The 144179-nt window shown below is 32.6% G+C and overlaps 3 protein-coding genes across 3 annotated transcripts; all 3 read left to right on the forward strand.

Moving 5' to 3' along the window:
- The first annotated feature begins 3086 nt into the window (after positions 1-3086).
- Positions 3087-66203, forward strand: LOC125075619 (acetylcholinesterase-like). The gene is made up of 5 exons (XM_047687328.1): positions 3087-3188; positions 45318-45405; positions 60763-62566; positions 62752-62927; positions 63010-66203. The coding sequence occupies exons 3-5, from the start codon at positions 60795-60797 to the stop codon at positions 63132-63134; spliced, it is 2073 nt and encodes a 690-aa protein (XP_047543284.1). The 5' UTR covers positions 3087-3188; positions 45318-45405; positions 60763-60794; the 3' UTR covers positions 63135-66203.
- A 33675-nt stretch (positions 66204-99878) lies between these two features.
- On the forward strand, positions 99879-114923 carry LOC125074417. The gene is made up of 8 exons (XM_047685761.1): positions 99879-99900; positions 111296-111382; positions 111728-111857; positions 112059-112198; positions 112757-112817; positions 113837-113948; positions 114339-114434; positions 114749-114923. The coding sequence occupies exons 2-8, from the start codon at positions 111313-111315 to the stop codon at positions 114806-114808; spliced, it is 669 nt and encodes a 222-aa protein (XP_047541717.1). The 5' UTR covers positions 99879-99900; positions 111296-111312; the 3' UTR covers positions 114809-114923.
- A 2259-nt stretch (positions 114924-117182) lies between these two features.
- Positions 117183-120561, forward strand: LOC125068936. Its single transcript, XM_047678329.1, has 6 exons — positions 117183-117204; positions 117988-118144; positions 118875-119020; positions 120170-120230; positions 120309-120429; positions 120523-120561. The coding sequence occupies exons 1-6, from the start codon at positions 117183-117185 to the stop codon at positions 120559-120561; spliced, it is 546 nt and encodes a 181-aa protein (XP_047534285.1).
- The last annotated feature ends 23618 nt before the right edge of the window (positions 120562-144179 follow it).

Here is a 144179-nt window from a genome sequence, read left to right on the forward strand (position 1 = left end):
GTAACATAAAGTCGAAATTCATTTCGGTTTAATAGGATATATAAAATATGTTTACAGACGTTACATGGGATATTATTAAAATTCATAATACTTACACAATACTCAATGGACTGTGACCGAACGATATATTAATAAAACATAGCGCATTTAATCCCCAGTCGGATCCATACTTTGGTACGTAATTTACCGTAAAAAGTCCTTGCAAAAATACCATAACTAGGTGTAATGCTCGCTCCACACGGTAACCGTAACAGGGTCACGGTCGTAATCAGAATTATGCATGAGATGTTACCGGACCACTCCAATTGGAGGATAAATGTAACCTGTTAAAGAGTCCCTGTGAAGGATAGACACTTTGCATGACTGGCCTGCGTTTGTGACATTACTTTCTAACGTGCTATAACTGTAAATATGAGATGGTCTAATTTATAATTTTATAAGTTACTCGTTGGTCAATGATCCGTACGAAATACTATAGAAACACGAATGTATTTTTCATAAAAATACATAGTGAGCTAGTGTAACTAAGGCACAACAGACATATCTCATATCATACATATCCCTAGTTCCCAAGGTTGGCAACGCATTCGCGATGTAAGGAATGCTTAATATTTCTGACAGTGCCAAACTCTATGGGCGGTGGTGTCCCCTAAAAGTCAAGTCATTTACTGGTCTGCCTACTTATTACATAAAAAAAACCCTGTGACTTATTATTTGTTTTATTAATTTTTATTCGCCAAATATGTCGTTAATTTTAATTCAAAGTTAATACATACATGAAACAGACAATGTTTGTTTTGCTCTATGAAAGATTAGTGAGCCAGTGTAACTGCAGGAACAACGGATATAACATCCTAGTTTCCAAAGTTTTTTTAGTATTGTCGATTTAAGGGACGGTTACTATTACAGTGATATTGGCAAATGGGCATATTAGTACCTATATATATGTTTTTTTTCAAGCACTTCAAAAATGTTAAAACATATTGTATGATATCATGCCGCTTAGACAGCTTTTATTGATTTCTTACAAAATTCCAAAGCATTTAGTCAAAAATAATGCCTACAAAATATGAAAAAGCAATGTCTCATATGTACAAGTATTCGATAGTTGAATTCCTATACAAAATACCAGCTAATTATTTTTGTCAAGGAGTCATAACGATAAAAACGATAAAAATAACGCAACAATAACAAACATAACTTTCTCTCGGTTCTTAATTATAATATCTTTCTGCTTTATTATTTTTCTTATATTAGTATAATTTTTACTATAAGTGCCAGAATTAGACATGATCAAATAATTTTTATATTTCCGTTTTTTAATCCTGATATTTTCCGCAAAAACCGCGTAAGTGAATTATATATAATATTAAATGGAATACCGCATGTACAACAAAATTAATAAAAATTAACAAAATGAATTAAAAATGGAATGATATAATAACTAATATTTACGATTGGCAACATTAAAGCATTGACAATACATACAAATATAAAAGTATAGTATTATAAGAAGTAATATATATCTTTATTACAATCATAAGAGATGAAAAACCAAATAAACAACATTTGACAGCAAATTGACGCGATATCATTGGTCAAGAGCTTAATTAATCTATGATATTCACTATGGGTTTGCGAGAAATGGCGTTTTGAACGTCGACGAGACTTATCGGAATTTTGGGTATAAAATGAAAGTGGATATAAGTAGTTAAGTGTTATTACCCTTATCTACTTATATCCACTTTCATTTCATTACGTAGCTTTATTTATAATACAGCACAATAATGTATATTAATCGTAAACTTAATCATAAGTTCCATATAACTGATTAATTAACAAATACGTAAATCTAAGGTTTGTTTATCTTTATTCCTACTTCCATTGGAATAGTTTGTAGGTTACAGTTAAGGCTATTACGATTGAATATACTCATACATTTCATAATAAAATATTATCAACGTATCAAAAATACAAAATTGTTTCCATTTATTTTTAATTTGTTTAGTTTACGCAAATATTTATATCATGTGTGATTGTTATTCTTGAAAAAGTCAAGAAAGACAAGTCCTTTCCTGATTTTTTTATTTTTATGATATAGTTGATGGTAAGTGGTCACTATCGCCCATAGACAATGGCGCTGTAAGAAATATTAACCATTCCTTAAATCGCCAAAGTACCATTAACCATTAAAGCTAAAGTTACACTGGCTCACAGCAGTACTGAGTACTGCTGTTTGGCGGTAGAATATCTGATGAGTGGTACCTACCCACACGGGCTTGCACAAGCCCTACCACCAAATAAATATATTAATTTTGTTCATAAAGTAACTTGTTATCAGATATTTATGAAGATTTGGATAAAAATTATTTTTATGATGATAAGGAATTATTTTAGTTTTGACTTTCTCAAATCGTTTTTGTGAAATAATATCAAGTGCTGAATTTGGATTTGGACAGACGAAATCAGTTTGTAATTTTATACCTACACTGGAATAAAAGATAAAATTCAATGATTTTTTTTCCTATTAAACTATTTAATTACACGAAATAACCATACATTATATTGATTAAAGACATTACAGTTTTCGTTACTAAAAGATATATAATCATAATAATAGTGGTTGATCCTTTTGCGACCAAAGGACCGCTGATACAAAGGATAGCCACAATGAGCCTTTTTCACGCTTTGGTTGAAATTGAATGGCGAAATATGGTATTACATTTGAAAACCAACATCATTACCTGGGATTTGTTCCACTATTTCACCCAAAATCTATAATGCTAGACTACTATCTGGGTAACAAATTTGTTTACAGACTCCTTATGATAATGTATTTATCGCTTTAAAACCTAAACCTCATTCACTACTCAACTAGTAGTGCAATGTAAGTTAATAATGCGAACTCGAAAAGCAATGGACGTGAAACAGCTTATATTGTGACGTTGGAGGTGTGTACGTTGGTTCCCAGCAGAGTAGGTCTACAGATCGGGCCTACAATGCACGTTGTTTATCCGCTAGGGTGCGGGGGAGGGGTACGGCGTGCGCGGGCAGGGGCTCCTGGCCGGGCCCAGAGTAGTCAGTCTGTAGCCGCCCTCTGCCGCAGTTGCACGCGACCGCGAGTGCACCAGTGCCCCCTCTAATCAGATCCGACCTTCAATCCGAAAGAACGAGACGACTATATCCAGGTGAGCCCGATTACAATTTTCGAAAAAAAAATATCCGTTTTATTTTATTTAATGTTACTTAATTTTAATGTGATTCATTATATAATTATTAATAAGTTTTGTATTTGATCTTTATACGAATATCCATCGACTATTAAAAATAAGCTCTACGAGTGCTACGTTCGTAGCATTCGTAGTGTGTAGATGTAGCTGAATTGATTACTATAGAAAAATCGTTCGGAAGACAAACATATTAGGTACGTTTCACTTGTTTTGCGGATTTCTGCGTCTGAAGGTTTCAGGGTCAAGACAAGGACTTCGAAGTGGTTCGAGTGAAAGGGCATGTTGATAATTTGCGGGATCAAATGGGGTGAACGATGGCAATGCGCCGTTCCGCCCGCGATGTCATTCGCCGTAATTGTCCTGAAAGCCTCGACCTTGTTCGTAGGCACACCGTGGGCCCTTTGTTCCGCGGGACTGCTCACGCTGATTGAACGATTAATCTGTAAACAGCAGATTCATTACTTGATTATAAATACAGATTTTTTTTATGTTCAATTTGAGATATACTAATGACGGCAATTATGTACATAGATATTTCATTTAAAATTTAGTACGGAATTAACAGGTAAAAAAATTATATAATATCTTACTTATTCTAATAAATAAGTATGATAAAATATAGAGTAAAAAAAAAACTAACTTAATATTATACAATTTATACAACTGGAGAGAGATACGCGCCACCAGTAAAGAAAAGTACGTTGAACGGTTATATAGGTAAAAATTGCAATAAACAAAACAAAAGAGATACGTATTAACGTATCAAGTTAAATGAAAATGCATAATAATTTAGAATAAAGATTAACATCAATTGTTTCGGAATTGAATGATGAATAGTGAACGAAAGAAATTAAAAATAAAATATGTTTTAACAATTTCGATTGTAATCTTTTATATCTTAATCGTTTTACAACTTTTAATTAAAAAGATAATATAATTTGAAAAGTAATTTATATTAAAGCTATTCATAATATTATATTTGTCGTTAAATATAACGTTAAATCAAAATCAAGACGATCTTTTTTCAAGTAGTCTCTTTTGAAGTCTATTGCATCGTTGTGTTTAAGAATGTAGATCCTACTGAAAAGAATCGGCATGAAAATAGTAGTTACGCTTTTTCTCGAATTAAATACAGAATCAAATAATCTATAATTATAAATGTTAATAAACTTACAATTGTTAATTTAACAATAAATAAAGAAATTGCGTAAATTTTTTCGCGAGATATACAATAATTTTATTAGTAGAATCCTTATATTTAAACAAGTAGTAGACTCTGCTTGTATGTAGTTGTTGTTTGCTTATAATGTTGCCACTACTGGGATGCTCGATTAAAGAATCCTTTTAGGACAATAAAGACACAATCGTTTTTTCGTTCCAGGTATTTTTACATTTCAAAATATGTAAGTAACAGAGAGTAAATATCCTACTGCTGAGCTAAGGTATCTTCTCCTTTTTGAGGTTTTTCTAAACCTTATTTTTTATTTCAGTTTCTTGGTAGTAGGGTTTTGTGCAAGCCCGTCTGGGTAGGTACCACCCACTCATCAGATATTCTACCACCAAACAGCAGTACTCAGGTTTGAAGGGTGTGTGAGCCAGTGTAACTCTAGGCACAAGGGACATAACATCTTAGTTCCCAAGGTTGGTGGCGCATTGGCGATGTAAGGAATGGTTAATGTATTTTACAGCGCCATTATCTATGGACGGTGGTGACCACTTACCATCAGGTAGCCAATATGCTCGTCCGCCAACATACGCCATAAAAAAAAAAACATATTCCAACCATTCCTGTACCAATTGTGTCACTGATATAATTTATATGATTTAATAAAGAGAACTTAATAGTTGATAATATTATTTGATAGTGTAAACTACTAGTTTAAACGCTTCTCCCTTGGCAATGACTTCGCTCATAGGAAAATTGAGCTCCGTATTTAAATAATGAGGTGTTAAATACTTAATGTTTCATGCCCTTTATGCCACGAACGCTTTACACGCGATCTGCCATATGTTTAACTTTAATGTAGTTTATTATCTAATTGTTTTGTACTAAACGAACTAACTACCTTAGTTCAGCAGTGGGAGATTTACAGGCTAAGACTGAATGAACTGATTTCGTTGTAGACTTAAATATCAAAATGTATCTGATGAAATATTATTTTTCTTTGTTAAGTATTTTTTGTAGTATTTTTGTAGCGCTAATTAAAACAATAAAATAAAATATTTCTTATGATTTTTAATAGTACAATTTTTTATATTTTTATTCATTATAAATTATCACCGATTACACTCTTTATAATAGTGCTTGGAACGAAGCACGGTTTAATGTAAAAACATTTTATATATAGCGTTTAATATTCGTATGAATAATGAATACATTATTTATTATTATAATAATTAATACGTTTTTATAAGCAAATAAGTCACAATAAAAGGTCCCATTTGTAATATTTACTTATCAAAACCATAAATCTATGGGTTTATTTTATTTTATATCATTAAAACTTACGTAAGATGTGTTCGTATCGTTTTACCTGTATCAATCAAGTAATGATTTGCTTGAGGTCAAAGCATTTTTACAAGGCGAAGGTTGTTATAAAAACCTTTGGTTTGTGTCTACGATTATTATTGGACTTTTTTACAAGCAGTCATTTTACATAACATTGGTTCGGAATATGGATTGAATGAATATGCAGAAGACGCGGCAAGAAACTCAGTAGTTAACTCTTTTCGAAGATTTAAAATACAAAGTTATATAAGTTAAATACAATTATATATATTTATCCCGTCTGGAAATCAACAACTATATTAAAAGGTCTTTATGCGTCATGCGAATCTACATATATATGAAACGTTTTCATTGAAGCTTTTTGACGCAAGTAGGATTGACAGCTGTCATGATTTAAGTTGTGACTATTTTTGATATATTCATAGCGTTCATCATTTTGATTTTTAAATTAGCCATATTTCTCTTTTTTACACGGAAAACAAAAGGGTCTGAAACGGTTGTTTTGAAGGACAAACACATCATAGCAATGAAAAATCTTTGATTATATTTTTAGGCAAGGAAAAAGTTTCCGCATACGTAGAATAACTTACGAGAGTTTTATTACGATCGGATGAATGTTTAACCAACGTATATATGACAAATCCAATAATATCAATTTTAAATTCAAATAAATCAACATATATTTAAATGTATTAGGAAATAAATCTGTAAAAGTGTAACGTAGGTATATTAACCTAAGAGCAGTGGGCTGTTAGTAAAATCGTAAGCAGTACGTCACTATAACCACGTGCTCAGACAATGCGTGGGCTGAACCAAAATAAACCGGTTGTGTGGGCGGGTTTAAATTTAACTCAGTCTCAACGTGAATTAAGAGTTGAATAGGTTATTATCGATCTTTGAAGTAAAGTTAACTGCCCTTGAATATTACTGTTTTTTATATTTTAGCGTTTGTCGTATAAGTGGTTTCCGTGTCTCTGTAAGATCGTGAATCTGTTCGTCCTTCGCTTGAATTCTTTCCGCTCGTTTCAGATGGGATCACATTCGATTATGAGAATGCTGGAATGAAGAATGTACCTGTGTTGACTGTATATGTGCACTATATTGTCCGGCGCAGTTGACTAGTATCTTTTCAGAATGAGCGCCGTGGTATACAGCGGTCAGGTCAACAATTATTAGCGCTAATTCTGAAAAGATGTAACGTTGTAGCATCCAGTAATAATAAAGGCCTTTATTCAGTTACAGAATTATAAAACTAACTCAAATGTCATTAAAAGGTTTTATCTGAAATAAAAATCCGAATTAAAAATTAATTAAAGAATATTTTTGGGTGGTTTCCAGCTGTTAATAATAATATAAGCCAATCTCAAACTCTAGGCATCTTAAGAACAATGAAGAGTTTTTGTGTTTTGCTTCCTCAAAATTTAGCGTCTCAACGAGAGTGTGGATCAGATCAGATGAAATGCCAAAATATTACAATAAACGATAAATATATAAAAACTGGTGGAAACTTATTGGAAATTTTCGAAAGTTGTAGTATATTAATAACAAGAAATCCACTATATATTTTAAATTAAAAAACCAATAAACTAAAGACTTCTACAAAACGCATCCTCAGGTGTACTCTTATGTACATTGCTTTATTTTGTACCTATTTTATTTTTATGGGCAGTTTTGTAAGCGTGCACAAGACAATCGGAGATAATTCGTACTTCTATAACTGTAATAATATTCTTGCAATAAGACCAGGCTGGCTACTCCCAAACATAATGTTGCGTGTATACTTAGATACACCATACATACATTCCATGGCAATGGAGGAATAACACGAATGACAGTTTTACGTTCTTTACTAGGGAGTGTTAAACCTTTGACTTTACTGCGCCTGCACACTCATAATGTCGGATGAATAATTAGGATCAAATATACAAAAGCAGTTAAATTTCAACGCATTGTTGTTAATATTTATTAAGACGTAAACTAATTAAGAAGAGAAATTTAGAATATTTTGAAATGTGACCTCCTATAGGCAGGGAAAGTACAGGCAGGCGGCTATGCGATTATACATCAACCCATCTGTAAAAACTTGAAGTAATGGTTTGATAGATACGATAATTATATTTAAAGTGGCTGTAGCAATTAATGATACCAAACTTAGTAAAGTAAAATAACAGCGCATGAATGTCTCAAAGCTGGGCTAACGCTTTCTCTCCTTACGAGGAATAGGTCGGGTGCACACTTGTTTTTAAGCTATTTTTTTATATCTACACATGTAGCTCACGACTTTTTTTCACCACTGTACTTGAATAAATAATAAACACATATTAAACACACGTAAACTCAATGGTGACGGGATTCAATCCACAATTTTCGGTTAAGATTTATATAGTACATATAAATTGGACCATCACAACTCTTCATAAGAATAAGACATATTAAGAAGATTTAACACAAGACAATATGATTGATTATTCAATTAGGAATGTATGGGAATAGTACTATAGAACATTCTAGAATTTGACATCAACGTTTTCTTACGTAAAGGTCACTACGCCAATGTCAGCCGTAAGTATTGGCTCATTGATTTACCATTAGGGGACTTATTTGTTCTTTCCGTCTTTTCGTTTTCAATAAACATAGCTTTGAGGCGAGGTAAGTCATATTAACGGCTATATAGAGTGTATTAGATATAACTTATTTTGTCAACATAGTGGATGGAAATTGGAAGGCGTACTGCAATCGAATGCCATAATTCCAGAATTATTCCAAAACCCAAAATTTTCTTTGAAAGATTCGTAAACTCTGATCTATCTACATTTAAAAGGCGAGATACAATAATCACTTTATGTTTACTAGAAAGCTTGAGCTGAGATGGCGCATTGGTTAGAACGCGTGCATCTTAACCAATGATTGCGGGTTCAAACCCAGGTAAACACCACTTAATTTTCATGTGCTTAATTTGTGTTTATAATTCATCCCGTGCTCGGCGGTGAAGGAAAACATCGTGAGGAAACCAGCATATGTCTAATTTCAACGAAATTCTGCCACATGTCTATTTCACCAACCCGCATTGGAACAGCGTGGTGGAATATGCTCCAAACTTTATCCTCAACATCATCATCATTATCCTTACAGATTGGTAATGTTGTTACTAGCAAGCCACATCTTCAGGTATAGGATATATAAATTATATCCTATACCTTCCAGGAATAATGTAGTTTTCAACAAGTGCAAATATTTTTTAAAAAAAAGGTAGTTCACACTAGAAACAAAAAAAAACACCTCTTTATAATATTAGTATAATATTATAAAGAGAAAAGAAATATAATATTAAGACAAAAAATACTCTTGTACCGATTAAAAATTTTGTATATTAATAACGTTAAACTAGAATTGTAAAACTTATTTGTATACGTAGTTTTTTTTTTTATGACATTGGTTGACGAACATATGGGCCACCTGATGGTAGGTGGTCAACACCGCCCATAGACAAAGGCGCTGTAAGAAATATTAACCATTCCTTACATCACCTATGCGCCACCAACCTTGGGAACTAAGATGTTACGACCCTTCCAACCGGAACACAGCAATACAGAGTACTGTTATTTGGCGGTAGAATATCTGATGAGTGGGTGGTACCTACCCAGACGGGTTAGCTCAAAGCCCTACCAACTAGTTAAGTAAGTAGTGCTATGAAAGTATTATTTGTTAAGAAAAAATAGGGTTCTTTATCAGAGTAAACATAGCATATTTAAGGTTAGGACTCTCTAGTGAGGATAAAACATTCTCGTGTCAGACGGCCCCGCTCTTACATAACATCGTGTGTTACATAATCAACTAAAGAATAAAGAACATTTAATTAATATAAATAAAGAAAACATAATTGAAATTAACTCTGAGTGCATGTGAGTTTGTGTGAGGCGAGAGTGTCATGTATGTGTATGTGTGTGTTTATGATTCATATGCATGTGGTGTGTGTGGTGATCAGGTAAAGCCAACGTATTATTCAAATGAAAATTGCCATTTACATTGAATAATTTGAATAAGTATGAGCACAAGAGAAAAAATGCGAGAATTCGGTATCTTAATGCTTAAGTACCTTACGAGAGGATAAATCACTCGGTTCACTATTGCAGTTCCATTTTGTAAGAAGTGATTTCGTATTTCCGTCGTGAAATATTGAAAAACGATTTACAGTGATTCTAGTTTAATTCGTATTATACTATAAGAAATTCAATGAAATTTGATATAAGCAAGGACCTCAAGGCATGTTCTATTTTTTTTATGTAGAACATACGATGCCCCCCTAACGCCCGACCCATCTAATATTTTAAAATGTACTTATTTTTGGTTTTATTTTACGCTTTTATTCTCGGCTTGAAACTTTTTATAATACGTGTTTGCCTTTTTTCTTCTTTTATAAAATTAATATGAGTTAGATTCTTCTCAGCTCTGAAATATTTATTTAAGAACGATTATAAATTTCTTATAATCATTAATCAGATTTAATAGATATATAATAGCTTCACATAATTTCCGATGTATAGAACATACAACTCGGTGAAACAAATACGTAAATTTCGTGAACAAGACATTCGTAGATAATGTCGAAATATCGAGCTCCACCAAATAAAAATAAAAAAAACATGGTATATATCCCGTTTTAAATACTGTTAGTAATAAATACGTAAATGTTTATTAGAAGGTTTGCTGTATAAATATATCGCCGCGAGGTGGTGAGAATGCTAGAAGTACTTCGCCATGGAATGGCTCGCAATAAGTAACCATTGCCATTCCTGTTATATTGGCACCAAAAGAAATTTCAACTATTTCTTACATCGCCAATGCGCGACCAACCTATGTTAGGTCCCTTGTGCTTGTAATTACACTGGCTCACTTACCCTTCGAACCGTAACCAACAATACTAAGTACTGTTGCTTGGTAATGTTTGATGACTATATGTACATCTATGAGATTTTTATTTTTGTGTTAATACTTTGAATTTCAAAATATTTCAACTGCAAACGGTACAAAGATGTAATATTGAATTAGAGTCGGATATTTGCGCCCCTTGTCTGCTTCAGCATTTTCCGCTGCGGCTCCGGCCCTTAACATTATTTTCCAGACACGAGACGGGGCCAATATGTCGGCGCATGTAGCATCCCTCAATAGGGTTACTACTAATATATAAATACTATTTAAGTTATATGTCGAAATTTAAAAATATATTTGAACTGTAGGTGGTCATCACCGCCCATACAAAATGGCGTTGTAAGATATTTTAACCATTTCTTACATCACCAATGCCACCATTGGCAACTAAGATGTTATGTCCCTTGTACCTGTACCAATGGCATTGGCATAATAATATCTCAATTTGACACAACCGCAGTAACAAAAGAATATTCTAATCTGGTATAAAATACACTTTAAAACAACACAAGTAAAACAACTCAAAATATATGTTCTACAAAAAGCCAACTTAAAGTTATAAGAATTCTCTACCCTAAATTAATCTCTAATTGGTGTGCAAAAATATATAATATACTCTATAATATAAAAATACTAAAACTGTTGTATAAATATTTATATGTTTAATTAAAATAATTAAAATGAAACTATTTATTCTTTTTGAACTGGTGTACAAAATCGACTTCACTAGATCGTGTACTACGATTAGGTAATTTAATTGAATAAGCCTTATGATAAGTATATATTTATTTAATCTTTCCAGTCCCCGGAGACGTGTACCTCGTGCTTTACTATTATGTAATTTAGTTTAGCAGTTTGATGTACCGCCATTTTTTTGTTTCCAGGTAGCATTACATTCGGAATTTCAGGATCACAATTTTCTCTTTATGGCTTACTTTTGATGAGCGTTTTAAATAAAAATGTAAATAAAAAAAATCCACGTGAAAACTAAAAACACCTCCGCCCAGAAAGAACGAATTTATAAACAATGTCACTTGGGATGTATCTAACAATACCTCGTACATCCAAATCTGTTCAGGAATTAAAAAGTTATCATGGTATAAAGAAACATACATACATGAACCCTGAAAACATTATACTCCGTTTGCACACATTTAAACACATGAAATTTCCCATTTAAAAAATTATATCGTAATGATAAATTATTCAATCAAATAGTCTATATTTATTTAAAAAACTAACTATATAAAAATTACATGAAGATCAACTAAAATTGTATAACAAACAGTTCACCTTACTATTAAATAAACCGTGATTACTTTTAATACTATTATATTATATTAATCAATTCGCATTCACAAGCGTTTTTTATCGAGGAATTCTTGATAAGTCCGAGGAAGACGGAAGACGGAAGATGGACGCGACGAAGGCAGCGACTTAATTTCGAGTTAAATCGAGAATTTCTCCCTAATTAAAACGGGAACAGCTACTTTTCCTCGTTTTAATATTAGTGCGATTAAATCACACTAAACCAAACTTACAGTAAACCTTTTTGCATCAGTCACATCAAACTTAAAGTCGCTTTAAATCTTTATGTTCTTTACTTGGTGGTAGGTCTTTGTGCAAGCCCACCTGGGTAGATACCACCCACTCATCAAATACTCTACCGCTAAATAACAGTACTCAGTATTGCTGTGTTCCGGTTTGAAGGGTGAGTGAGCCAGTGTAACTACAGGCACAAGGGACATAACAGCTTAGTTTCCAAGGTTGGTGGCGTATTAAAGCTGTAAAAATGGTTAATATTTCTTACAGCGCCATTGTCTATGGGCGGTGGTGACCACTTACCATCAGGTGACCCATATGCTCGTCCGCCAAACTATGCCATAAAAATGATTTTAGTTATTAGAGAGGTACATATTCTATAGTCACTCAATTGAAAGCTTGAAACAAAAAGTGTACTGTAAGCTTGGTTTCGTTTGAGCCCAGCTCGGTTGTTGTGTACATCTAGTGATGTTTCATACTGTTCATTCTGATGTACGATCTCTCCATCATGACTCAGTGAACCGACTAGATTATTAGTAACAATACACCATCGATGACACGTTTATAGTGAAATGTTTATAGTATGTGATAGTGGTGCGTTAAATTGTTTTACTATTTATGATATAAATGATATATATTTAAAAAAGTGTAAAATTAAGACAAATTCTCTTCACATTTGCTCGGCGGTAAAGGAAACACTTCCCTTACCGCCGAGCACGAAATGAATATAAATACAAATTAAGCATATGAAAATTTAGTGGTGCTTGCCTGGGTTTGAACCCGCAATCATCGGTTAAGATGCACGCGTACTAACCTGGGCTATCTCGGCTCTTAACCAACCATAAACGATAATAGATGTGGCAAATTGTATGAATCAAGCATATATGTCCTAATTTAACGCGAATGAAACCGCCGAGGCCACCTATAGTTACCAAATTATCCCGAATCCCCAACCCTTCTGGTGATTACCCACTTATAAGATATTCTACCGCCAAACAGTAATACTTATTATTATCGTATTCCAGTTTCAAGGGTGAGTGAGATAGCGTAACTACAGGCACAAGGAACGTAAAATATAAGCACCCAAGGTTGGTAGAGCTTTGGAAATGTAAGGAATAGTTACTTTGTCCGACCTACTACTAATCAATAGGTACCAAATAAATATATACTAAACCAAACCAAAGTGTGACCAAATAATACATATTTTGACCCCTTTTACCTTTTTCTAGCATCCTAAAAAAAATATTTTCTACCGCAATGGAATTTAATTCAAAATTAAAATATATATATATATATATATTTGAAGTTCTGCAATACCTATTAAATTGGAGAAATATTTCGCTACAACGATTTCTTTAGCTATTTATTTAATTTTATTTCCTAATTTTTGGCCTACTTATGGGCCTTAATGGAATAAGCCAAAATCTTTTCGATTCGGGACCCCTAAGCAATTGGCTACGCTGCCTAATAAATAATCCGGCCCAGCGTGTAATATCAATATTATGTATATATTTGTTTTAGCCATGTGTTAAAACTGTCACTAGTATTGTCGTTTAAAAGCTATCGACGATTCATTTTTATCATTAAATTTTGATATTGTATGATAAAATTAGAATGTCTGTTTGTAATATTAAAATAACCGCGTTTTACTAAATGCATATGTATGTATACACGGTATATATACCTAAATAACATTTTTTACAATTTTTGTCTGTCTGTCTGTCTGTTTGTTCCGGCTAATCTCTGGAACGACTGGACTGATTTTAACGTGACTTTCACTGGCAGATAGCTGCTGTAACAAGGAGTAACTTAGGCAACTTTTATTTTAGAATTATATGTAAAATAATAATAAAGTCACGCTGTTTTATTAAATTCAAACGCGCACGAAGTCGCGGGCACAGCTAGTTATTAATAAGAATCAAATCAGACAAACATTAAAAAAAATAAAAACGCAGTGGTTACACGTAATAGATTATATATTTAAAAAAAAAATCGTAATCGATAATTCTTGACATTCTACAATACCATTTCCCTGTGAAGAATTCCAACTAACCTAGATATTTTATTCATTATATACCATCGCGATATGGTTCCTAAGAGAACTTGACCTTCCACCGTTCGTGCGCCGCGGCGATATATCACCCCTCCTTGGTAGATAACTACAAATAAACCAACACGATAGTTACCATCGTTTTTTAAGATTGTACACTCGATTAATTTCCCTCGAAGGTTCTTTTTGAAGGTTAGCTTTGATTGCTGAATTTATTTCGAATGTTTGTTTTATAATTTACCTTTCCATGAAAACTTTTTTATTTGCGAATTTATTTATTTGAGGTAACTTAAATAAATCATTACTCATCTCTTATACATAAATACATTTATCGAATCAGACTTGCATATCCTTAATTATAAAGTTTCAACTTTCATGAACTTTACATACCTTTGGCACCTCATAAATATTGTACTGAAAAATCACGATAGGATATTGGTTTAAAAAGAGCTTGATTGAATATAAAAAGTATGTTAGTAAACAAAAGGTACATCTACATTAGTGTTTCAGAACACACAGTGAATTTTTTGAAGCGTCTAGCGACTACCGCAATACATACTCCACGTATACAAAATAGTCGAATAAAAAATGCAAAACATATCAAATTTATAAAAAAAAAACAGACAATAATTTCGGGTGCTAGCGAGCCCAAACCGCAGGCGGCGCATACCGCAGCACGCCGCACTGCGGTACATGCGAGACCATCGCGCACACCGGTCATTAATCGACCTTCACTTGTGTCCGTCACTGTACCATCGAGTGCTTTCATGCAAACCGATTACATCTTTACACAGTGCATACGACGATACAGTTGAGTACACTTCGGTTCGACTTCTTATTCAGTTCCTCGAAGAAACCTTGATTGATAGTTTTGATCATGAATGTACCTTTCTGTAATTGATTAAAATATTACAATACAATTTGATACGATTAAGCAATATTTAAAAATTAAGGAAAACTACATTAGTATAAGGTATTTAGTATGAAAGTACAGTCGCATTCAAATTCAATTTATGATTTACCTAAGATCATTTTATTGGTTAAATAAAGTACAGTTATGCCAATGATATATAAAGTAAATTTCGTAATTTAAGATATTTGTCGAAATAAATTATTTATTGTCGTTTTTATACGCATCTTTAAAGCTTTGGAACTGTTAATTATAGTATTCTTAAGTTAAAGATTTGTTTGTTACTAGATACAGTACAAACTAAAATTCGAATAAAAATAAACGTCTTACCTCTACATTCAAAACTAATGCACGTGTCGCAACGATATCACGTCGTTATTTGTTAGTGTTGGGGCGATTTAGAATGTGTGATGGATGTCAACGGTGGTGAGGCGGTGACAAATGAATCCATTTGCGAGCACGCGCGAGTTGAGTGACACTCGTTACTTAGACTCTTACTATTGTAGATCTAAGGTTATAATTATTAACAAAGATTTTACAAAAAAAAGTAAATTTTTTGTGAGAGTGTGGCTAAGTGTGGGTGGTTATGTAGAGAAGGATGTTTATATGTATGTGTATATAAAACATTAATTAATTTCAATTAAGTCAGTTGTCAAAAAATATTTTAATCGAAACGACTTGTGTCTATGTTAACTTCGGCGATGTCGGCCATTTGCTTAGGCGACTTTAATAGTTCTTAAGTGTCAAATCTACATTCTCTTTTCTGTCACAAATATAGTCCGATGTGACACGACTCGGGATAGATCTTGTACAGGTTTCGTACCGTACGAGGCAAGAATGTAAGACAGCCTATTTCTCAATCATGGGCTTACTTCTGAGTTTGCCTTGGAAGAAAAATCTAATAAATTTTCATTGGACCAAACAGGAATTTGGTTTTAGTTACTAGTAATCTTCAGCCTTATAAGATAGTTACTAGATCAACGAGGCAGACAAGCAAACTCTACTACTAGGTCGCAGGACTTAATGCAGGAACGTCTGGGAAAAACAGCAATGAGCACTGTTATGTTCCAATTTGTATACTGAGTGAGCTAGTGTAGCTACAGGTGTAAGGGTCATAATATCTTACTTCGTGGTTGGTGGCACATTGGCGATGAAAGGATTGGTTAAAATTTCAGTGCCAATGTCATCAGCAAATGTCATTGTTGATGAAATTTGCAAATCCGCCTATATATGTATATACATATATATATATATGTAGTTGGTAGTTGGCTAGTTCGCCACCATTGTGCCACCAAAGAAGAAATATTAACCATTCCAGATACCGTGAATTCACCGCCGACCATGAATAATAAGAAATAATGTCACTTCATTAGGAGTGTGTGGAACCCACCCAGACAGGTTTGTGCAGCGCAAACTACAAGCCTATCAAGTTAAATTAATAGTTTTATCAAGAAAAATCTAATCACTATTAAGTTATTACATTTACATATTATAATAGAGTTCTCCATCTTCTGGTGTACTTTAAAATCTAATGGAAACTTATCAAAGACAATGATAATTTGAAAATAGATAATTTAATTACTTTTTATTGATACAACATACTCTTTTTATATTTTGTAGGACGTGTTGAACCTTAAAAATGTCACATAACATAGTCAGTTATTGTGTATCCCAATCGAAGACGGTGTAAAGTTAAATAAAACTAAGATTCACATATTACATCTGGTATATTTATGCGCTACAAACAGTTATTGACTAATTTATCTTTATTTATAATACAAAAAACTATGCACCTTAATCATAATGTAACTTTTTATTTACTTTCAAATTTACAATAGTAACCTCGCTGATACTCAAAACGTAATTTTTTCACGAAACTACGATGAATCCCATAGGAAATGCGACTTATATAACATCGACCAATCGTGTGAATCCAATGCCAAAGTTGCTTATTTGTCTATATGGCTCCTGTGATTGGAATAGTCGATAGGCGTTTGTCAGATTGGCAAACCATAGGGAATATAGTTATTTAATATCACACTTATGCGTAAACAAAACTTTTACCATTGTTGGTGGAAGTGATCTGTGTTCACATATCGTTATAATAGTTTGTATTACTGTTCCGATTTTAAGAATGAGTCAGCTAGTCAATATAAATAATTATTTATTTAGAAAACAAACAACTATAAGAACACCTTTTTTAGTAAATATACATATATATAAGAAAATCATAAAACAATATAAAAATAAAAACAGAAGCGTATAAAGGAAGTAAAATAGGTATTTAAATATATTACGTAAACTAAGTTTGAATTACAATATACATATGTTATAATTTTACATGCACGTAACAAGAACACATTCGTTGAATAATCATACATTCAAAGTATTACAAAAAATAAAGCCTGATTTCTCGAGTATTTTTTCGATTTTATTTATATACGTTTTGTTATAGTGTTTCTAAATTGTAGAGCAAAATATAAATCCAAGACAGAGCTAACATAAGCATTAAAAAGAAGAATAAGGTTGAAGGTATTTTTAAATTCCTTAGCCAAACTTACTAAATTCTAGCATTGATAAATTTTAGCTTTTATTTAATATAAAATACTTAGGCAAGCAAAAGTTACATTTTTAAAATTTAAGTGTAAGTTTGAAGTAATAAGCAATCTTGAGGCGATTTAATTATTTTGAAATCTATCTTGTGTATGCTAAAATTAGGAATATATAGAATAATGTCAGTAATAAATTTATTGAATTGTAATGGCCCGAGGTGAGATCCTTGGGGAACACCACAGGCAACTTGTACAAACGATGTACAAAAACCTTTAATGGCAACAGCTTGACTGCAAATCAAATTCAAGCCAACGAAGCAAGTCACCGTTTATACTAACCACAGCAAATTTTTTAACCGAGAAATAATGAGAGGTCTTATCAAAGGCCTTTGAATAGTCAGTATGTACAACATCCACCATTGTTCATCACTGTTGTAACTTGATGAGTAAACTCACAAAGATTCGTTTCAGTTGATCTAATATTGATGAATCCGTGTTGCTGGTTGATGATCAGCGGTCTTAGAATGAAACATAACTGAGCATAAATATTTTTTTAAAATAATTTAGCTATAGTGCTTAGTTTAGATAAAGGTCGATAATTTTGTATGTTATACTTATATGCGGTCTTGTAAATTGGCTCTAGAAATGATTGTTTCCATGCCTTGGGTAATTTACCTATACGACGAGATATATAAGATAAATAAAAGTACATCTAAATGACTAAAGCAAGACTTAAGAAAAATGTGAGGAATATCATCGGGGTCTTTACCCTTCAAGTATTTGCTAACGGTTTCAATAGAAAGATGAAAGATCAATGGTACCAATAGAGACTGCAAGAGAGTTACGGCGGTGATCGGTACTGGCTTATTAAAAAGCTGAGCGATTTAATTACCATCAGACAGTATTAAAACATTACAACCAAAATATCGGCATAAGCTTTTTTTTGATTTAACCTAAGATGAAAAGGAATTTTCAGCACTTTTCATATATTTTTGTAACAAGTAACACTCCATCTGCACACGCTTATGGTGTTCTCGTAAGAGGTCAAATCTATCATGGTCACTCTCTCTCTTGAATATTATATAATATATAAACGCGCGTTCAATACAGATCTATTTTTTTTCTAAGTTTGACTTTATAATACATTAATATTATATTAGTTTACTGAGCATGATCATAGTTTTGTCTATAAGCAAACAGATTTACAACAACATCAATAACTCGTTACAGAATTGTTTCCAAAACACATTTGTATCCAAAAACGTTGCACTTAGAAAATATATTTATCTTTAGTCACAAAGTAAGCTATTCATGAATTTCACTTTTTGTGCGATAAATTTTGTGTGTAGCGGAATGCAGTGAACCGTAGTTCTGACTTTTTTTTAGACAGGAGAAAGTCCTATATGTATTATTTTTCATGGAACTTTTTATCAGAAAATACTCCCATTGTATTTATTTTTAAATAAAATTGTGGGCAGTTGAATATTATGGATTAAATACAAGTAAATTACTATAGATGTAAATGGACAAGTCCACGTCTCTTCTCTTTAAGGTTTGGAGCTAAAATCTTTAAGAATTTTATTGAAATTTATGTATATGCAGGTTTTCTCACAATGTTTTCTTTTTCTGCTGAGCATGAGATGCCTGTTGGTTGCGTGGGTTTGAACTTGCAATTATCAGTCAAGATGCACGCGTTCTAACCACTGGCATCTTGCCTCATATACTTCAATACCTTACCTGGCGTAAAGGATACCGTGATCATATTTTGGATTTTAAGTGCCAATTCTTCTCGAGAAAAAAGAGACGAGGCCTTACTAACTAGTACCGATATTATTTATTTATTTATTTATTTATGTACCAACAGAGTATACAGAAAATTATATAAATGAAAAATGTGTACAAAGGGATAACTTATCTCTAACAAGAGATCTCTTCCAGAAACCCTGAATTTAGTGGAGATTATTTGTAATACATATTTATGGTGTAGGTACAATATCAATTAGTTTTATATTATAGAATTCAAGTAGACTTAGCGATAAATGAATATATTACACACTAAATACAAATATATACATAATATATACCATTATCTATAATATATATATACATTCAACTTACATAGATACAAAAAAATATATATACATACATATAAAATAAATTAAACTTAAGTGGCAAGAAAGTGTTGCTTAACTCTGATTTTAAACGATTTTATCGTAACATTATTATAGAAAATATTATCTGGAAGAGAGTTCCATAGGCGAGCGGCAACAACGGAAAACGAGTTACCATAGGAAGTAGTATTAAAAAATGGTACCTCAAGAGTTTTCGACGCCACACATGCGCGTACTGGTCTTTCACGAGCAGGACAAAACAGAAAACGCTCATGTAGGTAATCAGGGCTACCATGATTTAATATATTAAAAAGAAGCGATAATATGTGCAAGCTCCGGCGAAGTCGGATAGGAAGCCACTTTAACTGACGTCGAAATTGAGAAATGTGATCAAATTTGCGCAGACCGTAAATGAAACGAATGCACAAATTTTGAAGTCTATCTAGTTTGTCAAGTAGCTCTTCATTCGCATCAAGATAGCAGATATCAGCGTAGTCAAGGATGGGAAGAAGAAGGGATTGTGCAAGTAATATTTTTGTTTTAAAAGGAAGGAAATTCTGCAAACGTTTTAGAGAATGCAGAGAGAAATGGACACGTTTACTGACTTCGTTAACCTGAGCTCTCCATGATAAATTGCAATCTATGACTAACCCCAGATTAGTAGCTTGGTCGCTATATGCAATTTGAGTTCCATCATAGACAATTGATGGTACAATGTCCCAATTAATTTTGCTACATAACTGTCTGGTACCTATTACCATTGCCTTCGACTTCAAGGGATTAACAAGAAGCCCAAAGGATGTAGCCCAGTTCTTAATTTCAACAAGATCATGATTGATATCATGTATGGTCGAACACAGATTTGATAAGGTGGCGTGTCTATAAAGCTGTAAATCGTCTGCATAGAGATGGTAGTGAGAAGAAATAACTTTGGTAATTTCATTAATGAAGATTGAAAACAGAAGAGGAGAAAGTACGCCGCCTTGCGGAACGCCAGCAGAGAGATCAGCCCAGTCCGAGGAAGCCTCATCAGACTTTACCATCTGCCGACGACCACGAAGATAAGATTGGAACCAATCAATCACAGGCTGAGCAAAGTTAAGTGAGCGAAGGATACCAAGCAATACATCAAAGTCGACTGAATTAAAGGCATTGCTAAAATCGAGCAAAATGAGAATAGTAAACTCTCTTTTGTCCATAGCGAAGCGAATGTCTTCAGTGACTTTAAGCAGTGCGGTGGAAGTACTGTGACCGGAACGGAAACCGGATTGAAAAGGACTAAGGAGATGATTATGTGTTAGGAATTCTGACAGTTGCTTATGTACAACGTCTTCAAGGATTTTTGATAGGATAGGCAAAATAGAGATGGGACGAAATTGTGAAAATGAAGAGGGATTTGATAATTTGGGTAAAGGAATCACATGTGCTAACTTCCAAGATGTTGGAAAGGTATTGGATTCAAAGGAAAAGTTTATAATGTGGGTAATAACAGGGTTTAAAGAGTCAAGAACAGGTAATAACATATCCCGACTAATGTTGTCATTACCAACCGCCTTGGAAGTGATAGATAGGATGCTTCTCTTGACTTCGCTCTCTGTGACTGTATGAAAATTAAAAGGAATACAATCAGGCGTGATGGCGTTCGCCATCTTTAACAATGTTTCAGCCTTCGTAGAGGCTGAAATTGTTAAAGGGGGAGTACAAAAATGTTTATTTAGAGAATTCAGATCAAATGAATGTTGAGAAGATTTTGAAGGATTACCCACGCCTAAAGATTTAAAAAATCTCCACATTTGTGAAGTAGACAGTTTATCGATGGAGGAGTGGATGAAACGGCGTTTAGCATCTCTACACATCCTATTGCAGAGATTTCGCAATTTTTTGTACGTCGCAATATTAAGGTCAGTAGGATTCCTTTTAGAGACTCTCTTGGCTTTGTCACGTTTTAATATATTATATAAATTTTTTTTTTTAATATATTATATAATATATTAAAAAAAAAAGACAATATCCTATTTCTATATCCAACCATAATTTTAACTTTACTTGTAAAATGTATAATAAAACCCAATAATAGTGAAAAATTTATCCAAAAGTATTAGATAATATATAGAACACAGTATTAAAAAAACTGTCAGAAAACCTCCATGTGAAACATCAACTCTTTAAGAGGAGAGGAGGCCTAATGGGTAATTAACATGCTGTTTGTGTTCAATATTTTATTTTAAAAAAAAGCGTTTTGATATATATAAGTACAGAATCCGTCTCGGCTTCGTTCGCCAAAAATAAAATACTTTTAAATATATATCTGCGCGTTCTGACACATTTGTATAATTTAAAAAATATTGTAGTAGATATTTGTCCAGGTGTGTTAAGAATGATGCTTTCAATCATTGATGGACGAGGTTAGGATGAAATTGGAGATAAGGTTGATCGCTCCACTCGACACCAAAAATTCTTAAAATATTTTTTTAGTAAAAAATACGAATTTCTAATTCAAATTTGGAATTCCTGTTTCATATATTAAGTTGCGCGGTGATACACAGATATCCATAGAACATAAGTATACGCAATATAGGGTATATTATACGTTCAAAACAAATAGCCTTAATTTCCCTTATATTTTTGAGCGCTACTGTAGAGTTCATTTACATTTTTCGTGCGCCCTTTGTAGCGCTCAATTTTATTATGGTAATGAAGTTGCATCAGTCGGATCTGATTGGCGACTGATTGATTGAGTAAGATAACAGAAAACTATAGGGCTGCGTTGTAACAAAAAAAAAAAAAACAAATAAATGTCACAAAGAATTATTAGAAGAAATTTGTTTTGTTACTGTAATTACTCTCATGTTAAGTTCTATTTTTAAACTAAAGAATTTCAAATATGATGACGTCATATATTGGTTAATATGGATAGAGCAGAGACAAAGCAACATAAGGTAGTAATTGCGTATAAACATAATTGTTCTTACGACCGTATGTAATAATAATAAGTATATTTGTTACATTTTAAAATGTAACAAATATACTTTTTCACGCATGGTACAAAGGACATTTTCTAATGTCTAATGCTGATTGTGATTTTTATTTTTTTTACAAAATAATTCAGTGTCAAGAATTAATTCTAATTGATTCGTCCGTACTGTTTTAATCCCCAATATAAATTATTCTATATATTTTGTCTCATAGAGCTTAATTGAGCTCTTCCAGCTCCTCATAGTATGTAATGATCGCGCTAACTATATATTTGTCTGCGTGTATATACGTATAGGTATATCGTTACCACGATTCCCTCCAATCATAAAGATGTCAATCACAAACGGATGCGTCGAAACGCTGGGGCCGCGATCATTACTATGAATTCAATTCGGTCGCATTCGAATCCGACGGGGCGTTAATAAATTGAACACTTTACAAGTTGTTTGGAAGCGTAGAAACGTACATTGTTCCATGTAACTATACGTTACATTTTTACGTGTGTGTGTGTGTTTGTTCTCACTGTATGTATTTATTTCACTGCTCACTCGTCTAGTGTCTTGATCATACGGCTTTACAATCCTCGGAATACTCTCGGATCGTGTCGGATCTCATTCTGGTCGTGTTGCATTATGACTATGAGAATAAGAGTATATTTTTATTATTATTCCATTTTTTTTACATTAGCAGCCTGTAAATTTCCCACTGCTGGGCTAAGGCCTCCTCTCCCTTTGAAGAGAAGGTTTGGAACATATTCCACCACGCTGCTCCAATGCGGATTGGTGGAATACACATGTGGCAGAATTTCGTTGAAATTAGACAAAATCCACCACTTTATTTAGTGTAAATTTCCATATAAACCGACTTTTCATCAAATTATTTGTTGTGTGTTTGTTGTGTAAATAAACTTGTGAGAATTTTCAGCTAACATAATTAATTTCGACTTTCATTCAATTCCTCTCTCTTAAACAATATTAATTAATTATTGTAGTCCTGTATGGATTTATAAGTTTTACAATAAATTTCCGTAACACGTTTGATTACAAATAAATAATAAATAGATTAAACAATTTTGTGATATAAAAATAAAGAATACGGGATTTTCTTTCACCTTCAAAAATTACCCGACGTTACGTCAAAAATGTCGGCAATTACATGTACCGGTTGAAACTGGTTCATTGCGGATTATCAGGTGTTGCAGTCACGTGACCGGCTCGCGTTGCAGTTGGGAATATGCCAAATTGCGCCAAATTGCAATGCAGCTGCAGAATAGAGCGATTTCCATACGCTCATTTAATCATGAAAGTGCATTCATATATTGTTACATTCGAAATGTGAATTTGTATTTTCATTGACGTAATATTTTTTCTTTACATGACAATAAATCTATGGAACATGCAAATGAATGGTAATCCTGTATATTGTAAACATACCGCATTTATAAAATAAGTTCGGTATACAAATATACATTTATAGCAAAACAAAACCAAAATGAAAACTCATATAAGATTTATTTTTTAAATATTTACAATACATACTGAGATACTTTTCAGTCGAGGTTTATATCTAAAAGTTAAAGTATTCTACATCACATTGATTCACAATTGGTGTAGATAGATAGATCACGTCAAAAAAAAGAACAAAAATCTTCATACCCCATACATTTTACGAAGTCGGCTTAAACCCAAAACTTTCCACCAGTATAGAAATATGAATCTACAGAATTAGCTACTTAGTTGAAATTCAGCGGGAATTAAAACAGCCTGTACGCTAACTTAATAAAGGATTAACTGTCGGTTAAACTTTCAGATTGAATCTTCGATAGTAGTTACCGTGGAACTTGTGAATTAAAGTTTTAAATACGTTGAATATAATTACAGGAGCGGTTGTCTTAAGTACTGTTTCATTTTGAAATATCGAATAATTCAAATTGTTTTTTTTTTTAATTTTACTTATGAATAAGTTCTAGTTCCTAACGGAAGATTTTCTGCGTATTAAGATAATAATTGTGAATTATATTGGACGTGTAATTTATTAGTTAGTATGTATAGTAACTTCCTGTTAATATACATGTATATACCATGTCTTTATTTTATTTTGAGAAGGTTTGAAGCCTCTTCCACCTCACTGTTTTAGTGCAGGCTAGTACGTACAGTAACATTCCATTAGGTATATTTGGGCTCATGATGTTTTCCCGCATCTAATCACGACGACGAATTATATAAACGAATTAAGTACTTAAGACTTCAGTAATTCTTAAGTCATTATGAGAAGTAGTCTATTTGGCAATAATAATAATATTCAAAGTAGGGATACATTAAATTAAAATTTATTTTTAAGAGAAAAACAAATGAATATTTTAAAATTTTAGTAAAAATGACGTACCTAAATATTTATTGTAAAATGCTTCACTGAATAAAACTCAGAAGTGAATTTAACTACTTCACTGGCAGAATTTCTCAAGACGTATGCACAATTCCTTCAGTGGAGAGCATGCGACGAATTTTAAACACAAATTTGGAATTTCAAAAACGACACTAAGTTTTCGTAGTGCTGGGAGTTTTATCCCTGGTCTTCCTTTATATGCATGCTTTGTCCAATGAACTATTTCATTTCTTAAATGTTTTTAAAATACTATATGCGCGGTTTAATTCGCGTTTAATTAATCTCCATGCGTGAGACGTAGAGTGTATATGCCTATGTTTGGCCCCATGTAAATTAAGTTAGAAAAGTCCCGTTTTGATGATGACCATTTTTCACCCTTAGAGGTGATACCAGAGGGTGAAAATTCGATTGTTATCTGAGAGTATATTTTGAAGTCGTTTTAATTTTCTGAACATTTTATATTATAGCATCCATTAAATAATCAAACGCTGAGCATAATTTATGTATGTGTGTAAAAAGTTGTTATATATGCACACATTAACAAAACTATGAACCAGTTACATTCCAGTGCGTCAATGTGAAGTTTATTTTGCATTCAGTAAAAGCGAGACCAATTTCCGCAGCTGGCCCGTGCACTTCCTGGGCGTATCGTTTACGCCACTTAGGCCTGCCCTCAATCGAGTTGCATCAGTAATTTAGGTAGTTCAATTTTTCGAACAAAATCTAATTTTACCTATATTTTTTTAAATGGAGTGATTATTTAAACATTTATTCGTCTTCTTCTTGCATATGTTAATGTTAAGGTTATAGAAAGAGATAATCAGTCTTTTTCATGTATCGTTCGTATATAAAATATCTATTGATATAAAGGAATGGGCAGGGCAGGTCAAGTTCAGTTTGTCGATAGAAGCGAGTGTAATTGAACCGTAAACCAAAAATATAACCGTAGACTAAAATATATTTTATTTATTCAAAAATAAACATCACCAAAACTTTTTGTAAAGGACTAACATGAAAACATTTTTTATTCGAAATGTCCAAATCAAATCCTAGGATGATTAAAAATATCGTATTCAATTAATTATTTATTTTTCATTATTCAAATGTGTATCTAGTGACTACTGCACAGGAAGATCAGCGATTCTTGTCACGGGTATAAATTTGAACAAGTGTCGTCTAAATACGAACGAAGTTTTATTAACAATATTATCATTTTAATTGTTTTAATGTTGTTTCGCCTGATTAAAAACGGCCGTTGGCCACCACGTTGCCATTGTAAGAAATATTAACCATACCTTACATCGCCAATGCGCCACCAACCTTGGCAACTAAGATGATATGTCTCTCGGGCCTGTAGTTACACTCACCCAACAAATTGATACATAGCAATGCTAAGTGTTGTTGCTTGACGGTAGAATATATGATCAGTGGTACCTTCCAGGTGGGCTTGTATAAAATCACTAAGTAAATAAATATTTAAAAAAAATACGTACTAAAATATTTATATAACAAATTTGCAACTGTTTTAATTACCAGCAACAATAATCACATTAACGAATAATTAAAAATTCTCTCGAAAAAAAAAAACCTTGACGTAACATTTAATTTCTTAAATGGTGTTAAAATATTTTACATCATGAGCGAGGTGTGATTTTTATTTGGTACTTAAATAAACCGCTGCATGTAGGCCAACTGGGTGCAGAATGGCTTTAGGTCAACGTTACGTTCAAGAGTCGAACATTTATTTCGAAATTGCTACGGCCGAATTTAGTACTCGAAAATATGTTTTTTGTAACACAGTGAAAATTATTAAGACGCCTTATAATGTTCTTTAATTTAAATTAAAAGATTATGTGTTAATCTATACTAAATATTATAAAGTCGAAAGTAACTCTGTCTATCTATATTGTTGCTTTTTCACTACCAAAAACTAAGTCGAATTTGGAGATTTTTTTTGATGCAAACTCCAAGGAACAACATAACCTTAAATTTTTTGTACCTGACGCCTGACGAATAACCCCTTAAACGTGAGCGAAGCCTGGCAAATAGTTTTTAGAAAGTTGGTAATTTTTTGGATAAAAGATCGTTAGACACAACCAGACAAGACAATGTTTATAAATTGATTTATTAATTTTCTAATAATTTAAAACATATGTAAAAAAAACATCAATAAATAAGTTCTATTGTATAAAGGTCGTTGATTTCCAACTCTAAAGTAATATGATTAACTTATTGAACAGAAAGACTTACGTACGTACTTAAACACATTTAGAATAAACGCATTAACCATTATATCTGTGTCGGGTTAAAGGCGATCTAATGCGTCTATGTGTAGAGATTTAAATTAGATTTTATTTAATCTATTTAAGGCTTCCGTTTTATGTAAAAAACAACACAAATTTATATTATATAAGGCTTAAACTGTCAGTTTAGTTGTAGATATAAGTTTTATAAAGCTGTAAAAATAAATATCAGAAATAGTGGTCAATAATCCATATTACCGTTTAGTATTTTCTACGTCAGATAAAGGTTATTTTTTAAACAAGTATTAATTGATCTGTTCATCTTTATACTGTTAAAAGTTACGAGTATGAGTTCTCCCCATACTATACGTAGCACGAGATGGTTGAATTTTCAAGTCGATATCTAGTACTCGCTTCTCACCCGGCGACGCTGTAAAGTCAGACCTACCCTGTGCATAGCAAATACACAAGTGTAAAAAAATATTTTGACCAAATTAATTATTTTTTTCGTAACATTGGAAAATCATTCCTTTGTCCCATTCCATTTTCCTCGAGCGTAAACAATAGCAATATAATTTAAATTGATACAATGAAAAAAAAAAAACATTTCACTTTGGGCTTTGTGCAAACCCGCTTGGATAAGTATAATATTCCCCACACATATTCTACTACCAAGCAGCAATACTTAGTACTGTTGTGTTCCGGTTTGAAGGTGCTAGCCTGTAGTTACAGGCACAAGGACATAACATATTTGTTCCCAATGTTGGCGATATAAGGAATTGATAAAATTTCGTCTGTCGTCAGTATTGAGCAATTTCACAGATGTCCCTCTTAAAAAAAAAAACTATTTTTTTTTTAATAAAAAAGATTATAATATGTATAATAAGTGAAGCTTAATTAACGGCAGCGAAGAAGACGAGTAACAGTTAGTTGAAAAATAAAGTCAATAAAAATACCTATTTCTATGACTATTAAAACACAGTCCACAATCTTCGTTCAGAGGAAATTGCTTCGTAGCGCGGATTCAACATTTAAATGAAAGACTCAATGAGGCTACCCGGTTTGTATTAGGGCTGAACGATTTTTCTTTGAATAAAAGATGCCTTTATTGAGATGCCAGTATTAAAACTTAAAATATAAGGTTCGAAATGGAGTCAGATTATATTGATGGAAACTATTGGTTTATTAAAAATAAGTTTTTTAAACTTTCAAATTTCTTCAGATGTTTAAACGCGCGCGCGATTTAAAACAAATTATAGTATTATTTACTTGTGTAGGCGCGTCCCTTCTGGTTAAAATATCGGCGTGTATTAGTACGAGTGAGGCTCATACTAACACGATGTCTAGTGTGCGTGAGACGACTAACATGATAGTAGAGACAGCAAAAAAATACAAAACAGATTATATTTGATAATGAACGTCGATAACTTAACGTAGAACGCCTTCGTAAGTGTACCGATTCAAAACGGATTTACCAATAAAAAATGGTTGTAACGTTCTATAATTAATATTATTCCAAATGTGTAAAAAACAATAGAGACAGAGTAAAGGTAATGTTTTTGTTTGGACGGTTTTGAAAGGAATGAAAATATTAAGGAGTTAAAGATTATTATAGATATTTGTTTTATTGAATGAAATTATTTTGTAAGATTTTCAGAATTAGATTTTGTAAATAGAATCAAATTAATCTAAGAATAATAGTTTTCTTAGTTTTGCGATTCATAATAGTTATGTATTTCTCCTAAATTTGTATAAAACCAAGTCACTTATATTTCATGGTGAGATTACAGTACACAATTTCTTAAATAATTGACAGTACTTGGTGGTAGGGTTTTGTGCAAACCCGTCTGGGTAGATACCACCCACTCATCAGATATTCTACCGCCAAATAGCAGTACTCAGTATTGTTATGTTCTGGTTTGAAGGGTGAGTGAGCCAGTGTAACTACAGGAACAAGGAACGTGACATCTTAGTTCCAGAGTTGGTGGCGCATTGGTGATGTAAAGAATGGTTAATGTTTCTTACAGCGCCATTATCTATGGGCGGTGATGATCACTTACCATCAGGTGTCCCATTGGCTCGTCCGCCTACCGATATCATAAAAAAAGTATTGTTATCCTCTTTAATCTCGTATATCAGAAAGAGATGGCAATATTTTAGTTCGAAATTTTATTAATTGTCAAATATAATTTAGCTCGGTTTGGTGTACGCTTAGCGCAAATAAACGTGTCGTTAAATTTTGCTTATGATTTTTAAAGTAAATTTCTAACCGCTGGGCAAATAAACTCCCCGTTTTGAGAAGGTTCTGTGTCACATATTGCAGAATTAATTGGATATATTCAGGTTCCTTTACGTGGTCTTCACCGCTGCGTACGAGATGGACTATAGACATCGGTTTGTGCACGCAATCTTCCCTTAAATGTCGCACATTCTAACCACTGGACCATTTCGGCTTTTGTTTAAATATTTGCGATATTCATATTTCCAATTCTGTATTCCCGTGTCAAGCTTTTTCTACATTGTAAAAAGGAGTTGAAGTCTTACAGCTATTCTTTCTGCTGATTAAATGCGGTTCCAGAGACAATGAAAGGTTCCCTCGGGGCTCACCGAGTTTCGATGTGGAAAAATTCTAGGCCTCTTGTTAAGTTGAACAAAGGTAGAAATATTGTTTTGTTTCATCTGAATAAAGAGGCCGGCACGGAAACTGTGATATTATTCATTGAATTACACGTGTTTCATAATGGATTTGGGTGAATTTTACATTTGGAAATTGGGGACATTCTACATGTACGAATATAAAAAATGTTCTATATAATTTGCTGTATATTATACCTACATTGATAAAAATGAGATAAGGTAAATTTTCGCACATAGAATATGTTTTAATGTAATTAACAAACAATTCATTTACGAAAAACGCGGATTACATCATTTATTTTCAACAGATCCCATTGGACAAGAGCTACCACAGATTCAGGAGACACTTAAGCATAATGTCAACTTAAACTTACTCTTTTATAACATAATGGCACTACATTACGAAAATGTTCAATAATTCTAATATTGTCCAAACCTTGTGCACCATAAAGAAACGGAACGAAAGCTGTACATCATAATACATACATACGTATTAAACTCTTAAATAAATCACTAGATTGAGGTTCAAGGTTCAAAGCTTCTCTTGATGGACAAAATTACTACTAATAATAATATGAAAGTTTTAATCACAGATCTGTCTGTGATTAAAACAATATTAGGATAGTTTCTGAATAAATTTTACAAAGTTGAGTTGCTTGAAAAAGAATCGCTCCATACAATTGTTTTAGTGTTGTGTGTTCGTTATACGACTAGAAACAAACACAAAAAAATAGACGAAGAAATCTCATGCAGTCGATGTCAGAGGGCGTGTGGAAGTCCCTGTCAGACTGTCAATTCGTGACAACAGCTGGTAACTCTGACGAAACGTCGGGCAAAATAACAAAAAACGGTGTGATCGCAGTTAAAAACTAAATATAACAAATAATCATCGCAAAATTGTACAAGTATAACACTTACCGTGTATTTTAATAATAATATTTAATAAAATTATCATCATTCTACCGCCAAACAGCAGTACTCAGTAATTTGGTGTTCTGGTTTGAAGGGTGATTGAGCCAATGTAACTACAGGCACTGCCGATGTATCGCATTGTAAGGAATTTCTTACAGTGCCATTGTTTATCGGCGATGTTGACCACTTCCCATCAAGTGGGCTAGTTGTTCGTCCGCCTAACTATATCATAAAAAAGTACAATTGATATTCGACACGTGGTTCGCAGCGCAATGAGATTGTCATCAGTGACTTATATATTTCTTGTAATACCAATATGAGCGAGGGTTATTTAGTTTGATTCATGTGTTGGAGCAAATATTATAATATTTTAAAAATAAATACACGTATATTTGGTTCAATATACTTTATCTTAGGCTATTCGTGACGTGGAGCTTACATTTGGTTTATACCGTTTTACCTAGTGGTAGGGCTTTGTAAGATCGTCTGGGTAGGTACCATCCACTCGACACATATTCTACCGTAGCGACAATGTTTAGTATTGTATGTATTCAAGGGACATAACATCTCCATTTCCCAAGGTTGATGGCGCATTGGTTATGTAAGAAATGGTTCGAATTTCACACGGCGTCAATGTCTATAGACAGTGGTGTTTGGTCTATACGCCTGGTTTATACAGATAATGAGTGTTTACTTATTTGTGTCATTGATTGATGTTTATGGTCATTACTCCACTCCTTGCGGCCAAAGCGTGAGTTTACGTAACTTTATTTTCTTGAAGGAGAATAAAAAGTATAAAATAATACAATATGTTTGTTACACTTAGTCATACAAAACCCGGTGAAGGGAATTTGAAATTTGTGTTCATAGCAGTACAGCAATGTATAGAGATTTTTTTATTTATATGCGTAATAATTGCTATTAATCAATAATTTCTATCACCCACAATCAGTCCGTTATAACACGGACTGGCATTTCCTGAGATTTATGGGACTAACCATACAAATTCTCCAGTTATATAATCTAAACTAATACTATAAATGAGAAAGTAACTCTGTCTACCTGTCTGTCAGTGGTCTGACGGCTAAATCACTGAAACAAATTTGATAATATTTGATATGAATCAAGTTTAAACCTCAGGAAAATATAGGTTACTTTTTAACACCCGAAATCTGCGACCTAACACAAGAACGAAGTTGCGACCCAAAACTATTGTAAAATAAGCATCATGTTAGTCAAGAAATTTAAAGTTCAATTAAAATGATTGATATTTATCATTGATAAATATCATTATTGTATGATTATTATTTGGGAATATATATTTTGAGTATACGTTTAGTTGTATTTTTTTTTATCTTGATCTTTAGCACAATAACTGCATACAAGAATTACTTTGTACTAAAATCGCGAATTTCTTTGTGTAAAACCAATTCTCCATCCAAATGTGAATTTAACGATCAAAGCACTGTTCCTTTTCATTTCTTTTAATGATCTGCAGTTCCTTGAAATAATTGCAACAATTTTCAGAATTCAAAGCTTTATGCTATACAAGCATATCGTTTTTTTTTAAATGTTATTTTTTTAATTTTTATAATACTACACGTGGCTCGCGGTTTCATCTGAGGTACGTTCCTGTTTCATACTCATGATGAATATAATCTTTTTTATCGTCTATATTCTTAGATAATATAGATGATAAAAAATCGTGGAGTTAATGCTTGTTGACTTCCAGGCAGGAGACATAACAAACATATATAATTGTATTTAACTAACATGACTGTATTCTTAGATGTTGTTAAAGAGTAGCTCAGTGTTTCTTGCCAGTTCTGCTGGGTAGAATCTACATTCCGAACCGGTGGTAGCTTTACTTTAAATAGTTTGTCAAATGACGATTTAAAAGTGCTTGTAAAAGCCTACTTGAATAAGGTATATTTTGATTTTGATAACATGATGCATGGATTAAGGTAATAAGAGTTCCTCACTCTATTCGTCTACGTAGAGGATAGCCATGCCATGCCATGACCAAAATCAGTCCATCAGTCAGGTAAACATCATTTAGATAAAAACTTTCAAATAGGGGTTTAGTAATAAACGTATGAATAGTTAGTGGTTTTTACTAGGTAGCGGTAATCTGAGTAATCACTCAACACACATTCTACCGCAGCAGTAAGCAAAAATATTTAGTATTATATGTATACAAGGTACATTTCAGTTGCCAAAGTTGGTGGTGCCTTGGTTATGTAAGAAATGGTTATAATTTCATACGGCGTCAATTTCTATGGGCAGTGGTGACCATTTACTATCAGGTGACCACTACCAGTCCGCCTAATAATGCCATAAATGCAATAAGGAAGAAATGGTTATTTAAATCTGACTGTAATTATTGACAAAGAGTATTTATATCATGCTAACTATACTAAACAGAGCTATTACATTTTCTATTTGAATAATACTTTTATTAGCCTTCGTAGGGCATGAAATAAAGGGGGGATAAAAATGCAATTAAAAAAAATATTAAATTAAAGACATTAGAAAGATTCTCCGTAGATTGGCCATAGTCATACCGATAAGATCAATAGGTTTCATTTGATTGACGTACAGAGAAAAACAAGATTATGAATGTGTTTTTATAAACTAGATGAAACCCGTGGGTTCGCCCGAATCGTTAGTTAGTTTTGTTTGTGACAAAATGCTTCCGGAATTTGTGTTACTTTATTCCTAAAAAAAAATTAGCCAATCACTGCTCCTAGCCGCTAGCTTCGTATACAATTTCATCAAAATTGTTTCAGCGGTTTTGCCACGAACACACACAGACACACGTATCTACTCTCGCATTTATAATATTACTAGAGATATCAAAAATGTTTAAGTTATCACAAAGAGGTCGCATTCCGATAAAACGAGAAAAGATAAATTAGTATCTAGCACGGTCTTAAGCAAGATACATTGGTTCCGTGTTGTCGCATCGAGTTAAAAGATACGATCCAGGTGTGGAACGCAAATCAATATCAGTTTGACATCCGAGTTACAAATGTCGGTACATTGTTACAAAAAGTTATGTTTTTGTATCGTTATAAGTGAATATATTACAAGTAATCTGTTCAAATTATAAATAACCTTTTGTGTATGAGTGAGATAGTTAATTTATAAATCCTGGTACGTTTTTTTTAACGTAATGACAACTAATCGTTTATATGCCAGCGTTATCGCTCGCATTTTCGAGGTGGGTTGTATGGTATTAGGTATGAAAGAACTTACGTATTTCTTCGGAAATTCAAACTTTCTACGTAACAAATTTCATCGTATTCAGTTCATTGGTTTGACCTAAAAAGAGTAACAGACAGACAGTTTGAATTACTTTAGTATTAGAGTATTAGTACTGAAAGTATATTATTGTCATTACTTATCCCAAAAAGGAATCTTCTAGAATATCTCGAAATAGACAATACGATACTTTTAATTTATATTAATAATACCTGTTCCGGTTTCACACGGGTAGAATGAAGATCGTAATACACGTACGATATAAGATTGTAACACATACATAACTCTACTGGGTTACGTAACGCACACCAGCAACGCTCCTAGTTGGTATGGTTCTTAAAATTATCATCAATCATCATGAAGTCAAATTTACGTATAATCTTAATGAATTATTTATACATCGATATCTTCCTCATGAATCTCCGTCCATTGACGAAAACCGTAAAATTCGTAATTGAGTGTATCGGACAGACACATAGACGTTGATAGTAGAACTTTGTTTTATAATAAGCAGTGATCATACATACGGTCTGTATGTAATCATTGAACTTCTGCCGTGTTCTAATGTAGTATAATTTATGAATAAATTAGTCGGGATGTTTATATTCGGCATGGTCATTACCCTAAACGTATGGCATATAATACGTTTACAGTTCCTGGAGTTTCACCAAAAAATTGTCTATGTAGATACGGCACACGCAACACGAATACACTCATATCATTATGTATGTTTCCTGTTAATATTTTAGTTAGTTTAGTTTTTTTTTAACGTTAAACGAGGAATCTAAATTATTGTTATAGTTTAGTTGTGTGTGGAAAAAAGAAGCGTATTTTTCCTTATATGTGAATTTAAAGAGAATTTTAATCATAATAAACATTAATAAAAGCACTGGATACACACACATGTGTGTATCCGGATACCTAGTGGCAAAATGTGTAGCGCTAATTACTTAAATGAGGGACCTTTTTACTTTTAACCTTTTTCTAAAATAGTTTTTTATATGACTACTATCCGTCCTAATACTATAAGGACCACAGTCTGAAAAAAACAAATTTTGATTACGTAACCGACCTCAACATTGTTACTGTAAAAGTCAAAGCATAGAAGACATTTGATTTTTTTGTGTCTCGAATATGGCTAACTCGATATTAGATTGTGTATACTTATATATGGATATAACTATATTTTTTTTAAGTAAGTCTAACTCTTTAGACTTACTTAAACATAATAGTAAAAAATAAATTACATTGATGTTTACATATCGTTCTTAAAAAACTGGAAAAAAGATGATATAAGATGGTCATCGATGTATGTTTTACATTGGCTTTTTATCTATAAAATGCTTTAAATTACTTTATATTAACAGAGATTTGGAGAATTTCATCCAAATCTTAGTAGTTTCTTAGTTATAAAATTACTACAAGAAAGGATGTGGCCATTGTTACAATGCTTTCAGAAGCACGAAAATACGTTGATCCTGCACCTTATCTCCCTCCTGCCGAGTCGGTTCACCTTTTGTACTTGCACACACACATGTGCTATAAAACACCTCCTTCGCAGACAACTGCGCCAAATAATCTTAGAGCCTAGGATTATTTGGCTAGATAAACTCCGTGGTCGGCAAGGACAGCAGGTTATTATCATTAGTTGTTTTTATTTATATTAGAAAATCTGGCAAAGGTACAACACATTTTAAAGGATTATGCTTGTATGTTAATTTATGTATGTAGTTTATCTTTATTAAATATTATATGCTCTAATTAATCCTCGATTGCTGGGAAATTTAGTCTATCTAGTAGTATAGATTCATCTCAGGCACCGGTCTCTCAAAAAGTGACCCAAAAATGATGTCTTTCTTAATTAGTCTAAATATTATTTTATGGCAGCCTTTACACCAACGTATTAAAAAAAAATAAAGTGTTCGTCTCTGGACGCCCTACAGAAGTGATAACTAATCGCTGCCGTATGCGTAAGAGAAAAGGAAGCCTGGCGGCGTAACGCGTAACGTAACGAAGCGTTTAAATGATTATATGAAGATATTATATTGGTTAAATATTTTAAACGACATTTACTAAGTACGTTTATAAATTGCGATAAAAATTTTAAAAAATCATATAATTGAGTCTCACTCGTAAAATGTTGAAAGTTGTCTTACGATGATAAGCTATTTAAATGCTTCTACGAGTATAAGTGGAGTATCATTATCGTCAATATGAAATATCTAATTTTGTATCCGATCATGTAAGTCCAACAAAAGAGCTGTTCTGTAAGAACGTTTTTACTTTTACTCGGTGGAAGGCCTTTGCTCAAGCCGCAAGGGGTACCACTCATCTACCAAGTTTAGTGGCGCAAATTTAGACGACCTCCGTGGTCGAGTAGTGTGTACACTTTTTTTTGTGTTTTTATGGGTACGCCACTCCCGGGTTCGATTCCCGGCCGAGTCGATAAAGTAAAACTTCATTAGTTTTCTATGTTGTCTTAGGTCTGAGTGTTTGTGGTACCGTCGTTACTTCTGATTTGCCATGACACAAGTGCTTTAGTTACTTACATTGGGATCAGAGTAATGTATGTGATATTGTCCAATATTTGTTTATCTTTTTACTTCTTTAAAGAACACAAAAATCTATTACTATTGCTAAACAAGCCAAAGCAGGTTCAATTGCAAAGTGCACCCGCGCATAAGTTTTAGTTGGTCATTAACAATTAGTTTGCCGCGCGACCTGGCCACGGATTACTACATATTATAAGAAATGGCTAAACTTTCCAAAGCGCACCAATATCTACATACAATTTCGTCACTGTGATACGTGTCATCGACTACAGTAATTATAAAATTATATAGCGTATCAAAATGGCGTATCTTGTGAACATTTCACATAAGAGATGCGAAGCTAATTTTAACAGTGGGTGTTCCAGAAGATGTCTGTGTTAGAACTCGGAGGTATTAATATGCAATAATTTATTACTTATCCAATTTATCGAACGATTTAATATTTTCATAATAATATGCATAGTAGTTGTCAATGTCACGATATAGCGAAGAACCTTAACTGTACTTAAATGCTGATAAAGAAGGTCGCAATATATTATGCAGGTGGCTTGCCTTGAATAATAAAACGAGTGATTGTGAGGGTCAGGCTGCCTCCACGTGCAGGCGATCGCTTTTACAGAAGGCATTAGACGTTTCATGAGAATTAACAGCTTAGCGTCCCTTCGAGGGGCGAAATGAGACGGAGAATTGACTTTGATCTTATTGAACTATTTCACAGGGCGTAGGACTCGTCTCGAAATTTCTTTAACACACTTTACGATGTTTTTTTTCAAGACCAATGATGTGATGAATTATTAATCATGAATATTATATAGTTCTTGCCCAAATTAAAATACAAGATGTAATAATAAGATTATAAATATACTAGATGCACGACTTCGCACTATCGTCGGGGTGGGTGAAAAAATTGGTGATTTGAATTAGAATGAGAATTTTATTAAAAAATTTGAAAAATGAAATTTAATATTGTTGAATTGTTGTCAGACGTGTGTTCTGAACTTGCTATCAGTGATATATTGACCCATTACAGTCACAAATTTGAATAAGTTTTTTTTTAAAACCGACTATTCCACAATTTTAAATATAATAACATTTAATTTGTATATGAAACATCATTTCCTGCACTTTGGTTACCGGCTCTATAATGCTCTCCTACGTCTTATTTTTTTTTCCAAATGTCTTTCAATAATAAAAATAAACTTTACTACCTTAATTTCTATATTTCTAACAAAAGAAATGACAAATTTCCTACATAAAGTATTATTTCCCATTTAATAAGATATTTTTTTTTCTTATAGTGTCGAAGTGAACCCTAAGAAAACAGTCTCTAGAGTCTGTGCAAAATTTGATGGTTTTATGTCAGTCAATAATTAAAAAAGTAATGACTTTAACAGATTAAACATTTTTTAAATTAATCGTAAATAATATTTTTTTTATTATGGCTTGAAAAGTTGGGTGTTCAACAACAAATCGATGGATTAAGTCGCCTCCATTCGATATGCTCCCTCAGAAAACGTTGGAACTTTCCATAAAATATTATTCGTGTTTGCTCACCGACCCCATTAAACAGGCGACCTTCCAAAAAGTTTTTATAACACTACTAAAAAGATAGGTGAAAAGATAAATTCGATTCAAATATCAAGAGCGTTTGTAGAAACAAAGGGCGTAGTGTCCTTGATGCGAGTGATATATGAAAACAGTATTGTCCTTCACCTTACATACCGAAGGTCACGAACTTGAGCCCTATACGAAATTGCTTATATTATAATAAATATAACGTTTTTTTTTTAAATTAATAAATTTATTTTTACTCAAATATGTTGTTTTTTTCAGATATCAATTCAGACGTTATTTTTAAAAGAATACTACACTAGTTGTATTGATAGCTTTGCCCGCTCGAAATTTATAAAACCTTTTCTAGAGCACACAATTCGTCACATCCTTTTGAATTGAATAAAAAAAATAAAAAAAAGGTGAATTAAAAAAGTCTACATACAAAATTTCATCTAAATCGGTTCTGCGGTTTAAGTTTAACAGACAGAGTTACTTTCGCATTTATAATATATAAGTATTGATAAAGTATTGATTTTATAGTCTGTGTTAATGACGTCCAAAACAACAGGTATCTGCAGAGGTAAGTATTGTATAAGCAAACTCGAAACTCACAACAAATTACGAGTATGGAATGTCAGAATGTGGTATGCGACATAAATTATAATTATTGTTATAAAATTGATAAGATATAAGTATCAAAATAGCGCATCGCCGTAAGTCGGTTATCAATATTTCACGACTGAGATACGAAGTGAACTCATACAGAATCGCACTGCTGTATTCTTGATATAACAACCACGTTTTTTCCAGTTATATTTCTGTCGGCTTTACAATTCAAAGATAATTCACAGAAGTTTATCACAAACTTACTAATTGTCGGCGGCTACTGAATTTCTTCAGAGACCGTAATTCGATTCTGCGAATCCAAGATCTATATCCGTACAAGCCGGTTACCAGACCACAGGGCGATTTCCTGCAATAAAATGCCTGTGAAAATGCACAAAAATAATTTCGACAAACGCTCTAAAGTTTACCTAAGAGTAAGTTCGTGAAAACTCGGAAGCAAACAAAACTATGAGTTTAGTTTCGCCGCGGAGGGCTCTCGACGTTGCCCGGACAAATTGCACTCCAGTGGGAGAAATATACGGGACGCTATACCGAATAAAAACGCTTTAAATTTTTACAATTTGTCTCATTTATTTAAAAATAAATAAGTTTCTGGGTGGTAAATTTTTTAATTAGTTTTTTGAATAAAGTTAGTAGTATTTTTTTAGTATACTATACAAACCAGTATAGTTTAATCATTAATTGCAAAGATCTTCTAAAGTGTTAATAATAGATTACATCAGTCTTCAAGTAACATTAATGCTGAAATAGCATAACTATTTAACAAGGACTTAATACTTTAAATGAAATGGGTGATTAGATATCGATATCAAAGAAAATATTGATAGCGTGATTTAGGTTTGCTAGACATGAAGTTACAATGATCACCGATTTATTTCTTGAATATTCAAATCAGTTAAAGAACCATTGAATTATTTATAGTAATATTATTTTTAATAAATGTTCGTATGTTTGCACTCTATGTGATGCTAAACCATTAATCTGATTGTGGTGAAACTTTGGTAAGGCGTTCTGCGTTTCCGCGAACAAAGGTTCTCGGCCAAAAGTATATTTGTCTTTCATTATAACGTTCTGTATAGAAATATTCTCGTGTGAAGCTATGATGGTAGCATAGTTTATTATATACATAAAAAAGTAATAAATATTTGTTTAGAAAATTTCTATGAACTCGAATAATCATTTATAGAATTAAATGTTTACAATGAACGGATCGTCACGAACTACATACGAAGCGTATATAAAAAAATTATACACATCACTTTGTACGGTATTTTACTTCATGTTTTTTTAATTCTCTTCATGTACAGTTTTGTTTTAAGTTCGTGCTGTATTCGCTGTTTGTGAAAGAGAGTACTATTTTTATTCTCTTTTATAAATCTTTTATCTGAATATTTTTTATTTTTTATTTCATAAAATGATTAGCTACCCGCTCTATTTAAATGTAAAAACAAACCTTATCTGTACAACAAAAGTGTTGTCGTATAAAAAAACTTTCGTTGAATAATCTAATTGAGATTTTGATACATATTTTTGTGATACACTCTCACTTGGTGGCTTTATGCAAGAGCGTTTGGGTAGGTTGGTAACATCCACTGAACAGATTTTCTACTGGCAATAAGCTGCCAATAATTTTGTTCAATGGCATTGTCCTGTTCTGTTTTGAAGGGTGAGTGGGTCTATGTAACTACATGCACAGGAGATATAACATCTTATATTCTTGATTAACAAACAAGCGATATAAAGATTGATTTATATTTTTTATAGCGCTAATGATGACCGATTATCATTATTCAAAAATAAAACATGATAGTTTTTAAAATATAAAGAAAACAATTAAAAATCGATGTGATAAGATCAGTTAAATTGACTTCAGTGTACAAAATAGCCTATCATAATTAGAACTGGCTCTATCTTCAGCGCAGGCAAAGTTCCAATTGCCTGAGATAACTTCGGTTACTACGAAGCAATTTAACATTTAATAACTTAAACAGCTTAAATGCCATACGATGTTTCGATATTTTCACCTTTAACACTATTTGAACCGGATTTGTTAGTATTCGCGTATAATAATGGCCATGTTTTTGTGTTGTGGTTATAAGGCTGCAGATCCCTAGGTTATGGGTTCAAGCCCCAGATTGGGCCTGTTATTGGGATTTTATGTCGAAAAAACCTCAGTAGCCTTCCGGAGTTCGAAGTTGGTTACACTCTCGTAAATCACATAAACCTAAGTAACAATATAACCTCAGTAATGCCAAATTATACCGATCGTATCAGATATGCCATCTCATCGGAGTATATAGTCAAAGTCAAAGTCAAAAATCTTTATTCAATATAGAAGTGTTTGCACTTGCTTATTGATTGTCAAAAATCTACCACCGGTTCGGAATTTAGCACCTCGGACCTGAGAAGAACCGGCGAAAGAAACTCAGCGGGATATATTTTTTTTCATATATAAATATATATTATAATGTGTTTACACATTCGTGTCTCGTGAAGCACTTATAGTCTGAACTCACCTGAATTCTTTCCAATAGTTTCGGGTTTCGAATTACAAAAATGAAGGAATAGATGGACCGCCCACGTTTATGCACTTATATGCCATTTTACGTGCTATCTTAGATGCCTTGTGCAGGTGACTAGTTTCATATTAATATGACAACCGAATATGAAGCCGATATTGATTGGTCAATTTTCGGACAATAAATATTTACATACGTACTATACTATAAAAATATGTTCGATTGTAAAATTTAGTTAATTATTTTCTAATACTGCTATTTGAAGCTCTTGCATTGCTTCAGTGTTTCCAATGGATAACCCGTCGGGTTTGCGGCTGGTGATATATTGAAAAAATACATGTATACCTGTTTTATTTTATACAAAAATGAAAAACAAAAACAAAAGTAACATTTAAGAAGAGCTTTCAACATAATATAGTTTTTTTTTTTTGGTTACATATTGAATGTGCAAGTGTATTCGTAGCCAAAAATATAAGGGATTATCATACACGTATTATACCTTTAAAAAATTCGTGCATGTTTAATATAAAATAAGAAAATGTAAACGTTACGTCAAAAATATTGTAGCACATGTGTACATAAAAAAAGCCGAATGTAGTCCAAACAAACCCCGTCGAATTTCGTACACGCGATACTAGTCTTTATGACCTCTATTACGTTAGTAGTGTAGTTTCTACGAAATGTTACATTTTATTTAGAACACGTGTAGTCTATTTTTCTTTATATTTTTATTTGAATATCTTTCTGTTGACTCTTCACCCTCGTGGCTTCTATGTTTAGCCCTACTTCACCGAGTGGCTCTTTTTATACAGTTGAAAAGATGACCAGGCTTAGGCAGATTAAACCGCAAATCAGACGAGAAATGTCGTAACATTTCCATTCCAATTTATTACAAGTAGTACGAATAAATCAGGCAGACTGATTAAAAAACTCTTCTCATTGAATCTATTTGTAAAAGTAAAGTAACAGTCTTTAAATGTCCCTCTCTTTGGCTAAGGCCTCCTTCAGTTTAAGGAGAAGGTTTGAAACTTATTCCACCAGTCCAATGGATGGATACCCATGGGGTAGAACTTCGTTGAGATTCGACGCATATAGGTTTCCTTAGAAAGTCTACCTTCACCGCTGAGCACGATATGAATTTCAAACAAATTAAACATATTAAAATTAGTGCTTACATGAGTTTGATCCCGCAATCATCGGTATAAGATACACGCGTCCTAAAATAGAAAGCCAGTGGGCTTTCGGTTCGAGTTTGTTTATACAAATAAATACTGTTGAAGAGTTTGTTTGCTTGAACGAGCTAAACACAGGACGCTAATAGTTAATTTTGAAGAAAAAATGTTTTCTATTAAATAGACCATTTATTAAAAAAAAATATCTGTATTAATATTATAAATGCGAAAGTAACTGTCTGTTTGTGTGTCTGTTCCTTTTTCACGGTCAAACCACTGAACCGAATTTGATGAAACTTGGTGAGAAGCATCCTTGAACTCCAAGAAAGGACAATGGATTTTTTGCTTAAGATCTGTCGACGAAGCCTTTTGTCGCGAGCAAAGCCGCGGGCGACCACTAGTGGATTATATAACGCTACGATCCACGGTGATGTTTAACACGGGCGTCACCGCACGGAGCGGTGATCTATTCTAAGTATCGTGTTGGTCACCCAGTGGTCGAAATTCGAATTCATTGCTCAAAAATGCTTAAAATTTACAAATGCTTATCTGAAAAATGTAAAAACCATTGAACATAAAACTTATACCAATATTCGCGTTTCGTTTTTTTTTATATACATATTTATTATTATTTTTATATTTAAAGTAACTTGTGTTTGCGAATTTCACGTTTTCTTTTGTTGCCAATAAACTATTGCGTACATCAAATACAAATGAATATTATCTGTGGCAATTTACATACTTAAAATTTTCCTTTAGAAATTTCTATATCTTTTTTTTTTTAAATCTTGTATACATAATAGGCAAGGAACAATCAATTCAAGTCATCGATACTAATTTAAATATAATATTTTTCAATACTATACATATATATGGCTCGTTTTGAAAATGGAATAGACAAACATGCTGCATCAGTTGTTGGCAAACTATTCGTGTTTCAGTGTCAAGCACCTCTCGTGTGAATCACCTCTCTTGGGACACCGCACGCAACGTTTGTTCAACTTCACTTTGAGAGTAGACCTTGACGTAACCATAGCTTTGTAGGGAGAGAATGTATAAAGTATTCCATTGGTTGTTATGGACTTATACTTCAAAGAAGTGTGAAGGTAACGCTTGTTTAGCGATGCCTTTTGTTCATATATAATGTCTTCCTTGTTATTCTATTTTGTTATGTTTTGATGTAAAATTAAATTCTTATACTGAAGTGGAAAGTAATGCTATAATTTTATAATTTTTTTAAAAGTAAATTTGTAACTTCTAAATTGTAACTTATGAGTAAGATACGACTTAAAAGCTTTTTGGTGCAGGACTATCTTTACGGGCTTTCTTAAGTACGATTTTTGTGAAGAATTGTTTTACAGAAAATAAAATAAAAAGACAATTATTTAAGTTCTGTTTCAGTATTTTAACCCCTTGATCACCATATAATCACTTGACCACGAAACAGTCAAATATAAACCAATTACTACATTGTATATTGTAATGTCTATGCGTGGTGTATATTTTGACACGTATACGTACAAGTGCCTAATTTGACGGTCTGCAAAACTATTAAAAAAACATATTTTTACAATATGTACCTTAAAATTGAAAACTTTACCTATCCGATTGTATCTTAATGGGTGTATTCACTAAATCATCATATATGTAATATGTACATTGTATATTATATGTAGTGTTGTATACGTATATGTTTGCTTCCAATCTGCAAGCACTTAGCTGATTGGTTGCAGGCGGTCAACGGTAAATGGAACATAAACTTAAGTGAGCTGAAGTACACATTGTTGAAAAGGTTGAACGTGCTCTGTTTATAAAGAGTCGAATTTTATTTCGGTTTCTAGTTCTTTATAATATAAATTTAACGTATAAGCCGAGGTGACCTAAGTGCTCTGAATATTTGCGGTTCAAATCTAGAAAAGTGATACTGAATTTTCATGTGATTAATTTGTTTTTGTTTGTGTAATATAAGTATTGAGCATCATGGTGGAATAAGATGTTAGCCAGCTGGTGGCAGAACTTTGCGTAAACCCATCTAAAAGGTACCACCCAGTCATCTCATATTATACAACCAAGCTATAATGCTATGTATTTTAGTTCTGGTTTGAAGGGTGAGTGCGCCACTGTGACTACAGTTACAAAGGATACGACGTCTTAGGTTGGTGGCGCATTGGCGATGTAGAGAATGGCCAATATTTCTCACAGTACCGATGTCTTTGAGCCGTGGTTATCACTTAGATGACTTTTTTGCTGCTTACCTATAAGCTACTTTTATTTGACCGTTTAAAATTTTTAAAGTCCACATAAAAAAAATACCTTGATAAATAAGTCATATTACTCAATGCAATATTATATAAAAGATAAAAAAGCGTGGATTTAATATTTATTGACTTCTAGACAGAATATATAAAAAGAAATTGTTGTTTACTTACATATTCTGTAAATAGAATGGTAGAAAAGAGTAACTACTGAGTTTCTTGCCGATTACTTTCGGTAGAACTACTTTCAGAACAGGTGGAAGCTTTAAATTTAATTCAACAGTGAAACATGACAATAAAAAAGTATTTTTATGAGTCCACTTAAATAAATAATATTTTGATTTTGAAGTAAAAGAAAAATGATTAAATATTTGTTTTATTGTTACAGGTGGTCTATTAAAGGATGTGAAGAGTTTTACTCGATCGCTGCTCATGCGTCGCCAGCATTGGTCATGGCGTTCACGAGATAGTGTCAGGTGACTATCATTTCATAATTTATTATCTATTTATTTATAATTCGAACTCTCACGCCTACACATAAAGAAATTATGAACAACAGTAAAACCTTATACTATAAACTTTTTTTATTCATTTTTTTTTATAATACCATCTATATATCTTATATAAATACGGGTGAATTATTAACAGTAAGAAAAACATACGTACTGTAGAGTATCCGTAGCGATACTCTACAGTACGTATGAGTAAAAATAGAAGAAGAGATATAATAAGCACTTTGAAAATAAAAAGTAAATTTGCTAATCGACAATTTACAATTTAATCTGCGTACATGTATAACAAATTAAACAAGTTATTAAAATTGTACCCGTTAAATTACAATAACTGTAAAAAAAATTGACAGACTACTTACTACACTTAAGCTACAATGAAATAAAAAGTTTATCACAACGAGTTTCTTAACTCACACATACACAAATATATGAGTGTGAATGTTATACACACATACTCATTCACACTCAGGCATACTCTTAGGTTTGATCCAAATTATTTCTATTGTTTTGAGATTGTTCATAAATTTAATTTTTTTTTTGTAATGCAAGGGCGGGTCATTCTTACACAAGTACTAGTCTTTACTAGTAACTTACTAGGTTTTGGTTCCTAACCTCTTATAGATCAAGTATTGTATGTAACAATAAACATTTTTATTTATTTTTATTTTTATATCATTTTTTTATGTAGTACTAGTGGCCATGTTCGAATGAAATTCATACAAAGTAACTACATTAAAATAAAATTAATATTTAAATTTTAAGATTTTGATTTAGGTTGTAGTTATATTTTCGGTAGGCGTTGATATCATCGATATCATCGATATAATTGGTATTATCTTGAATAATGTATACATATACATTATGGTTTTGAGAAAAATGGCGTCAGTAAAATCGGCCAAGTTATTTTATTGTAAAAACAAAGTGGATGTACTATTTCATTGTATATATATACAACTGTTTGTAGTAGCATAATATTACAGTAATATTAGCAAACCGCAATAAATAGGGTATAGAAGAGTTTACTTCTAACTCTAGTGTAAGCAATATAATTTCATATTTATAGGTACGAGTATCTGATCTTGTGACTGCACTTGCTTACTGGACCTTAAAATAATACAGCAATGATAAGTATTATTGTGGTAACCACAGATACACCAATAGTTACACAACCAATTGAGGTTAAATTCCGTACACACTCTCTGTGCTGTTGGAAATATAATGTACTAGGATGTATTTTTTTCAAAATGGCTGCCAAAAAAATTTTTTTTTATCTGTATTTTATTCTAATAATCCAATCAAATATCACTCAAAACAAGAACAATACAGTGTTCAGATGACTTTATCGATTAATTATAATTATATTAGAGACTTCAAAAATGATAATACCGAAGCCTCTAGTTGCAAAAGCAAACGAAATTCCTCATAGCCCTGTATCATAATAATGTTTGCTGCAGAAAGCGTTGCGCGAGATTGCGGCAGATGAGTGAGTAGAAAAATATAATTACGTCGTTTGTATGTGCCGGCACGGAGTCAGGCGTGCGGAGACTTTATGGGCGGAAATAGGGATGTGCCGTTGGGCTGGGTGCTGGCTTGTTGTCGATAATCAGCAAAAAAATATTTAAACATAGTCAACTGAAAGGATATAAATTAAAATTAATTTTAAACCACACCAATACCGAAAGTTACCATCGATATTTTGACACGCTGTTGATTTTATGTAAAGATTCTCAAGAAACCTTTATTACCCCTAACCCTATTTTTTAAATTATTTTGTCTCTATATTAATCGAAATGGTAAATTCAAGTCTAAATATCGTTTTAATATTTAACTTCCAGCTGCAACCCGTTTCCATAAATGTACATTTATTTGTTTGTCATACAATTAAATGAGGAGTATTTTTCTGTATATATTTCGATGCTGGTCTGTCTGTATATATTAAAGGTTTTCTAAAATATCGAAGAATCCTCGGGCAAATAGAGATCTTATATAATATCTATATATACAATATATAATTTATTGAAAAAGTAATTAATAACTTTATAACGTATAGTTTTTAGAATTTACATGATTACACTTAGGTCGATAAGTATTGTAAATTTCTCAATACCACATTCATAATACTTGTACGTTGACGTCAAAAGTCTTCACGCAATCACCAACTATCACACGGAAATTACACTGCTCTCAAACAAGTCACAACTAAAAATGACAGCTTCTAGATCTAGTAAGCGAGCGATATCCTATAGCCCTAAATTAATAATCAGATATATAAAATTGCCAGTCAAGAAATGGTCGGTAGGTAATTATTAATCTATATCTAGACTAGATATTGCCTGTCAAGAAGACGGTAATGTCAAAATTAACACTACAACTTGACAAATAAATTGGATAAACAACGCATATATTTATTTATATGAATGGATTTGAATTTTGACAAAATATTTAAATTATTTCAGAGGAAATAGAATATTAAAACGAGATGTTTTTAAAAAAAATATTAATTCGTTTTGTATAAATAAATTGGTTTTTAGTATATTCCATATATCGACATCGAAGTTTCCCTCCCTAGTACTTAGATTCTTTCCACTTAAGTTACGCTGCCACATGAAATGCTAAAGATGAGAGTCACATTTTTATAGCGAAATTAACTGAGAACATGAAAAATTAAATGTGAAGTACATTAATAATGGCAATAATGCAGATTAAATTAAGGCAACATCTTTTTAGAAAAACGATGACTACGCTTTAGTAAGCGTGCACTTGTATAAACAGGACCGTTAATATAAACGAGTGTCTCTTCTGGAATGTTTATATTTGTGATTATTTTTTGTTTGTTCTCTTTATTATACGCAAAAAATACGATAGGGGTCGTGGTACACCCGGTTGGAGCGACGTTATTTTCCCTATATATTATGTTTTAAATAACATACATAATAAAATAAATTGACAGCGTTTGAGAATAATTTAATGATATTGACAAAATTGTTTTTAAAATCCCGTATTTTGAATTAAAACAATAACAAAGAATATGTTTAAATAATATCATATAAAACCGTATACAATAGAAAGAGACAAAGGGAGAGAGGAAGAGAGAGATAGGTTGACGATTTCTCCCATTTGACTATACTGTAAGCCGCGCAAAAAAACTTCGTTTCGAAGATATGCTCCAAAATGTTTAATAAAATTTTACATTAATAATGTACAAATGAAGACCATGTTGTGAGGTATAGAGAGAGAGAGTAGGGGACGACCTAAGATACGATGGATGGATTGTGTGAAAGACGATATGATTGGAAAGAATGTTGCTTGTGAGATGACGTCCGACATAGAAGAATGGAAGAAGAAGACATGCTGCACCGACCCAAAGTAAAATTGAGATAAGGACAGGAGGATGATGATTAATAATGTACAAATATGTACTGATCCCAAAGAGTTAAAGCTCCCACCTTAGAGTAACGTTAATATTATATATTTATAATGAAATAAATACAAACTGTCTCTATGGATTTCTCTTTGGATCTCAATTCTGACACATTTCTAGTCTAGGTTATGGTTATAGGTTAGAGTTATAGAACTCTAAAACCCATCTGTTATGATATGACGGGCTAGTGAGCCAGTGTAATTTAAGGCACAAGGGAAATGATTGGTGGTGTATTTTATGTGAGGGAAATAATTATTGCTTTTTAAATGAGAAAGACTAGTGGCGGTTGTTTCCATTGACAGACATGAGGTTTTTTGGTTTGTATCAATAATTTAAATAAATAAATGGAATCCTTATATCTATACTAATATTATAAATTCGAAATGTTGTCTGTCTGTTTCTGTTTCTGTTTCAATGTCAAACCACTGAATCGAATTTTAGGAAATTTATTATGAAGAAAGCTTGAAGTTCTAAGAAGGACATTAGGCTTTTTATGCTCAGGCGTAAACCCGTGACCAACCCCTTAAACGAAGAACGCGATTTTGCGGACGTAAAATCGTATTAAAAGCAAAAATAATAATTGTAGTGATTGTGAACTAAAACTTAAAACTAAAGAAATCTTAACATTGCTCTAGGATTAACTAGGAGCTCTACCTCTTTGGGTCCAGTCCAGATTTATACAATAATTGTTTAAACTGTAAACTCATATTCATCTTCACTCCCTGTTAACCGCTAGTAGATTGAAGTCTGTTCAGTATTCAGTCTTTGAAAAATATGTTAAATGTTAAGCATGATTGCTTGAGTTATTCCGCAAGATAACTTTTCGACCGAATCAAATCAACTCAACCCCGTTACGCCAGTCGCTGTCTCTATTACTATACATTTATAATAAACTCAAACATTTTGGGGTTAACTGTAGAATAGTTAAATTTCTAAGCAGTTATTGTATACTTTAAATACAATAATATATATACTATATTATATTAAAATAAGCGCTTTTTACTAAATGCATATGTATGTATACACGGTACATATACCTAAATAAAATATTTTTAAATTTTTGTCTGTTTGTTTGTTCCGACTAATCTCTGGAACGGCTGGGCCGATTTTGACGGGACTTTCACTGCAGCGTGCATCAGCAGGTAGCTGATGTAGTAAAGATTAACTTAGTCTACAATAGTAACTTTTTTGTTTAATTTACGAAGTCGCGAGCATGGAAGCTAGTATTATATAAACGAATTATCTAGCTTCAAGATTGAAAGGATAAACTTATATAAAATGTCTTATATTATGAAGAGATAAAATTTGTTTGTTTGGTATGTACTGGTAATCTTCTCAACTTATAAACTAAAAACCAAATTCTAAATTTTACAGGCAGAAACATACATTAGTCCTGAAAAATATAGGGTATCAATTATATTTATATCATATAATTTTGTATATCAATAAATTGCACCGATGCGTAGTCGGGACGGGGCGTTAGTTTTTATATACTAGCGCTGTATATCTTCATAGAACATACCACAAAATAATATTATTTAGATCTAGTAACTATATTTAAATAATATTTCTTGTTGAAACATTACATTTTTGAATAACACATTTGTAACTTACATAATTTTCGTCGTTCACTCTAAATGACAAATATTATTACGATAACAAAAGATAGTATGTATTTCAAACATATACGTTCACAGATCGTTTATATCTCAAACGGTTGAAAATTGGAAGAACTCATTTTATATTTTTCATTTTTGCGCAGTTGCCTTCGATAGCGAAGTATACTAAGTCCGTCGTAATAAGTTCCCTTAGGATATAAGTCGACGATAAATTTCATTTCGAGATCTCAGCCCGCGGTATCTTCTATATAATCTGTGGTCTATATATATAGAGCACGTTAGTATATACGACTTCATTTGACGTGTGAAATTATCCTTTTTTTAAAACAACGTCTATTTTGTTTTAAATCTTTGAATATTTAAAACAAAATCGACGTATATTTTGATTTTGAAATCAAAATCTTTCTTCTATACACATACTTTATTCAAGTAGGCTTTTACAAGTACTTTTGAATCGTCATTTAACAAACTATTATAGAAGAACCAGCAAGAAACTCAGTAATTACTCTTTTTCAATATCTAAAAATACAGTTATGTTAGTTAAATACAATTATATATTTATGTTATGTCTCCTGCCTGGAAGTCAACAAGCATTAACTCCACGCTTTCTTATCATCAATATAATCTTATACAGCCGACACTTATGACTGTCTAACGAGAATAGTGTTAGTCTTGCGTTAAGAAAAATACACAGTTGATTATTTTAATTACTGCATAATAATACGACTGTCAATCAAAATAAATGTAACAAATTAATTTACTGTTAGTGATTGGATGTTTAATTATTTCAAAATCATTATTATCATTGTTTGATGTACATATACATATATACTTATCTATTTATTGAAGTTTTATCATAGATGATAGGAAAATTCGTTTCGTTTAATATTAAGTAGTGAAGTTCTACTACCGGAAGTTTGAACTTAAATACACTTATATTATTAAATAGTTAATAAACGTTTTATAGTTAAAATAAATGAAATATTTAAAGTATATTTCATTCATTCATTCATTCAAATTATGTAATAGTTTTAATATTGTTAATTTTTATTTAATTTAATCAATACTTATAGTATAATTTACAAAGTATTCAATAAACGAAATTACAATAAATATAAAGTAAAGATGTTCCAAACTATATTAGAATTTCTATTTTTAAAATTAAGGGGAAGTAATTATTTAATTTTATAAAATTTTAATCTGCCTGCCTGTCTGTCTGTTGGTCTTTCAAGGAACCACTGAATCAATTCGGTGACGATAAATAAAAGTAAAATTAATCAAACTATATTCAATTTTACATAATTAGCGATTTATTAAAGATTAAAGGTGGGTAATTAACCAATTTAATTATATTTATTAGTAACATCTTTTTGTCAAATTCGCTACTAATCTAAACACACTACGTGCATCTCTGTAGAGTTCTAATAAAAGTTTCATCACCTTTTTACAATAAATGCCAAAAAATTCTTTGAAAATTAACCATGTTCACGAATTAGTATGTTGATTAACACAATATGTCAATAGAGTTTCTGTGTAAAAATCAGGGGAATAGTAAAATATACATGTTATTTAATTATATTTTACCAGCCATGAATAAATCCCCTTAAGCCTATTAAAAGAAAGCTTTAATCGCATTGCTATTTCCTCCTATCAGGCGCCTATCTGCCTAACGATCACTATTACCCCAATTAAGCCCCAAGGCCATAGAATAGGCATGACATGGACTGTCGCAGTGCCACTCAAGTCTGCTTGAATTGCAAATGGCTGCCCACCTTCTGACCTTCTGTCACGTGACCCCGCGATATCGCGAGTATCGCCATCATTTTGAATTTAGAATCAACCTTTTCTTTTTTTTTTAATAGATTTTATTCTGCCTAAGATTTTGTTTTCGATATTTGTTTAAATTCACAAGTGTTTTTTAAAAAACTTTTATATATTGGGTTTTATATTTAGATCTATTTACAAAGTAAAGCGAACCTGTCCATTTTAAATTATTGTTTTTTTTTTAATAAAATAAACTTAACAAATATAATCTACATTGTATTTTTTTTCTGTCCTCACTCTCACACGCACACTATTCTAGACATCTTGTGAGCAAGAGCGTCACTCACACTAAGGCACGTCGATAGTAACTTAACGCGGAGAGTAGATCTACTATTCTTTAATTCTAGCATGATTATATTGTCATTCTAAGAAGATAATATTATATTATTTCCAACAAATATAAGCTATATTTATATTGTTTGTGTCTTGTCGCAATATTTCTAGTATTTGAAACGTGTTCACGTTATTCTTTTACGTTTAAAAGGAATAACTTTTATTATACTCGGTGGTAGGGCTTTACGGTGATACGTACTACACTCATCAGGAATTCTACCGTCAAACAGCAGTACTCAGTATTGTTGTGTAAGGGTGAGTGAGCCAGTGTAGCCAGCTAACTACAGGCATAACATCTTAGTTCCCAAAGTTGGTGGCGCATTGGCGATTTAAGGATTGGTTATTACAGCGCCATTATCTATGGCCAATGGTGACCACTTACCACAAAGTCAAAGTCAAAGTCAAAAATCTTTATTCAATATAGAAGTGTTTGCACTTGCTTATTGATTGTCAAAAATCTACCACCGGTTCGGAATTTAGCACCTCGGACCTGAGAAGAACCGGCGAAAGAAACTCAGCGGGATATATTTTTTTTCATTTTTTTTAACCATTTTCCATGTAGGTACAATGATAAGTATATTTTAGTTGTTTGAAACAGCCTGGAGGCGATCATTTCATTCCCAAGGTGTGCAGTCAACTAAAAAGTCATTAGTGTTGTAATATCCTTTAGCACACAAACGCTCTTTAACGACTCTTTTGAATTTTATAATTGAATAATTTTGAACGTTTTCTGGGATCCTGTTGTAAAAACGTATACATTGCCCCAAAAAAGAGTTACTAACCCTGTGTAATCGGGTACTTGGAGTAACAAGTTTATTCTTGTTCCTAGTGTTAATAGAATGTACGTCACAATTTCTGGGAAAATCATTTATGTTTTTGCGTACATACATAACATTATCAAAAACAAATTGAGAAGCGACAGTCATTATTTTAATTTCTTTAAATTTACCTCTTAACGAATCTTTTGGGACCAGGTTATAAATTGCACGAATAGCCCTTTTCTGCAGTACAAAAATAGTATTAATGTCAGCTGCATTACCCCAGAGTAGAATGCCATACGACATTATACTATGGAAATAACTGAAGTACACAAGGCGTGCCGTATCCACATCAGTCAAAAGTCTAATTTTTTTTACCGCATAGGCTGCAGAGCTAAGTCTATTCGCCAATTTATTTATATGGGGGCCCCATTGGAGCTTAGAGTCTATTGTCATACCAAGGAACTCTGTAGATTCTAAAACATCTAATGCTTCCCCGTTTAAACGTACACTCGTTTTGACACATCTTACATTGGGAGTAGTGAATTTAATACATTTAGTCTTTTTACTATTTAACATTAAATTATTAATACTAAACCAATTTACTATTTCAGAGAGAGTATTGTTCACATCGTCATATATTGAAAGACGTCTTTTTATTTTAAAAATTAAAGAAGTATCATCAGCAAACAATACTATCTCTAGTTTATCACCTAGGAGATGTGGCAGGTCATTTATATAAACAAGGAAGAGAAATGGTCCAAGAATTGATCCTTGAGGGACCCCCACAGTAACTGGAGACCCGGGAGATCTCTTTCCATTTACATCAACCCTCTGAATGCGATTGCTCAGATACGAAATCAGAAGACTGAGTGCAGTGTCCCTAATTCCATAATGACGTAGCTTCCTGACCAAAGTTTCGTGTTGCACACAATCAAAGGCCTTAGATAAATCACAAAATATATACCTAAGGCATCCTGTGACTCCTCCCAGGCCCTGTAAATATTTTTAACGAGCTCAACACCAGCGTCAGTTGTCGAGCGACCCCTTGTAAATCCAAATTGTTTCTTGTGTAGCAACTTGTTATTGTTAAAATGTACTAGCATTTGATTTAGTAATAACTTTTCAAAGATCTTGCTAAGAGTTGGTAGTACAGAGATGGGCCTATAGTTGTTGGGGTCTGATGTACTACCTGATTTAAATATTGGCTCCGCTGACCTATATCATAAAAAAATGAATTATATAATGAAAGCCTTTGATTTATAAGTCTAGAATAACAATAAATAACAAATATTATATTTATAATAATTTATAATAATTCAACAAAAAAGATTATTGTTCAGCTCGCAGTTTTTACTATAACTTATTAATTCTGTATTAGGCAGTATTTACACCCGACCTGACGGCGGAGTGGTGGCATGCGCGAGGGCTGCGCGCGGTAGTGGATGGTGTTTGGACATTGCATCGTAACTTGATAAATAATTATAAAATAAAAGTAGCCTAAATTACTCCTTATTAAATCAACTATCTGTCAGTGAAAGTTCCGTCAAAATCGGTTCAGCAATTCCCGAGATTAACCGGAACAAACAGATAGACAGACAACAATTGTATAAAATGTTATTTTGGTATATGTACCATGTATACACACATATGCTATTACTAGAAAGAGCTTGTTTTAATATTATAGACAGACACTTCAACTATATTATATGTCTGGATAGAAAGCCAACGACAAACGCATCGCGTCAAATTAGTGGCCAATAGTTGGGCCATAAGTACATGCACACTAACAAGCTATTATGACGTGTGGCGAGTGTCGCACACCAAGACAATAAAGTCGGCGCGCTTGTTTTGATACTTTTGTAGTGTGACACACAATCTGTATGTATAAATAACCTAAGATTAAAGCACATACACACTGTTTCATTTTCTTGAACAACAATACAAGGATGAACTGCCTAATAATGTTTTCCCTTAGACCTTTCGTTGTGTGTAATGCGTTTGTTATTACTTAGACTCTTTCCTTGCCTCGAAATGAAGATAAAATGAATGTATTGTTGCTTTGTGCTTTGTGTAAGGAGTACAGAGGGTTTTTACCTTTACGTTTTCTCGTTCTAATTAGTTGCTTGTTACTAGCCACACAAGCCACGTATAGTCGGGGTAAGAAAAGGTTCGTCACCTTAAGGTCTATTTTCGTGTGCTCAGTATGAGCGATAATCTGCTTTACCGATTGAGTATGACATATTGCGTCGCAATGTACACTATTTTGAACCTAGTTACCATACTATGTTAGTTTAATTTTATGAGCAGTTTTCTATTTAAGGCTTTAGTTTCAAAATGTACTAAGAGTTTACGACTTGATAAAGGAGTGAACTTACTCTGACTGTACATTTCTAAAGTTAATATTTTACCCGGCGATCTTTTTTGAATAATAAATTAAAAAAAAAAAATAACTACCTTTCGTTATTTACTATGCAATCAATAATGGACATTAGTATAATTTAATGAATTAAAAATATTCAAAATGATAGTTCAAATATGATCGTATATATTAATAGCGTAAGCCGATATTTGTCCCAATGATTATGGCACGATAGCTGCACATAAAAATCGTTTACGATCTCATTTAAAAGAGCTCCAGTCGTAGATGTGCAGAAAATTAAAGATGATTCTTGATTCAATTTATTAAATTGTCAAATTTAACAAATTAATTTTAGAGAGCGGTAAAAAGTTACTGATCAGTTATATAGCAGTACTAGGGCGGTATAAGAAAAAAAAAACGTAAACCAAATTAAAGCAAATTGTTTTCGACAAACTTCAATTTTTTCTGAATCGATGTACTGTATTTAAAAACACGAAGATATGATTAATATTTTATGTAAACCAATAAGAATATTTATGTTGATACATAAAAAAACCCTAAAAAATCTCAGTATGTTTTAAACATATTATTATCAATTTCTTACACGTAAATACAGTCTTGGATGTGAACGCCGGAAAAAAATCCCTTCTGAAATTCAAGCTTGAAGTTTCTTTGATGCGCGTGTAATTTTCCCTAAAGTAGCACGTAAGAGTTTTTCTATGTATTTGCATAATTTAATTCGGGCCCCTACCTCTTGGCTACGTGGAGAATTCTACGAAAAAATCCTAATAATATAATTGGTCTTGTTGTGTTACGGTTTTAAGGGTGAATCAGTGTAACTGTTACATAACATCTTAGTGTTCAAGGTTGATGATATATTTACGATGTAACCACTTCATTAGGTTTTCCCACCTGACAGTTTTAAATTTAAGCAGGGGTCTACTTTCAGATACGTAATTATGAGTAGCTAGTTCATAGGGGTTTCAGATCTTGAGGGTCTAGGTTCAAACACTAAAATGGACTAATGGGAGCTTTTAGGCTACATAAGATCAGTCAAGAAATTTTCAATATCAGGTCGGAAGGAATATTTTTACATGTTTCATCAAAATATGTTAATAATAATAAAGCTTTACTTTACACAATAATAATTCTATAATTTCCATGATAAATATCCATTAAATGACATCATAATCACTTAAAAGCTAATCAAAAAATTAAAATATTAACAGAGTTCAAGATAAATGATTGTATCGATTGATAATATGGATTTTATTTTGAATGTTCATGAGGGCAAGATATGGAACAGAATATTCTTTTTAATAGTAAATCTTGACTGTTGCTTCTCAATATATATTCTGTAATGTTATGTGTGTGCGGAAAAATATTAATGATTTTATGAGAAAATGTGATACTCATAGTATTGGTACAAGGAATAATAGTAACTCTTTTGTGGAGCAATGTATACGGTTCTACAACAGGATCCCAGAAAGCATTCAAAATGCTACGAGAGGTAATTTTAGGAGAGCACATTTTAGGAGTGAAACGATTGTTTCCTGGCTATTTCATATTGAATATATGTAAATAATAAAATTGCCAAAAAAAGACCCGCTAAGTTTCTTTCGCCGGTTTCGCCTTTCTTCTCAGGTCAGGGCATTTCTTTGCCGAACCGGTGGTAGTATTTAGTTTGACAATCAATAAGTAAGTGTAATGCTTCTATATTTAATAAAGGAATATGAGCTTGAGTTTGTAAGCCCATATCAGGTACACTTTTAACAAGTGTTATGTTGACTTATACTCCAAAAGTCTAAACAATATTGAATATAAATAATTAAATTTTGTTGGCCCATCTGCAGCAGTTACCAAATAAAATAGAAATATTCACGTTATACTGAAAACTGAAAAATATTTCCTCCAAATTATATTGACTTTACCAAACAATTTTGAAGTTGAGAGAACTCTATTAAAAATAGCGTAAAAAAAATAGGCATATTCGAAACGATTCCGGATATTACAGCTACCCGTGTTTGTTCGTGTAATACCGATCGGGCCAAGCAATATCAGTGTGTATTTATTTTACTATGTCAATACAAACCATCGAACGGACGAAGGTAAATATTTGAAGAACAGTTCGGAGCTATGAAATTTCATGAATATTGTACCTACACTTTTCTATTTTTATAACGGATTTTAGGGACATTTGTCGAGATAGCCCAATTGATTTGATTTGATTGGAACATAGCGAGGAAACCTGCATGTGTTTAATTTCAACGAAATTCTGCCACTTCTGTATTCACCAACCTGTACTCGAGCAGCGTGGTGGAATATGCTCCGAACCTTCTCAAACGGATAAGAGATAAGATTAATTTTAGCCAAAAATAGCAAAGACAAAGTCTGAAGAGCACCACTTATTTTTCATGTGTTTTAGTTATATTTATTTGTCATCTCAGGCTGGAAAGTGAATAAAAAACATCTCGAGGATGCATATATCGGATACAATGTAATTTCATCGTATTTATTGGCAAAAATGCGAAGCCAAATTATGATCAAGTTAATTAGAATAATGTCTTCGATGTGATATTATTTTAAGACAAAAAAAAAAAATATATATATATATAAAGTCATACACGAGATTAACATATTCTAATCACTTGACCTTGAGTGTTACCTAAAATCGTAATTGGAAAGGAAGAAACACTGAAGTGGCAAAATTGTACTTTTGGAAATTGAGATTTAAAGAAAACTTCAAACCTTATTTCCCAAAAGCACGATTATGGCGCGTTAGCTGTTCTTCCTTTGCAGTGACGATATAACATTTATATGAATGTATTCTTAATTCAAAATGTTCAGAGGTAGGTAGATAAGGCATAATCTTAGTTTTGATAGCAGATTTTAGATTCATATATCAATTGATATATTACTTAAGGTCGTACATTACAAGAACTTATCTAGATTAACCGGCGGAACAAGATGACACTTACCGATACCCATTCATTCGAGTTTTATGTGCAATCACATCCGACCGATAAATCTTGCTACACAAGTGATTAGATTAAATGTAAAGATAAGGTGTTTCAATTAGTTCTTAATTAAATTATAAAACAATTTATACACTAGCAAATGTACAGCTCTTGTCTCGGCTTTACATTTGTATAAAACAATTATCTAATATGTTTTGCGACATCTGTTGTTTATTGATGTACTATGCCAGAAAATGCTTGTACGTGCGTGGTTTACTTGGTAGAGCTTTGTGCAAGCCATTAGGTATCAGGTATTCTGCCGCCAAACAGCAACAATTGTTGTGTTCCGGTTAGAAGGGTGAGTGAGAGGTACGAGGGACATATATAAATGTTGCTTGAAAAATAAAGTCGACGACGGTTACTCTTTTATCCATCAAAAAGTTTCGATCGTCATCATCATGACTTTTTAATAGAGACATTTTATGAACCCAATCATGCTGTATCCGCTATAAATTGTTGAGGAGTTGGGTCATCTCTAAGCCATATCTTGAAAATACCATTGAATGTTAGTTCAATTTCAGATCAATACACAAAATTTCAAATCAATCGAACTTATTATAATTGGCAACTTCAAACTGAAAAGATATACGTATATAAATATTGCTTAGAAACTTCTCGAACCCTTCAAAATGAACAAAAAACAGCATCAAAATTGGTTCATTCGTTTTGAAGTTACGATGCCACAGCATACCCAGATACACACGTTAAATTTAAAACATTACTCTTTTTCAGTCGGGGCTTAAAATATATATTAAATATCCCATCGAATATTTTACAGACTAAGTCATTTTCTTTTAAATCATTCCATATTCCGCATTCAGTCACGTTAAATATTTGTCAAAAGTTATTTCGAAATGAATGTTTTTAATGTAGTGGTACAGACTACAGTGACTGTGAGAACAGTCTCACTAAACAATTAAGCGATGTTCATTCGCTGCAATACAAAGACCTTCCTGTGGCTGGTAATGGACGTATAGTTGGTGACTGCGATTTTCTTGCCAGATTTTTATGGAATTTACATGAATTGTACAATCGAACTATGACAAAAAAAACTATTAATAAGATTTTTTTGCCATAGTTTTTCAACTCAACTCAACTCAAATTCCTTTATTTAATATAGAAGTATTACACTTTCTTATCGATGGTAAAATTAAACACTACCACCGGTTCGGAAAAGGAAACACTCTGACCTGAGAAGAAAGACCTGAGAGAAGTCTTTTTTTTTTACGTCAAATTAATTATATACATAATCGTATTTGAATAGAAATAGCCAGTTTGTTTGGTGAATGCTAAATCTCGATCGATATGAACCTAGCGGTTACTCTTTTTTATGGTATTAGTTTGTGCCAACTGAATATAGATTACTTCGCTAATGTCACATGCGGTACAGAAAATACGAAGAAGATTGATCGGAACGGTCAAGGTTACAAGTTTAATTCAATTTTGAAGGCATAACAGTACTAAATTTTTTATCAACATTCAACCTAACTACACATGTGTATATACAATCAGAAAACTAAACGATATGCATGTACGATCACAAAATTATTTACTATTTAATTTCATTGATATATATATCATATCATTAACAAATATTCTAAATAAATAGGACGAGAAATTTTAGGATGCAGTACTTCGTAAATAGTATGTTGTGAGGAGTTTGGGGCAAGAGAACAGAACTTAGAACGAGGAACCTTCGTCTAGGACTCACACAGTCTCTAACTGATAACACCTATTTTCAGTTGGGTGGAGGTTACATGCATATCCAAGGCATAGTATTGGTACATCCCGTATAAAATCCAACGAATAGTAAAATATATTATAACGATTAATTCTGTATTGTTCGTTCGTTTTTATCAAAATGTTTGAGTTTCATAATAAAGTATGCAAATTATTTAAATTATTAGTATTATAGTATAATATTATATATGTTTATTATTATATTATAGCTTATTAAATAATAATCTTGTGTTCTCTGCGATTCCAGGTGGTGACTGTGGGAGCGCGTGTAGCGGCGGCATGCGCGTGCTGGTTGCAGCGCTCGCCGCGCTGCTGGCGCGTGCGCTAGCCAGCCCCCACGAGCACCGCGCGAGGCATCATGCGCCCGACCACGCTTCGCATTTCCCCGTCCCTGCGCCGCCCCAACCCTACCGCGGACACGGCGAGGCCGTTAGATACAACCCCGAGCTTGATACAATCCTCCCGCGCCTCGACGAACATGAAACTTCATCGAAACGCGCCAAATTTGAAGACGCTGAATCTTCTTCTAAACGAGCCAACGAAGAAAGGTTCTATTCCAATCATGAACGGATTGAAGAACTCATGGCAGATGAACCTCAATTAGGTCCCGAGGCCGAAGATCCTTTAGTAGTTCGTACGCGAAAGGGTAGAGTTAAGGGTATTACGCTTACAGCAGCGACTGGGAAGCAGGTCGATGCATGGTTCGGCATTCCGTATGCTCAAAAACCTCTTGGAGATCTGAGATTTAGACATCCAAGGCCAGTAGAAAACTGGGGTGAAGAAATTCTTAATACAACGACACTGCCACACTCGTGCGTCCAAATCATAGATACGGTGTTCGGAGATTTTCCAGGCGCAATGATGTGGAATCCTAACACTGATATGCAGGAAGACTGCCTATACATAAATATTGTTACACCAAAACCACGTCCAAAGAATGCAGCGGTCATGCTATGGGTATTTGGTGGCGGATTTTATTCGGGAACTGCAACTTTGGACGTATATGACCCCAAAATCCTTGTATCAGAGGAAAACATTGTCTATGTGTCGATGCAGTATCGAGTTGCATCTCTAGGTTTCCTATTTTTTGATACCCCAGATGTCCCTGGAAATGCTGGATTATTTGATCAGCTAATGGCTTTACAATGGGTAAAAGACAATATTGGTTATTTTGGTGGGAATCCCCATAACATAACATTATTTGGTGAATCTGCTGGTGCTGTGTCAGTTTCTTTACATTTGTTATCGCCACTTTCGAGAAATTTATTCTCTCAAGCTATTATGCAATCCGGAGCAGCTACAGCTCCCTGGGCTATAATTACCAGAGAGGAAAGTATTTTACGTGGCATGCGTTTGGCTGAAGCTGTTCGTTGCCCGAATTCAAGGGCAGATATGGGACCCATGATAGAGTGTCTAAGGAAAAAGAGTGCAGATGAATTAGTGAACAATGAATGGGGTACACTTGGTATATGTGAATTTCCATTTGTACCTATCATTGATGGCTCATTCTTGGATGAAATGCCTGGAAAATCTTTAGCTCATCAAAACTTTAAGAAGACAAATATTCTAATGGGTTCCAACACGGAAGAGGGTTATTACTTTATTCTTTACTATTTGACGGAATTATTCCCGAAGGAGGAGAATGTTGGAATATCGAAGGAACAATATCTTCAAGCGGTTAGAGAATTAAATCCATACGTCAATGACGTATCGAGACAAGCAATAGTATACGAATATACCGATTGGCTAAATCCGGATGATCCGGTGAAAAATAGAAATGCTTTAGATAAAATGGTAGGCGATTATCACTTTACTTGTGGCGTTAATGAGTTCGCTCATAGATACGCAGAAACTGGTAACAACGTGTACACCTATTACTACAAACATCGTAGCAAGAATAATCCATGGCCATCCTGGACTGGTGTTATGCATGCGGATGAGATTAATTATGTATTCGGTGAACCACTAAATCCGGGAAAGAATTATTCTCCAGAAGAAATCGAGTTTAGCAGACGTTTAATGAGATATTGGGCTAATTTTGCTCGATCTGGGTATGTATCGATTGATTTGATTTTGATATTATCTAGGTAATCACACCTCGCTGGTAAATTCACGTTAAGCCCTTACTTAAATATTTAAGCTCTTTTTTACTAAAATAATTTTTGTCGTTTTTCTTCCCATATTTAATTTTTATATCCTCTAAAAATTTTAATAGATTCCTTAAATTTAATTGCAGGAATCCGTCAATGAACGCTGATGGTGATATGACGAAAGTCCACTGGCCAGTCCATACGGCATTTGGTAGGGAGTATCTTTCGCTTGCAGTCAACTCAAGTGCAGTGGGCCATGGTCTACGAGTTAAGCAATGCGCCTTCTGGCAAAAGTATTTGCCTCAATTGATGGCTGCTACAAGTAAGTTTACAGTTTTACTTTTAATTTAGGTGATTATGAAATAATTACAATAATTGACGTATGTTTTTTTTTTTTTTTTCAGATAAACCAGAATCACCAAAAAATTGTACCAATGTAGCGATTTCTTTACGGCCATCACAAGTGCCGCTTGGCTTAAGTCTTATTTCTCTGACAAGCTTGAACTTAATATTATTAAAATATAAATGAACGTTCAATTTATGTATGTTATCGGGAATCTTTATTTGTTTTTTTTTAACAATTTTGTTCGGTTTGCATTTCTAGATCCACTGGTTGATTTTATGAGTAAAATTCAGTAGATAATTTTTAATTAGATGGTCCACTGTAAGTATGTATGAGTAGTAGCTAAAAAAAAAATGGAAAGTAATTTGAAAATTATATGCATTATAAAAGTTTCCTTCTCGATCTATCTCTGCTAATTTGATGTTTGTGAAGTAATGTTTAAAAATGATGTCTTATACTTAGGAAATAACTGAATATTTACGAATGTGTGATAGCCGCATGGACGTAAGCGGTGGGCCTATTACAAGTTTTTGTCCAGTAAATCAGTGGTGTTATATATTTTAAATTATTTTTATATGTATAGTTATAAAATAATTATGTATAATTTAATTATAAGCCACCTTAAGTGTTATATTGCTCTATAAGTCCATTATGTATTTGTCAAGCTTTGTTTAAGTTATCATTATCGATTGTAAGGATTATAATATTGTTCATGAAGTTAATGTTATTATCTATTTTAAAGGGAGTGATGCCTCCATCGACATATCACTTGTTAATAATAAATTATAGTTAATATTAGAAATACGTAGTGATAATTTCGTAATAGTTGGTAAGACTTTACATATCTTTCAAGAATAGGCTAAAGGGACTTTATCAATAAAATAAATAAAAATGATATGATATCAACGGCGTCAAGAAAACAATACTAGGAACAGAAACAAGCGAAACCCATAACGTCGTCAGGGAAATTTTTAATAACAGTAATGGAATAAGTAGAAGATATACAAGAAATCTTAGCTTTAAAACGCCTCTATTGCAATACATATCACGCAAGGCATAGAAATGTTTAAGTTCATTCTAGCCTTAGAGTAAGTTAAGTGTATGAGCTAGGTCACTTCACAACTCTGTAGCGGACCAATATTAGAAAGTTGTACGTATAGGTTCGATTTGTGAATCGGTTCGAAAAATACAATGAAATAAAAGTAACAATGACAGATTTCGTTCGATATCACTGAAATACGTGCTAATAAAAACAAAACAATGAAAACAAAGCCACGATTGACTGTTAAACATGATACTACTAAATATGAATTAAATATTTTCGATAAAATATTAATTTATCAAATGAGTAAACGAAGGACCGCAGATGTAATTAAAATTTTACATAATATATAAATAAATAATGTGTGGATTCAAGAACGCGTCTGAATTTGTCAGAAATGTTAGTAACAACAATATGCTGCGTATGTTAGACCATACATACGTTTTAGTAAATTAATGTTTAGGATCGATACATCTAGATTAGAGATCGTAGTGTCCAGTTCAGCTTTCGAATATTGGTATTTCATAGACGAATCTTTACGATCGAATACAAAGTGTTACATTTAAAGTCTTTGCGAGACGTATTTAGTTATATTATAGTTAATCAATTATTATTTCTTTCGTGTAAATATTGTATGAGTGTTAGTATATGAAGTAGGTATCGTTGTTGTCTGGGTCTTAGTTGTTTTATCTTTTTAATTCGAAGGCAAATCTTCTTTGCCTATGTGTCAAATGTAATCTGTTGTGGAAGACGATACTTTACGAGAAGTAGTGAAGATACTAATATATAATTTTAATAGATCTACAATGTCGGGCTTTTGTTGATTTTAATTTAGATTAGGTGTAAATTATACAATTTTGTGTATAAGGTCAATACAGCTGATATCTGTACCGAATAATTTCGATATGACTTTTCGAAGTAATTTATATGGATTCGGACGGATTCAGTGGCTTTGTGGGTAGCTTATACGATTGATAATAATCGGCTGATGTTAGTAATTGTAATCTAGAGTCAATATTCATGTTATTTCACGTTCGGTGTTTCGAAAACTACGCTTATTTTAACCTGCGTATTTAAACCTATAGAGTGCCTCTTATTCACTTTTATATATATTGATATAACACTTAGGCAATACCAGTAGTTGTAGTGTTACTTCTTTGCACTTTTAACTTTTTGTGTTATTTTTTTTTTAAATATGAATTGAGTAGAAGGAAGGCCAAGGTATGATGAGCAGTGCCAAAAATGAACAGAAACATTGTATTGCACAATATTGCTTATACGATTACAGTAAACATCAACAGTAAAATTGAAGATGCTTTTCAAAATAAATAATTTTGGAAAAAAATATCGACATTTGAAATTCTGTGAACTTTTTAAAGAAGGTTTTAATGAAATCTAAATTCTGATTGCAGAGGATCGAAAAGTGCAAAATACACTAACAAATGTAAATAGCATATTGACACTCGAGACACTGTTAATACTTTTACTAAATTAAACATAAAATTTGTGGATTAATCCAGTTTCTATGCACAGACGTATTAATAACTATTTCGCTTGGCTGTTAATGTAAATAAGGCGATATGCATTTGCGCTACTGCTTATCATGCTTAGCGATCAGATTAACTTGATTATTTTAATCCGACGTAATTTTATACACATCGATAATTACTTATTGTAAATGAAGAAGAAAACTCAGACATTAAATAATAATTTGACTCAACAACTGTAACAACAATTTATAAGAGGGAGGCTTTTTTAAATGCAATAACAATTTTCGATTTGTATGTGATCGATAATCAACAGCAACATTTTAAATACAAATCCGAGCTACCATTTTGAACGGACATTAAACTGAGCCCACTTTGCAAAGACTTTCTCAGTTGATTTTTTTAAATTGCTCTGTATTCTGATATGATAAAAGCCCGAAATCGATTTGAAATGCGATAAGATCGATTAATAATATATTTCTAAAGATTTGAAAAGTATCATCGTTTTAAATTTTTGATTAATGTCAGTATTAATGTCTGGTCGCTAGTCATGGTACGAGATGGCACATTGCACTCCCTGTTATATTCAAAAAGGCCTAATATAGCAAAGCACGATATACGAGAGGCCTAAGCGGTATATTATTTTAATTCAAGTTATCTTTTCAAATTCTAATAGTAAATTTTCAAGTAAGTTATTAATATTAGTGCTATGATTGCATTATTGAATGTTTGCAAAATTTGTGTTTAATTATAAAAATAAATGCTTGTATATAAAATTTTGTATGTTTTATTTTCCTGTTAAAATATTATGCTTATGCATTGGATTAAGTTGGATTTTATTTCATTAAATACGGTCATATCAAATCTGTTACGAATGAACCTGAAATCCGATCAGATGGACATTATCAACAATATTAATTGTTGATAATGTCCATGCTATTATTTCATGAACTCACAATAAACCTTCTGTTTTGGTTTTATATATTTGATAGGATAATCAAATATTAGTTCTTAAGCAACTAAAAAAACGACGAGGTTCTCAATTGGCATGTTTATAGTTGTTGTATGTACCATAAATGAGTTATCTCTAAAAGGATTTGCAAAATTATTTTCTTCTTCAAAGGAGGTTTATTTCGAAATAATGTCGTTGAAATGTAACATATTATCTTCCTCTAATCAATAAATTAGTAGCTTACAACGGTAATGATTACACTATTTTAAAATATTATCTAATTTAATACGACTATATAATATTTATAACTACTATTTACAATAATTTTAACCCCCATTTGCGTTGCATACATCGCAAATAATCACCCCTATCACCTCCTAACAGGAATACGTCGAATTACCAATAACCCATAAAATGTATGAAATAAAAAGGTTTTTGAACTATTTAAAGTTTCAATTGACTTTGTATAAAATTATTGTTAGTTAAATATTTACGATAATAAGAATTTATTTTAATAGTTGATTCAATATTTTATTATTAAGACGCGCTGATGCCTTCGTTCCTTGATACCGTCACAGACATGCGAACTAAACGCCAAACACAAGAAAAGGCCTATTTAGGGGATCGTCGGATAAATTGGACCAGTTTTTAATTTAAGGAATATATGTCGTTTATTTAATAATTTTACTTAATATTATAAATGCGAAAGTAACTCTGTCTGTCTGTCTCGCTTTCCTGCCAAACTACTGGACCGATTTCAATGAAATTTGGTACACAAATAGTCTAGAGACTGAAAAAGGACATAGGCTATTTATTTAGAAAAAAGTGCTGTAAAGTGTTGAAAATTGTAAGTTGTTGAAAGTATTGTCATGTTTAGAATTTTTAGAACTAGAAGCGTAAAACTTATATTTTAGGCTGTACACTTATAAAATAACATATCATGACACCCACTCAGGAGGGAATTTTGGATATTCTACCCCTAAATAGGTGAAATAGAGGTTGAACGTTCGTATGGATTTTCTTAAGTTAGAAACATGAAACTTTATTTTTGAGATACTGATTAAAAAGGAATACATACTTATTTAAGTGTATCTACATATTCTACCCCCACAGGGGGTATATAAGGGTTGAAAGTTTGTATAGAAGTACGTCATTTTTAAAATAGAAACATTAAACTTTATTTTTGGGATACTGTTTATCCAAAATTAGTAGATACGTATGTAAGCGTTTCTAGATAATCTACCATTAAATAAGGGTTGAAAGTTTTTATGGGAGTCAGCCATTTTGTAAGCTAAGTATAAAACTTTAATTTTGGGATACTGATTAAAAATGATTATATACGTATTTAAGTGTTTCTAGATATTCTACCTCTAAGGGGTTTAATAGGGGTAGGACATTTTTTATATAGGTTAGCCTGGAAATCCGTAATTTTTTAAGTTGCATGAAACTTTATTTATGGGCTACAGATGAAATACGAGTAGATACGTATTTAAGCATTTCTTGGTATTCTTTCAGGGGGTGAAATAAGGGATGAAAGATTTTATGAAAGTTTTTATCATTTTTAAAATTAAAAACAAAAAACGGTTTTTTTGGGATACTGTTTAAAAATGAGTTGATTCGCATTTAAGCGTTTCTGGATATTCTACCCTCAGGGCTGAAATACACACCAATGTGGTATACAAAGAAGTATTACATTAACGTAACATTTTAAGTTAATTTGTAAATATATTCCTATTCTACGCGGGCAAAGCCGCGGGTAACAGCTAGTTAAGGTGTAAATTTAAACATATCAAGATATTAACTGTTGCTTCTTAATATATATTCTTGCATTGGTCACTGAATGAAAAAAAATATATCCCGCTGAGTTTCTTTCGCCGGTTCTTCTCAGGTCCGAGGTGCTAAATTCCGAACCGGTGGTAGATTTTTGACAATCAATAAGCAAGTGCAAACACTTCTATATTGAATAAAGATTTTTGACTTTGACTTGACTTTGACTGAAATTAGCCGTTTTTTTTTAACTTTGTGTTCAAATTAACTGTCAAATATAACCGTTTTATAGGCTATATTATTAACCAAAGTTTTAACCTTTCAAAGTTGATGACATTTTTGCAATAAATATTTTTTTCAATTGATATAACTTTTTTATTTATTAAACGATTTTAATAAAACAATATATATGTTACCCCGAGTTAATTAATGTCAAATAACATAAAATCATTGCTATAATACTATTAAATACCTCGGTTTTCGCATGTAGATTGTTCCAAACAGAGTTAGCAACAATCTCAGCCACCCTACTTATATAATTTGTATAGTTATTTCAAATTAAAATTAATAATTTTTTTTTTTTTTTTAATTCTTATAAAATTAGGAAAGGTATCGTAATAAATAGTTTTGCAAATTCGTCTAGATATAACACATAGTCATTATATCTTCGAAGGAAAGAACTCCTATAATAATGATCGAACTTCACTTGAGAAGTTCGTTGGATCATATTCTAGATGCTCGATAAAAGATCTAAGCGACATCGGGGTATGGCTTTCAGGTGCAGGCCTAAAGATCAAACGCCCAATTTTAAGTGATTTATGTCAAGAAAAATTATCTGTATTATCTGTATGATCTTTACTAAAATTCTATAAAATTTGTGTCGAATCAATCGTATCCAATTTAAACTATATATTTTAAACTCGTCATTCAAATGATCGTAGATTTTTTGTAGCATGAATAAGTTTAATCCGGTGGATACATCGGTTCATGTTGTGATGTCATTTATGACATATTAGTACCACTAAGACGACTCTTATGGATCTCTTAACTGTCACCGCTCGGAATTGTCGGTATACTGTTTTTCGCAAATATTGATAAGTGCTTCTATAAGCACTTATCAATATTATAGATTTACTAGGTCTTAGTCTATACTAAGACCTAGTAAATCTAAATATAAACAAAGTTGGGACCCACAAGTAGTGCTTAGTACTACAGAAAATTGGTACCCTAATCAAAGGCTTACTTTGGAATAACTCGCAATGCGTGTGACTCATTGCGTAATCAAATATATGACGAGAAGAATATGGTACGAATGTAACAAATAATAATGTAATACTATTGACGTAGTAATGTATTAACATTATAAATGCGAATAGACAGATAAATAACGAGATTCAGAGGAAACTACGGGAGTCACGGGGACAGAATTTGTGGAGTTCTTCGTTTAAATGAAAAGTTTTGCACTTCGGCTCTACTATATCATAGTTTTTATTTACTGATACATTTTCAAATTTAAACTTTTAACAAGTGATTATAATAAAGATATTTTAAAAAAATCAATTTGAAGAAATCCTCTTTGTTAAGAAGTCCTCGCTTCACTTCAGCATACTGTATATATGTCATATTTTCACTTATTTTGTCTCAGGATATACAGAACGATTTTTGAAAGTCCCTGGTTAATTTCATCCTGCAATGATAAAAAAAAATTTAATTTATTTATTATAAAGACGTGCCAAAACAGTAATCAACATAACTTCGGATATATATACAGATATCAACTCGTCTAGTAGCTAGGTCTTGAGTTAAAATCCCGCGCCGAGCTATACGACCCCATAACATTATAGGTGTAAGGATTATCTGTAAAATCTCCTGAGTTGTTAAGACTCCTCTGAGAATAATCGCCGTGGCCGGAATCAGTCGAGTCAGTACCCATAAAATATGTATATGTTGATGATATGGTAATTAATATATACTTACAATGTATTGTTATATATTACCTTGTATTTGTCCAGAAATTCAGGAATGATGGTGCCGAGGAATAAGTTTAGTTCATCCGTGTAGTCGTTTCCAAAGGCGTTAAACCGAAGGTTTGACTGAAAATATAATATATGAATCGTTAACATTTTTTGTAAAAGATGATGATGTTGTAATTATTAGCACCATGCCCAAGTATCAGTCAAGTTAAAAACATTTGAAGAAATGGTTACACGTATTTCGGTATAAAGTTTTCTCGATACTTTCTCTTTAAATTCTGAACGCGATGTAATGTGAGTGAAAATACGAAGAAGCCACCATATTATTGTCACATTATCTGACCATTTTCCCTCCTCAGATGATAAACATATGTTCTAGTAAAAAAAAATTATACTAAAATCCCGGTACTGTTCCACAGTAGAACAGACTCCGAACCTTTTGTGGCGACAAGAAAATGTAAAGAAAGGAGTGAGCTTCAAGATTTAAGAGGTGTGATTCACACTCTCATTACGACTATAAAATAAGACGAAGAATCAAAATTTGAAAAAAATATTTAAGTTATTGAAGAGCTGAAAGAACAGAATAATGGTCATAAAATACAAAATGATGAGATATTGAAAACCAACTTCCATAATTATGTCCTATCGATTTGAAATTTGGCTCCGTGTTACTTCAATGATATTGAAAAAACATGGTAAGGAAACTATGACCTGATCAGCCATTTGAAGATCATCAGCTCTTCAATAGTTGATGAGGGGATCTGACTACCTTCCATATGTTCTATCCATTCGAAATTTAGTACCGTATTACTTCAATGATATTGAAAGAATATGGTAGTAAGGTAAACGTGACTTCAAATATGACATGTTAGCGTAAGGTTTAGATTTCGAAGGTGGATAATTAAATGGGATCAATTATAAAAATAATGAATCACACGAAAAATTGACAATGAATTTGAAGCCGCAATTTTTGGCTTAGATTGATGTGTTGTAACCACTGAGCCGTACCTGAATTTCTCCGATGCTGAACTGCAACGAAACGCTTCGAATGGAGATGTCGGAGAGAATTCCTTCAGAGACGCGAACATCACCGGCGAGGCGAACTTGTCTAATAATGAGACTGGAAGAAAGATTTTTCATGAATTGCAATAATAAATAAACATCTAACCGGCACATACAAAATAAAGAATAATAATAGAAAGACTAAGGCCAATAATATTAAAAAACAACATGCTCATGGCGTTCTTACACTCGAGACATATGACATATTTATTACGAAGGAGTGCAAATATATTGTAATTAACAAATATTACATTCAACCTAAATGCTTATATGATATTGATATGAAGAATCAATTATTATACAATATAGAATACATTACAACATATATTTCATAGTTTTAAACATAATTAATCTGCTTGCGATCGTCGATAGCAATTTAACGTTTATAATATATGTACATCGTACATATATGTGTAATTCATCAGTAAAAGTTGTTATTTACATAAGTCTATCTATGTGTAAAATGTTTGTCTAAGTGTGTGTGTGTGTGTGTGTTTTTTTTTAATATATAATTATATGAATCTTACCTGCCGTTCAAACGAAAACTTTGTCTGTTTCCAGCCATCATATAAGACTCATCTAAAGTAAAGAAAGACGTTCGAAATTATTAATCAACTTAAATTTATTCGACTTATATTATATATGTATCTACTATTGCAGTCGAACTTGTCTTTTACTCGAATTTCACTTTTCACCAACGATAAAAACAGTGCAATAACTTTTCTTAAGTATAATGTAATACATCGTCTTATTGCCTCAATTGGTGACAAGAGAGCTGGTTCATTTTTCGCCCAGAAAATTTATTGGCACCGCGATTTATTGGGAAAACGCTGCCAGTATTATTGCTATGCGTTCATAATTTATACGTAAACTATTTTTAATTATTATTTTTATATTCTAATTGTTAAATATGCAGAAGTATGTCAATACATTAATATGTAGAAAAATTATACGTACTGATAGACAGACGAAGCTCTGGAATGGAAAAAGTAAACTTGACACTATTCTGTAAAGTGTCGTAGCTGAGCTGGTTTATGACAATATTGCTGGCGCCGGTGAAATTAAGCTGATCAATAAAGATCTCGTGGTGATGTAAGCTGTGAAGAAAGAAAAAAAGATGTTTTCATGTGAGTTGGCATGCACAAAGGTATTGTGCAATTTAATATATCTGCTGCAAACTGACTAAAACTAACTGAAATCAGTCAGGAGGACATACTCATCACAAAATTAAATTAAAGTTAAATTTTCATCACAGCTTTGTTAAATTTGAATAGTAATCATGCAAAGGAAAACTATGAATAGACAAATCCAAACGATTAAGTACCTCATCACACCAAGTCATTGCACGAAACGAGCTTCTTAAGGAAATGGGCCCTTGTACAATATTAAAATCGTTATACGATTATTTTGTTCGCAAGGAGTTCGACTCGTGGAATATAGTGCTAAATTGTTTTAATACAACATTATTTAGTCCGAACTTACGGCGTCGGCCAGATTCTGATATGAAATCTGTCAATGTATAGGGGGTCCAGTTCAGCTGCTATGATTTCTCCTCTGATTTGCTCGATGGCCCTTCTAATTTCGTCGGTTAGAATATGTTCATATTTGGTTTCTGAAACAAAAAACTTTTTATATTTTGAATACTAATGAGCTCAAGTTTAACTTGGGTTTTACCATCTGCCATCCGTCCCTAGGAATAACTTACCTATAAATCTTTGACCGTTATTTTGGGGCGTGGGCGCGCGAAACATTATAATGAGGCAAGAAATATTCACTATAACGTTGTGCGCGCTTTGTCTACCTTTTGTTTTATAATACGAGTTGTGTCTAGTATACTATCTGACTCTATGTTTATACAGCTAAAGAAACGTAGAAATCTGTATCGTTTATTTTCGCACCATTGAATCTTCAAATTTTTAGCATAATTAAAATACAAATGTGTAACTAAACGACTTACCAATCTGTTGTTTAGGCAAGGCGTAGGCGCCTGCGATCACGAACAGAAAAACGACAATGGAAACCCTCATTTTCAACAGTAACTAAACTGAAAAGGATATTAAAAGATGGTTATTACATCTTCTATATTAATATTATAAATGCGAAAGTAACTCCGTCTGTCTTTCTGTCTGTCTGTCTGTCTTGCTCTTTCACGGCGAAACCACTAAACTGAATTTATTGAAATTTGCTATATTAATATTAATATTCATATTCATCTTCTATTTTTTTTAGCATTAGCAGCCTGTAAATGTCCCACTGCTGGGATAAAGGCCTCCTCTCCCTTTGAGGAGAAGGTTTGGAGTATATTCCACCACGCTGCTCCAATGCGGGTTGGCGGAATACACATGTGGCAGAATTTCGTTGAAATTAGACACATGCAGGTTTCCTCACGATGTTTTCCTTCACCGCCGAGCACGAGATGAATTATAAACACAAATTAAGCACATGAAATTTCAGTGGTGCCTGCCTGGGTTTGAACCCGAAATCATCGGTTAAGATGCACGCGTTCTAGCCACTGGGCCATCTCGGCTCATCTTCTATATTAATATTATAAATGCGAAAGTAACTCTGTCTGTCGTTCTGTCTGTCTGTCTTGCTATTTCACGGCCAAACCACTAAACTGAATTTATTGAAATTTGCTATAAGGCAAGCTTAAACGCCAAGGAAGGACATAGGCTACTCATCTACGCCTAACACTCGACGAGCAACCCCTAAAATATGACTGAAATCGCGGGCCATAACTAGTAAAATTATACAAAAATTACATCATAATTTTAATTATACACAACTACCAGCATTAGGATTAATAAATTATGCAAATCTAAAAGAATATAATTCAATAAAATTCAAAGTAACTATCGGCTGGCACAAAGCACAACCTACATTAAAATGTGTGCAAAATTCGGCTTACCTCGTCCTGCCACAAATGTATTTCAAGTGTCACAACGTTCAGTATTTATACTTATTTATTTATCAATGACTTACACGAACAATAAACAAGAATCCTGATACGATCAAAGCGAGTTCTGATCCGATCATAAGCCTTTTTTTGCTATCGTTTAAAAAATGGTTCGATAAATTAAACTTACACCGTTCACCGTAGTTCGTTGTTACGAATATTTATGTGTTTTTCATAAATAACTAATGCGACTCGATATTTCCAATTAATTTAAAAACTAATATTAGTCTCTGTTTATACCTATTTCGATATTGCACCATTTTCGATTTTCGTTCCCTCGTTCCAAAATTGGAAAATGGCGTGTTTTGAACGTCTTTCTATTATTGGAAAATAGTGTGTTTTGAAATATGTATCAATATTATTGACTTCGAAGTGTAAATTAAAAGAGATCCCAAATTACAGGAATTTCGTAAAAGTTAGTATACAAAACGATATATCTTACTTAAATTAAAAACAGGTCCAATATATCCGAATCTCCTCTAAATAGGCTTTTTCTTGTATTTGACGTTTAGTTCGCATGGCTGTGACGATATCAAGGAGTCAATGCATCAGCGTCTTCATAATAAAATATTAAAGCAACAATTAAAATAAATTTCAATCGTAAATATTTAACTTTAACTTAATTAGAAACATAATATGTTTTACCTTTTTATTTCATATATGTATATAATTTTACGATATAAATATTTTTTCGATAAAACAACTTCGATTTATACACATTAATTGCATTAACAATAATATAACTTTTTAAGGCTCCGGTCGCTTTGATGCTTTTTGGCATTAATCGTTCAATTTATTTATTATAGACTTTATTTTCAGTGTATAGCGTCGTTATTTGATTGACACAACAATATATCCTGTACTCACCTTTGCCACGTGCTTGAGACGTCATAATACGTACAGTTACATACTTATTAAATGAGATAATATTTAAAAAAGTTTAATCATTTCAGGTGTACGTTACTCATTCATTGATTGGAGGAAGATAATATGTTATCATTTCGCTAATTAGCATAACATAATATGTGTATAATACATCCTGCCTGGAAGTCGTCAAGTATTAGCGCCACGCTTTTTTATCACCTATATAATATTTTTTAAATAATAACTAAATAATATGCCTTCTTTACCAATTATGAGTGATTGATTGATGAATGATTGATGAATGATTATTACTGATTCTATCAAAGTGATCAAAGCGCAACACGTAACGCAACGGTGAGTATTCCTACTTTGTCAAAAACATCCCGAAGCGAGTCTCTAGCTCCAAGATTATAAATAGACCGGACTGCTCTCTTTTGTAAAATAGTAATTCGTTTCTACTTTTATATATTACTAGACTAGATGGTCCCCGCGACTCCGTTCGCGTGATTTTTAGCCTCAAAAGTGGGAGTATTATATGGTTGACATATCTGTGTATCTTTTAATTCTGTCGTGGCATTGTAGTTCCCAATAAGTATTTGTCTAACTGCATAATGTGTATTGCACGATATTACACGTAGTGCCGTCGGGGATTAAAGCATAGATTTTTTTTGCAATTGCGAAGCCGCGATAGAGCCACATAAAGCGCACCCATTTATACGTATAGTATATTTATTTTCAAACGCAAAGGGATGATGTAACACCACCGGAACTCTTTTAAAAGAGTTTTAACCTCATCAGCCTAATACATTTATTAACAAATATAAACGAAATTAAAAATTTCAAAAACATTATCATCACATGTATTATGTGAGTTCAAGTATTTTTATATTCCAAGCGTCGTCGTCGCGTCGGGGGACTGCACGCCGAGCTCATACATGTGACGATAATAATTATAATAAGCTTAATTAATTATTTGTTAATTTTTAGCGTTTATTTTTTTATGTCAGGGCTTTTTAAAATTTTGTAATATATTTTACTATTCACACAAAATAATATTTTATAAGGCTGAACTCATTATTGTTAACGAAGATTTTTAACAAAGAAAATTTTGATTAATTAAGTCTGCTTATCTATCCCAATAATCGACAGTAATACTCGTATATAACATATTTTTCAAGTGTAACACATAACAACCAAATTAACGAACAAACTAAGACACAAAATTTTAAACTGTTCTATTATTTTTATGCATAATTTTTATGATATGTACCTTAAATGTTTTTTTTTACGATAAGATTGTATTAACCTATCTTATTAAATATATTACGGAGACACAATACATTGGTTTTAAAAAATAGTAATTTTTTTTTATTCTAGTATTTTTAAGGAGCCTTTATGTTGGCCCCATCGTTACACGTTAAATTAAGTCAAAATTAGCTCAACAAGTATGACTAAATCAGTTTGAGAGAATCACTAACAAATTCATAGATTTTAATTGCTGAAATACTCGTAGGGTTACTAGGATAGAATTAAAAGCACCAATATTAAACAAACTTAAATTTAGTTCATATTTATGTGTTTCTCTCAAACTGTGTTTACGGACACATGCCGATAACAAGTGTGAGACATCTTCTACTACACCACATACTTCTACAGTTGGGAGTGTCACTTTTCCTCATTAGATGTTTAAACTTGCCAAATGGAATGTATCCAGATCTGAGTCTGAATGCTATAACTAACTTACGTCTATTAATATTACTATTTATAAACCACGGTATCCGAGGAGGCTCGGATTGAATTGTCTTATACCGAATCCCCTTATCGAGTGATCTCTCATTAAAGTATTCGTTCCAAATTTTAGCACAAATAATTTTGAATTTTGAAAAATTTTCGGTATAGTGTGGTTTTATATTATAAAAATCTCCAATAGTATGAACTAGCTTTGCCAATCGATCCGCCTCTTCGTTACCAGTCAGACCAATGTGGGATGAAATCCATTGTACCTTTAAAACAATGCCCTTATCTCGATATTCTTATATCAATCTAAGGATTTTGTATGCTATCGATACTCCAATATAGCCTTTTATACACCTAATGATATGTTGCAATGCACTTTTACTATCAGTGAGTATAACCACCTTTCGCACGTCCCTCGCATAAACATACCTAATTGCTTTATAAATAGCTAACAACTCAGCCGTTAATATAGATATAGACTCATTAACCTTAAATATTTTGAAGTAGGTGCTTATGTTTCGGATCGTATAAAGCGGCACCTACGCAAGATTCACTTTTGGATCCGTCAGTATAGACCTTGTAAAACTCTCCGTAAATGTTATTGATTTCCCGAATAATTTCAATCTTTAGAAAGTCAATTTCATACAACCTCTTAGGATTTTTAACACAATTTAAGTTCGTTATAATTATATCATCAATTTTAATATTACTTATCCAAGTATTCAACGAGAACAACTCCAACACTAAAGAGGTGTTAATAACTTCTGATTTGGTTTCATTATATATCGTTGCAAGCAAGGGTTTCTTTTTATTGTGCCAATATCTAGAATTAATCATCGCATCTAAGGACCGCCACGGCATAATAACGGAGTCATGCCGTGAGTGTGCCTTAATGCAATACTTGTAACAATGGCGACACACCTATTTCATTCTCCATTACGTGTATTGGAGTACTACGAATAAAACCACCTATAATCCTGAGCGCTTGATTTTGAATTTTATCCAGTCTTATAAGGTTTGTTTTAGCAGAGTTATCATATAGAAAACAGCCGAAATCCAGTCTGCTACGTATCAACGCAATATATATTTTGCATAAATGTTTGGGATGGACACCCCAGCCTGATCCAGATAGCATTTTAAGAATATTAAGAGATTTTGCAGATCTCTCGCTAATCTCACTTAAGTGTTTCGTCCACCTCAATGATTTGTCCATCCAGACGCCCAAACATCTTATATAATTTACAACTTCTACCAATTGACCATTAATTTTAATGTTTACTTGTTTAGTTTTGCGCTGTCTTGTGAACAAACATATTTTAGTTTTGCTCGGAGATGGTTCTAAACCAATCAGCCTTAATTTTTCCACTACTATATCAATAGCACTTTGCATTTTGAAAATAAGTTCCTGCTGATTAGCTACCCTTACATACAATACGAAATCATCTGCATATTGACTGATGACTACCTCTGGTATGCTGTTTTCAGTTATTTCTCGAGTTACAATATTAAATATTAGTGGAGAAATTGGGTCTCCTTGTGGTAAGTCCATATTAGTCCATCTCACTACATCTGAAACTTGTCTATTAGCATCTACAACTTTTAGATGCCTTTCACTGAGATAGCGCCATAAATACCTACAGATAGAAGAATTTTTCGAATAGCTTTTCGAGTTATTGGAACCTGGTTTTGGGATTGGAACAATTTTGACATCTCGCCACTGTTTTGGTATTCGGGCGGTGAACACTATACGGTTATAAAGTTTAAGTAACTCTAATTTAGCGTTTAAAGGTAAGTTATAGATCATTGAAAAAGTCACTGCATCTTTCTTTTTTAAACAAACCGTTAACTCTTTTATAGTAAAATTTGATTCTAAAACGGTATTTTTTGAATTTAATTTTGGCATTAATGATAAAACATAATCAGGTGCTAACTTACACAATAACTCTGTTTTTTGTAATTCAGATGCCTGAAATTGACGTTTTTTAAAAACTTTTATCCATCTCAATCTATCCCACATAGCTGGGTTAGACGTCTCTTCACAAATATCATTACACCTGTTATGCCAATCAAGTGACTTGTAACGAGATATAATTCGTATACTTTCTTGAATTTTTTCTTCTAACTTACTAAGATTAACGGGTGTTGGATTTCGGCGAAAAAACTTTAATGCTAACCTACGTTGAGCAACAGCCTCAGATATGGGCGTGCACCAGTAAGATTTTGGTTTGAATTTACACGACGGGTTATAACATAATTTTAAATATGGTATATATTAGCAGCTTCATTAATTTTTTCTATAAAGTGATCATATCTTTGTTGTACATTTTGGATGTTTATAGGACAAAGAAATGATTCTTGAAGAGTATCATAGTAGGAAACCCAATCGGCCTTTTTATAATTCCGTTTTGTAATCCATTGTAACATTTCTTCTGCATAGTTTATAGAATACTTAATTACTAAATGATCACTACTAAAACTTTCATTAGTTACTTGCCATTTAAAGTTAATTGCTATATCAGAAGACACGAAAGTAATATCTGGTAAAGATTCTTGCAAAATATTCTGATTTAACTTGATTCTCGTTGCTTTACCGTTATTAATTGAAACCACACCAAATTCATAACATAACAGGTTCTTTCATTCAATGCTACAGGCAGGCGGCAGCGCCGCTTTTTTTCGAAGTGAGTATGCCTAATGGCCTCTACAGCGTCACCGGGCTTGGCCGTGGCCGACCGAATTGGATCAGTATAAGTTAAACCCTATTTCATATGACCGGCTACATCGCTCAAAGCTCAACTTACATTCATCATCATCACAAATTTGCAGTTTATTTTAACTTTGTGTTCACATTAAATGTCAATTATAACCGTTTTACAGTTTACAGTTAGGTAAATAATTTATTTTAATAGTTGATTTAATATTTTATTATGAAGACGCGCTGATGCATTCGTTCTTTGATACCGTCACAGCCATGCGAACTAAACGCCAAAAACAAGAAAAGGCCTATTTAGGGGATCGTCGGACAAATTGGACCAGTTTTTAATTTAAGAAGTATATATCGTTTAGTGTAATTATTTTCACAAATTTCATCTAATGTAGGACCTCTTTTGATTTATACTTCGCAGTCAAAAATATTCCTGATACATATTTTAAAATAACTACCAAGTTTCAGAAGTTTTCCATTGGAACAATATGTCGGACCAGCTTAATTATACCACAGGTAAGGTAAACTGTTCCAATAAGAGTTTAGTAACTTTAATACAATATAATATTTGATTAATTATTTTAAAAAATATGGTACAAATAGGTACGAATAGACACGAATATTAGTATTTATATTCATTTGAAATATCAAGTCGTAGATTTATCATTTATTTATGAAAAATATTGATAACAACGAAATACGGTGTATGGTGTAAGTTTAATTTATCGAACCATTTTTAAAACGATAAGTCTTAAAACGATAAGGCAGTTTAGTGAATGGGGTAATCTGTAATCAAAAGGCTTACGATTGTATCAGAACTCTGATTGATCGTACCAGGTGTCTTGTTGCCAAATTTATGCAAAAATTAAATTAAGGTTGGACTTTGTACAAGCCGTTAGGTAGTGACAACCCTCTCGTTACGTATTCTACCGTCACATAGCAATACACAGTATTGTGTTCCGGCTTGATGGATGAAGAGTGAGCCCATGTTGGACGAAACGAATGGTTAATATTCCTTACGATTTCGATGGGTAATGGTAACATTTACCATCAGATTAGTCAAGTTGCAATGGGTCCCCCATATTAACGGATTGGCGAGTAGACTGAGTTCTGCGGCATTTGCGGTCATAAAAATTAAATTGTTTACCGATGTTGATACGGCTCGCTTAATATATTTCAGTAACTTTCACAGTATAATGTCTTACGTTATTATGCTCTGGTGTGACAAAGCCGCTATCCATACGATATTTGTGCTGCGGAAAAGGGCTATTCGCGCAATCTGTAACCTAGGAGCCAAAGAATCATTAAAGGCATAAATTTAAAGATATCAAGATATTAAAAGTATTATAACGGTGAGCGTTTTAAATATTATTGTAATAGGCATGCACAGGCTTGCAGTCATTCAATCCTACAGGCAACGCCGCTTTATTTCGAACTGAGTATGCCTAATGGCCTCTACAGCGTCACCGGGCGGGGGCAGCGGCGCGGGCGCGGCTTATATTGGCTAGGCGGTAATCGAAATGACCAGTATAAGTTAAACCCTATTTGATATGATCGACTACATCGCTAAACGCTCTACTTACATTAGTTGGTGAAATTATGAGTTTCTTTAAATTTTTGTTTACATTAACTGTCATCGTTAAGCGTTAAGCGTTTCACAGACTATAGTTAAACAAAGTTTCAATCAAATCTACTTGACGACAGTTTTGGAATAAATATTTATATGTATTTAATTTTAGCAGTCATTTCTTTTTTATTTGTGAACTGATTTTAATAAGACAAGCCTTTATGTTGCCCCGAGCTAACTACAGTATATGAGTGAAAACTGCATCCAAATCGGTAAAGCCGTTTCCGAGATTAGCGGTAACGAACGAACAGATAAACAGACAAACAGTCAAAAATTCTAAAAGTCGCATTTTTGTGATCTATCGCGTTAATAGATCTTGTCTGGAAGTCTTTCATTTTGAAGTTAGAAGCTCGAAATTTTATTTTTGGACTACCGATTTAAAATGAGTTGATTCGCATTTAAGCGTTTCTGGATATTCTACCCTCAGGGCTGAAATACACACCAATTTGGTATACAAAGAAGTATTACATTAACGTAACATTTTAAGGTAATTTGTAAAAATATTCATATTCTACGCGGGCAAAGCCGCGGGTAACAGCTAGTTAAGGTATAAATTTAAAGATATCAAGATATTCACTGTTACTTCTTAATATATATTCTTGCATTGGTCACTGAAATTAGCCGTTTTTTTTAACTTTGAGTGAAAGCTGCATCCAAATCGGTAAAGCCGTTTCCGAGATTAGCGGTAACGAACGAACAGATAAACAGACAAATAGACAAAAATTCTAAAAGTCACATTTTTGTGATCTATCGCGTTAATAAATACTCCCAGTACAATTTTTTCTCAAATATCTTCTATGTACAGATTTTGATCACGATTGATTTACGATTTTATAATAAGTATAGATATAGAATAGATAAAATAGATATAGATATATACAATAATATAATAATAAAAGAATAGCGGAAGTAGTAGAATTTGTAAATAATGGAAGATTTGCCCGCCTCATTTCACGATCTTTTTTAAGGAGATGTCGAGCTTGCATTGCTGCTGAAGGACGGCAATTTGAATATCTTTTATAAAAAAAAAGTAATAAAAATCATAAAAAAGAAACTGTCTATTTTACTCTAGTTTACTTATTTGCGTCCGTATGTCACAAGCGTCACTATCTGTCTCGCTCAAACTTTATGGAATGTCTCTCTCCATCTTATTTAAACCACGCTGTGGTCATTAGGAACGCTTTGAGTGCACTAGAATCGTTTTTTGTAATTTCAAAGAGATTGTTAAAAACAGACTTTGTTTAACAAAAAAATTTTTTAAGGCCGATCTAAGAAATAATGGAGTAAGTGTTATACCACGTTAGAATCCTTATTAAATGCGCTAACTTTTAAAGCTGCTTGCCAAACTGCAGTAGTACATTTTTTTTTCAGGACGATCAGTTGAAGTAGAGCGAAAAATTAATTTTGAAAACTTGGTACGGTATAAAATGTCATTTTCCTACAAGTTGGAGTGATCGGCACAGGGTTTAGGATCATAGGTTACATAAAGCACTATTCGGGATGACGTAAGAGAAAAAAAATTGGCAAAAAGTAAATATTTGTAACAACAGGAATGAAAAAACGGTCACATGGTGTACATTTTCTGGAATAAAAGAAAAATTTCCATAACTTCAAAAATACATGACTTAAATTTTTTTTTAATTTTTCTGATAACTGGTGTGGCATTACCTGTCAGGAAATTTCGGCTTGATGTCGACTTTTAGGTCACCCTGTATATTTAGAAGATATGGTCCTTGGTAACATTACAAATAAAATAATTATTAATATTGTACGCAATTAGGTTACCAATTTGTCATCTACATTTTATTGGTCGGTATATAGTAGCTTCTGTCAACTTAAATCTATAAATGAATTTATTAATGTCAAATAACATAAAATCATTGCTATAATACTATTAAATACCTCGGTTTTCGCATGTAGATTGTTCCAAACAGAGTTAGCAACAACCTCAGCCACCCTACTTATATAATTTCCTAGTTATTTCGAATTAAAATTAATGTAAAAAAAAAATTAAAATTCTTATAAAATTAGGAAAGGTATCGTAATAAATAGTTTTGCAAATTCGTCTAGATATAACACATATATGTACAAAAAAAATAATTAATCGTTCCAAATTGAAAACCTCCACCTTCTTTTAAGTCGGCTTAACTAATATTTAACTAATATTTGATAATTCTGTCAAAAAAACAAACCATAAAAACCGATCAATTCATGAAATAATAGCATGTTTATTTTAAAGATTCTTAAATAGTACTTAAACAATTAATATTGTCGAGAATGTCCTTCTGATCGTATTGCAGCCGTGGCAGTCAATGTACAGGACAGGATCTGATTTGGAATGATAATGAGCAAAACTTTGATATATCTAAACATCTACCTAGTCAAGTTTAAGTTGTTTTATTCGAAGATATAGATTCCCCTATTCCAAAAAACGCAAAAAAATACTTTTGCAAAAATAAATACATAATTTAAAAAAAAATGAAGCTAATACCGAGCGCAGAAACGATAAGGGTAATAATAAACATGTAGAGTTATGTTTTAGTATATCGCAGTAAAAATCAATCTCTTAAATAGGTAACGTCACCTTGTAGGTTAGAAGGACTACCTAGTCATTATATCTTCGGAGGAAAGAACTCCTATAATAATGATCGAACTTCACTTGAGAAGTTCGTTGGATCATATTCTAGATGCTCGATAAAAGATCTAAGCGACATCGGGGTATGGCTTTCAGGTGCAGGCCTAAAGATCAAACGCCCAATTTTAAGTGATTTATGTCAAGAAAAACCGCAAATTATCTGTATGAACTCCATCTTTACTAAAATTCTATAAAATTCAAATGATCGTAGATTTTTTGTAGCATGAATAAGTTTAATAATGTTGTGATGTCATTTATGACATATTAGTACCACTAAGACGACTCTTATGGATCTCTTAACTGTCACCGCTCGGAATTGTCGGTATACTGTTTTTCGCAAATATTGATAAGTGCTTCTATAAGCACTTATCAATATTATAGATTTACTAGGTCTTAGTCTATACTAAGACCTAGTAAATCTAAATATAAACAAAGTTGGGACCCACAAGTAGTGCTTAGTACTACAGAAAATTGGTACCCTAATCAAAGGCTTACTTTGGAATAACTTGCAATGCGTGTGACTCATTGCGTAATCAAATATATGACGAGAAGAATATGGTACGAATGTAACAAATAATAATGTAATACTATTGACGTAGTAATGTATTAACATTATAAATGCGAATAGACAGATAAATAACGAGATTCAGAGGAAACTACGGGAGTCACGGGGACAGAATTTGTGGAGTTCTTCGTTTAAATGAAAAGTTTTGCACTTCGGCTCTACTATATCATAGTTTTTATTTACTGATACATTTTCAAATTTAAACTTTTAACAAGTGATTATAATAAAGATATTTTAAAAAAATCAATTTGAAGAAATCCTCTTTGTTAAGAAGCCCTCGCTTCACTTCAGCATACTGTATATATGTCATATTTTCACTTATTTTGTCTCAGGATATACAAAACGATTTTTGAAAGTCCCTGGTTAATTTCATCCTGCAATGATAAAAAATATTTTAATTTATTTATTATAAAAACGTGCCAAAACAGTAATCAACATAACTTCGGATATATATACAGATATCAACTCGTCTAGTAGCTAGGTCTTGAGTTAAAATCCCGCGCCGAGCTATACGACCCCATAACATTATAGGGGTAAGGATTATCTGTAAAATCTCCTGAGTTGTTAAGACTTCTCTGAGAATAATCGCCGTGGCCGGAATCAGTCGAATCAGTACCCATAAAATATGTATATGTTGATGATATGGTAATTAATATATACCTACAATGTATTGTTATATATTACCTTGTATTTGTCCAGAAATTCAGGAATGATGGTGCCGAGGAATAAGTTTAGTTCATCCGTGTAGTCGTTTCCAAAGGCGTTAAACCGAAGGTTTGACTGAAAATATAATATATGAATCGTTAACATTTTTTGTAAAAGATGTCCGTAATTATTAGTACCATGCCCAAGTATCAGTCAAGTAAAAAACATTTGAAGAAATGGTTACACGTATTTCGGTATACAGTTTTCTCGAGACTTTCTCTTTAAATCCTGAACGCGATGTAATGTGAGTGAAAATACGAAAAACATATGTTCTAGTAAAAAAAATTATACTAAAATCCCGGTACTGTTCCACAGTAGTAACAGTAGTCAGTAACAGACTCCGAACCTTTTGTGGCGACAAGAAAATGTAAAGAAAGGAGTGAGCTTCAAGATTTAAGAGATGAGATTCATACTCTCATTACGACTATAAAATAAGACGAAGAATCAAAATTTGAAAAATTACTAAAGTTATTGAAGAGCTGAAAGAACAGAATAATGGTCATAAAATACAAAATGATGAGATATTGAAAACCAACTTCCATATGTCCTATCGATGTGAAATTTGGCTCCGTGTTACTTCAATGATATTGAAAAAACATGGTAAGGAAACTATGACCTGATCAGCCATTTGAAGATCATCAGCTCTTCAATAGTTGATGAGGGGGGGATCTGACTACCTTCCATATGTTCTATCCATTCGAAATTTAGTACCGTATTACTTCAATGATATTGAAAGAATATGGTAGTAAGGTAAACGTGACTTCAAATATGACATGTTAGCATAAGGTTTAGATTTCGAAGGTGGATAATTAAATGGGATCAATTATAAAAAGAATGAATCACACGAAAAATCGACAATGAATTTGAAGCCGCAATTTTTGGCTTAGATTGATATGTTGTATACCTGAATTTCTCCGATGCTGAACTGCAACGAAACGCTTCGAATGGAGATGTCGGAGAGAATTCCTTCAGAGAGGCGAACATCACCGGCGAGGCGAACTTGTCTAATAATGAAGCTGGAAGAAAGATTTTGTCATGAATTGCAATAATAAATAAACATCTAACCGGCACATACAAAATAAAGAATAATAATAGAAAGACTAAGACCAATAATATTAAAAAACAACATGCTCATGGCGTTCTTACACTCGAGACATATGACAGTGTGAAAATATATTGTAATTAACAAATATTACATTCAACCTAAATGCTTATATAATAATCCATGAGTTCTGGTTTACGCCGAAAAATATTTGATATTGATATGAAGAATCAATTATTATAAAATATAGAATACATTACGAGTGTTATTTACATAAATCCTTCTAAAGACCGATTTTAATAATGTTTGTCTATTTGTGTGTGAGTGTGTGTGTGTGTGTGTGTGTGTGTGTGTGTGTACGTGTGTGTGTGTGTATGTCTGTGTGTGTTTTTTTAATTATATAATTATATGAATCTTACCTGCCGTTCAAATGAAAACTTTGTCTGGGTCCACCATTATAAGCGATAATATAAGACTCATCTACAGTAAAGAAAGAAGTACGAAATTATTAATCAACTTAAATTTATTCGACTTATTTTATATATGTATCTACAATTGCAGTCGAACTTGTCATTTACTTGAATTTCACTTTTCACCAACGGGAATAACAGTGCAATAACTTTTCTTAAGTATAATGTAATACTTCGTCTTATTGCCTCAACTGGGGACAAGAGAGTTGGTTCATTTCTCGCCCAGATTATTTATTGGGAAAACGCTGCTAGTATTATTGCTATGCGTTCATAATTTATACGTAAACTATTTTTAATTATTATTTTTATATTCTAATTGTTAAATATGCAGAAGTATGTCAATACATTAATATGTAGAAAAATTATACGTACTGATAGACAGACGAAGCTCTGGAATGGAAAAAGTAAACTTGACACTATTCTGTAAAGTGTCGTAGCTGAGTTGGTTTATGACAATATTGCTGGCGCCGGTGAAATTAAGCTGATCAATAAAGATCTCGCGGTGATGTAAGCTGTGAAGAAAGAAAAAAAGATGTTTTCATGTGAGTTGGCATGCACAAAGGTATTGTGCAATTTACTATATCTGCTGAAAACTGTTACCGTAACTGAAATCAGTCAGGAGGACATACTCATCACAAAATTAAATTAAAGTTAAATTTTCATCACAGCCTTGTTAAATTTGAATAGTAATCATGCAAAGGAAAACTATGAATAGACAAATCCAAACGATTTAGTACCTCATCACACCAACTCATTGCACGAAACGAGCTTCTTAAGGAAATGGGCCCTTGTACAATCATTGGTTGATGAGCGTTACCTTCATTATCAAAATCGTTATTAATACGATTATTTTGTTCGCAAGGAGTTCGACTCGTGGAATGAACTATAGTTTAAATTCCATAAAGTTAAACCCAGAAGTAGTGCCAAATTGTTTTAATACAAAATTATTTAGTCCGAACTTACGGCGTCATCCACAATCCGATATGAAATCTGTCAATGTATAGGGGGTCCAGTCCAGCTGCTATGATTTCTCCTCTGATTTGCTCGATGGCCCTTCTAATTTCGTCGGTTAGAATATGTTCATTTTTGGTTTCTGTAACAAATAAATTTTTATATTTTAAATACTAATGAGCTCAAGTTTAACTTGGGTTTTACCATCTGCCATCCGTCCCTAGGAATAACTTACCTATAAATCTTTGACCGTTATTTTGGGGCGTGGGCGCGCGAAACATTATAATGAGGCAAGAAATATTCACTATAACGTTGTGCGCGCTTTGTCTACCTTTTGTTTTATAATACGAGTTGTGTCTAGTATACTATCTGACTCTATGTTTATACCAGCTAAAGAAACGTAGAAATCTGTATCGTTTATTTTCGCACCATTGAATCTTCAAATTTTTAGCATAATTAAAATACAAATGTGTAACTAAACGACTTACCAATCTGTTGTTCAGGCAAGGCGTAGGCGCCTGCGATCACGAACAGAAAAACGACAATGGAAACCCTCATTTTCAACAGTAACTAAACTGAAAAGGATATTAAAAGATGGTTATTACATCTTCTATATTAATATTATAAATGCGAAAGTAACTCCGTCTGTCTTTCTGTCTGTCTTGCTCTTTCACGGCCAAACCACTAAACTGAATTTATTGAAATTTGCTATGAAGCAAGCTTGAACGCCGAGGAAGGACATAGGCTACTTATCTACGCCTAACACTCGACGAGCAACCCCTAAAATATGAGGGAAATCGCGGGCTACAACAAATAATTAGTAATTATACAAAAATGACGTCATAATTTTAATTATACACAACTACCAGCATTAGGATTAATAAATTATGCAAATCTAAAAGAATATAATTAAATAAAATTCAAAGTAACTAACGGCTGGCACAAAGCCCAACCTACATTAAAATGTGTGCAAAATTCGGCTTACCTCGTCCTGCCACAAATGTATTTCAAGTGTCACAACGTTCAGTATTTATACTTATTTATTTATCAATGACTTACACGAACAATAAACAAGAATCCTGATACGATCAAAGCGAGTTCTGATCCGATCATAAGCCTTTTTTGTTATCGTTTAAAAAATGGTTCGATAAATTAAACTTACACCGTTCACCGTAGTTCGTTGTTACGAATATTTATGTATTTTTCATAAATAACTAATGCGACTCGATATTTCCAATTAATTTAAAAACAATATTAGTCTCTGTTTATACCTATTTCGATATCGCACCATTTTCGATTTTCGTTCCCTCGTTCCAAAATTGGAAAATGGCGTGTCTTGAACGTCTTTCTATTATTGGAAAATAGTGTGTTTTGAAATATGTATCAATATTATTGACTTCGAAGTGTAAATTAAAAGAGATCCCAAATTACAGGAATTTCGTAAAAGTTAGTATACAAAACGATATATCTTTCTTAAATTAAAAACAGGTCCAATATATTCGAATCTCCTCTAAATAGGCTTTTCTTGTATTTGAAGTTTAGTTCGCATGGCTGTGACGATATCAAGGAGTCAATGCATCAGCGTCTTCATAATAAAATATTAAAGCAACAATTAAAATAAATTTCAATCGTAAATATTTAACTTTAACTTAATTAGAAACATAATATGTTTTACCTTTTTATTTCATATATGTATATAATTTTACGATATAAATATTTTTTCGATAAAACTACTTCGATTTATACACATTAATTGCATTAACAATAATATAACTTTTTAAGGCTCCGGTCGCTTTGATGCTTTTTGGCATTAATCGTTCAATTTATTTATTATAGACTTTATTTTCAGTGTATAACGTCGTTATTTGATTGACACAACAATATATCCTGTACTCACCTTTGCCACGTGCTTGAGACGTCATAATACGTACAGTTACATACTTATTAAATGAGATAATATTTAAAAAAGTTTAATCATTTCAGGTGTACGTTACTCATTCATTGATTGGAGGAAGATAATATGTTATCATTTCGCTAATTAGCATAACATAATATGTGTATAATACATCCTGCCTGGAAGTCGTCAAGTATTAGCGCCACGCTTTTTTATCACCTATATAATATTTTTTAAATAATAACTAAATAATATGCCTTCTTAACCAATGATGATTGATTGATTGATGAATGATTGATGAATGATTATCACATCAGTGATAATCATTTAATAAAAATTTTAGTAATAAGTATTTCTCTAACTGCATAATGTGTATTGCACGATATTACACGTAGTGCCGTCAGGGGTTAAAGCATAGATTTTTTTTGAAGTTGCGAAGCCGCGATAGAGCCACATAAAGCGTACCCATTTATACGTATAGTATATTTATTTTCAAACGCAAAGGGATGATGTAACACCACCGGAACTCTCTTTTAAAAGAGTTTAAACCTCATCAGCCTAATACATTTATTAACAAATATAAACGAAATTAAAAATTTTAAAAACATTATCATCACATGTATTATGTGAGTTCAAGTATTTTTATATTCCAAGCGTCGTCGTCGCGTCGGGGGACTGCACGCCGAGCTCATACATATGACGATAATAATTATAATAAGCTTAAAATATTATTTGTTAATTTTTAGCGTTTATTTTTTTAAGTCAGGGCATTTTAAAATTTTGTAATATATTTTACTATTCACACTAAATAATATTTTATAAGGCTGAACTCATTATTGGTAACGAAGATTTTTAACAAAGAAAATTGTGATTAATTAAGTCTGCTTATCTATCCCAATAATCGACAGTAATACTCGTATATAAAATATTTTCAAGTATAACACATAACAACCAAATTAACGAACAAACTAAGACACAAAATTTTAACCTATTCTATAATTTTTATGCAAAGTGATATGTACCTTAAATGTTTTTTTTTACGATAAGATTGTATTAACCTATCTTATTAAATATATTACGGAGATACATTGGTTTTAAAAAAATAGTATTTTTTTTTTATTCTAGTATTTTAAGGGGCCTTTACAGGCAGCCTTTATGTTGGCCCCATCGTTACACGTTAAATTAAGTCAAAATTAGCTCAACAAGTATGACTAAATCAGTTTGAGAGAATCACTAACAAATTCATAGATTTTAATTGCTGAAATACTCGTAGGGTTACTAAGGATAGAATTAAAAGCACCAATATTAAACAAACTTAAATTTAGTTCATATTTTAGTGTTTCTCTCAAATTGTGGATACGGACACATGCCGATAACAAGTGTGAGACATCTTCTACTACACCACATACTTCACAAGTGGGAGTGTCACTTTTCCTCATTAGATGTTTAAACTTGCCTAATGGAATGTATCCAGATCTGAGTCTGAATGCTATAACTAACTTACGTCTATTAATATTATATTGGCCTGTAGTTTTGAACGTTATGTTTGTCACCTGACTTGAAAATAGGCACCACGAACGAGCGCTTCCAAGCAACAGGCATGATGCCTGAACTCAGTGATTTATTAAAAAGAAGAGAAATAGGATAGCCTAAAGAATTAAAGCATTTTCTTAAAAAATATTGGTGGCATTTCATCGGGACCATATCCCTTATTGACCTTTAAAGATTTCATGTATTTTTTATCAGTTGATATTGACAAATCTATATGGCCGATATCCAAACCACTGTTGCTGTGATTTAGTCTTTTAAATGTTTGGTTTGCGGTTTCCGTATCGTAAACTGATTTAAAATATTTTCATTAAAAATTGAATTATAGAATAGGTTAAAATTTTGTGTCTTAGTTTGTTCGTTAATTTGGTTGTTATGTGTTATACTTGAAAATATTTTATATACGAGTATTACTGTCGATTATTGGGATAGATAAGCAGACTTAATTATTAAAAATTTTCTTTGTTAAAAATCTTCGTTAACAATAATGAGTTCAGCCTTATGAAATATTATTTTGTGTGAATAGTAAAATATATTATAAAATTTTAAAAAGCAGTGACATAAAAAAATAAACGCTAAAAATTAACAAATAATATTTTAAGCTTATTATCGTCACATGTATGAGCTCGGCGTGCGGTCCCCCGACGCGACGACGACGCTTGGAATATAAAAATACTTGAACTCACATAATACATGTGATGATAATGTTTTTAAAATTTTTAATTACGTTTATATTTGTTAATAAATGTCTAAGGCTGATGAGGTTAAAACTCTTTTTAAAGAGTTCCGGTGGTGTTACATCATCCCTTTGCGTATGAAAAAAAATATACTATAAGTATTAATGGGTGCGCCATAATTGTCCTTATGTTTTGTTCCGATTTCTTCTCATTGCAAAAAAAAATCGTTTACATTTAAGCGAGTCCAGTGCGCACGGCTAGCTTTATGTGGCTCTGTCGCGGCTTCGCAACTGCAAAAAAATCTATGCTTTAATCCCCGACGGCACTACGTGTAATATCGTGCAATACACATTATGCAGTTAGACAAATACTTATTGGGAACTACAATGCCACGACAGAATTAAAAGATACACAGATATGTCAGCCATATAATACTCTCACTTTTGAGGCTTAAAATTACGCGAACGGAGTCGCGGGGACCATCTAGTCTAGTAATATATAAAAGTAGAAATGAATTACTATTTTACAAAAGAGAGCAGTCCGGTCTATTTATAATCTTGGAGCTAGAGACTCGCTTCGGAATGTTTTTGACAAAGTAGGAATACTCACCGTTGCGTTACGTGTTGCGCCTTGATCACTTTGATAGAATCAGTGATAATCATTGTATGTGCACGAGTCGTAAGGATGAGCTTATAACTCAAAGTTTCCTAATCCGCAAAGTCAATACATCCTTCTCGGGCAAGGTATCTGTGTTTAACTTTGCCGATTCATAAATTTAATTCATTTGTACAAAATAATTAGTAAAGAAGGCATATTATTCGAAACAATCCATACTGTATTATTAATATTATAAATGCGAAAGTAACTTTGCTGTCTGTGTGTCTGTCTCGCTTTCACGCCAAAACTACTGGACCAATTTAAATGAAATTTGGTACACAAATAGTCTGAGAAAGGACATAGGCACTTTTTATTTGGAAAAAAGTGCTGTAAAGGGTTGATAAGAGGGATAAAAGGTTGTAAGTTGTTGAAAGTATTGTCATGTTTCGAATTTTTAGAACTAGAAGCATAAAACTTATATTTTAGGCTGTACACTTATAAAATAACATATCATGACACCCACTCAGGAGGGACTTTCGGATATTCTACCCCTAAATGGGTGAAATAGGGGTTGAACGTTCGTATGGAATTTCTTAAGTGAGAAACATGAAGCTTTATTTTTGGGCTACTGATTAAAAATGAGTAAATACGTATTTAAGCGTTTCTGTATATTTTACACCTAAGGAGAGAAATAGGGGTTGACATTTCGTATACATGTTAGTCTAGAAGTCCGTCATTTTTAAAGTACGAACCATGAAATTTTATTTTTGCGCTACCGATTAAAAGTAAGTTGATACGTATTTGTTTGAGAAACCGATTAAAAATTAGTTGATACGTATTTAAACGATCCTGGATATTTTACGTCTAAGGAGAGAAAATGGGTAAGCATTTCGTACATATATAGGATAGTCTGGAAGTCTGTCATTATGTTTGTACCACTGATTAAAAATAAGTAGGTACGTATTTAAGCGTTTCTTGATATTTTACGCCTGAAGGGAAAATATAGAGGTTAACATTTCGTATATAGGATAGTCTGGAAATCCGTCATTTTGAAATGAGAAGCATGAAATTTTTAATTTTTATGCCACTGATTAAAAATGTGTTGATATGTACGTATTTAAGCGTTTCTGGATATTTTACGCCTAAGGGGAGATATAGAGTTTGACATTTCGTATACAGGATAGTCTGGAAGCCCGTCGTTTCTAAAGTGAGAAGCATGAAATTTTATTTTAGTGCCACAAATTAAAAACGAGTTGATATGTACGTATTTAAGCGTTTCTGCATATTTTACGTCTAAAGAGAGAAATTGGGTAGTCATTTCATATGTAGTATAGTCTAGAAGTCCGTCACTTTTAAAGTTAGAAGCTTGAATTTTTATTTTTGGGCCAATGATTAGAAATGATTTTATTCGCATTTAAGCGTTTCTGGATAACCTGGATAACCCTTTTTTTTTTGTTTAACGAGGAGGAAATGCATTTACGCATGCCGCCTGGTCGGGGGACCGGGACGGGTATGTGGGACTCAACCGGGAACTAATGCCCCGTGCCAGGGCACGCTAGTGCTAATGCTCCCCCGAGTCCGCCACTGGAGGCTGGGCGTCAACGAAGCTGACGCCCTGCGGCGGATAAGATGGTAGGCTCCGCCGCTGACCGCCGGTGTAAAACACCTGGGAGGCTCGAGTAGCGAGCCCTCCCATTCCCTCCTAGCCAACGAGGCCACTCACATGGTCCGCCCTGACGCCGATCAGGGACGTACCAGGAGCAGCCCCGCGGCATCCCTCCCGTCAGTCTTAGCCGTGGCCGACGAGCAAGCTCAAGCCGGCCCCGTTCCCCAGGGTACACCACGAGGAGGTGACTGACATGTACCCCAATCTGGATAACCCTGGATAACCCTAAGCCCTGAAATATTTTAAGTTAATTTGTAAATATATTCATATTCTACGCGAGCGAAGCCGCGGGTAACAGCTAGTATTATATAGGTGATAAAAAAGCGTGAAGCTAATACTTGATGAATTCCAGGCAGGATGTATTATATACATGTTGTGATAACATATTATCTTCCTCCAATCAATGAATGAGTAACGTACACCTGAAATGATTAAACTTTTTTTAAATATTATCTCATTTAATAAGTATGTAACTGTACGTATTACGACAAAGGTTAGTACAGGATATAGATATTGTTGTGCCAATCAAATAACGGCGCTGTACACTAAATATAAAGTCTATAATAAATAAATTGAACGATTAATCCCAAAAAGCATCAAAGCGACCGGCGCCTCAAAAAGTTATATTATTGTTAATGCAATTAATGTGTATAAATTAAAATAGTTTTATCAAAAAAATATTTATATCGTAATATATATGTCATCCTAAGATTACAAAAATCGTTAGATTACAATCTGACGAGACAGATTATAATCTATCGAAATATTGTGAACTGTGAAATATGATTGCAATTTAACGCATTATATTTCGCTATATTGTAATCTGTCGAAGTCAAACTGTTAGATTACAATCTGTCCCCTGATTGGCCGGTCTTATTGTAAGAGCGACCAATCATACGTCACCGTTATTATTCGGTAGCTTACAATCTATCGAAGTAAATTTCAGTTAAATTATTCAAACTCTAACCTAACCTAACCGAAATATTATGAACTAACCTAACGAAAAAGATTATAATCTAACGGTATTTGCAAATTTACGGTGAAATAATATGGCGGATGCCGGGGTGGCGGGGGAAACATAACGTAAAAGCAATCAGCGCGCGCGATGCATTCCGGTCTACGCCAGTTAACACTTTGCCCGCTTCCCATCGATAGATTACAATATAGCGAAAAATAATGCGTTAAATTGCAATAACATTTCACGGGTTACAATATTTCGACAGTTTACAATCTTTCTCGTCAGATTGTAATCTAACTATGTTTGTACTGTTACGGTGACATATATAATTATATTTATTTCATATGTGGATATTATTATATACATATATGAAATAAAAAGGTAATAAAATTTCGAGCTTCTAACTTCAAAATAAAAGACTTCCAGACAAGATCTATTAACGCGATAGATCACAAAAATGCGACTTTTAGAATTTTTGACTATTTGTCTGTTTATCTGTTCGTTCGTTACCGCTAATCTCGGAAACGGCTTTACCGATTTGGATGCAGTTTTCTCTCATATACTGTAGTTAGTTCGGGGTAACATAAATTTTATTAAAATCGGTTCACAAATAAAAAAGAAATGACAGTTAAAATTAAATACATATAAATATTTTGTAACGAAAAACAGATGGTGTGTTGACTAGAGAGGGGAGTTGTGGTCGAGGAGGGGCGAGGACGGGAGGTGCGTTGTGGAGAGGAGAGGAGAGTTGTATAAATAGGCGGCAGTGTGTGATACGGGTTACTTTGGTTACATAAATTATCATATTGAAGTTGTGAAAGAGTGATTAAATAAGTTTAATATCAAATGTAGTGTTTATTTTTTATCTACCGGCGTTATAATTTATTCCAAAACTGTCGTCAAATAGATTTGATTGAAACTTTGTTTAACTATAGTCTGTGAAACGCTTAACGCTTAACGATGACAGTTAATGTAAACAAAAATTTAAAGAAACTAATAATTTCACCAACTAATGTATGTAGAGCGTTTAGCGATGTAGTCGATCATATCAAATAGGGTTTAACTTATACTGGTCATTTCGATTACCGCCTAGCCAATATAAGCCGCGCCCGCGCCGATGCCCCCGCCCGGTGACGCTGTAGAGACCATTAGGCATACTCAGTTCGAAATAAAGCAGCGCTGCCTATAGGATTGAATGACTGCAAGCCTGTGCACGCCTATTACAATAATATTTAAAACGCTCACCGTTATAATACTTTTAATATCTTTATATCTTTAAATTTAGGCCTTTAATGATTCTTTGGCTCCTAGGTTATAGATTGCGCGAATAGCCCTTTTCCGCAGCACAAATATCGTATGGATAGCGGCTTTGTCACACCAGAGCATAATAACGTAAGACATTATACTGTGAAAGTTACTGAAATATTTTAAGCGAGCCGTATCAACATCGGTAAACAATTTAATTTTTATGACCGCAAATGCCGCAGAACTCAGTCTACTCGCCAATCCGTTAATATGGGGGACCCATTGCAACTTGACTAATCTGATGGTAAGTGTTACCATTACCCATCGAAATCGTAAGGAATATTAACCATTCGTTTCGTCCAACATGGGCTCACTCTTCATCCATCAAGCCGGAACACAATACTGTGTATTGCTATGTGACGGTAGAATACGTAACGAGAGGGTTGTCACTACCTAACGGCTTGTACAAAGTCCAACCTTAATTTAATTTTTGCAAAAATTTGGCAACAAGAAATCTGGTACGATCAATCAGAGTTCTGATACAATCATAAGCCTTTTGATTACAGATTACCCCATTCACTAAACTGCCTTATCGTTTTAAGCCTTATCGTTTTAAATATGGTTTGATAAATTAAACTTACACCATACACCGTATTTCGTTGTTATCAATATTTTTCATAAATAAATGATAAATCTACGACTTGATATTTCAAATGAATATAAATACTAATATTCGTGTCTATTCGTACCTATTTGTACCATATTTTTTAAAATAATTAATCAAATATTATATTGTATTAAAGTTACTAAACTCTTATTGGAACAGTTTACCTTACCTGTGGTATAATTAAGCTGGTCCGACATATTGTTCCAATGGAAAACTTCTGAAACTTGGTAGTTATTTTAAAATATGTATCAGGAATATTTTTGACTGCGAAGTATAAATCAAAAGAGGTCCTACATTAGATGAAATTTGTGAAAATAATTACACTAAACGATATATACTTCTTAAATTAAAAACTGGTCCAATTTGTCCGACGATCCCCTAAATAGGCCTTTTCTTGTTTTTGGCGATTAGTTCGCATGGCTGTGACGGTATCAAAGAACGAAGGCATCAGCGCGTCTTCATAATAAAATATTAAATCAACTATTAAAATAAATTATTTACCTAACTGTAAACTGTAAAACGGTTATAATTGACATTTAATGTGAACACAAAGTTAAAAAAACTGCAAATTTCGGTGATGAATGTAAGTTGAGCTTTCAGCGATGTAGCCGGTCATATGAAATAGGGTTTAACTTATACTGATCCAATTCGGTCGGCCACGGCCTAGCCCGGTGACGCTGTAGAGGCCATTAGGCATACTCACTTCGAAAAAAAGCGGTGCTGCCGCCTGCCTGTAGCATTGAATGACTGCAAGCGTGTGGACGCCTATTGCAATAATATTTAAAACGCTCGCGGTTGTAATACTATATTTTAAAACCAATGTATTGTGTCTCCGTAATATATTTAATAAGATAGGTTAATACAATCTTATCGTAAAAAAAAAACATTTAAGGTACATATCACTTTGCATAAAAATTATAGAATAGGTTAAAATTTTGTGTCTTAGGTTGTTCGTTAATTTGGTTGTTATGTGTTATACTTGAAAATATTTTATATACGAGTATTACTGTCGATTATTGGGATAGATAAGCAGACTTAATTATTAAAAATTTTCTTTGTTAAAAATCTTCGTTACCAATAATGAGTTCAGCCTTATAAAATATTATTTAGTGTGAATAGTAAAATATATTATAAAATTTTAAAAAGCCCTGACATAAAAAAATAAACGCTAAAAATTAACAAATAATTAATTAAGCTTATTATAATTATTATCGTCACATGTATGAGCTCGGCGTGCAGTCCCCCGACGCGACGACGACGCTTGGAATATAAAAATACTTGAACTCACATAATACATGTGATGATAATGTTTTTGAAATTTTTAATTTCGTTTATATTTGTTAATAAATGTATTAGGCTGATGAGGTTAAAACTCTTTTTAAAGAGTTCCGGTGGTGTTACATCATCCCTTTGCGTATTTAAAAAAATATACTATAAGTATTAATGGGTGCGCCATAATTGTCCTTATGTTTTGTTCCGATTTCTTCTCATTGCAAAAAAATCGTTTGCATTTAAGCGAGTCCAGTGCGCACGGCTAGCTTTATGTGGCTCTATCGCGGCTTCGCAACTGCAAAAAAATCTATGCTTTAATCCCCGACGGCACTACGTGTAATATCGTGCAATACACATTATGCAGTTAGACAAATACTTATTGGGAACTACAATGCCACGACAGAATTAAAAGATACACAGATATGTCAACCATATAATACTCCCACTTTTGAGGCTAAAAATCACGCGAACGGAGTCGCGGGGACCATCTAGTCTAGTAATATATAAAAGTAGAAACGAATTACTATTTTACAAAAGAGAGCAGTCCGGTCTATTTATAATCTTGGAGCTAGAGACTCGCTTCAGGATGTTTTTGACAAAGTAGGAATACTCACCGTTGCGTTACGTGTTGCGCTTTGATCACTTTGATAGAATCAGTGATAATCATTCATCAATCATTCATCAATCAATCAATCATCATAGGTAAAGAAGGCATATTATTTAGTTATTATTTAAAAAATATTATATAGGTGATAAAAAAGCGTGGCGCTAATACTTGACGACTTCCAGGCAGGATGTATTATACACATATTATGTTATGCTAATTAGCGAAATGATAACATATTATCTTCCTCCAATCAATGAATGAGTAACGTACACCTGAAATGATTAAACTTTTTTAAATATTATCTCATTTAATAAGTATGTAACTGTACGTATTATGACGTCTCAAGCACGTGGCAAAGGTGAGTACAGGATATATTGTTGTGTCAATCAAATAACGACGCTATACACTGAAAATAAAGTCTATAATAAATAAATTGAACGATTAATGCCAAAAAGCATCAAAGCGACCGGAGCCTCAAAAAGTTATATTATTGTTAATGCAATTAATGTGTATAAATCGAAGTAGTATTATCGAAAAAAATATTTATATCGTAAAATTATATACATATATGAAATAAAAAGGTAAAACATATTATGTTTCTAATTAAGTTAAAGTTAAATATTTACGATTGAAATTTATTTTAATTGTTGCTTTAATATTTTATTATGAAGACGCTGATGCTCAATGCATGATATCGTTGATATCGTCACAGCCATGCGAACTAAACGTCAAATACAAGAAAAATCCTATTTAGGAGAGATTCGAATATATTGGACCTGTTTTTAATTAAAGAAAGCTATATATCGTTTTGTATACTAACTTTTACGAAATTACTGTAATTTGGGATCTCTTTTAATTTATACTTCGAAGTCAATAATATTGATACATATTTCAAAACACACTATTTTCCAATAATAGAAAGACGTTCAAAACACGCCATTTTCCAATTTTGGAACGAGGGAACGAAAATCGAAAATGGTGCGATATCGAAATAGGTATAAACAGAGACTAATATTAGTTTTTAAATTAATTGAAAATATCGAGTCCTATTAGTTATTTATGAAAAACACATAAATATTCGTAACAGCGAACTACGGTGAACGGTGTAAGTTTAATTTATCGAACCATTTTTTAAACGATAACAAAAAAGGCTTATGATCGGATCAGAACTCGCTTTGATCGTATCAGGATTCTTGTTTATTGTTCGTGTAAGTCATTGATAAATAAATAAGTATAAATACTGAACGTTGTGACACTTGAAATACATTTGTGGCAGGACGAGGTAAGCCGAATTTTGCACACATTTTAATGTAGGTTGTGCTTTGTGCCAGCCGTTAGTTACTTTGAATTTTATTGAATTATATTCTTTTAGATTTGCATAATTTATTAATCCTAATGCTGGTAGTTGTGTATAATTAAAATTATGATGTAATTTTTGTATAATTTTACTAGTTGTGGCCAGCGATTTCAGTCATATTTTAGGGGTTGCTCGTCGAGTGTTAGGCGTAGATAAGTAGCCTATGTCCTTCCTCGGCGTTTAAGCTTGCCTTATAGCAAATTTCAATAAATTCAGTTTAGTGGTTTGGCCGTGAAATAGCAAAACAGACAGACAGACAGAACGACAGACAGAGTTACTTTCGCATTTATAATATTAATATAGAAGATGTAATAACCATCTTTTAAAATCCTTTTCAGTTTAGTTACTGTTGAAAATGAGGGTTTCCATTGTCGTTTTTCTGTTCGTGATCGCAGGCGCCTACGCCTTGCCTAAACAACAGATTGGTAAGTCGTTTAGTTACACATTTGTATTTTAATTATGCTAAAAATTTGAAGATTCAATGCGAAAATAAACGATACAGATTTCTACGTTTCTTTAGCTGTATAAACATAGAGTCAGATAGTATACTAGACACAACTCGTATTATAAAACAAAAGGTAGACGAAGCGCGCACAACGTTATAGTGAATATTTCTTGCCTCATTATAATGTTTCGCGCTCCCACGAACCAAAATAACGGTCAAAGATTTATAGATAAGTTATTCCTAGGGACGGATGACAGATGGTAAAACCTAAGTTAAACTTGCGCTCATTAGTATTCAAAATATAAAAAGTTATTTGTTACAGAAACCAAAAATGAACATATTCTAACCGACGAAATTAGAAGGGCCATCGAACAAATCAGAGGAGAAATCATAGCAGCTGGACTGGACCCCCTACACATTGACAGATTTCATATCGCATTGTGGATGACGCCGTAAGTTCGGACTAAATAATTTTGTATTAAAACAATTTGGCACTACTTCTGGGTTTGACTTTATGGAATTTAAACTATAGTTCATTCCACGAGTCGAACTCCTTGCGAACAAAATAATCGTATTAATAACGATTTTGATAATGAAGGTCACGCTCATTAACCAATGATTGTACAAGGGCCCATTTCCTTAAGAAGCTCGTTTCGTGCAATGAGTTGGTGTGATGAGGTACTAAATCGTTTGGTTTTGTCTATTCATAGTTTTCCTTTGCATGATTATACCGTAACTGTTACCGTAACCATATCTGCAGTTTTCAGCAGATATATTAAATTGCACAATACCTTTGTGCATGCCAACTCACATGAAAACATCTTTTTTTCTTTCTTCACAGCTTACTTCACCGCGAAATTTTTATTGATCAGCTTAATTTCACCGGCGCCAGCAATATTGTCATAAACCAGCTCAGCTACGACACTTTACAGAATAGTGTCAAGTTAACTTTTTCCATTCCAGAGCTTCGTCTGTCTATCAGTACGTATAATTTTTCTACATATTAATGTATTGACATACTTCTGCATATTTAACAATTAGAATATAAAAATAATAATTAAAAATAGTTTACGTATAAATTATGAACGCATAGCAATAATACTAGCAGTGTTTTCCCAATAAATAATCTGGGCGAGAAATGAACCAACTCTCTTGTCACCAGTTGAGGCAATAAGACGAAGTACTGCATTATACTTAAGAAAAGTAATTGCACTGTTATTCCCGTTGGTGAAAAGTGAAATTCGAGTAAAAGACAAGTTCGACTGCAATAGTAGATACATATATAATATAAGTCGAATAAATTTAAGTTGATTAATAATTTCGTACTTCTCTCTTTACTGTAGATGAGTCTTATATTATGGCTGGACCCGGACAAAGTGTTCATTTGAACGGCAGGTAAGATTCATATAATTATATATTTAAAAAAAACACACACACACACACACACACGATTAGACAAACATTTTACACATAGATAGACTTATGTAAATAACACTCAACTTTTACTGATGAATTATACATATATGTACGATGTACATATATTATAAACGTTAAATTGCTATCGACGTTCGCAAGCAGATTAATTATGTTTAAAACTATGAAATATATGTTGTAATGTATTCTATATTGTATAATAATCGATTCTTCATATCAATATCATATAAGCATTTAGGTTGAATGTAATATTTGTTAATTACAATATATTTGCACTCCTTCGTAATAAATATGTCATATGTCTCGAGTGTAAGAACGCCATGAGCATGTTGTTTTTTAATATTATTGGCCTTAGTCTTTCTATTATTATTCTTTATTTTGTATGTGCCGGTTAGATGTTTATTTATTATTGCAATTCATGAAAAATCTTTCTTCCAGTCTCATTATTAGACAAGTTCGCCTCGCCGGTGATGTTCGCGTCTCTGAAGGAATTCTCTCCGACATCTCCATTCGAAGCGTTTCGTTGCAATTCAGCATCGGAGAAATTCAGGTATACAACACATCAATCTAAGCCAAAAATTGCGGCTTCAAATTCATTGTCGATTTTTCGTGTGATTCATTCTTTTTATAATTGATCCCATTTAATTATCCACCTTCGAAATCTAAACCTTATGCTAACATGTCATATTTGAAGTCACGTTTACCTTACTACCATATTCTTTCAATATCATTGAAGTAATACGGTACTAAATTTCGAATGGATAGAACATATGGAAGGTAGTCAGATCCCCTCATCAACTCTTGAAGAGCTGATGATCTTCAAATGGCTGATCAGGTCATAGTTTCCTTACCATGTTTTTTCAATATCATTGAAGTAACACGGAGCCAAATTTCAAATCGATAGGACATAATTATGGAAGTTGGTTTTCAATATCTCATCATTTTGTATTTTATGACCATTATTCTGTTCTTTCAGCTCTTCAATAACTTTAGTATTTTTTTCAAATTTTGATTCTTCGTCTTATTTTATAGTCGTAATGAGAGTATGAATCTCATCTCTTAAATCTTGAAGCTCATTCCTTTCTTTACATTTTCTTGTCGCCACAAAAGTACCGGTTCCACAGTAGAACAGACTCCGAACCTTTTGGAGGAATCCCGGTGGATTTTAGTATAATTTTTTTTACTAGAACATATGTTTTTCGTATTTTCACTCACATTACATCGCGTTCAGGATTTAAAGAGAAAGTCTCCAGAAAACTGTATACCGAAATACGTGTAACCATTTCTTCAAATGTTTTTTACTTGACTGATACTTGGGCATGGTACTAATAATTACGGACATCTTTTATAAAAAATGTTAACGATTCATATATTATATTTTCAGTCAAACCTTCGGTTTAACGCCTTTGGAAACGACTACACGGATGAACTAAACTTATTCCTCGGCACCATCATTCCTGAATTTCTGGACAAATACAAGGTAATATATAACAATACATTGTAGGTATATATTAATTACCATATCATCAACATATACATATTTTATGGGTACTGATTCGACTGATTCCGGCCACGGCGATTATTCTCAGAGGCGTCTTAACAACTCAGGAGATTTTACAGATAATCCTTACCCCTATAATGTTATAAGGTCGTATAGCTCGGCGCGGGATTTTAACTCAAGACCTAGCTACTAGACGAGTTGATATCTGTATATATATCCGAAGTTATGTTGATTACTGTTTTGGCACGTCTTTATAATAAATAAATTAAATTTTTTTTTATCATTGCAGGATGAAATTAACCAGGGACTTTCAAAAATCGTTCTGAATTTCCTGAGACAAAATAAGTGAAAATATGACATATATACAGTATGCTGAAGTGAAGCGAGGACTTCTTAACAAATAGGATTTCTTCAAATTGATTTTTTTAAAATATCTTTATTATAATCACTTGTTAAAAGTTTAAATTTGAAAATGTATCAGTAAATAAAAACTATGATATAGTAGAGCCGAAGTGCAAAACTTTTCATTTAAACGAAGAACTCCACAAATTCTGTCCCCGTGACTCCCGTAGTTTCCTCTGAATCTCGTTATTTATCTGTCTATTCGCATTTATAATGTAAATACATTACTACGTCAATAGTATTACATTATTATTTGTTACATTCGTACCATATTCTTCTCGTCATATATTTGATTACGCAATGAGTCACACGCATTGCAAGTTATTCCAAAGTAAGCCTTTGATTAGGGTACCAATTTTCTGTAGTACTAAGCACTACTTGTGGGTCCCAAATTTGTTTATATTTAGATTCACTAGGTCTTAGTCTACAAGCGCTTATCAATATTTGCGAAAAACAGTATACCAACAATACCGAGCGGTGACAGTTAAGAGATCCATAAGAGTGGTCTTAGTGGTACTAATATGTCATAAATGACATCACAACATGAACCGGTGTATCCACCGGATCAAATTTATTCATGCTACAAAAAATCTACGATCATTTGAATGACGAGTTTAAAATATATAGTTTGAATTGGATACGATTGATTCGACACAAATTTTATAGAATTTTAGTAAAGACGGAGTTCATCACTTAAAATTGATCCGATGTCGCTTAGATCTTTTATCGAGCATCTAGAATATGATCCAACGAACTTCTCAAGTGAAGTTCGATCATTATTATAGGAGTTCTTTCCTTCGAAGATATAATGACTAGGTAGTCCTTCTAACCTACAAGGTGACTATTTAAGAGATAGATTTTTACTGCGGTATACTAAAACATAACTCTACATGTACATTAATTATTTTTGTTGTACATATATGTGTTATATCTAGACGAATTTGCAAATCTATTTATTACGATACCTTTCCTAATTTTAGAAGAATTTAAAAAAAGTTTTTTTTTTTACATTAATTTTAATTCGAAATAACTAGTAAATTATATAAGTAGGGTGGCTGAGATTATTGCTAACTCTGTTTGGAACAATCCACATGCGAAAACCGAGGTACCGCTGGTCTCGGGAACGGATTTACCGATTTGGATGCAGCTTTCACTCATATACTGTAATTAACTCGGGGTAACATATATTTTGTTTTATTAAAATCGGTTAATAAATAAAAAAAATATGTCAATTGAAAAAAATATTTATTGCAAAAATGTCATCAACTTTGAAAGGTTAAAACTTTGGTTAATAATATAGTCTGTAAAACGGTTATAATTGACAGTTAATTTGAACACAAAGTTAAAGAAAGCGGCTAATTTCAGTGACCAATGTAAGAATATATATTAAGAAGCAACAGTTAATATCTTGATATCTTTAAATTTATACCTTAATGATTCTTTGGCTCCTAGGTTATAGATTGCGCGAATAGCCATTTTCTGCAGCACAAATATAGTATGGATAGCGGCTGCGTTATCCCAAAGCATAATACCGTAAGACATTATAACATGTGAAAGTAACTGAAATATTCTATGCGAACCGTATCAACATCGTTAAATAATCTAATTTTATTGACCGCAAATGCCGCAGAACTCAGTCTACTCGCCTTTCCGTTAATATGGGGTACCCATTGCAACTTGGTATCAACAGTAGGGTCAAGAAATTCAGTTGATTCAACTGGATCCATGGATTTTACATTTTGCATATTTGGTGTACTAAGTTTTACAATTTTTGTTTTTTTATTATTCAGCCTAAGATTATTTACGCTAAACCAGTGTACTATATCAGAGATAGCATTGTTTACATCGTTATTCTGTACCTGTTTTCTAATAATTTTAAAAACCAAAGAGGTATCATCAGCAAACAATACTATATCATGTTTGTACCCAACAAGAATATCACTATCGGCCAGCTGATGGTAAGTGTTACCATCACCCATCGAAACCGTAAGGAATATTAACCATTAGTTTTGTCCATCATGGGCTCACTCTTCATCCTTCAAACCGGAACACAATACTGAGTATTGCTATTTGACGGTAAAATACGTAACGTAACGGCTTGCACAAAGTCCAACCTTAATTTAATTTTTGCAAAAATTTGGCAACAAGAAATCTGGTACGATCAATCAGAGTTCTGATACAATCATAAGCCTTTTGATTACATATTACCCCATTCACTAAATTGATAATTCTTTTGTTATATAAAAATAATTACTAAAAATAGTTAAACGTAATAATATATTAATAACGTACAAATTATGAACGCATAGACTGCTCGCAGCGTTTTCCCGTTAAACCGCGATGCCAATTTTCTGAAAGTTTCTTTAAATACGTATTATGTCAGCTGACTTTTGTTAACTTCTATCACTTAGATCCTGGTGTTGTTGTTATACATCAAATACTCTTACCTGAGAATAACTTTGAAATTTGAGTTAGAAAATTAATTAAACTTACTATAAGTTAGGCGCAAACTACTTGATGTGGCATTCCTATATAAACTCATAAACGGAACTGATACAGAACCAATTCTTATCACTTTAATTCCGACTCGTATATCGAAAATATCTAAAATACTACGCTGATACCGCTCGTCTAGTGTATTTTGTTTATTTTTATTGTATTATGTCATATGGCGTATTACTTTTGGGTTACGCTGCAGATGTTGAATCTATTTTTATTTTACGAAAGGGTCCAAAGCAGTCCGGTCTATTTATAATCTTGGAGCTAGAGACTCCCTTCGGGATGTTTTGACAGAGTAGGAATATTCACTATTGCGTCACAGTGTACATATTTACATACACATTATGTATATTCACATTAACATTGATCACTTTGATAGAATCAGTGTTAATCATTGTTTGTGCACGAGACGTAAGGATGAGCTTATAACGCCAAGTTTCCTAATCCGCAAAGCCAATAAATCCTTCTTGGGGCAAGGTATCCGTTTCTATAATAAAATTCCACAGATATTTTTAACTTTACCAATTCATAAAGTCAAATCATTTAAAAAAAATACATTAGTAAAGAAGGCATATTATTCTACACAAGATTATATAGATGATAAAAATGCGTGGAACTAATACTTTTTGACTTAATTATATCTATATTATTATAATATTATAAATGCGAAAGTAGCTCTGTCTGTCTGTCTGTCTCGCTTTCACGCCATAACTACTGGACTGATTTAAATAAATTTTGGTATACAAATAGTCTAGAGCCTAAGAAAGAACATAGGCTACTTTTTATTTGGAAAAAAAGTGCTGTAAAGGGTTGAAAAGGGGGATGAATGGTTGTAAGTTGTTGAAAGTATTGTCATTTTTTTTATATTTTAGGCTGTACACTTATGAACTAACATATCATGACACCCACTAAGGAGCGAATTTTGGAAATTCTATCCCTAAAAGGGTGAAATACGGGTTGAACGGTTGTTTTTTTTTTTTTTTGGTTGGAATAATATGCCTTCTTTACTAATGTATTTTTTTAAAATGATTTGACTTTATGAATTGGTAAAGTTAAAAATATCTGTGGAATTTTATTATAGAAACGGATACCTTGCCCCAAGAAGGATTTATTGGCTTTGCGGATTAGGAAACTTGGCGTTATAAGCTCATCCTTACGTCTCGTGCACAAACAATGATTAACACTGATTCTATCAAAGTGATCAATGTTAATGTGAATATACATAATGTGTATGTAAATATGTACACTGTGACGCAATAGTGAATATTCCTACTCTGTCAAAACATCCCGAAGGGAGTCTCTAGCTCCAAGATTATAAATAGACCGGACTGCTTTGGACCCTTTCGTAAAATAAAAATAGATTCAACATCTGCAGCGTAACCCAAAAGTAACGGTTGTTTGGAAGTCCGTAATTTTTTAAGAAACATGAAACTTTATTTAAGGGATACTGATTAAAAAGGAGTAGATACTTAAAAGTGTTTCTACTTATTCTACCCCTACGGGGTTGAAATAAGGGTTGAAAGTTTGTATAGAAGTCCGTCATTTTTTAAGATAGAAACATGAAACTTTATTTTTGGGATAGTGATAAAAAATGAGTAGATATGTATTTAGGCGTTTCTAGATAATCAACCACTAAGGGGCTGAAATAAAGGTGTAAGTTTTTTATGGGAGTTAGTCATTTTTTAAGTTAAAAGCATGAAATTTTATTTTTGTGTTACTGATTAAAATGATTACATACTAATTTAAGCGTTTTTTGATATTCTACCTCAGAGGGTGAAAGTTTTTATGGAAGTCCGACATTTTTTTAAGTTGTAAATATGAGCATTTATTTTTGGGATACTGATTACAAATGATTAAATACGTATTTAAGTGTTTCTAGATATTCTACCTCTAAGGGGTTTAATAGGGGTTGACATTTCTTATATAGGTTAGTCTGGAAGTCCGTCATTTTTGAAGTTAGAAGCATGAAACTTTATTCATGGACTACTGATTAAAAATGAGTACATACGTATTTAAGAGTTTCTTGATATTCTACCTATGAGGAGTTGATTTTATGAAAGTCGGGTATTTATTAAATTCAAAACATGAAACTTTTTATTGGGATACTGATTAAAAATGAGTAGATATGTATTTATTTATCGTTTATGGACATTTTACGCTTAAGGGGAGAAAAAGGAGTTGACATTTCGTATAGAGGTTAGTCTGGAAGTCCGTCATTTTGAAGTTACAAGCATTAAATTTTATTTTCGGGCTACCGATTAAAAATGAGTTGATTCGCTTTTAATCGTTTTTGGGTATTTTACGCCTAAGGAGAAAAATTGGATAGACATTTCGAAAACAGGTTAGTCTGGAAGTCCGTCATTTTGAAGTTAGAAGCTAGAAATTTTATTTTTGGGCTATCTATAAAAATGGGTTGCTTCGCATTTAAGCGTCTACCCCAAGGGCTGAAATACACACCATCGTGGTATACAAAGAGGTATTACATTAACGTAATATTTTAAGTTAATTTGTAAATATATTCTTATTCTACGCGAGCAAAGCCGCGGGTAACAGCTAGTAAATATATACAATTGTATTTTTAACCAACATGCCTTTTTTTTAAATGTTGATATGCATTTAGATCTTGATATGCACTAATTAGCGAAATGATAACATATCTTCCTCTAATCAATACCGTACACCTGAAATGATTAAATTATTTTAAAATATTATCTCATTTAATAAGTATGTAAGACTGTACGTATTATGACGTCTCAAGCACGTGGCAAAGGGAAGTACAGGATATATTGTTGCGCCAATCAAATGACAACTCTATATACTTGCAATAAAGTCTAAATAAATAAAATGGATATTAGTTCCATAAAGCATCAAAGCCAACAGAGCCTCAGTTAGCCATATTATTGTTAATGTATTTAATGTGTAATATATATCGAAAAAAAGATACGGGAAATAATGATTAAGTTAAATGTCTTATACAGAAAGGCTATTGCAATGTATGTTCGCAACTTAATACAAAGGAGGCTACGCGCCCAGTCAACCAAAGTCACTCTGGTCCTCTTGCGCCAACGCCTGCACCTACAAATCATCAACTGTCGAAAAAATCTACCACAGAAGCCCCGACGTATGCTCAAGTTGCATTAAACCAAAGGAAAATAGGAACCCAAGAGACGCTAACAAGTAGAATAAAGATATCGTTTTGTTTACCTACTTTCACAAGTCAATAATATTCCTGATACATATTTTAACATACTTTTTTCCAGAGGTTTTCTTTTGGATCGATATGCTATGATATGAACCAGCTTAATTGTACCATAGGTAAGGTAAATTTTACCAACTACAGTTTAGTAACTTAAATACAACCTAATATTTGACCGATTATTTGACAGAGACAGAGACTAATATTAGTTTTTAAATTCATGGGAAATATCAAGTCGCAGCCTTATTATTTATTTATGAAAAATACACATATTCAAAACAACGAACTACGGTGTACAGTGTAAGTCTAATTTATCGAACCATTTTTTTAAACGATAACAAAAAATAAAGAATAATCAGTTCAGTTAAAGGGGTTTGTAATCGATATGATCGTATCAGAACTCGCTTTGATCGTATCAGGATTCTTGTTTATTGTTCGTGTAAGTCATTGATAAATAAATAAGTATAAATACTGAATAATGTGGCACTTGCAATACCTTTGTGGCAGGACGAGGTAAGCCGAATTTTGCACACATTTTAATGTAGGTTGGGCTTTGTGCCAGCGGTTAGTTACTTTGAATTTTATTTAATTATGTACTTTTAGATTTGCATAATTTATTTTCTATAATCTATAAATTTGTGTAAAATTAAAATTATGATGTATTTTTTATATAATTACTATTTATTGGTCGCGACTTCAGTCATGTTTTATATAAGAAGCCTTTGTCCTTTCTCGGAGTTCAAATTTGCCTCATAACAAATTTCAATCAATTCAGTTTAGTGGTTTGGCCGTGAAGGAGCAACAGATAGACAGACAGACAGAGTTACTTTCGCATCTATATATATAATAAAATCGTAACTGATCGAAATCTGTACATAGAAGATATTTGAGATAAAGTAATACTATTTTTGAGCCGAGATGGCCCAGTGGCTAGAACGCGTGCATCTTAACCGATGATTTCGGGTTCAAACCCAGGCAGGCACCACTGAAATTTCATGTGCTTAATTTGTGTTTATAATTCATCTCGTGCTCGGCGGTGAAGGAAAACATCGTGAGGAAACCTGCATGTGTCTAATTTCAACGAAATTCTGCCACATGTGTATTCCGCCAACCCGCATTGGAGCAGCGTGGTGGAATATACTCCAAACCTTCTCCTCAAAGGGAGAGGAGGCCTTTATCCCAGCAGTGGGACATTTACGGGCTGCTAATGCTAAAAAAAAAATACAATTTTTTGTCTTTTTTTTATCTGTCCGTTTGTTACCGCTAATCACGGAAACGGCTTTAACGATTTCGATGCGGTTTTCACTGATATACTGTAGTAACCATGGGGTATGGGGTAACATAATATAGCGTTAGTTTTATTAAAATCGATATGTTATGGAACCAGGGCTGATGAGGTAAAACCTTTTGAAAGAGTTCCAGCGGTGTTACGTCATCCCTTTGCGTTTGAAAATAAATATACTATAAGTATAAATGGGTGCTGCTGAAATAACTTTATTTTAATGCCCCGATTGTTTCTCATTAAAAAAAATCGTTTACTTTTAAGCGAGTCCAGTGCACACGGTTAGCTCTATGTGGCTCTGTTGCGTGTTCGCAACTGCAAAAAAATCTATGCTTTAATCCCCGACGGCACTACGTGTAATATCGTGCAATACACAATAGTTAGACAAATACTTATTGGGAACTACAATGCCACGACAGAATTAAAAGACACACAGATATGTCAACCATATAATACTCTTACTTTTGAGGCTTAAAATCACGCGAACGAAGTCGCGGGCACCAGCTACTTTATAATATTAATATAGAAGATGTAATTAAAATCTTTTAATATCCTTTTCAGTTTAGTTACTGTTGAAAATGAGGGTTTCCATTGTCGTTTTTCTGTTCGTGATCGCAGGCGCCTACGCCTTGCCTGAACAACAGATTGGTAAGTCGTTTAGTTACACATTTGTATTTTAATTATGCTAAAAATTTGAAGATTCAATGGTGCGAAAATAAACGATACAGATTTCTACGTTTCTTTAGCTGTATAAACATAGAGTCAGATAGTATACTAGACACAACTCGTATTATAAAACAAAAGGTAGACAAAGCGCGCACAACGTTATAGTGAATATTTCTTGCCTCATTATAATGTTTCGCACGCCCACGCCCCAAAATAACGGTCAAAGATTTATAGATAAGTTATTCCTAGGGACGGATGACAGATGGTAAAACCCAAGTTAAACTTGCGCTCATTAGTATTCAAAATATAAAAAGGTATTTGTTACAGAACCTAAAAATGAGCGTATTATAACCAACCAAATTAGAAGAGCCATCGAGCAAATCAGACGAGAAATCAGAGCAGCTGGACTGGACCCCCTATACATTGATAGAAATGATTTTGAATTCTCGATGTCGCCGTAAGTTCGGACAAAATAATGTTGTATTAAAATTATTTGGCACTTATTTTGGGTAAGCTTAATGAAATTTTAACTATAGTCCATTCCACGAGTCGAACTCACTGCGAACACACTAATGATGATATTGGTAATGAAGATTACGCTCATTAAACAACGATTGGATCAACTTACATGAAAACATCTGTTTTTCTTTTTTCACAGCTTCATTCGTGTCGAGGGCTTAATTGATCAGCTTACGTTCACCGGCGCCAGCAATATTGTCATAAACCAGCTCAGCTACAACATATTTCAGAATAGCGTCAGGTTTACTCTTTCCATTCCAGAGCTTCGTCTGTCTATAAGTATGTATCATTTTTCTTAATAATTTTAACATAAAAATAATAAGTAAAGATAGTTGACGTACAAATTACGTACGCATAGCAGTTTATTATTCCTAACGGTGAAAAGTGAAATTCGTCACAATTCGTGTGATAGTCAAATTCGACTGCAATAGACATCGATTGGTTACGCGATATGGATATGGATACGCGTTCTAACCACCCAGTGGTTAGAACGCGTGCATCTTAACCGATGATTTCGGGTTCAAACCCAGGCAGGCACCACTGAATTTTCATGTGCTTAATTTGTGTTTATAATTCATCTCGTGCTCAGCGGTGAAGGAAAACATCGTGAGGAAACCTACATGTGTCTAATTTCAACGAAATTCTGCCACATGTGTATTCCGCCAACCCGCATTGGAGCAGCGTGGTGGAATACGCTCCAAAAACCTTCTCCTCAAAGGGAGAGGAGGCCTTTAGCCCAGCAGTGGGAAAATTTACAGGCTGCTAATTAATGCTAAAAAAAAGACATCGATTGAGTTTAAGTTGAATAATAATTTCGTATTATTTTCTTTACTTTAGATAAGTCAAGTGTTACCGTTCACATGTTTGGAAACGAATACAATGCAGAATTGAATGGCGGGTAAGATTCATATTTAACAAACACACAAAAAATATATATATCAATATCGGTCTTTAGAAGGAGTTCAATAACACGCACACACATTGAAGAGTTATGTACACATATTATAAAAAATAAATGATTGCGACGTCGATGTCCGCAAGCAGATTATTTTATATTGATTTTGAAATGTATGATATATTTTGTAATTTATTCATATGAAGTTAGTTATAATTTCCTTAATTACTAATAAAATCAAAACTTAATATCAATAGCAAATTTTATTAGTATTAAATGTTTTTCGGCGTAAATCAAAACTCATGGGTTATTATATAAGCATTTAAGTTGAATGTAATATTTGTTATTTATGTTTCAACGGCTGCTTCAGAATATATTTATGATAATATAATTTTATGTTAATACAGATGAATATACAAAAATATTCCATAAAAGCTGATAAACTTACTATTGATACAATAAATAAGAATAAACTTGTAGTCCTTACTTTCCATTTGCATACGGTACAGAGAACGTTTTTGGGCAATGGTATACGCATATATAATAAGATAAGGGATAATATAAATAATTAATTTACCATTCACAAAATTTAAAAAGTTTACTGAGACTTAAATAACAAATGAATCTTACTATTCATTAAATAATACTTTTTAGAAAAAAATGATTAGGCTCGGGTTCCATCACAGGACACTAATTATAATTAGTATAACAAATAACAATAATGATTGTAAAAAACAACATTGTAAATCAGTTTGTTTGAAAAGAGCAACTATGCGAGTTTCTTGCCATTTCTTCTCGCTGGAGGCTGCTTTTCGAAACGGTGTTAGTAATTGTATATTGACGATTCAAAAACGCTTCACGGTGAAGTTTCCTTAAATAAAATTTATTTGATTTGTTAATATATATTTTGATTTAATTTGTTAATATGCATACATGTTTTTTTTTTTTTAAATATTATTAGTCTTAATCTTTCTGTTAGACGCTTATTTAATAATTTAATTCATGATAAATCTTTCTTCCAGTCTCATTATTAGACAAGTTCGTCTCGCCGGTGATGTTCGCGCCTCTTTAGGAATTATCTCCGGCATCTCCATTCGAAGCGTTTCGTTGCAGTTCAGCATCGGACAAATCCAGGTACGTCTCAGAAGAAGGTTTCCTCTTCCTCGTATACATTTTGTCATATAACTTTCCACCAATCTACACGAGAAAAGTGTGGTGACATAATATCTAAAGCTATGTCCTCAACTGAGAGGTGGCCTTTGTCTAATAGTGAAACATTTATGGGATGTTAGTGTAATTGAGGAGGGAAAATGGTCAGATAACGTGACCATAAAATGGTACCTTCTTCGAGTTCTCACGTACCTCGCGTTCAGTGGTTAAAGAGAAAGTCTCGAGAAAACTTTATACCGAAATACGTGTAACCATTTCTTCAAATGTTTTTTACTTGACTGATACTTGGGCATGGTACTAATAATTATAGACATCTTTTACAAAAATATTAACGATTTTAAATTATTTTTTCAGTCAAATCTTCAGTTGAACGCCTTAGGAAACAACTACTCAGATGAACTAAATCAATTCCTCGGCACCACCATTCCTGAAATTCTGAGCAAATACAGGGTAATATATTACAATATATAATAGGTATACATATATTACCATATCATCAACATATACATATTTTATGGGTACTGATTCGACTGATTCCGGCCACGGCGGTTATTCTCAGAGGAGTCTTAACAACTCAGGAGATTTTAGAGATAATATACCTACCATTACACTTATAATGTTATGGGGTCGTATAGCTCGGCGCGGGATTTGAACTCAAGACCTAGCTACTAGACGAGTTGATATCTGTCTATATCCGAAGTTATATTGAATACTGTTTTGGCACGTCTTTATAGTAAATAAATTAAAATGTTTTATAATTGTAGAATGAAATCAACCGGGAGCTTTCAAAAATTGTCCTGGATATCCTGAGACAAATAATGTAGTATGCTGAAGTGAATCGAATTAACAAAGAGGATACCTTCAAATTGCTTTTCAAACATATCTTCATTACAATCACTTGTTAAAAGTTTAAAATATATAATTAATCAGTAAATAAAATCTGCGATATAATAGAGACCAAACGCTTTTTTTTTACTTAAACTGAGAATTCAACAAAATATACTGTCCTCGTGACTTCCGTAGTTTCCGATTAATATCTTTATTTATTAGTTTAACAATATTTAAAACTCTGAATATTAAAAAAAACTAACGACGTATGGGGCATTTCGGTAAAATATATTAATAACATCATACACGATATTGCTCCGTATATAGCAGTAATTTTTAGCAAGAGTTTGGACACGTGTTCATTTCTTCAATTGTTTAAATGTATTAAAGTTTTACCACTTCATAAATCTGGAAACAAGGAAGCGATCCCAGTAATCATAGGACTATTTTTATTAGCATTAGCATTAGCATTAGCAGCCTGTAAATTTTTCCACTGCTGGGCTAAAGGCCTCCTTTCCCTTTGAGGAGAAGGTTTGGAGCATATTCCACCACGCTGCTCCAATGCGGGTTGGCGGAATACACATGTGGCAGAATTTCGTTGAAATTAGACACATGCAGGTTTCCTCACGATGTTTTCCTTCACCGCCGAGCACGAGATGAATTATAAACACAAATTAAGCATATGAAAATTCAGTGGTGCCTGCCTGGGTTTGAACCCGAAATCATCGGTTAAGATACACGCGTTCTAACCACTGGGCCATCTCGGCTCATTTTTATTATCTTTAAGTAAAATATTCGAAAAAAAAAAACATTTCAAATCAACTCGTTCACTTCGGTATAAATACTATTTTTCATAGTGAGCAATTCGGTTTTACAAGACGTCGCCCGATAACTGATGCGGAAATGGCACTTCTCAAACATATTTACGATGCATGGGAAAAATCACAGAAGGATATTGATGTATTCTGTGTTACGAGACGGTATTAAAATTATTATATTATAAAAGATTGTATATAGATTAGAGGATAAGTAATTTCCTTTGTGGTCTAGCATAGCTCATAAGGCTGTCCATAACAAACTATTATATATAACTAGCCATTGGATGTTGCTTCCAGAAAATTCTTTTGGATGTTGGCAAAGTTTTAAATCCTCGAATACCGTGAAACCCGAAATACCGTCAGTTGATACTACGTCTAGTTTCTCTCTATTCGTATCTTATTTTTAAGTTCTTATAGGAATCTGCATTATGAACTCAAAATTAATCTATTAGATTACTATTTCAAGTAACTATGGATAACAAAAATACTTGTCGTAGCTTATTTGAAATAGGAATATTTTGTTTTTAGTTATACATTTTGTTAACATATGCGGGATTTGTGTTTATATCGGATACCTTTAGAGGCACCACACTAGTTCTTCAGTAGATTCTCGTGTAAGCTTATCTGAATGATTCCATCCACTTGTCATTTACCATCAAACATAATGTATTGTTGTGATCTGGGTTAAAGGGTGACTTGGGCTTGCATTTTATATGTAAATATGATTTCAATTCAATAGTTAATACCACATTCACGTAACAAGCTATGTTGGTAGTTTTGTATGATGTACCGGTCTGAATAGGATGGAAAATAGGAACTTGAAATAGAAAAAACAATATTAAATTTATATAGCTATTTATCTTTTATTATATTCCATAGCGATATGACGATTCATATGCTGCAATCAAAGTAAGATTTTAAAACTCGTTTTACGATTTGTCGATTTTTTGTCTTAATACCATTCTTAACTGATAATATTAGATTAAATTGATTGCGGCTATCATTAACTAATATTAATGTCACTGTGTTAACGCGCTCTGTGATTGCTTTGGAATTGGTAATAAACTAAAATTTGGTAAGTCTTATATTAAATTTAATATTTTATTTATAATTCCATATTGCAATGTTATGAAAGTTTTATACTAATATATCAACAATGGATTTCTATAATTCCAATGTATTAAGCTTGTATTAATGGTGGAAATAAAATATAAATCACGTAGATAAATTTTCATTTCAAAAACGTATCTAAGCATCCAAATAGCTGCTTTAGTTTTCCAGTATTTATTTTATCGATATCAAGTAGCCAATATCAATTGCTGAATGAATTTATCCATGAGTCGTACTACACTACGAATGGTGTCTAATTATCTGAAGGATAGGTAGAATGTTATGTTATAGATAACCTATCGAAGTCAAATTAACTTTTATTCAAGTTAATGGTCTGATTGCAGGTGCAAAGATGCGTAGGGAACTTATATTTCTAGTACTTCTAGGCTTTGCTTCGTCATTGCCATTGGCGTCAGATCAAAATGACAGAGTATCATTAATCATGGAAAGTTTACAAAATGCAGGTACGTGAAAATATTTCGAATGTGAAAAATAAAATAACAGTTTATATTTCATTATCACCAACATCATAATCTTCATCATCATCAACGTTATCATCATTTATATTATTATCATTCGGTTGTGTACTTACTCTATTTATTTGCAAGAGAAGGTTGTGACAGATGCAAACCATCCACAATCAATTTTTTTCATTTTTTTTTTGTTTTACTTTTGAGTTAACAAATAATAAACATTTGCGTGGCTTATTAGACTAAATGATTATTAATTAATAATAAACTAATTGTATTTAATAGAACATAGTAATAATTTAAAAGAAGTAATATGTTTCATACGGACAAAGTAGCATTGTAAAGGGATTCATTAATAAGTTATAATTGTAGAGGATATTATTTTCAGTAAAAGGGGTGTGATAACATATGAAGATGAAGATTTTTATCTCTTTATATTAATAACGAAATCTGTGACGTTCCATCGTAGAATATTTATTTATATGCAAATATTTGAATTAAAACCTTTCTTAAGACTGAACAAAAAGTGAATTTTATACACTGGTATAAAATTAGGTACTGACCTAATAATTTGATTTAAAGTTCACTCACTAACAAAAACAGGTTCTGACAAAACCCGTTCTGACAGTTAGACAGCAGCTTAGCTTTATATCTTTTGACAGGAATTGATGCCACACTAAAATTCACCGAGAGTGATGGAGTAAAAAACGTCTAAAATCACAAATTGCGCAGAATTATTTGATGGTAACATTAATAATAATAAATTGTATTTTACAGAGGTAGGTTCAAGAATCGGTCTCGTTGAAAGCATAGTCCTAGCAGTGCTTGAAGTTTTGAGAAACCTGATTAAAAATGGCTCAGAAAATTTCCCTGTTCTTGATCCTATATTAGTGGAAAATATTCATTTAAACGAGAGTACTTTAAATTTGCCGAAGTAAGTGATATTTTATTGGACAAAAAGTTATGCAACATAACTGCCTATTTTAATTTCTAAGAAGTTTAGAAACGTCTTCCGTCAAGTTATTTGCACGTTTAACCGTGACTAAGGTGTCATTAATTCTAATATAATGTTTCCTCATTTCCCTATTTTTTTTATGGTTTTAAGATTTGGTGGTTTTGGAGTTTTATAATTGCGAATTTATTTTGAGAAGGCCCTTTATTTTAACTTTGGCCAACAATTTTCAATATTTTATTTTCTGGGTTCTAGAGTCTAGAGTTCTGTGTTTTAGAAGGATAAATAAACCAGCGTAGTTACAGGTACAGGAGACGTAACGTCGTCGTCCCATTTTTAGCAACATATGGTAGGTGTAAAGATTTTACGTATCGCAGTCCCAGTTTCTATGAGTGAAGGTGGCTAATAAGTGGTAGATTTATTCGGCTGCCGTTAAGACTGAGCACAATTAGGGGTTTGGTTCGTCTTATGTTTATTAGTGAAAATGAAGAAAATATCGCGATAAAAATTGCGAATGTCGTACTAATGACTATCAAACGTTCATTCGTTACGCAGCATTTGAGCAGCGTCACGGAACAAGAACCAAACTTTTATTAAGTGGAAAAGCTTGAAGCTGAGCGATTGAACTTTTAAATACTATTACTGTTAACTGTATTTAGATGTTATTGTTATTTAATGCTTGAATTAAATTATATATTTTATATTTTTATAGCTCTCACATCACTATCGACGATTTGACAATAAGTGATATTAGCACCTTTGAGATGGAAGAGATCAAGTTTTCCATGGCGTCTTTGTTGCTTCAGAGATATAAATTGGACTTCAATTTAGTAATCCCAGTTGTAAATGTCAATACGAGTAAGATATTCAAGTTAATTTTTTTTTAAAACAAACTTCTTTTAATGAATCTAGTGATTCAATTAAATTTAGTATAGATACTAGATTATGATTTTACTCACGTCCATAGTATCTGCAATATATCAGCTTAATCTGTCTCGTGGAACTGATTTAAAATTACAATTCGAAGTATTAGGACACACATAAAAACAGATGAAATCATAAAATCCCTACTTTGTGGTAGGACTTCGTGCAAGGCTGTCTGCGTTGGTACCACCGATAGATTTGTGCATCAGTTATTCTAATCCCAAACAGCAATACCTAGTAATGTTGTGTTCCGGTTTTAAGACTGAGTGAGCCAGTGTAACTGCAGGCATCAGGGACAAAACATCTTAGGTCCCAAGGTTGGTCGCGCATTGGTGTGATATAAGAAATTGTTAATATTCCTTACAGCGCCAATGTTTTGTTGTCAATGGTGACGACTGATCATTGTGTGGCCGATTTGCCTTTCCGCATATCTAATACAAAAAAAAAAGATTTATAAAAGTCTAGTTGCTGATGTAAATCATCAAGTCTAAGTCCTAAGTGTGTTAATACGGTGCCGTTAACAAATATTTTTAGCCCATATCAATGAAAAAATAAATAAAGACATTTTATGCTTAAATATGTCTTTTCGAGTAATTTTTGGAAGAGGTTAGATTATATACACAAGCATTAGCAGCCCGTAAATGTCCCACTGCTGGGATAAAGGCCTCCTCTCCTTTGAGGAGAAGGTTTGGAGCATATTCCACCACGCTGCTCCAATGTGGGTTGGCGGAATACACATGTGGCAGAATTTCGTTGAAATTAGACACATGCAGGTTTCCTCACGATGTTTTCCTTCACCGCCGAGCACGAGATGAATTATAAACACAAATTTAGCACATGAAATTTCAGTGGTGCCTGCCTGGGTTTGAGCCCGAAATCATCGGTTAAGATGCACGCGTTCTAACCACTGGGCCATCTCGACTCACATACACAAAAATCCTCTTAAATATAGCAGTAAAAAGTTTCTATGTTTTTGACGTTTTGTTTATTCTTTTTTTTTTTTAATTACTCTTTCCGTTTCTACTAATGGATTTAAGAATTGTGTTAAATGTTTCGGATTAATACATATGTAATTAATTTTAGGTAGCTACGATTTGTCATTAAGAGTATTTGGTGGTGATGTTTATGGAAAAGGAGACATGAAGTAAGAATTTAAATACTTGTCTTAAATTGTTTTTATTTTTTAAATACGTGACCAATCAAATGGACGAATTTTTTTTAGACTACAGATCATAAAACCAAGGGTACATGGTTACTTCGTAATTGGATTTAGAACAAGTGAGGGTGGTATTTTCATAGTCTTGCACGAATGCAAAATCAAAATTGGATTGGATTCTTTTGAGGTATGTATACTATTTTGCGCACGCATACTTTGGTCACGTATGAATAAATTATTGTTTATTTGCATACTCGGTAGTTTCCGCGGCTTCATCTAGGATGAAAAAGCCTATCTTATGTGCTATTCCAGAGTATAATCGATCTCTGTGCCAAATTTCATTGAGTAACAAACATCCATATATCAAAACTTTCGTATTTTTAATATTAAGTTAGTATTACAAGTCGTTGATATTGTTTTGTAAGGTTTATTATTTGTTTTAGCCTGTAATTACTGGTATGTTCAACAATCAAGCTAGCAGTGATTTTGTTTCTGCTTTTTTGAAAAATTTAGTCAAAGAAATGTTGGAATTTTTCGAGGTGAGTTTTTTTGGTGTTTTTTAGAAAATTAAATAATTGTAGTTTTGTTATAATAACGTTTGTTAAATTAAAAATTATTATCAAGGCCTTAATTATATACAAAATAAAATAAAAAAATGTTGCTTTACAAATCATGACCGCGTGGAATGGTGGCAAGAATGCTAGCAGCATTGCCCCGTTAAATTACAATTCCGATCCTCTAGGGGAAAAACGATCAAACCATCCTGTCACCAGTTAATAAGGCGATGTGCTCATACTACTACCTCAAAGTCCAAATCTTTCAATTGCAAATGAGACAAAGACATCATTTGCTATAAGAGACGAATATTTGGATCGTTTGTTCACTTCAGATTTTTCTGTGACGACTTAACAGTTTACCTAATACAAGAGGAGGCCAGTGCGTCAAGGAATGTGATGTCGCACACTAGAGCACGTCCTTATTCCTAGGGAACCAGTGTCCGTCTATTACGACTAGTTCTACGGAGCTCAAAAAGAACATTAGTTTAAATTATCTTAAAATTGTTGTTTTAAATTAATTATTTTCAATTTTCAGGAGGAGATATCATACATCCTAAGCGTGATAGTTCTTATAGTTGGAAATCTAGTATTGTATGAATTCGACTTGGCCAGCTTACTTCCTTTCGTATAGCGTCAACACAACTATTAAATTAAAAAATAAATCTTAAAATTAAAACTCCGGCAAAATAAGTCTTTATTTTCCTGATTATTGTCATATAAATAAACCACCAAAATAAATACTACGAGACCTACATATATTTTGTTCAAATATATAATGTAATTGAAAATGACGTCAGAAATAAATTGTATTAAAATTGTCATTCATTTGTTTTATCATTCGCTAAACATATAAATGATTACCAATACTTATTTATTTAATGAATATTATGAAGAGTTAAATTTTGTTTCTTTGTATTACTTAGTGCTTGTCTAATTAATATTTATATCAAACACACATACTAAAATTTTCATAATATATCAGATTAACATTATCTTATATGATATATGAGTACACCGTAAAGACCGTAAGTTATAATACTTTACTTTATGCTCAATATTTAAATTTGAAATAATATTAAGAAAATTATTATTTATTATTTATTTTTCTTTACAATGTCTGTGTTATTTGTTCAATTCTCAAGCGACATCTGTGTCATAGTTTTGTATATTCGTTTGTCCATTCTATGTAAAACTAGAACTGAAAACATGAATTCGCTTGTGTAGTACAGATGGCGCTGTTTTGTTGATTTTAAATTGTTCTTATTTCAAATGTTATTTTAATTAAGAATAACGTTTATCGTAAAAATTGTTGATATTATACCTGAAAATAAAATATATATTTAATAATTATTTTAAATTTTTAGTACACTCCTTAATATTACTTTCGCACTTGGAAAACAACACGAATAGCAAATGTTGTTTGTTGAATAAGGTAACAATAATTTGTTTATTAAATAAATGATTTAAAATAATAATAATTTATTTAATAAAGCAATTTGTCTGTTAACATTCCGTTCAGTAGCATTCCATTGTTACTGCTAACATAATAATATAACAATGTTCCTAATTTGAACGAGTTACGTAAACTCATATTAAATATTTCATTCCAAATAATATCCTTTATAGGATGATAAAGATTACAATGTTAATCCTAACATATTATGTCAGATAAGAGTAAGATATAAAATCAAATTTCGTTGCCCCGTAAACTTCGTATAACGGTGTTTATGCCCATTTTATAGGATAAAATTTTGATTAAGTAACATTTCATTTACGTTGGATATTCAAAATCTGTAATTGCTTAAGTTGGTTCGGTTTTGAGATTTATCTTATTAATTAAATTTTAGTGGTGCAATAAAGTTTTCCTAGTTTTCCTAGTGGTATGCGTGAAACACTATCATATTCAGAATTGGGCTGCTACTGAAATGTCTAAAATAATTAGTAACTTTTTTTAAGTGCCATGGCACTTGGTATATTGCTTAGTTTTAAAAAATAATGTTGCTACATTTTTTTGAGATTGCCATTAGTAGTTTCATGGAGCAGATTTTTATGTTATAAAATTTATTGAAAGCCACAAAGTAACTTGACTGCCTTCTGTTTAAACGCTAGATATGACGGCTAACCTGGGGTTTGAACACATGACCTCAAGCCGATAAATAAAGTTATCGGGTTTTTCCATCAAAAATTCTCAGTAACATTCCGCAGTCTGGAAGTTGGAAGCGTGTATATTTTTGTGCCTCGGAAAGCACATCAAGCCTTTGGTAATTCTATTGGGTCTTGAAGGAATTGATCATCGGATTGTGAGGGTGAGGGAATAGGGAGTGCACCTGTCTTTGCGCACAAACTTGTGCACTATAGTAATAATGTTCTTCGTAGTTGAATCGGTCAGGACGACATTATCATCAAAACGCTAAATGACGCTGCAGTTCTTAGACTTCAATCGTTATATTCGGACAGGAAGGGAACATCTGCTAGATTTAGCTCGAAGCTACAAAGAAGTTTTTTTTCCCGTAATAGGTCCAATTTTTAGAAGCTGATGCTTAACATCATTTGGTGGTCATCATTCACTTGATAGTAGGGAATTGTGCTAGTCTATCTGGGAAGGTACCACAGACTTATCAGATATTCTAGCGCTAAGCAGCAGTATCCAGTGTTGTTGTGTTCCGGTTTGAAGGATGAGCGAACACGTAATTACAGGCTCAAGGGCTATAACATCTTAGTTCCCAAGGTTGGTGGCACATTGGCGATGTAAGGAATGGTTAATATTTCCTACATCGCCATTGTCTATGGGCAGTGGTGACCACTTACCATCAGGTGGCCCATTTTCTCGTCCACCTACGTAAATCATTAAAAAAAATCGCCGTTCAGTATTAACACACGATGTGCAATTATCCTCGTATTTAATTCAGTGCTTATTTATTCATATTTATCAAGGCCAATATTATGAAGGCGAATATCTATCTGTCCGTCTGTTGCTCATTCTCGGCCAAACCATTGAGCCGACTTTGATGAAATTTAGGATGAAGTAATCTTGAAGTCCATAAAGGACATAGGCTACTTCTGTGCTTAGCAGATGATGACCAACTCCTGAAATGCGGGTGTAACCCCATTGCTAGTTGTTAATAAAATCAGTATTCCTAATCAGCAATGGACTTGTTTTTATAAAAAAACAGAAGCTTATCACACTGAAATAGAGATAAGATAAATAAATTAGTATTTGGAATTATCCAAATCCTAATTTGATTTGATAAGAATTAATACAGGTTTATAAAAATATCAAGTTAAATTTAATATTACTATATTTAATAAAACTTTTAACATTGATTGAAAATATAAAATATTAATTCAGAAGATATTTTGAACTATATATTTTATGGGCAAGACAAAAACATCTAGACTAAGGAATTTGTGCTCACTAAGCCCGCTTGGATAGTAAACTTCTATTACGCATTTTAACGCTAAAAAGTAAAAATTAATTAATACATTTTTTTTTTAAACTATGAGTGAGGTAGTGTAAGCAAAAGGTATTTAACATCTTAGTTCCCAAGTTTGGTGGTACAATTGCAACATATGGATGATAGCCACCTACCATCAGGTGAGCCAATCCCAAACAGCTAAGCAAAACTGCTCGCAGACTTTCTTAACCAAGTATTATTTACGAATAACTTTTCAGAAATCAGCTGCATCTTCTAGTATACGTTTTATTTATATATATATAATATATTTATTTATTATAAATGTATTATTTTTTTTTATATTTATTAACATACGAATTGATAACATTAAGTGCTTAAATATATATGCAAATATGAATTAAAAATAAATATTGTATAAATCTTGACCGCGTGGAATGATGGCAAGAATGCTAGCAGCATTTCCCCGTTGAATCGCAATTCCGATTCTCTGGGCTAAAAACGAAATTTTTATATTGATTTTTCAGTTGAGCAATATTTGTAATAATTTTCTTTGTAAATCGTTGTCTAAGTGTGTGTGAAATGGCTAATGTTACTTATATTAGCCATTTCTCACATAAAAGACAGCAAAAAAGGCAAATTAGATTACATCTGATAATGCACTCCGATAAATAATTAAACGTCGGGCTTTCTTAAGTGAACATACATTTAATCGTATTGAAGGAACACGACGGCCGAACTTCACGCGGAATTGGAACTCGTGCAACTTAACATAGACTTTGGATCAACATTGACCGTAACGACTTTGTTACATGGCGTTTAAAAGCCTTTTTGTTTTTAAAAGTCGATATGGCTCTTGATTCGTAAATCTGATTTTTAACGAAAGTCGCAATTTTTGGTTAGAATTGATGTACCAAGATGAGCAAGCACGTCTAAATTTTCATGTGCTTGATTTGTGTGAGGAAAAACATCGTGAGAAAACCTCCACATGTGATATTTCGTAACATGTATATCTACCAAGCCACACCGAAGTAGTGGAATACGTTCCAAACGTTCTCCTCTAGAAGAGAATAAGCCCAGCATTGGGGCAGCATGTATGATGTATTTTTCATCAACGAACGTTTTTTTCTGAATAGATTTAAAAATTGCAGTAAAATTTTAAAAGCGACGTTATTCATGAAATTTTAATGTAAAGCAAACACCCTGTGAAGTAATTAGAAGAACAGCGGGTCGTATAGACCAGCAGCGAAGTTAATTCGGTAACTTTTGTATAATTCAGAAGTAGAATTAATCTGGAAACTGAAGTCTACATTCGTTAATCTTAGCTAATGCGTCTAGCTATTATATCTAGAGCTGTGATTTTATTCCTAGTTTATATTTGTTTGTGTAATTATAAAAATGGTTTTGTATGTCGATTTTTCAACAAACAGGTTCTATAATAAATAACCAAATAATTAAAAAATGTTATATTTTGTGTTATAAATTTAATTTTATTATTTTTATACTTTTTTATTAATTGTTCATTCATTATAATGTAGGACATCAAATAGGATTATAGCCTATTTTTTCGGATGGCATATTACAGGAGAGCGTAGGTATCATGCAAAATGAGACGTTTCATCAAAATCACTGTCTATCAAATATAGATATCAGAATAAGTCACTAAACACTGACCGTTGAAATACTCAGCAGTTCCAAGACAGGCCAGCGTTGACTGAGCAACAGAACTGACAGTTCGCCGAACACTTGTCACACAGATTCTGCACAGCGCCCCCTGGTGAGACTTGTCTTTCGCTTCTGGAGATCGACTATAACGGGCGTTTTACAATTTCCGTATTAATACGGCAAAAAAAATAGTAACATGAATAAAAAAAAAAAAAAAATTTTAGAATTGTAAATGTTTTATCCAGTTACCTATTAATATGTTAACCAATTAACATATTTATAGTGTCTTTTTATTTCGAATAGGTAGATAGACAGGCAGATGGGTCACTTGATGGCTTTATAAGAATTATTCAGCATCCCTTACATCGCTAATCTGTCACCGACCTTGGAAACTATGTTATGTCCGTTGTGTTTGTAATTACATGTGCTTACTCATCCTTTAAAACAAAACAGTACTAAGTTATATGATAATTGGGTTCAGTAGTTAATTTTTTAAATGAAAGATAAAACTACAACATGGAAATTTGTCGAGTAGCTACGTTTAAAATTGTTCATTCCTGCCAGAAGTTCTATTAAAAACTCCATATTCGAGTTTTCGAAGCATACATTTTTATTTTTTAAATTTCTTATGCGGCAGATAATTACGGGAAATTCAACCTACAATTACGTGACTATTCATTGCTCAATGTCGGAAAGTAAGCGATAAAATGAAAAAAAATAATAATGAAAAACGCTCCTCGTTTTAAGAGTAGTAATTTTACATCGGATTGTTTTACAGCTAGCGGTCAAATTATCGCACTGGACTGATTCTGACCGGCTGCATAAATGCAGAATGTAATTTAATTTAAGGCCACGCTTCTACAGTATTTAAACGTACACGAAATGAGTGTAGGCGGTCATTAAAAAGACAGAGGCTGTGTAGTAGAATAGAAGTTAATTAAATTGGTATAACCCAAAGTTATACCACAGATGTGCATCAAAATAAAACAGTCGAATTTTGTTAAAAAGGACAATATCGTTCACCCGATACAAACTTGTTAAAATATGACATCATATATTTGTTGAAAGATCCATTCAATTTATATTTTTGTCAGTTGATCTTTTAATTGACTTAACGTAACGAAACATCGAAAGACTCATCTAGACTTAGTTTTTGTACTTAGTTATTACTAAAGTACGTCACGCTACGCAAATATGATATTGATGATATTTGATCGATTGACTTCAATCTAAAAGAACATTGTAATAAATCATTCATATTACTCGCTACCTGAAACAATTGAGAAAATGTTAAGAAATACAATAAACAATGTTAGATAAGTTTAAAACCTATTTGCATCATAGATGTATGTCTATATTGTTGCCCAGGAATGAGAAACATCAGTTAAAATAAACAATTCATCAGAAAAGCGATTGTTTGGTGCAATATTAATGAGTTAATCAAATTGAACATCGATTGGTTTATTTTAGCTGACGGAAACAATGTCATTGGCCATAATAACCTATATCAGCAACTAGCTAACTACGCAGAAGATATATTATAGTCCAAAAGTAACAATAGGCTTTACGTGTTTTCCAAGAAATGGGAGTAAACGCAGCAAACCTAATTCTAGCGGCTACTGAAAATTTCTCGACAAAAAAAAAACAATAATTTTGCTTGCTCTAATCGAGACTTAATCTAAAGATATCAGGATCTATAACCTTCCGAAATAGCCACTAAGCCAAGAGACGACGCAAAGATGGAGCTAAGCTTGTAAAATACCCTACTAGTATTCGTTTATTGAATATTTAGTGGATCCATCAACTTTGAAGGCTGAGCCAATTCCTTACATGCGGAGCTCAGCTGCATCGATTTTTAAATTTTCAGTTAAATCGTGTTTAAAACATATTGAGCCCTCCGTTCAACGTCAATTCGATATTAAATGATATAATATCAAAACCATAATTTCGTTACTGAATAATATCGCCAATGTTAAAACAATCATAATTCTAAAATATTCCACATTTCCCTAATAATCTTAGTTTTTTTTTAACGTGAACGTTTAAACGAAAACAATAGAATTGTTCTATTCTGAATTTGGATATCTTTGCGTTCAACTTAAACTCTTGTGAGTAATTGTAATCGATAAAACAATGGCTTCATGATAAAGCCAACGAAATTATTTATCAGTTACCAAAATTTCGTTGAAAATCTCCCTTAGAAAGTTATTCCGGCTTTAAATTTCAAGTATTATGTTTTGTGGTCCTGAGAATTTCTGTGTATAGTAGAATAATTTCTGTACACGTCGTGTACGTATATTTTTCTATGTTTTTATTTATCTCGCCTTGAGAATCAAAGGTGTTGATTCTAATATCGATGCAACTGTCTTGAGTTTGGTGGTTGCTTGTTTTGCTTGCTGCTATAGAAGAATAGAAGCTATTTGGGGACCATACACTTAACAATTATTCCAGTGCAGTAATGTTATATATTTTTTGGAGTATTCTTAAGTTCTGGATTGAAAAGTGAGTCGGTGTAATTACAGACACAAGGCATATTACATCATCATCGCGTAGTTGACGGCGCTTTGATGGTGTAAAAGGTGCTTTATAGTTTTCGTAGTGCCAATGTTTATGAGAGAAAGTAGTCCTTCATTATTAGGTTTCCAATTTGTAAAACAATGTCTCACACATAGCGGGAATCAATACATAGTGTGGTTTCAATATGTTTAAATCAAGAACAGCCCTTCAATATTCCATAGCTGAGTAAAATTCTCACAAACCTCTTCCCAAAGTAAAAGTTTTGGAGCACATTTTAACATGCTCCGCTTGGAGAATATAAATAGTAAGAAATCAAAAAATATGACACTATTTTCCATCACCGCAAAGGACGATATGTATGCTATTAATACAAAAGAAGCTCAGGAAACCTTAGTGCCCTTCCATTTTTGTTTAAGATTTATGTGTTCTATCTAACTTCGAATAAGCTTTTTAAAGAAGGTCGTCGATTTAGAAGCGCTGATTGTGATCTTTCTACTCGGTATCTGTTTGGCGGGTATCATTACATAAAAAGTCTGTTTCTGGATTCTTCGAATAATGCAAAAGCGAATTGATCGTAAGAAAAACTACGAAATAAGTGAAATGCGAGTTCCATTTGGTAAAACAGTAAGCAATTCAAATAATGTTCTGTTGAATAAAATCTTGGAGATAAATGTTTACAAAGCGTGAAACATAATAAAAGCAAGCCAGCGATTATGTAGGAAACTCGAAACAACGATATTTTAACATGGGATGCTAACAGCATTACTGGAATAATTTTGGTTTAAAGGCATGTGAAAGGAATGTTTCTCGAGTGAGTCGACTTCATTTTGGGTCTGAAAACATTTTTTACCTTGTTTCATTTACTGACTTTTATTAGGAAGCATGTCCTTTATTCCTAACGTTAATACATATATATTTAGTTTTATTTTAAAATTAAATCAAGCTTCTTTTATTTTTAAATTTTAGAAACGGGTCTCAAGGTTAAATATATTTACCAACACAATTTTAAAGTAAATTTCATTTGAAGTTATACTTGAACGTGTTTTCTTCGGATTGGACTAAAAATTAAATATTGCTACGTTAACTATTAGTTTATTGGACCTACAAAAAAAATTACTTTAAATTGTAATAAATAATTTATATTTTCAAAAAGAGAGTTCCAATATTAAATTTATTTTATACAAGGAAATAACGCAATAATAAAGAGGTCGTAAAGAAAAACAAACCGCAGAAGGCAATTAAAATTTTAATCCTGAAAATCTGAATCTGATTGTGTTGTCTACCTGAAAATTAAGTCATGCAGGCAAAATAAAATACTAAGGTCAATTAAAATACGTTTAAAGTTACATTTAAAGTCATAAGTTACATTTCGTAAATCTAAACCATTCTAAAGCTTTGTAACATGGATCAATAATAATGAAAATAAAACAGTTTGTTTACATTTACGACCGGAATTATGTTTTATGTGTTTGTCGAGCAAATAAACAAACTCTCAATAAAATATATGTGCATATTTAAATTCTTTATTGCACAACTTTTATGCAAACGGCAGTTTTACTGCGACTGTATTTCTTCTTATAACCTTAGAAGGTTAAATAAAGGTGTTATGTAGTTTATTTTTTGTATAAATAATATATAAAGTAATAAAAAATACAACTTACTTAACACTAATAAATATTTAAAAGAATAGAATACATACTATTATAAAATACAATTAATTAAATTAAATATAAAGACGCTTAAATTTTTATTTGTAATTTCATTGTAATTAATTTATTTTAATAATGATGTCCTATAATACAGCGCATTTAAGTGAATCAAAAAATTTTAATCGTTTATGTAGACTCAGCATCAAAAATCAAAATTTCGCTATGGAAATTGTGTGTTAGTCCAACGGTTGATCCCTCTGCGGTCGTGTTTGAGTCTTCTAACTTACTACGAGGTCAAGGTCAAATAGATAGGACACTTAATTTAATAATATTTTTACGACACGATATGAAAACCGAAATTAATGAAAGAAAAGCTATCATGATTTTCCACGAAACGATAAATAATAACAACAATTTCTAAGTAAGTTTTTATTCTCAGATTTTATATTATCAGATATTTGAATTAATTTAAGTTCAGCCGAAACGATTTCGCTGATAAATGATTTTGCATTGTGAATTCAAAACGGTAATTAGATGGGAGGATCTCTTGTGACCTTGTTACAATGAAAATGTAACAAGGAAATATTTTTAAATTAAACTCTATTGATCTTATATATTATAATATAATACTGAAAATATTTTTTAATGAAACTCGTACTCGTACTCGTACAGGCCATCGTGTCTTATGTGAAACATCGAAATTTCTGATTATTTAAAGAATTCAACGAAAACTAATAAATAAAGAATATTATACGTCTGTTTTATTGTAACTATCGTACACGTGTCGGTGTAGCCTTATAAACAGACCATCGGCTTTATACGGTCATAAGAAATGTAAAAGACAGATTTAATCTTGATCGAATATTGCGAGCGTCGAATTAAATCAAAATATTTCTTCAACACATTATAAAATTGAGCGTAGAATTATAAGCGATTCGCGATGTAGATTCCACGGAGAAGAACCGTCAAGAAACTTAGTTGTTACTAATTTTATCAAATGAAAAAGTAGTTTTGTTTCTGTTGCCCTCACTTGACACTTAAATTTGGTTATAATCTCGTTTGAGTTGTTGCTTTTTCGCGCCAATATATTTGTATGTTGATTATAAATGTGACACTTAAACCATTATAAGTAATCATATTCATAAATAGTCATTTTCTCTGTTATAAGTTTTTTTTTTTACGTTATGGTTAGGCGGACGAGCAAATAGGCCTTCTGGTGGTAAGCGGTCGCCATCGCTCATAGAGAATGACGGTGTAAGAAATATTAACCATTGCAAGGCCAATGCACCATCAACCTTGGGAAGTAAGATCTTATATCCCTTGTACCTGTAGTAACACTGGCACACTTAAATTCAAACCAGAAAATAACAATACTGAGTACTGCTGTTTAGTGGTAGAAAATCTGATGAGTCGGTGGTACTTACCTAGACGGGCTTGCACAAAGGGATACCAAGTAAAAGTTTACTTATAGAATAAACCATTTCCAGCAACGTCAATGCGTCTTTGGCTTTAAGATCTTATTTCCCTTGTAATAATATTGACACTCTACAAATCTTTGTTTCGTGTTTTTTTTTTTTAGATAAGAGGCAAGGTCCGACTCAAAAATAAAACTGAATTTGAAAAGAACATCAAAGTGAGATTTTCGTCACGAAACAAGAAGACGTTCCCTAAGTCATTGAAAGAGGAAATATTATACATTTTTTAAGGATTGAAACGAAGTGATTATTTCATTTGATTGACGAACAAAAGGAATCTATACAAACGATTCTATCAAATTTGTCTTAATATTTCTTTGTATAATACAAACGCACTTGTTGTGAATACTAATAACGATAAATATTTGCAACAGTATTGTAGCATCGGTGCCATTAACGTGATAAAGATAATGGATAAAGTAATGGACCTATAAGACAGAAGAAGAAGTATAATCTTGGACTTGGACATATGAATCTCTGGACTAATCAGTTTTTTTTTTTATGTCTTATAAGTAGGCGGACTAGCAAATGTACCTGATGGTAAGTGGTCACTACTGCCCGTACACATTGCTACTGTAAAAAATATTAACCATTAAGGAATGATATATGGTATAAGGATACTACAATATGTTTGGTTCTTTGTTTATAGTTGCACTGGCGCACCCATACTTCGAACTGGAATACAACAATACTACCAATTGCTGTTTGACGGTTGAAAATATGTTGAGTGGCTGCAACATACCCAGACGAGCATGCTCAAAGCCCTACCAACAAGTAAATTTTGTACATTAATCTAGATGATCATTCTTCTCATTATCATAAGTTTCAGTATATTTCAATTATCCATCTAATATTGTACCTTTTTTATTGTTAGCCTTTTGTCCTTCATAATACGATAGCAGATAAAGCCCGGATAATCTTTCCATCTATATTAATTTAACTTTTGTATTGTTAGTCTAACAATAATGTTATATGGCGGGATTAATCGTGAAGGTGAATAATAACACCAGTTTTATAATATACATAAAAAAATCCTTGAATTTTCTTTTATGTCATAAGGGTTAGGTAAGTCGGACTGGCAAATGCTGGTGAAAGATCCTGGTTGTAAATTGTCACCATTGGCGTTGTAAAAGTATTAAGCATTTCGTTGATATTCAATACGTTACCAATATTGGGAGCTGATATTTCCTTTGTACATGTTACACAATACCATTAAATATTGCTGTTTGGGGGTAGAATCAAGACTGTGGATAGCTTGTACATCTTTTATTTCTTCACACTTAATTGAAGATTCAGTTAAAACTTTGTATAGTAAGCTAAACTTGATAAAGATAGATGTAAGATGATTCCACGCGTGAATGCAGATTATTAAGGTATACCAGGGTGTATGGCGTAATAACCTCGCAGTCTCTTCGATCTCAGAGGGTTTGAGTGGGTAAAAATTCCTCATAATCAGATTTTGTTTCTGAAAAACTGCACAAACTGAGCAACTACTGATTTTCTTGCCGGTTCTTCTCGGGAGAATCTACATTCGAAACCGTCGGTAGTTTAGTTACCTATACCAATTTTGTGATTGTGATGTGAAAATGAAAATTCAAAATTGCTTGTAAAAGCCTACTTGAAAAAAGTTTATTTTGATTTTGGAATCAGGTATCTTTCAAAATATTCTCCGCTGAGAAAAAGAAAGAAAGAGAAGTTGGCTCTTACTTAGCACAAAGCCTTGTGGACAACTTTTTGGATGACGTATTTTTTTTTTGATTATTTATGTCATGTCAACATAGTTTTATTAAATTTAGTTTGGTAATAAACTATTGCGATAATTATAAGAATGAGTGGAATAAGAAAGTAACGAAGTCATAAAAATATCAATACGAGAAAAATAAAATTAAAAGAAAGAGAAGTTATTATATTAAAAAATAAGTGCTCATGACGTTACGTTCTTGTTACACGTAATGAATAGTTCAATACATCTTTGGATCTTTTATTCTTTGACAACGTATAAAAACAATTTGTGCAATACTCCTAATTTACCTTTGTACATCGTAAAAGAGAAATATTTCCTTTATATAGAGAATTTACATAACAATAGCGGGAATAGGTTTCGTATAAAACTAATACTTTGCCGATATATTTTTATTTTGTATGTGTATGTTATAGTTTTCGCGTCAAGTTCATACTGCATATTCTAGAAGATGTTATGTTTTTTAGCAATACACATCACTTGGTGGTAGGGCTTTGTGCAAGCCCGTCTGGGTAGGTACCACCTACTCATCAGATATTCTATCACCAAACAGCAGTACTCAGTATTGTTGTGTTCCGGTTTCAAGGCTGAGTGAGCCAGTGTAACTATAGGCACAAAGGAGATAACATCTTAGTTCCCAAGGTTGGTGGCGCATTGGTAATGTAAGGAATGGTTAATATTTCTTAGAACGCCATTGTCTATGGGCGGTGTTGACCACTTACTATCAGTGGGCCCATTTGCCCCTCCGCTTACCGATATCATAAAAAAAACGTTATAGAAAAACGAAGACCACACCGCTTATCTCTGTGTGTGTGTCTGTCTGAATGCGATAAAATCAAAAACTAAACGGATTTTTATACAGGTTTCATCAATGGCGAGAGAGGTTCACGAGAGAGACTTGGGTGTATAATCATGAACATTTGGTGTAAATTGACGATGATTGTTGCAGATTTCGTAAGAAATTATGACGACTTCCCAATCGTCATGCTTCACCGTGCACCGCGTAAACCAACGTATAACCAATTAAAAAATTATAAATATATTACATTTTTTTAATAACTCACAGCTATCAATCACGGTTTGACTAAAGATGAATGAGAAACTTTGATATGGAATCACATGACATCAGTGGTCGAGATCTTGAATAAAATGCGATATTTATTTTGAATTTGTGATAACATGATGTTTTGACTGTCGGCGAATTAGTCGTCAAGTTTCGAAGTAAAATATAATCTATATATATAAAAATGAATTGCTGTTCGTTAGTCTCGCTAAAACTCGAGACCTGCTGGACCGATTTGGCTAATTTTGGTCTTGAATTATTTGTGGAAGTCCAGGGAAGGTTTAGAAGGTGAATAAGTATGATAATAATGCTAGAAATTTAATAAAAACAATTTCTTTTTCCTTAGAAATAGGGATGGTCGATTATTATTGATTTTCGATGATCATCGATGTTAGACAATAAAACATAGATGTTTTAAAATTGATTTTGCTTTATTTAAAACATCTTTACATCTATTTCTCAAATTTAATAATTTCTTCCCTTTTGGACGACGCAAAGTTTACAAAAAAACACTGATGTCATCAATTAACATCGATGTTTAGTGCTCAATAAACATTGAGTATCAATGCTCGGTATCGATGGCATTATCGACGCCATAATCATGTTTTTGCAACATGGTAACCAACAAACCAACCAACAAATAGGTCGAACCTTTATTGTCGATTGATTCCTCTTATGAGAAAGAGTGCATTCTGCATCCTTGTATCCCCCTATATATTATTATACTCTTTGCTTCTATCTTTGTGAGTGACGGTTACAACTACGTGCGCGAGAAATTTCTTTACTTCGGTGATCCTTTGCGATGTGCTCTTTTTTAACTTTTGTGATAATGACACTTTACCGCAAAGTGCGCGAGAATTTTTCTTACTTTGTTTACGATGCTGAGAAGAACATGAGCTGACTTAGGTCATCGCAGTTAATCAAATATGCGAAGAGCTACTTCACGTGTTAACTGTACTAATGACCAGAAAGAGACAGATCGAGAAAATAGTCCAATTGTGGCAAAGTAAAATTGCCACAATTGGTCGCACCACCAGATCCCTTACGCTATTTAGTTTCTGGGATGAGAAATGATTCTAAACACTTCTTGGCCAACGTTCAAAAATAAAACAGCTGTTTCCAGATGACATCATGCCCACTATCAAGGTATTATACTATAATAGTTTTTTATAATATTCAAGTTGGAATTGTATTGGAATATGTATTAGAAATAATTATATACAATCTTTAAAAATTACCGATACAAGGACAAAATTATCACTTTTTGGGTGCGCTATTACCGCTACCAGATGCAGATCATCTATTTTTACAATTTATTTTATGGGCAATTCAGATGCGGAAGTTGGTAAGCGTTGTGCTCACAATCCAACAGTGAAGAAAACCATTGTCCATGAATTACAATATTTTCTTCATCGGAACAACAATTTAGTAAACATGTTCAAAATAGCATTGGATCGAATGTCATCCGAAAGCCATAATATTGTCGTTCGAGCTGACAAAACACCTGCCGATGAGCCGATGCCGATGAGACCGATGACACAAAAGGAGGTTTAATTCGCTCACCATTGACGAAGTGGATGATGTCATTGTAGGAGAAAATTTACAATCTAGAGATATTGTGCTTCATCGTCGGAATAATGATTTGAAACATGTATCTGAAACACACACAACTTATGATGGTTACAATCTCCTTTGATCGTCTGGCAGGGGGAAGATGGATACCATTTTTATATTAAAAAATGGTTACACAAGTAACAGGCGCTGATGCCAAACAGGTGCCACAAAAAGTTATTGCTATGAATTTCTATTCAGAAATTATATTTATAAAGACTCATGATCCGTGAAGGTGAAGTAAATCTTATTACTATCATATTCTGAGGTGAAAATTAATATAAAAGAATCATATAATATTAGTATACAAATAGGTACTAATTAATATATAAAATTTATTTTATAAGAAAGTTTAGCTTTTTAATTTATCGATTATGGCAGTACGAAGTCTGCCGGGTCAGCTAGTTGAATATAATTATTGACTATTCCATAGTAGTGTATTATAAATAAAGATATATTGATCAATAATTTTTACGTGGCAAACGAGCAGGAGGCTAACCTGATGGAAAGTGACTACCACCGCCCATGGACATCTGCAACACCGGGGGGCTTGCAGGTGCGTTGCCGGCCTTTAAGGAATGTGTGTGCTCTGTTCTTGTAGGTTCCCAAGTCGTTTCACAGAGTGGTTGTGCGAGGCAGAACATTATATGTCTTAAAAACATCACATGGTGGTGGTGAAACTTGGTTTTGTAGTGCATAATATAGCACAGCGTTTAGCAAATCGCATGGAATATGCAAATTTAGCTTAGAGGTATGTGTATATATATATATATATATATATATATATATATATTAGTTCGTTTAGCTCCTTTGATTGGAATAGATGTAGAATTGTTACGCGGGGAGTTTCTCTTTATGGCTATACCACGGTCGCTGCCACATGTTATATTTAATTTTCGATAGAAAAACTCAATATTTTTTACCGGCACGATCTGGTTTTGAACCTCGGACCTCGGGATCTAACTACTAGACCGACGAGGCAGTCGATATTGAAATATTCAACATATAAACACAATTTATAGATCCTGAAATAAAAAACGAGCGATTCGACAGTTTAATTTCAATGGAATTGAATAATATTCAATATAAAATTAATAGATCTGAATAGTTTGATAAATTCAAGTTAAACAATAACCTCTTTTTAATCTGAATTGCAAAAGGTATTTTCATTTTATAAGATAAACTTGGGTGAAGTCTTTGCGCATACTTGATAGCGTATATGGGAGACTAAGAGGAAATTATTTCCCGTATTGTATATTCAACTGAATTCAAGTTCCTCGGGAGAAAAGTAAGCATCTTATGTTTCTTAAGCGTAATTGGTTTGTTTGTAAATATTGTCTCAACCTTTTCTTGTATTATAAAATTGCATTAAGTTTCTATTATTTATTTATAACAGAAAAAGATTGTATAAGTTTCGTTTGCTAAATGTAACTATGGAATAAAGTGAAGCTTATGCACTGTATTTTCAGGAGAATTGGAAGAGAGAAAGGTCTACCAAGCAGTAGATTTTTATTGGATCGAATCTGTCATTGAATTTCATATTTTGTTCACAGGTAATTTCAAGTTTAATAATAGGACGCTTATCTTATTACAACTAAATAAATACGGTGTTGATGATATCTCAAAGGATCATTTATCTAACGGTACCGTTTATTTGGCATTTTAAAGAAATTAGGACCTTAAAATGAATTAAAATATTTAATATACAATTAATAGAAATGAATATTGACGATTACTTTTCGGTTACAATTTTTCGTTCAATCCTAAATATTAAAATAAAATTGAAACTAGGTTTGTTAATTACTCTTTTAAGCTTGGGCGGAAGCTAGTCTACGATAAGCCCTCATTTTGGGTTCAGCATCGAGGATGCTGAACCCAAAATGCAAAATCCACGAAGACAATGCTAAATCTACGAAGACTTATAACACCTAGAATACTACTCAACACAGACAAACTCCGAGTAAATGAAGAAGTTGTCGTCGTTGAATTCAATACTTACTTTTCGACAGCAACTTGTAATCCAAAAATTTAGATTGATACTGCCTGGTAATAAAATGCGATTAGTATGCATAATTGTCAGATCAACGAACCAAATCATCTTATTTAAAATACTGCAGTATAATAATTCACTTCGTGTAATGTTGACTTGACTTTGACTTATGTGATACGCCATTTTGATATGTTTATCCTATAAATTTTATAATTATTATAGTTAATTTCAGATACGACATTCTGACATTTCACGGTCGTTTTCTGCGATGTGATTCGAGTTTCGTGTTACAGAATAGTCTTACTGGCACGAAATAGTATCTACAGATTCGAAGTTGGCCATTTATCCGACAATAATCATTTATGCAAATAGTATTTAAGTAAGGTACACGTCCGGACTAATGAAACTAACATGTACGTTAGAACGATAAGTGCATTAGTTTTAATGAAGTTGAGCTCGCGAGTCACTAACAGGTTCAAAGTTTCTCTCAACTATGTTAGGTTAAGCAGATAGAGTTGATACCTAAGTTGCTTGTATTATTAATTCATATATACATTAACACGGCATCAATTAAGATTATAGACGCCTAACTACTTGTATGATTGTTGTATATTTTACAAGTTTTGATTTAATTTACTTGGTGGTAGGGTTTTGTGCAAGCCCTTCTGACCAGGTAACACATATTCTACATATATTCTACCATCAAATAGCAATACTTATTTGTGTTGTTAGTATTATTGTGATCTGGTCTGAAAAGTGAACCAGTGTAACTACAGGCACAAGGGATAAAAAATTAAATCCCAAGGTTGGTGCAGTATTAGTGATATTATGATTAATATTTCTTAATGTACCAATAAAACGGTCAGTGGTGATCATTTATCATCAGGTGTCCCATTTGCCAGTCGGTCTGTGTGTGTGTCAAGTCATGAAAATGAATAGAAACCATTTTAATACAAATGAAGAGCCGAGATGGCCCAGTGGTTAGAACGCGTGCGTCTTAACCGATAATTTCGGGTTCAAACCCAGGCAGGAACCACTGAATTTTCATGTGCTTAATTTGTGAAGGAAAGGTTAAGGAAAACATCGTGAAGAAACCTGCATATGTCTAATTTCAACGAAATTCTGCCACATGTATATTCCGCCAATCCGCTTTGGAGCAGCGTGGTGGAATATTCTTCAAACCTTCTCCTCAAAGGGAGAGGAGGCCTTTAGCCCAGCAGTGGGAAAATTTACAGGCTGCTAATACAAAAATGTATTTGAAACTTTAACACTATTCGATATGGCGATGATACAGTTCTTAAATATTTCTATTTGGTTAAAAATATTCCTATAGAAAAGTTTTTATTTTTATAAGCAAAGTAAAGAAAGTCTGTAGATATATTAAAATAAGAGTATATTTTTTTCTACGTAAAACCTTGGAACCTTATCAATCTTAAGTAGATTTGAAGCCCTTATTTATTTAATAATTGTAACTATGTTTTTATATAAAATTTTGGGCGAATAGATTCAGAGGAATAAAGTCTAGATACAAATCTGAAGTTTGTTTGTTTATTTGACTGCGCTATACTTAGGATCTACCAGTCTTATTTGAACAAAGCTCCTTGCGTTAGATAAACCATTTATTGAGAAAGTTTTTATACTCATAAACTTCTTCTATAAGATATTACTGAACTCCTCCTTAACGACTAAACAGATTCAGATGATATTTTTGGGTTCGTGAATGGGTTTAGTTCAGACTAAATAGATCAATGGCGTCGTGATTGGCTTTCAGGATTTAAAATAAATCATTTATTTCGACCGTAAGACAACCAATAAACTATATAAAATACAATCAAAGGATACGAAGCGTTATAGTTTCAGTAACGAAGCTATCAGTGATGAATATTACTTTAAACATTTTTGAATTGTTCATGATAAGTTATGCATGTGCATAAAAATCAGAAAAAAACGTTTCAAATTTGAAAAATTATTTCGACAGAATAAAAAAAAACACATTTTCCAAAAAGCTAGTCGAACTAGGAAAACAATATAGTGTATTGTTTTGATAACCCAACATAGTTTATTATATTGCAGAGGGATATTCATAATCTCTTACACAGTAAGAGTTTAAATTTACGTATGCTAAACCGATAGCGATAGATGGCGTTGATTGAAATTGTCACATGTCAACATACAGTTATAGTTGTGAACCAGTGGAAGACACTTCTTCACTTCCATTCACCATTTGATCCTCCCATAATACTTCGGCTAGGCAAAGATTCTACTTTTACTTTTTTTAGGTGATAGTGCTTTGCGCTCGCCAAACATTCTAAAGACAACCAGCAATACTTAGTACTGTCGTTTGACGGTTTAACATTTGTAACATGGTGCAAGGAACATAAAATTTTAATTCCCAAAGTTGGTGGCGCATTGGCGATAAGAGAACGGTTAATATTTCTTACCATTTTACCATCAGATGGCCCACTTGTTTGTCCGTATACCTACGTTGTAAAAAATATTCTTGGAAGTATTTGAGTTAATATTTATGAAACCTACATGTATTAAATCCACCAACCCAAAGAAGAGCGTCGTGATGGCAATGTGCTCATTGATCTTGAGACTTTAATAAACAATGAAACGTTTAAACACTGTGATTGATAGTAAAATAAGAAAGTATAGAGTATACTTTTCTCAAGGAGAAAATTATTAAAAGTTAATACTCTTAATCTTTACTCCAGCAAGTTCAACCAACATTTCCTGTTGAGATTAGTTCTTATCCAATTTGTAGCCGCAAAAGCAACTTCATAAATTAAACTTGCATTGAGTGTAAAGTTTTAGAGAAGTGTACGTCGTGTATGAGAGCTGACTTGACGACTTTTAAATGAGGTTCTTTGCGTTTTACTTTACGTAGAAGTAAGGCTTCATAAGTGAATATGTAAAGATGTTGGTATTTTGACTCATGAAACTTAGCGGTAACTTTGAGCTTGTCTAACTACCTTGTTTAACCTACCGCCCACTCATTACACATTCTACCGAAAAACAGCAGCAATCAGTGTAACTACATACACAAGGGACATTTCATCTTGGTTCCAAAGTTGGTGGTACATTGGCAATGTAAGTATGATATTTCTAATACTGCCAATTTATAAACATTGGTAACCAATATGACCATGAATAGTCCTAATGTCAGTCTGCTAATCTGTTTTAAATAAAAAATATATAGTATTTAGTAAGTTGTTAGAAGTGTAAATAATACCAATATTTCACTTAAAAAGAACGATATAATTTCAATTATAAAATATCCGCGTAGATAATAATATACGTTGCTTATATCAATATTCTTGTCAATATGTTAGCTAGGTATCGGTTTCATATAAAATTTAATAAATGTACTCTCTTATTAATAAGTAATCAGAGTTTAAAATAATCAACTAGTCGAGTGTTAAAGTAAATATTATTATGAATTCGATATTAATCGTCTTCATTATTGAAATTAATTGATTTCGTGAGTAAGTGTAAGTATTTGCCCTTTATATTTTTTTGCGCATCGATCTATTATTATTATATATTTAGTTAGGTATATTGAATTGTTTCTTATATTAAGATATGTCTTACTTTCCATGAGTTACACAATAAGACTTTTTACTTACAGTAAAAAGTAACAGCCTATAGTCTCTCCTCTCTTCGACAAACTCCTAAGGAGCTAATCCCAACATTGTTGGTTGGTAAACACGTGGCAGATTTTTATTGGACGCATGCGAGTGTCCTCATGAATATTTCCTTAATCGCTGTAGAGGAGATGACGTAAGCACAAATTAAGCGTATAAAAACCAATGCTCCTTTCTCGAATTCATAACTAAGACCGTCAGTTAAGAACCACTTGGCCGACTTGACTTTCTATATGTTTGTGTATTCGTGGGTGTATATGCTTTGTGGAATAGTTATGATATAGTATGATTTTTTTTACGATACCTAAATCGTTTTTTACACGTCACAAACCACGTCATAAATTTTACCAAATTCCTCGCCGTAATCAACACCAACAAACCCGCAAACGTGACAATACCATTTAGGTACATATACGAAGTGAGCAAAACGTGATTATCATGTAATAAACAAGCGACGTGAACTGTCTTTGCACGGACAATTTAGGTTTTATTCGGAGATATTTGTTTTTATAACCATAACCGTTTGGACTAGTTGGTGTGCGTACTAATTTGGGCATATGCGATATGTTCTATGGGAAGTACTTAAGCGATTATGGTATCATTCATGTTGCTCCTGGTAATCTGTTGATAAAAAGAGTGCTTCCTTTCAGGTAGCAGGTGAATAGGGCTTAGTCTTCTGCTACTGATGTGAGCGGGTTAAGTACAGGGTTGATCCCATTCAACTAATAAGATTACTCCAAACATATAATTATGGCCGTGTGACACTGCGGTCTCGTGTGTTCTTTCAAATCGACTGATGGAAGAAAGTCACCACGATGACGTATTATGTGTCGAAGTTCTGGTACGTGAGATTCATGATCAATATAATACAATATAAATACTCTTTATACAAGTACAACCCATTTATACAAATATGAAAAAAAAAAATTGTTTGAATGTGGCTAGGCTATAATATGTGTAAAGATGACCTCATTGAATATATCACTGTTTTCCTCACCTTCTGAGGCGAAGCGAGACTGAACGCATGTGAAAAATTTGCGAAGATAAACGTGTGAATCCAAAAAAAAAAAATAATTTTAATTTAAGATATTTGTAACAATAGTTTCCTTGGTATACATTCTCGGAATAATTCGAATACCGTTCGAGTGTTTGCGTTTGTTCGCGGTTTGTATTGATTAAGTAATTATAATAAACATAGGAATGTCGGTCGAACTGCTTAATTAGTCATATTGGTTACGTTTGAAGAGCGATTCGTGTAATGTAATTCAATAATTTATATTACTCAATTATGATAATATATGGGAATATATTATGTAGACCTTGTTTATTCCAATGTGTTGCTTCATTACTTTGGCAAATATATACGTGGCAGATTTTCATCAGATACTTGCTTCGTGAATTTTTCCTGTCGAGATGAAGTTTAACCACAAATTACTGAGATGTTATGTCTCATGTGCCTGCAGTTACCTTTTAAACCGGAGCACAATGATGCTAAGTATTTCTGGTGGTAGAATATTTGATGAGTGGTACCTTAGATGGACTTGCAAAAAGTCTTACTACCAAGTAATATATATAACAATAAGTATAATTTCGTCGAACAATAATAATGATTCCTGTAATATATATGTATATATATAGTACAGTAAAAATGTCGTGCGGTCGAAGTTCTTATTGGTAGGACTTAATTCGGCCTAGCTCTCATTATATCGAACGTCTGCAGTGTTACACTGTAATAAGGAGTTTATTGGACGTTTTCTTTTGTTTAATCCGATTATCCAATTATAAATCAGAATAATCAATCAATAAGATAATGCTCTTTACATTTCCACCAATCCGCGTTATTTTAGCAGAAACAATTTAGTTTTAATTGCATATAATGTTATGACAATTCTCACTTTTATTATTAACTATTTCAAAACTAAATTCGCCTGCAATATGACGCTTGAATGTTTTTGCTAGTTAAATAATTTGCGTCTTATTGTGTATCTAATTTTCAATGGTTTTAGTGTTCTAATTATAAAATTTTCGTTCATTAATTATTTTAAATTTAATAATAATCTTATTTGTTGCGGGTAATTGTTTTTTTTTTCTGAAAGTCATTATTTTATATCTTTAAATTTTTTTTTCGTGAATAAGTTTCTTCGTAAGATAAAATTTCTAGCGATTATTTTGATCTCGCCTCATTAATATCTTAAGTAAATTGGCATCATTACGTTGCCTTAAATCTACCTAACATTATTTTATTGACACATTATGGTAAAAAGACTGTAATTTTAAAGCCTTTAAAAGTTAAGAGATGATAATTAAAAGGTTTTTTTAACAAATGGAATACAGTAATACAAAGTAAAATCTTATTTGGAATTAATGGTAAAAATACACGCCCATACAAAGCTTAACCCAATGGTAAAATTCGTCTAGAGAACATTAAAATTTTAAGGCAAAAAATAGGATGGGAAACAACGAAATTACTAGTTATTGAAATAAATATAGTTTATTTCAATTTGTTAATGAAGATAGTTTCACTGATAAAATATTTTCACGACAGGGAAACAATGTTTTACGAAGAAAAGCCGAGGCGAATAAATGGTCCAATTTTTTGTCTCTAATTA

This window comes from Vanessa atalanta, chromosome 2 (assembly GCF_905147765.1).
Source record: "Vanessa atalanta chromosome 2, ilVanAtal1.2, whole genome shotgun sequence".
In the NCBI taxonomy this organism is placed as follows: Eukaryota; Metazoa; Arthropoda; class Insecta; order Lepidoptera; family Nymphalidae; genus Vanessa; species Vanessa atalanta.

What these genes read in the sequence shown, in the direction of transcription:
- LOC125075619 (XM_047687328.1), top strand. Translation starts at nt 60,795, where the DNA reads ATGCGCGTGCTGGTTGCAGCGCTCGCCGCGCTGCTGGCGCGTGCGCTA. An exon ending in GCTAATTTTGCTCGATCTGG is followed by an intron (nt 62,567 to 62,751) that starts GTATGTATCGAT and finishes ATTTAATTGCAG; the next exon opens with GAATCCGTCAATGAACGCTG. An exon ending in TCAATTGATGGCTGCTACAA is followed by an intron (nt 62,928 to 63,009) that starts GTAAGTTTACAG and finishes TTTTTTTTTCAG; the next exon opens with ATAAACCAGAATCACCAAAA.
- LOC125074417 (XM_047685761.1), top strand. Translation starts at nt 111,313, where the DNA reads ATGAGGGTTTCCATTGTCGTTTTTCTGTTCGTGATCGCAGGCGCCTAC. An exon ending in TTTGAATTCTCGATGTCGCC is followed by an intron (nt 111,858 to 112,058) that starts GTAAGTTCGGAC and finishes CTTTTTTCACAG; the next exon opens with CTTCATTCGTGTCGAGGGCT. An exon ending in AAATTCTGAGCAAATACAGG is followed by an intron (nt 114,435 to 114,748) that starts GTAATATATTAC and finishes TTATAATTGTAG; the next exon opens with AATGAAATCAACCGGGAGCT.
- LOC125068936 (XM_047678329.1), top strand. Translation starts at nt 117,183, where the DNA reads ATGGAAAGTTTACAAAATGCAG. An exon ending in GGAAAGTTTACAAAATGCAG is followed by an intron (nt 117,205 to 117,987) that starts GTACGTGAAAAT and finishes TGTATTTTACAG; the next exon opens with AGGTAGGTTCAAGAATCGGT. An exon ending in TTGGATTGGATTCTTTTGAG is followed by an intron (nt 120,430 to 120,522) that starts GTATGTATACTA and finishes GGCTTCATCTAG; the next exon opens with GATGAAAAAGCCTATCTTAT.